The following is a 113,577-nucleotide window of genomic DNA, read 5'->3' on the forward strand; positions in this document are numbered from 1 at the left end:
CTCAAATGCACAATATAATTGATTACCTTATGATTAGAATATTACTTTTATTAGGTTCTTTAGAATTGGGTGCAGTAGTTTAGTGGATTTAAAAAGTAACTAATTTAAAATTAATAAACCAAGTTAATTTACTTAGTCAACTCGATGCTAAAATCACTCAACTAAAAATAAAGCGCTTTGACCATGTGCTCCTGTGGCGCAATCGGTCTGTGCGCAGGACTTATAAGACAGTATCTGTTGAGCAATGCCGAGGTTGTGAGTTCAAGCCTCACCTGGAGCAAATGTAATTTTTTTTCTAATGTCAACAGTTAATGATTATCATCTGCTTCCTGAACATCCTGATATGAAGGCAGAAAAAAAACACAAACATGACTGTTTTTAAGTACCAGTACACACAGCTGCTTTGGTTCATATGCACTTTAAACATTACTTTAGTTAGTCAACAAAATGGAATGCAAAAGACTACCTCTTTATTGGTAAAAGAGTTGCATCAATCTGTTTTGCTGCACTGTAACATGAGGGTCCACACTATTAGGTCTGGATAGTACAATCACATTTCATGCTGGGATTTGTAAAGCAAAGAACACAAATAAACGGCTTTCCTATATCGCAACAATTAATGATTATACTAATGAAAAAATCAGTTTCACTCAAAGATGATACTAAGCCCCAGTGGCTTAATGGATAAGCAAAGGATTGTGGGTTCAAGTCCCATCTGGGGTGATAGGCTTTATTTCATTAAAATAATTTTGGAGATGTTCCTTTTATTCTTGCTTCATACTGCACAAATGGCTCCACCAGAAACTTTTATCTGCTTATCAATCCGGAACTGTTCAGCTTGCAAAATTATGGCCCAGTATCTAAAAGCAGACATTCATCCTAATGACATTGTGGATTAGTTTTCTGAAAAGTTTACTATCACCTGGGACAGTGGCTTCAAGTCCCATCTAGGATGCATGTTCCTTTGTTGCTCATTCTCATTCTAGAAGTTATGCTTTTTTTCAATTCAGGTGACTGTCTTAATGGTATTGCAGAAAATCCATATATACCAAAACATACCTATTAAGTTTTAATTGCAATTTAATATCAGAGTGGCTACAAAATAACAATTTCTATTACAATTGCTGATGGGTTTCTTGAAGTCCTTTCATCCATGTCATCAAAAGGGTAATTTTCTGCCTTTTATATTTCTTTGGACACTGACTTTACTGACAATTTAGGTGCTTCAGACCAAAAAAACAATGTTTACCTTTAAATATAGAGCACAAGTGAGATTTAACTTATTTTTATTTAAAGATACTGCATTTTTTGGTATTAGAGTGTATATTTTCCCTATGCAACATTAAAGTTACATATATGTATACCAAATATTATTTAAGATAAATAAACAGGAATTATTTTACAATTTTGATAATATTGTACTGTACAACAATGGCATGAATTCATTGCAATATACACCTATGGATACATAAAACTGGGCAATAACACAAATACACATTATAATTGATTACCTTATGATTAGAATATTACTTTTATTAGGTACTTTAGTATTGGGTGCAGTAGTTTAGTGGATTTAAAAAGTAACTAATTTAAAATTAATAAACCAAGTTAATTTACTTAGTCAACTCGATGCTAAAATCACTCAACTAAAAATAATGCGCTTTGACCATGTGCTCCTGTGGCGCAATCGGTCTGTGCGCAGGACTTATAAGACAGTATCTGTTGAGCAATGCTGAGGTTGTGAGTTCAAGCCTCACCTGGAGCAAATGTAATTTTTTTTCTAATGTCATCAGTTAATGATTATCATCTGCTTCCTGAACATCCTGATATGAAGGCAGAAAAAAAACACAAACATGACTGTTTTTAAGTACCAGTACACACAGCTGCTTTGGTTCATATGCACTGTAAACATTACTTTAGTTAGTCAACAAAATGGAATGCAAAAGACTACCTCTTTATTGGTAAAAGAGTTGCATCAATCTGTTTTGCTGCAATGTAACATGAGGGTCCACACTATTAGGTCTGGATAGTACAATCACATTTCATGCTGGGATTTGTAAAGCAAAGAACACAAATAAACGGCTTTCCTATATCGCAACAATTAATGATTATACTAATGAAAAAATCAGTTTCACTCAAAGATGTTACTAAGCCCCAGTGGCCTAATGGATAAGATACTGGCCTCCTAAGCCAGGGATTGTGGGTTCAAGTCCCATCTGGGGAGATAGGCGTTATTTCATTCAAATAATTTTGTAGATGTTCCGTTTATTCTTGCTTCATACTGCACAAATGGCTCCACCAGAAACTTTAATCTGCTTAACAATCTGGAACTGTTCAGCTTGCAAAATTATGGCCCAGTATCTAAAAGCAGACATTTATCCTAATGACATTGTGGATTAGTTTCCTGAAAAGTTTACTATCACCTGGGACAGTGGCTTCAAGTCCCATCTAGGATGCATGTTCCTTTGTTGCTCATACTCATTCTAGAAGTTATGCTTTTTTTCAATGCAGGTGACTGTCTTAATGGTATTGCAGAAAATCCATATATACCAAAACATACCTATTAAGTTTTAATTGCAATTTAATATCAGAGTGGCTACAAAATAACAATGTCTATTGCAATTGCTGATGGGTTTCTTGAAGTCCTTTCATCCTTGTCATCAAAAGGGTAATTTTCTGCTTTTTATATTTCTTTGGACACTGACTTTACTGACAATTTAGGTGCTACAGACCAAAAAAACAATGTTTACCTTTAAATATTGAGCACAAGTGAGATTTAACTTATTTTTATTTAAAGATACTGCATTTTTGGTAATATAGTGTATATTTTCCCTATGCAACATTAAAGTTTCATATATCTATACCAAATATTATTTAAGATAGATAAACAGGAATTATTTTACAATTTTGATAATATTGAACTGTACAACAATGGCATGAATTCATTGCAATATACACCTATGGATACATAAAACTGGGCAATAACACCAATGCACAATATAATTGATTAATTATGATTAGAATATTACTTTTATTAGGTACTTTAGTATTGGGTGCAGTAGTTTAGTGGATTTAAAAAGTAACTAATTTAAAATTAATAAACCAAGTTAACTTACTTAGTCAACTCGATGCTAAAATCACTCAACTAAAAATAATGCGCTTTGACCATGTGCTCTGTGCCGCAATCGGTCTGTGCGCGGTACTTATAAGACAGTATCTGTTGAGCAATCCTGAGGTTGTGAATTCAAGCCTCACCTGGAGCAAATGTAATTTTTTTTCTAATGTCAACAGTTAATGATTATCATCTGCTTCCTGAACATCCTGATATGAAGGCAGAAAAAAAACACAAACATGACTGTTTTTAAGGTACCAGTACACACAGCTGCTTTGGTTCATATGCACTTTAAACATTACTTTAGTTAGTCAACAAAATGGAATGCAAAAGACTACCTCTTTATTGGTAAAAGAGTTGCATCAATCTGTTTTGCTGCAATGTAACATGAGGGTCCACACTATTAGGTCTGGATAGTACAATCACATTTCATGCTGGGATTTGTAAAGCAAAGAACACAAATAAACGGCTTTCCTATATCGCAACAATTAATGATTATACTAATGAAAAAATCAGTTTCACTCAAAGATGTTACTAAGCCCCAGTGGCCTAATGGATTGTGGGTTCAAGTCCCATCTGGGGTGATAGGCTTTATTTCATTAAAATAATATTGGAGATGTTCCTTTCATTCTTGCTTCATACTGCACAAATGGCTCCACCAGAAACTTTAATCTGTTTAACAATCTGGAACTGTTCAGCTTGCAAAATTATGGCCCAGTATCTAAAAGCAGACATTTATACTAATGACATTGTGGATTAGTTTCCAGAAAAGTTTACTATCACTTGGGACAGTGGCTTCAAGTCCCATCTAGGATGCATGTTCCTTTGTTGCTCATACTCATTCTAGAAGTTATGCTTTTTTTCAATGCAGGTGACTGTCTTAATGGTATTGCAGAAAATCCATATATACCAAAACATACCTATTAAGTTTTAATTGCAATTTAATATCAGAGTGGCTACAAAATAACAATGTCTATTGCAATTGCTGATGGGTTTCTTGAAGTCCTTTCATCCTTGTCATCAAAAGGGTAATTTTCTGCTTTTTATATTTCTTTGGACACTGACTTTACTGACAATTTAGGTGCTACAGACCAAAAAACAATGTTTACCTTTAAATATAGAGCACAAGTGAGATTTAACTTATTTTTAATTAAAGATACTGCACTTTTTGGTAATATAGTGTATATTTTCCATATGCAACATTAAAGTTACATATATCTATACCAAATATTATTTAAGATAAATAAACACTAATTATTTTACAATTTTGATAATATTGAACTGTACAACAATGGCATGAATTCATTGCAATATACACCTATGGATACATAAAACTGGGCAATAACACAAATGCACAATATAATTGATTACCTTATGATTAGAATATTACTTTTATTAGGGACTTTAGTATTGGGTGCATTAGTTTAGTGGATTTAAAAAGTAACTAATTTAAAATTAATAAACCAAGTTAATTTACTTAGTCAACTCGATGCTAAAATCACTCAACTAAAAATAATGCACTTTGACCATGTGCTCCTGTGGCGCAATCGGTCTGTGCGCAGGACTTATAAGACAGTATCTGTTGAGCAATGCTGAGGTTGTGAGTTCAAGCCTCACCTGGAGCAAATGTAATTTTTTTTCTAATGTCATCAGTTAATGATTATCATCTGCTTCCTGAACATCCTGATATGAAGGCAGAAAAAAAACACAAACATGACTGTTTTTAAGTACCAGTACACACAGCTGCTTTGGTTCATATGCACTGTAAACATTACTTTAGTTAGTCAACAAAATGGAATGCAAAAGACTACCTCTTTATTGGTAAAAGAGTTGCATCAATCTGTTTTGCTGCAATGTAACATGAGGGTCCACACTATTAGGTCTGGATAGTACAATCACATTTCATGCTGGGATTTGTAAAGCAAAGAACACAAATAAACGGCTTTCCTATATCGCAACAATTAATGATTATACTAATGAAAAAACCAGTTTCACTCAAAGATGTTACTAAGCCCCAGTGGCCTAATGGATAAGGCACTGGCCTCCTAAGCCAGGGATTGTGGGTTCAAGTCCCATCTGGGGTGATAGGCTTTATTTCATTAAAATAATATTGGAGATGTTCCTTTCATTCTTGCTTCATACTGCACAAATGGCTCCACCAGAAACTTGAATCTGCTTAACAATCTGGAATTGTTCAGCTTGCAAAATTATGGCCCAGTATCTAAAAGCAGACATTTATCCTAATGACATTGTGGATTAGTTTTCTGAAAAGTTTACTATCACCTGGGATAGTGGCTTCAAGGCCCATCTAGGATGCATGTTCCTTTGTTGCTCATTCTCATTCTAGAAGTTATGCTTTTTTTCAATTCAGGTGACTGTCTTAATGGTATTGCAGAAAATCCATATATACCAAAACATACCTATTAAGTTTTAATTGCAATTTAATATCAGAGTGGCTACAAAATAACAATTTCTATTGCAATTGCTGATGGGTTTCTTGAAGTCCTTTCATCCTTGTCATCAAAAGGGTAATTTTCTGCTTTTTATATTTCTTTGGACACTGACTTTACTGACAATTTAGGTGCTACAGACCAAAAAAACAATGTTTACCTTTAAATATAGAGCACAAGTGAGATTTAACTTATTTTTATTTAAAGATACTGCATTTTTGGTAATATAGTGTATATTTTCCCTATGCAACATTAATGTTACATATATCTATACCAAATATTATTTAAGATAAATAAACAGGAATTATTTTACAATTTTGATAATATTGAACTGTACAACAATGGCATGAATTCATTGCAATATACACCTATGGATACATAAAACTGGGCAATAACACAAATACACAATATAATTGATTACCTTATGATTAGAATATTACTTTTATTAGGTACTTTAGTATTGGGTTCAGTAGTTTAGTGGATTTAAAAAGTAACTAATTTAAAATTAATAAACCAAGTTAATTTACTTAGTCAACTCGATGCTAAAATCACTCAACTAAAAATAATGCGCTTTGACCATGTGCTCCTGTGGCGCAATCGGTCTGTGCGCAGGACTTATAAGACAGTATCTGTTGAGCAATGCTGAGGTTGTGAGTTCAAGCCTCACCTGGAGCAAATGTAATTTTTTTTCTAATGTCATCAGTTAATGATTATCATCTGCTTCCTGAACATCCTGATATGAAGGCAGAAAAAAAACACAAACATGACTGTTTTTAAGGTACCAGTACACACAGCTGCTTTGGTTCATATGCACTGTAAACATTACTTTAGTTAGTCAACAAAATGGAATGCAAAAGACTACCTCTTTATTGGTAAAAGAGTTGCATCAATCTGTTTTGCTGCAATGTAACATGAGGGTTCACACTATTAGGTGTGGATAGTACAATCACATTTCATGCTGGGATTTGTAAAGCAAAGAACACAAATAAACGGCTTTCCTATATCGCAACAATTAATGATTATACTAATGAAAAAATCAGTTTCACTCAAAGATGTTACTAAGCCCCAGTGGCCTAATGGATTGTGGTTTCAAGTCCCATCTGGGGTGATAGGCTTTATTTCATTAAAATAATATTGGAGATGTTCCTTTCATTCTTGCTTCATACTGCACAAAAGGCTCCACCAGAAACTTTAATCTGCTTAACAATCTGGAATTGTTCAGCTTGCAAAATTATGGCCCAGTATCTAAAAGCAGACATTTATCCTAATGACATTGTGGATTAGTTTCCTGAAAAGTTTACTATCACCTGGGACAGTGGCTTCAAGTCCCATCTAGGATGCATGTTCCTTTGTTGCTCATACTCATTCTAGAAGTTATGCTTTTTTTCAATGCAGGTGACTGTCTTAATGGTATTGCAGAAAATCCATATATACCAAAACATACCTATTAAGTTTTAATTGCAATTTAATATCAGAGTGGCTACAAAATAACAATGTCTATTGCAATTGCTGATGGGTTTCTTGAAGTCCTTTCATCCTTGTCATCAAAAGGGTAATTTTCTGCTTTTTATATTTCTTTGGACACTGACTTTACTGACAATTTAGGTGCTACAGACCAAAAAAACAATGTTTACCTTTAAATATAGAGCACAAGTGAGATTTAACTTATTTTTAATTAAAGATACTGCACTTTTTGGTAATATAGTGTATATTTTCGATATGCAACATTAAAGTTACATATATCTATACCAAATATTATTTAAGATAAATAAACAGTAATTATTTTACAATTTTGATAATATTGAACTGTACAACAATGGCATGAATTCATTGCAATATACACCTATGGATACATAAAACTGGGCAATAACTCAAATGCACAATATAATTGATTACCTTATGATTAGAATATTACTTTTATTAGGTTCTTTAGAATTGGGTGCAGTAGTTTAGTGGATTTAAAAAGTAACTAATTTAAAATTAATAAACCAAGTTAATTTACTTAGTCAACTCGATGCTAAAATCACTCAACTAAAAATAATGCGCTTTGACCATGTGCTCCTGTGGCGCAATCGGTCTGTGCGCAGGACTTATAAGACAGTATCTGTTGAGCAATGCCGAGGTTGTGAGTTCAAGCCTCACCTGGAGCAAATGTAATTTTTTTTCTAATGTCAACAGTTAATGATTATCATCTGCTTCCTGAACATCCTGATATGAAGGCAGAAAAAAAACACAAACATGACTGTTTTTAAGTACCAGTACACACAGCTGCTTTGGTTCATATGCACTTTAAACATTACTTTAGTTAGTCAACAAAATGGAATGCAAAAGACTACCTCTTTATTGGTAAAAGAGTTGCATCAATCTGTTTTGCTGCACTGTAACATGAGGGTCCACACTATTAGGTCTGGATAGTACAATCACATTTCATGCTGGGATTTGTAAAGCAAAGAACACAAATAAACGGCTTTCCTATATCGCAACAATTAATGATTATACTAATGAAAAAATCAGTTTCACTCAAAGATGATACTAAGCCCCAGTGGCTTAATGGATAAGCAAAGGATTGTGGGTTCAAGTCCCATCTGGGGTGATAGGCTTTATTTCATTAAAATAATTTTGGAGATGTTCCTTTTATTCTTGCTTCATACTGCACAAATGGCTCCACCAGAAACTTTTATCTGCTTATCAATCCGGAACTGTTCAGCTTGCAAAATTATGGCCCAGTATCTAAAAGCAGACATTCATCCTAATGACATTGTGGATTAGTTTTCTGAAAAGTTTACTATCACCTGGGACAGTGGCTTCAAGTCCCATCTAGGATGCATGTTCCTTTGTTGCTCATTCTCATTCTAGAAGTTATGCTTTTTTTCAATTCAGGTGACTGTCTTAATGGTATTGCAGAAAATCCATATATACCAAAACATACCTATTAAGTTTTAATTGCAATTTAATATCAGAGTGGCTACAAAATAACAATTTCTATTACAATTGCTGATGGGTTTCTTGAAGTCCTTTCATCCATGTCATCAAAAGGGTAATTTTCTGCCTTTTATATTTCTTTGGACACTGACTTTACTGACAATTTAGGTGCTTCAGACCAAAAAAACAATGTTTACCTTTAAATATAGAGCACAAGTGAGATTTAACTTATTTTTATTTAAAGATACTGCATTTTTTGGTATTAGAGTGTATATTTTCCCTATGCAACATTAAAGTTACATATATGTATACCAAATATTATTTAAGATAAATAAACAGGAATTATTTTACAATTTTGATAATATTGTACTGTACAACAATGGCATGAATTCATTGCAATATACACCTATGGATACATAAAACTGGGCAATAACACAAATACACAATATAATTGATTACCTTATGATTAGAATATTACTTTTATTAGGTACTTTAGTATTGGGTGCAGTAGTTTAGTGGATTTAAAAAGTAACTAATTTAAAATTAATAAACCAAGTTAATTTACTTAGTCAACTCGATGCTAAAATCACTCAACTAAAAATAATGCGCTTTGACCATGTGCTCCTGTGGCGCAATCGGTCTGTGCGCAGGACTTATAAGACAGTATCTGTTGAGCAATGCTGAGGTTGTGAGTTCAAGCCTCACCTGGAGCAAATGTAATTTTTTTTCTAATGTCATCAGTTAATGATTATCATCTGCTTCCTGAACATCCTGATATGAAGGCAGAAAAAAAACACAAACATGACTGTTTTTAAGGTACCAGTACACACAGCTGCTTTGGTTCATATGCACTGTAAACATTACTTTAGTTAGTCAACAAAATGGAATGCAAAAGACTACCTCTTTATTGGTAAAAGAGTTGCATCAATCTGTTTTGCTGCAATGTAACATGAGGGTTCACACTATTAGGTGTGGATAGTACAATCACATTTCATGCTGGGATTTGTAAAGCAAAGAACAAAAATAAACGGCTTTCCTATATCGCAACAATTAATGATTATACTAATGAAAAAATCAGTTTCACTCAAAGATGTTACTAAGCCCCAGTGGCCTAATGGATTGTGGTTTCAAGTCCCATCTGGGGTGATAGGCTTTATTTCATTAAAATAATATTGGAGATGTTCCTTTCATTCTTGCTTCATACTGCACAAAAGGCTCCACCAGAAACTTTAATCTGCTTAACAATCTGGAATTGTTCAGCTTGCAAAATTATGGCCCAGTATCTAAAAGCAGACATTTATCCTAATGACATTGTGGATTAGTTTCCTGAAAAGTTTACTATCACCTGGGACAGTGGCTTCAAGTCCCATCTAGGATGCATGTTCCTTTGTTGCTCATACTCATTCTAGAAGTTATGCTTTTTTTCAATGCAGGTGACTGTCTTAATGGTATTGCAGAAAATCCATATATACCAAAACATACCTATTAAGTTTTAATTGCAATTTAATATCAGAGTGGCTACAAAATAACAATGTCTATTGCAATTGCTGATGGGTTTCTTGAAGTCCTTTCATCCTTGTCATCAAAAGGGTAATTTTCTGCTTTTTATATTTCTTTGGACACTGACTTTACTGACAATTTAGGTGCTACAGACCAAAAAAACAATGTTTACCTTTAAATATAGAGCACAAGTGAGATTTAACTTATTTTTAATTAAAGATACTGCACTTTTTGGTAATATAGTGTATATTTTCGATATGCAACATTAAAGTTACATATATCTATACCAAATATTATTTAAGATAAATAAACAGTAATTATTTTACAATTTTGATAATATTGAACTGTACAACAATGGCATGAATTCATTGCAATATACACCTATGGATACATAAAACTGGGCAATAACTCAAATGCACAATATAATTGATTACCTTATGATTAGAATATTACTTTTATTAGGTTCTTTAGAATTGGGTGCAGTAGTTTAGTGGATTTAAAAAGTAACTAATTTAAAATTAATAAACCAAGTTAATTTACTTAGTCAACTCGATGCTAAAATCACTCAACTAAAAATAATGCGCTTTGACCATGTGCTCCTGTGGCGCAATCGGTCTGTGCGCAGGACTTATAAGACAGTATCTGTTGATCAATGCCGAGGTTGTGAGTTCAAGCCTCACCTGGAGCAAATGTAATTTTTTTTCTAATGTCAACAGTTAATGATTATCATCTGCTTCCTGAACATCCTGATATGAAGGCAGAAAAAAAACACAAACATGACTGTTTTTAAGTACCAGTACACACAGCTGCTTTGGTTCATATGCACTTTAAACATTACTTTAGTTAGTCAACAAAATGGAATGCAAAAGACTACCTCTTTATTGGTAAAAGAGTTGCATCAATCTGTTTTGCTGCACTGTAACATGAGGGTCCACACTATTAGGTCTGGATAGTACAATCACATTTCATGCTGGGATTTGTAAAGCAAAGAACACAAATAAACGGCTTTCCTATATCGCAACAATTAATGATTATACTAATGAAAAAATCAGTTTCACTCAAAGATGATACTAAGCCCCAGTGGCTTAATGGATAAGCAAAGGATTGTGGGTTCAAGTCCCATCTGGGGTGATAGGCTTTATTTCATTAAAATAATTTTGGAGATGTTCCTTTTATTCTTGCTTCATACTGCACAAATGGCTCCACCAGAAACTTTTATCTGCTTATCAATCCGGAACTGTTCAGCTTGCAAAATTATGGCCCAGTATCTAAAAGCAGACATTCATCCTAATGACATTGTGGATTAGTTTTCTGAAAAGTTTACTATCACCTGGGACAGTGGCTTCAAGTCCCATCTAGGATGCATGTTCCTTTGTTGCTCATTCTCATTCTAGAAGTTATGCTTTTTTTCAATTCAGGTGACTGTCTTAATGGTATTGCAGAAAATCCATATATACCAAAACATACCTATTAAGTTTTAATTGCAATTTAATATCAGAGTGGCTACAAAATAACAATTTCTATTGCAATTGCTGATGGGTTTCTTGAAGTCCTTTCATCCTTGTCATCAAAAGGGTAATTTTCTGCTTTTTATATTTCTTTGGACACTGACTTTACTGACAATTTAGGTGCTACAGACCAAAAAAACAATGTTTACCTTTAAATATAGAGCACAAGTGAGATTTAACTTATTTTTATTTAAAGATACTGCATTTTTGGTAATATAGTGTATATTTTCCCTATGCAACATTAATGTTACATATATCTATACCAAATATTATTTAAGATAAATAAACAGGAATTATTTTACAATTTTGATAATATTGAACTGTACAACAATGGCATGAATTCATTGCAATATACACCTATGGATACATAAAACTGGGCAATAACACAAATACACAATATAATTGATTACCTTATGATTAGAATATTACTTTTATTAGGTACTTTAGTATTGGGTGCAGTAGTTTAGTGGATTTAAAAAGTAACTAATTTAAAATTAATAAACCAAGCTAATTTACTTAGTCAACTCGATGCTAAAATCACTCAACTAAAAATAAAGCGCTTTGTCCATGTGCTCCTGTGGCGCAATCAGTCTGTGCGCGGTACTTATAAGACTGTATCTGTTGAGCAATCCTGAGGTTGAGAATTCAAGCCTCACCTGGAGCAAATGTAATTTTTTTTCTAATGTCAACAGTTAATGATTATCATCTGCTTCCTGAACATCCTGATATGAAGGCAGAAAAAAAACACAAACATGACTGTTTTTAAGGTACCAGTACACACAGCTGTTTTTGTTCATATGCACTGTAAACATTACTTTAGTTAGTCAACAAAATGGAATGCAAAAGACTACCTCTTTATTGGTAAAAGAGTTGCATCAATCTGTTTTGCTGCAATGTAACATGAGGGTCCACACTATTAGGTCTGGACAGTACAATCACATTTCATGCTGGGATTTGTAAAGCAAAGAACACAAATAAACGGCTTTCCTATATCGCAACAATTAATGATTATACTAATGAAAAAATCAGTTTCACTCAAAGATGTTACTAAGCCCCAGTTGCCTAATGGATAAGACACTGGCCTCCTAAGCCAGGGATTGTGGGTTCAAGTCCCATCTGGGGAGATAGGCTTTATTTCATTAAAATAATTTTGGAGATGTTCCTTTTATTCTTGGTTCATACTGCACAAATGGCTCCACCAGAAACTTTAATCTGCTTAACAATCTGGAACTGTTCAGCTTGCAAAATTATGGCCCAGTATCTAAAAGCAGACATTTATCCTAATGACATTGTGGATTAGTTTCCTGAAAAGTTTACTATCACCTGGGACAGTGGCTTCAAGTCCCATCTAGGATGCATGTTCCTTTGTTGCTCATACTCATTCTAGAAGTTATGCTTTTTTTCAATGCAGGTGACTGTCTTAATGGTATTGCAGAAAATCCATATATACCAAAACATACCTATTAAGTTTTAATTGCAATTTAATATCAGAGTGGCTACAAAATAACAATTTCTATTGCAATTGCTGATGGGTTTCTTGAAGTCCTTTCATCCTTGTCATCAAAAGGGTAATTTTCTGCTTTTTATATTTCTTTGGACACTGACTTTACTGACAATTTAGGTGCTACAGACCAAAAAAACAATGTTTACCTTTAAATATAGAGCACAAGTGAGATTTAACTTATTTTTATTTAAAGATACTGCATTTTTGGTAATATAGTGTATATTTTCCCTATGTAACATTAATGTTACATATATCTATACCAAATATTATTTAAGATAAATAAACAGGAATTATTTTACAATTTTGATAATATTGAACTGTACAACAATGGCATGAATTCATTGCAATATACACCTATGGATACATAAAACTGGGCAATAACACAAATACACAATATAATTGATTACCTTATGATTAGAATATTACTTTTATTAGGTACTTTAGTATTGGGTGCAGTAGTTTAGTGGATTTAAAAAGTAACTAATTTAAAATTAATAAACCAAGTTAATTTACTTAGTCAACTCGATGCTAAAATCACTCAACTAAAAATAATGTGCTTTGACCATGTGCTCCTGTTGCGCAATCGGTCTGTGCGCAGGACTTATAAGACAGTATCTGTTGAGCAATGCTGAGGTTGTGAGTTCAAGCCTCACCTGGAGCAAATGTAATTTTTTTTCTAATGTCATCAGTTAATGATTATCATCTGCTTCCTGAACATCCTGATATGAAGGCAGAAAAAAAACACAAACATGACTGTTTTTAAGTACCAGTACACACAGCTGCTTTGGTTCATATGCACTGTAAACATTACTTTAGTTAGTCAACAAAATGGAATGCAAAAGACTACCTCTTTATTGGTAAAAGAGTTGCATCAATCTGTTTTGCTGCAATGTAACATGAGGGTCCACACTATTAGGTCTGGACAGTACAATCACATTTCATGCTGGGATTTGTAAAGCAAAGAACACAAATAAACGGCTTTCCTATATCGCAACAATTAATGATTATACTAATGAAAAAATCAGTTTCACTCAAAGATGTTACTAAGCCCCAGTGGCCTAATGGATTGTGGTTTCAAGTCCCATCTGGGGTGATAGGCTTTATTTCATTAAAATAATATTGGAGATGTTCCTTTCATTCTTGCTTCATACTGCACAAAAGGCTCCACCAGAAACTTTAATCTGCTTAACAATCTGGAATTGTTCAGCTTGCAAAATTATGGCCCAGTATCTAAAAGCAGACATTTATCCTAATGACATTGTGGATTAGTTTCCTGAAAAGTTTACTATCACCTGGGACAGTGGCTTCAAGTCCCATCTAGGATGCATGTTCCTTTGTTGCTCATACTCATTCTAGAAGTTATGCTTTTTTTCAATGCAGGTGACTGTCTTAATGGTATTGCAGAAAATCCATATATACCAAAACATACCTATTAAGTTTTAATTGCAATTTAATATCAGAGTGGCTACAAAATAACAATGTCTATTGCAATTGCTGATGGGTTTCTTGAAGTCCTTTCATCCTTGTCATCAAAAGGGTAATTTTCTGCTTTTTATATTTCTTTGGACACTGACTTTACTGACAATTTAGGTGCTACAGACCAAAAAAACAATGTTTACCTTTAAATATAGAGCACAAGTGAGATTTAACTTATTTTTAATTAAAGATACTGCACTTTTTGGTAATATAGTGTATATTTTCGATATGCAACATTAAAGTTACATATATCTATACCAAATATTATTTAAGATAAATAAACAGTAATTATTTTACAATTTTGATAATATTGAACTGTACAACAATGGCATGAATTCATTGCAATATACACCTATGGATACATAAAACTGGGCAATAACTCAAATGCACAATATAATTGATTACCTTATGATTAGAATATTACTTTTATTAGGTTCTTTAGAATTGGGTGCAGTAGTTTAGTGGATTTAAAAAGTAACTAATTTAAAATTAATAAACCAAGTTAATTTACTTAGTCAACTCGATGCTAAAATCACTCAACTAAAAATAAAGCGCTTTGACCATGTGCTCCTGTGGCGCAATCGGTCTGTGCGCAGGACTTATAAGACAGTATCTGTTGAGCAATGCCGAGGTTGTGAGTTCAAGCCTCACCTGGAGCAAATGTAATTTTTTTTCTAATGTCAACAGTTAATGATTATCATCTGCTTCCTGAACATCCTGATATGAAGGCAGAAAAAAAACACAAACATGACTGTTTTTAAGTACCAGTACACACAGCTGCTTTGGTTCATATGCACTTTAAACATTACTTTAGTTAGTCAACAAAATGGAATGCAAAAGACTACCTCTTTATTGGTAAAAGAGTTGCATCAATCTGTTTTGCTGCACTGTAACATGAGGGTCCACACTATTAGGTCTGGATAGTACAATCACATTTCATGCTGGGATTTGTAAAGCAAAGAACACAAATAAACGGCTTTCCTATATCGCAACAATTAATGATTATACTAATGAAAAAATCAGTTTCACTCAAAGATGATACTAAGCCCCAGTGGCTTAATGGATAAGCAAAGGATTGTGGGTTCAAGTCCCATCTGGGGTGATAGGCTTTATTTCATTAAAATAATTTTGGAGATGTTCCTTTTATTCTTGCTTCATACTGCACAAATGGTTCCACCAGAAACTTTTATCTGCTTATCAATCCGGAACTGTTCAGCTTGCAAAATTATGGCCCAGTATCTAAAAGCAGACATTTATCCTAATGACGTTGTGGATTAGTTTTCTGAAAAGTTTACTATCACCTGGGATAGTGGCTTCAAGGCCCATCTAGGATGCATGTTCCTTTGTTGCTCATTCTCATTCTAGAAGTTATGCTTTTTTTCAATTCAGGTGACTGTCTTAATGGTATTGCAGAAAATCCATATATACCAAAACATACCTATTAAGTTTTAATTGCAATTTAATATCAGAGTGGCTACAAAATAACAATTTCTATTGCAATTGCTGATGGGTTTCTTGAAGTCCTTTCATCCTTGTCATCAAAAGGGTAATTTTCTGCTTTTTATATTTCTTTGGACACTGACTTTACTGACAATTTAGGTGCTACAGACCAAAAAAACAATGTTTACCTTTAAATATAGAGCACAAGTGAGATTAACTTATTTTTATTTAAAGATACTGCATTTTTTGGTATTAGAGTGTATATTTTCCCTATGCAACATTAAAGTTACATATAACTATACCAAATATTATTTAAGATAAATAAACAGGAATTATTTTACAATTTTGATAATATTGTACTGTACTACAATGGCATGAATTCATTGCAATATACACCTATGGATACATAAAACTGGGCAATAACACAAATGCACAATATAATTGATTACCTTATGATTAGAATATTACTTTTATTAGGTACTTTAGTATTGGGTGCAGTAGTTTAGTGGATTTAAAAAGTAACTAATTTAAAATTAATAAACCAAGTTAACTTACTTAGTCAACTCGATGCTAAAATCACTCAACTAAAAATAATGCGCTTTGACCATGTGCTCCTGTGGCGCAATCGGTCTGTGCGCGGTACTTATAAGACAGTATCTGTTGAGCAATCCTGAGGTTGTGAATTCAAGCCTCACCTGGAGCAAATGTAATTTTTTTTCTAATGTCAACAGTTAATGATTATCATCTGCTTCCTGAACATCCTGATATGAAGGCAGAAAAAAAACACAAACATGACTGTTTTTAAGGTACCAGTACACACAGCTGCTTTGGTTCATATGCACTTTAAACATTACTTTAGTTAGTCAACAAAATGGAATGCAAAAGACTACCTCTTTATTGGTAAAAGAGTTGCATCAATCTGTTTTGCTGCAATGTAACATGAGGGTCCACACTATTAGGTCTGGATAGTACAATCACATTTCATGCTGGGATTTGTAAAGCAAAGAACACAAATAAACGGCGTTTCCTATATCGCAACAATTAATGATTATACTAATGAAAAAATCAGTTTCACTCAAAGATGTTACTGAGCCCCAGTGGCCTAATGGATTGTGGGTTCAAGTCCCATCTGGGGTGATAGGCTTTATTTCATTAAAATAATATTGGAGATGTTCCTTTCATTCTTGCTTCATACTGCACAAATGGCTCCACCAGAAACTTCAATCTGTTTAACAATCTGGAACTGTTCAGCTTGCAAAATTATGGCCCAGTATCTAAAAGCAGACATTTATCCTAATGACATTGTGGATTAGTTTCCAGAAAAGTTTACTATCACTTGGGACAGTGGCTTCAAGTCCCATCTAGGATGCATGTTCCTTTGTTGCTCATACTCATTCTAGAAGTTATGCTTTTTTTTAATGCAGGTGACTGTCTTAATGGTATTGCAGAAAATCCATATATACCAAAACATACCTATTAAGTTTTAATTGCAATTTAATATCAGAGTGGCTACAAAATAACAATGTCTATTGCAATTGCTGATGGGTTTCTTGAAGTCCTTTCATCCTTGTCATCAAAAGGGTAATTTTCTGCTTTTTATATTTCTTTGGACACTGACTTTACTGACAATTTAGGTGCTACAGACCAAAAAACAATGTTTACCTTTAAATATAGAGCACAAGTGAGATTTAACTTATTTTTAATTAAAGATACTGCACTTTTTGGTAATATAGTGTATATTTTCCATATGCAACATTAAAGTTACATATATCTATACCAAATATTATTTAAGATAAATAAACACTAATTATTTTACAATTTTAATAATATTGAACTATACAACAATGGCATGAATTCATTGCAATATACACCTATGGATACATAAAACTGGGCAATAACACAAATGCACAATATAATTGATTACCTTATGATTAGAATATTACTTTTATTAGGTACTTTAGTATTGGGTGCAGTAGTTTAGTGGATTTAAAAAGTAACTAATTTAAAATTAATAAACCAATTTAATTTACTTAGTCAACTCGATGCTAAAATCACTCAACTAAAAATAATGCACTTTGACCATGTGCTCCTGTGGTGCAATCGGTCTGTGCGCAGGATTTATAAGACAGTATCTGTTGAGCATTGCTGAGGTTGTGAGTTCAAGCCTCACCTGGAGCAAATGTAATTTTTTTTCTAATGTCATCAGTTAATGATTATCATCTGCTTCCTGAACATCCTGATATGAAGGCAGAAAAAAAACACAAACATGACTGTTTTTAAGTACCAGTACACACAGCTGCTTTGGTTCATATGCACTGTAAACATTACTTTAGTTAGTCAATCAAATGGAATGCAAAAGACTACCTCTTTATTGGTAAAAGAGTTGCATCAATCTGTTTTGCTGCAATGTAACATGAGGGTCCACACTATTAGGTCTGGATAGTACAATCACATTTCATGCTGGAATTTGTAAAGCAAAGAACACAAATAAACGGCTTTCCTATATCGCAACAATTAATGATTATACTAATGAAAAAATCAGTTTCACTCAAAGATGTTACTAAGCCCCAGTGGCCTAATGGATTGTGGGTTCAAGTCCCATCTGGGGTGATAGGCTTTATTTCATTAAAATAATATTGGAGATGTTCCTTTCATTCTTGCTTCATACTGCACAAATGGCTCCACCAGAAACTTTAATCTGTTTAACAATCTGGAACTGTTCAGCTTGCAAAATTATGGCCCAGTATCTAAAAGCAGACATTTATCCTAATGACATTGTGGATTAGTTTCCAGAAAAGTTTACTATCACTTGGGACAGTGGCTTCAAGTCCCATCTAGGATGCATGTTCCTTTGTTGCTCATACTCATTCAAGAAGTTATGCTTTTTTTCAATGCAGGTGACTGTCTTAATGGTATTGCAGAAAATCCATATATACCAAAACATACCTATTAAGTTTTAATTGCAATTTAATATCAGAGTGGCTACAAAATAACAATGTCTATTGCAATTGCTGATGGGTTTCTTGAAGTCCTTTCATCCTTGTCATCAAAAGGGTAATTTTCTGCTTTTTATATTTCTTTGGACACTGACTTTACTGAGAATTTAGGTGCTACAGACCAAAAAAACAATGTTTACCTTTAAATATAGAGCACAAGTGAGATTTAACTTATTTTTAATTAAAGATACTGCACTTTTTGGTAATATAGTGTATATTTTCCATATGCAACATTAAAGTTACATATATCTATACCAAATATTATTTAAGATAAATAAACACTAATTATTTTACAATTTTGATAATATTGAACTGTACAACAATGGCATGAATTCATTGCAATATACACCTATGGATATATAAAACTGGGCAATAACACAAATGCACAATATAATTGATTACCTTATGATTAGAATATTACTTTTATTAGGTACTTTAGTATTGGGTGCAGTAGTTTAGTGGATTTAAAAAGTAACTAATTTAAAATTAATAAACCAATTTAATTTACTTAGTCAACTCGATGCTAAAATCACTCAACTAAAAATAATGCACTTTGACCATGTGCTCCTGTGGCGCAATCGGTCTGTGTGCAGGACTTATAAGTCAGTATCTGTTGAGCAATGCTGAGGTTGTGAGTTCAAGCCTCACCTGGAGCAAATGTAATTTTTTTTCTAATGTCATCAGTTAATGATTATCATCTGCTTCCTGAACATCCTGATATGAAGGCAGAAAAAAAACACAAACATGACTGTTTTTAAGTACCAGTACACACAGCTGCTTTGGTTCATATGCACTGTAAACATTACTTTAGTTAGTCAATCAAATGGAATGCAAAAGACTACCTCTTTATTGGTAAAAGAGTTGCATCAATCTGTTTTGCTGCAATGTAACATGAGGGTCCACACTATTAGGTCTGGATAGTACAATCACATTTCATGCTGGAATTTGTAAAGCAAAGAACACAAATAAACGGCTTTCCTATATCGCAACAATTAATGATTATACTAATGAAAAAATCAGTTTCACTCAAAGATGTTACTAAGCCCCAGTGGCCTAATGGATAAGATACTGGCCTCCTAAGCCAGGGATTGTGGGTTCAAGTCCCATCTGGGGAGATAGGCGTTATTTCATTCAAATAATTTTGTAGATGTTCCGTTTATTCTTGCTTCATACTGCACAAATGGCTCCACCAGAAACTTTAGTCTGCTTAACAATCTGGAACTGTTCAGCTTGCAAAATTATGGCCCAGTATCTAAAAGCAGACATTTATCCTAATGACATTGTGGATTAGTTTCCTGAAAAGTTTACTATCACCTGGGACAGTGGCTTCAAGTCCCATCTAGGATGCATGTTCCTTTGTTGCTCATACTCATTCTAGAAGTTATGCTTTTTTTCAATGCAGGTGACTGTCTTAATGGTATTGCAGAAAATCCATATATACCAAAACATACCTATTAAGTTTTAATTGCAATTTAATATCAGAGTGGCTACAAAATAACAATGTCTATTGCAATTGCTGATGGGTTTCTTGAAGTCCTTTCATCCTTGTCATCAAAAGGGTAATTTTCTGCTTTTTATATTTCTTTGGACACTGACTTTACTGACAATTTAGGTGCTACAGACCAAAAAAACAATGTTTACCTTTAAATATTGAGCACAAGTGAGATTTAACTTATTTTTATTTAAAGATACTGCATTTTTGGTAATATAGTGTATATTTTCCCTATGCAACATTAAAGTTTCATATATCTATACCAAATATTATTTAAGATAGATAAACAGGAATTATTTTACAATTTTGATAATATTGAACTGTACAACAATGGCATGAATTCATTGCAATATACACCTATGGATACATAAAACTGGGCAATAACACCAATGCACAATATAATTGATTAATTATGATTAGAATATTACTTTTATTAGGTACTTTAGTATTGGGTGCAGTAGTTTAGTGGATTTAAAAAGTAACTAATTTAAAATTAATAAACCAAGTTAACTTACTTAGTCAACTCGATGCTAAAATCACTCAACTAAAAATAATGCGCTTTGACCATGTGCTCTGTGCCGCAATCGGTCTGTGCGCGGTACTTATAAGACAGTATCTGTTGAGCAATCCTGAGGTTGTGAATTCAAGCCTCACCTGGAGCAAATGTAATTTTTTTTCTAATGTCAACAGTTAATGATTATCATCTGCTTCCTGAACATCCTGATATGAAGGCAGAAAAAAAACACAAACATGACTGTTTTTAAGGTACCAGTACACACAGCTGCTTTGGTTCATATGCACTTTAAACATTACTTTAGTTAGTCAACAAAATGGAATGCAAAAGACTACCTCTTTATTGGTAAAAGAGTTGCATCAATCTGTTTTGCTGCAATGTAACATGAGGGTCCACACTATTAGGTCTGGATAGTACAATCACATTTCATGCTGGGATTTGTAAAGCAAAGAACACAAATAAACGGCTTTCCTATATCGCAACAATTAATGATTATACTAATGAAAAAATCAGTTTCACTCAAAGATGTTACTAAGCCCCAGTGGCCTAATGGATTGTGGGTTCAAGTCCCATCTGGGGTGATAGGCTTTATTTCATTAAAATAATATTGGAGATGTTCCTTTCATTCTTGCTTCATACTGCACAAATGGCTCCACCAGAAACTTTAATCTGTTTAACAATCTGGAACTGTTCAGCTTGCAAAATTATGGCCCAGTATCTAAAAGCAGACATTTATCCTAATGACATTGTGGATTAGTTTCCAGAAAAGTTTACTATCACTTGGGACAGTGGCTTCAAGTCCCATCTAGGATGCATGTTCCTTTGTTGCTCATACTCATTCTAGAAGTTATGCTTTTTTTCAATGCAGGTGACTGTCTTAATGGTATTGCAGAAAATCCATATATACCAAAACATACCTATTAAGTTTTAATTGCAATTTAATATCAGAGTGGCTACAAAATAACAATGTCTATTGCAATTGCTGATGGGTTTCTTGAAGTCCTTTCATCCTTGTCATCAAAAGGGTAATTTTCTGCTTTTTATATTTCTTTGGACACTGACTTTACTGACAATTTAGGTGCTACAGACCAAAAAACAATGTTTACCTTTAAATATAGAGCACAAGTGAGATTTAACTTATTTTTAATTAAAGATACTGCACTTTTTGGTAATATAGTGTATATTTTCCATATGCAACATTAAAGTTACATATATCTATACCAAATATTATTTAAGATAAATAAACACTAATTATTTTACAATTTTGATAATATTGAACTGTACAACAATGGCATGAATTCATTGCAATATACACCTATGGATACATAAAACTGGGCAATAACACAAATGCACAATATAATTGATTACCTTATGATTAGAATATTACTTTTATTAGGGACTTTAGTATTGGGTGCATTAGTTTAGTGGATTTAAAAAGTAACTAATTTAAAATTAATAAACCAAGTTAATTTACTTAGTCAACTCGATGCTAAAATCACTCAACTAAAAATAATGCACTTTGACCATGTGCTCCTGTGGCGCAATCGGTCTGTGCGCAGGACTTATAAGACAGTATCTGTTGAGCAATGCTGAGGTTGTGAGTTCAAGCCTCACCTGGAGCAAATGTAATTTTTTTTCTAATGTCATCAGTTAATGATTATCATCTGCTTCCTGAACATCCTGATATGAAGGCAGAAAAAAAACACAAACATGACTGTTTTTAAGTACCAGTACACACAGCTGCTTTGGTTCATATGCACTGTAAACATTACTTTAGTTAGTCAACAAAATGGAATGCAAAAGACTACCTCTTTATTGGTAAAAGAGTTGCATCAATCTGTTTTGCTGCAATGTAACATGAGGGTCCACACTATTAGGTCTGGATAGTACAATCACATTTCATGCTGGGATTTGTAAAGCAAAGAACACAAATAAACGGCTTTCCTATATCGCAACAATTAATGATTATACTAATGAAAAAACCAGTTTCACTCAAAGATGTTACTAAGCCCCAGTGGCCTAAAGGATAAGGCACTGGCCTCCTAAGCCAGGGATTGTGGGTTCAAGTCCCATCTGGGGTGATAGGCTTTATTTCATTAAAATAATATTGGAGATGTTCCTTTCATTCTTGCTTCATACTGCACAAATGGCTCCACCAGAAACTTGAATCTGCTTAACAATCTGGAATTGTTCAGCTTGCAAAATTATGGCCCAGTATCTAAAAGCAGATATTTATCCTAATGACATTGTGGATTAGTTTTCTGAAAAGTTTACTATCACCTGGGATAGTGGCTTCAAGGCCCATCTAGGATGCATGTTCCTTTGTTGCTCATTCTCATTCTAGAAGTTATGCTTTTTTTCAATTCAGGTGACTGTCTTAATGGTATTGCAGAAAATCCATATATACCAAAACATACCTATTAAGTTTTAATTGCAATTTAATATCAGAGTGGCTACAAAATAACAATTTCTATTGCAATTGCTGATGGGTTTCTTGAAGTCCTTTCATCCTTGTCATCAAAAGGGTAATTTTCTGCTTTTTATATTTCTTTGGACACTGATTTTACTGACAATTTAGGTGCTACAGACCAAAAAAACAATGTTTACCTTTAAATATAGAGCACAAGTGAGATTTAACTTATTTTTATTTAAAGATACTGCATTTTTGGTAATATAGTGTATATTTTCCCTATGCAACATTAATGTTACATATATCTATACCAAATATTATTTAAGATAAATAAACAGGAATTATTTTACAATTTTGATAATATTGAACTGTACAACAATGGCATGAATTCATTGCAATATACACCTATGGATACATAAAACTGGGCAATAACACAAATACACAATATAATTGATTACCTTATGATTAGAATATTACTTTTATTAGGTACTTTAGTATTGGGTGCAGTAGTTTAGTGGATTTAAAAAGTAACTAATTTAAAATTAATAAACCAAGTTAATTTACTTAGTCAACTCGATGCTAAAATCACTCAACTAAAAATAATGTGCTTTGACCATGTGCTCCTGTGGCGCAATCGGTCTGTGCGCAGGACTTATAAGACAGTATCTGTTGAGCAATGCTGAGGTTGTGAGTTCAAGCCTCACCTGGAGCAAATGTAATTTTTTTTCTAATGTCATCAGTTAATGATTATCATCTGCTTCCTGAACATCCTGATATGAAGGCAGAAAAAAAACACAAACATGACTGTTTTTAAGGTACCAGTACACACAGCTGCTTTGGTTCATATGCACTGTAAACATTACTTTAGTTAGTCAACAAAATGGAATGCAAAAGACTACCTCTTTATTGGTAAAAGAGTTGCATCAATCTGTTTTGCTGCAATGTAACATGAGGGTTCACACTATTAGGTGTGGATAGTACAATCACATTTCATGCTGGGATTTGTAAAGCAAAGAACACAAATAAACGGCTTTCCTATATCGCAACAATTAATGATTATACTAATGAAAAAATCAGTTTCACTCAAAGATGTTACTAAGCCCCAGTGGCCTAATGGATTGTGGTTTCAAGTCCCATCTGGGGTGATAGGCTTTATTTCATTAAAATAATATTGGAGATGTTCCTTTCATTCTTGCTTCATACTGCACAAAAGGCTCCACCAGAAACTTTAATCTGCTTAACAATCTGGAATTGTTCAGCTTGCAAAATTATGGCCCAGTATCTAAAAGCAGACATTTATCCTAATGACATTGTGGATTAGTTTCCTGAAAAGTTTACTATCACCTGGGACAGTGGCTTCAAGTCCCATCTAGGATGCATGTTCCTTTGTTGCTCATACTCATTCTAGAAGTTATGCTTTTTTTCAATGCAGGTGACTGTCTTAATGGTATTGCAGAAAATCCATATATACCAAAACATACCTATTAAGTTTTAATTGCAATTTAATATCAGAGTGGCTACAAAATAACAATGTCTATTGCAATTGCTGATGGGTTTCTTGAAGTCCTTTCATCCTTGTCATCAAAAGGGTAATTTTCTGCTTTTTATATTTCTTTGGACACTGACTTTACTGACAATTTAGGTGCTACAGACCAAAAAAACAATGTTTACCTTTAAATATAGAGCACAAGTGAGATTTAACTTATTTTTAATTAAAGATACTGCACTTTTTGGTAATATAGTGTATATTTTCGATATGCAACATTAAAGTTACATATATCTATACCAAATATTATTTAAGATAAATAAACAGTAATTATTTTACAATTTTGATAATATTGAACTGTACAACAATGGCATGAATTCATTGCAATATACACCTATGGATACATAAAACTGGGCAATAACTCAAATGCACAATATAATTGATTACCTTATGATTAGAATATTACTTTTATTAGGTTCTTTAGAATTGGGTGCAGTAGTTTAGTGGATTTAAAAAGTAACTAATTTAAAATTAATAAACCAAGTTAATTTACTTAGTCAACTCGATGCTAAAATCACTCAACTAAAAATAATGCGCTTTGACCATGTGCTCCTGTGGCGCAATCGGTCTGTGCGCAGGACTTATAAGACAGTATCTGTTGAGCAATGCCGAGGTTGTGAGTTCAAGCCTCACCTGGAGCAAATGTAATTTTTTTTCTAATGTCAACAGTTAATGATTATCATCTGCTTCCTGAACATCCTGATATGAAGGCAGAAAAAAAACACAAACATGACTGTTTTTAAGTACCAGTACACACAGCTGCTTTGGTTCATATGCACTTTAAACATTACTTTAGTTAGTCAACAAAATGGAATGCAAAAGACTACCTCTTTATTGGTAAAAGAGTTGCATCAATCTGTTTTGCTGCACTGTAACATGAGGGTCCACACTATTAGGTCTGGATAGTACAATCACATTTCATGCTGGGATTTGTAAAGCAAAGAACACAAATAAACGGCTTTCCTATATCGCAACAATTAATGATTATACTAATGAAAAAATCAGTTTCACTCAAAGATGATACTAAGCCCCAGTGGCTTAATGGATAAGCAAAGGATTGTGGGTTCAAGTCCCATCTGGGGTGATAGGCTTTATTTCATTAAAATAATTTTGGAGATGTTCCTTTTATTCTTGCTTCATACTGCACAAATGGCTCCACCAGAAACTTTTATCTGCTTATCAATCCGGAACTGTTCAGCTTGCAAAATTATGGCCCAGTATCTAAAAGCAGACATTCATCCTAATGACATTGTGGATTAGTTTTCTGAAAAGTTTACTATCACCTGGGACAGTGGCTTCAAGTCCCATCTAGGATGCATGTTCCTTTGTTGCTCATTCTCATTCTAGAAGTTATGCTTTTTTTCAATTCAGGTGACTGTCTTAATGGTATTGCAGAAAATCCATATATACCAAAACATACCTATTAAGTTTTAATTGCAATTTAATATCAGAGTGGCTACAAAATAACAATTTCTATTACAATTGCTGATGGGTTTCTTGAAGTCCTTTCATCCATGTCATCAAAAGGGTAATTTTCTGCCTTTTATATTTCTTTGGACACTGACTTTACTGACAATTTAGGTGCTTCAGACCAAAAAAACAATGTTTACCTTTAAATATAGAGCACAAGTGAGATTTAACTTATTTTTATTTAAAGATACTGCATTTTTTGGTATTAGAGTGTATATTTTCCCTATGCAACATTAAAGTTACATATATGTATACCAAATATTATTTAAGATAAATAAACAGGAATTATTTTACAATTTTGATAATATTGTACTGTACAACAATGGCATGAATTCATTGCAATATACACCTATGGATACATAAAACTGGGCAATAACACAAATACACAATATAATTGATTACCTTATGATTAGAATATTACTTTTATTAGGTACTTTAGTATTGGGTGCAGTAGTTTAGTGGATTTAAAAAGTAACTAATTTAAAATTAATAAACCAAGTTAATTTACTTAGTCAACTCGATGCTAAAATCACTCAACTAAAAATAATGCGCTTTGACCATGTGCTCCTGTGGCGCAATCGGTCTGTGCGCAGGACTTATAAGACAGTATCTGTTGAGCAATGCTGAGGTTGTGAGTTCAAGCCTCACCTGGAGCAAATGTAATTTTTTTTCTAATGTCATCAGTTAATGATTATCATCTGCTTCCTGAACATCCTGATATGAAGGCAGAAAAAAAACACAAACATGACTGTTTTTAAGGTACCAGTACACACAGCTGCTTTGGTTCATATGCACTGTAAACATTACTTTAGTTAGTCAACAAAATGGAATGCAAAAGACTACCTCTTTATTGGTAAAAGAGTTGCATCAATCTGTTTTGCTGCAATGTAACATGAGGGTTCACACTATTAGGTGTGGATAGTACAATCACATTTCATGCTGGGATTTGTAAAGCAAAGAACAAAAATAAACGGCTTTCCTATATCGCAACAATTAATGATTATACTAATGAAAAAATCAGTTTCACTCAAAGATGTTACTAAGCCCCAGTGGCCTAATGGATTGTGGTTTCAAGTCCCATCTGGGGTGATAGGCTTTATTTCATTAAAATAATATTGGAGATGTTCCTTTCATTCTTGCTTCATACTGCACAAAAGGCTCCACCAGAAACTTTAATCTGCTTAACAATCTGGAATTGTTCAGCTTGCAAAATTATGGCCCAGTATCTAAAAGCAGACATTTATCCTAATGACATTGTGGATTAGTTTCCTGAAAAGTTTACTATCACCTGGGACAGTGGCTTCAAGTCCCATCTAGGATGCATGTTCCTTTGTTGCTCATACTCATTCTAGAAGTTATGCTTTTTTTCAATGCAGGTGACTGTCTTAATGGTATTGCAGAAAATCCATATATACCAAAACATACCTATTAAGTTTTAATTGCAATTTAATATCAGAGTGGCTACAAAATAACAATGTCTATTGCAATTGCTGATGGGTTTCTTGAAGTCCTTTCATCCTTGTCATCAAAAGGGTAATTTTCTGCTTTTTATATTTCTTTGGACACTGACTTTACTGACAATTTAGGTGCTACAGACCAAAAAAACAATGTTTACCTTTAAATATAGAGCACAAGTGAGATTTAACTTATTTTTAATTAAAGATACTGCACTTTTTGGTAATATAGTGTATATTTTCGATATGCAACATTAAAGTTACATATATCTATACCAAATATTATTTAAGATAAATAAACAGTAATTATTTTACAATTTTGATAATATTGAACTGTACAACAATGGCTTGAATTCATTGCAATATACACCTATGGATACATAAAACTGGGCAATAACTCAAATGCACAATATAATTGATTACCTTATGATTAGAATATTACTTTTATTAGGTTCTTTAGAATTGGGTGCAGTAGTTTAGTGGATTTAAAAAGTAACTAATTTAAAATTAATAAACCAAGTTAATTTACTTAGTCAACTCGATGCTAAAATCACTCAACTAAAAATAATGCGCTTTGACCATGTGCTCCTGTGGCGCAATCGGTCTGTGCGCAGGACTTATAAGACAGTATCTGTTGAGCAATGCCGAGGTTGTGAGTTCAAGCCTCACCTGGAGCAAATGTAATTTTTTTTCTAATGTCAACAGTTAATGATTATCATCTGCTTCCTGAACATCCTGATATGAAGGCAGAAAAAAAACACAAACATGACTGTTTTTAAGTACCAGTACACACAGCTGCTTTGGTTCATATGCACTTTAAACATTACTTTAGTTAGTCAACAAAATGGAATGCAAAAGACTACCTCTTTATTGGTAAAAGAGTTGCATCAATCTGTTTTGCTGCAATGTAACATGAGGGTCCACACTATTAGGTCTGGACAGTACAATCACATTTCATGCTGGGATTTGTAAAGCAAAGAACACAAATAAACGGCTTTCCTATATCGCAACAATTAATGATTATACTAATGAAAAAATCAGTTTCACTCAAAGATGTTACTAAGCCCCAGTTGCCTAATGGATAAGACACTGGCCTCCTAAGCCAGGGATTGTGGGTTCAAGTCCCATCTGGGGAGATAGGCTTTATTTCATTAAAATAATTTTGGAGATGTTCCTTTTATTCTTGGTTCATACTGCACAAATGGCTCCACCAGAAACTTTAATCTGCTTAACAATCTGGAACTGTTCAGCTTGCAAAATTATGGCCCAGTATCTAAAAGCAGACATTTATCCTAATGACATTGTGGATTAGTTTCCTGAAAAGTTTACTATCACCTGGGACAGTGGCTTCAAGTCCCATCTAGGATGCATGTTCCTTTGTTGCTCATACTCATTCTAGAAGTTATGCTTTTTTTCAATGCAGGTGACTGTCTTAAAGGTATTGCAGAAAATCCATATATACCAAAACATACCTATTAAGTTTTAATTGCAATTTAATATCAGAGTGGCTACAAAATAACAATTTCTATTGCAATTGCTGATGGGTTTCTTGAAGTCCTTTCATCCTTGTCATCAAAAGGGTAATTTTCTGCTTTTTATATTTCTTTGGACACTGACTTTACTGACAATTTAGGTGCTACAGACCTAAAAAACAATGTTTACCTTTAAATATAGAGCACAAGTGAGATTTAACTTATTTTTATTTAAAGATACTGCATTTTTGGTAATATAGTGTATATTTTCCCTATGTAACATTAATGTTACATATATCTATACCAAATATTATTTAAGATAAATAAACAGGAATTATTTTACAATTTTGATAATATTGAACTGTACAACAATGGCATGAATTCATTGCAATATACACCTATGGATACATAAAACTGGGCAATAACACAAATACACAATATAATTGATTACCTTATGATTAGAATATTACTTTTATTAGGTACTTTAGTATTGGGTGCAGTAGTTTAGTGGATTTAAAAAGTAACTAATTTAAAATTAATAAACCAAGTTAATTTACTTAGTCAACTCGATGCTAAAATCACTCAACTAAAAATAATGTGCTTTGACCATGTGCTCCTGTTGCGCAATCGGTCTGTGCGCAGGACTTATAAGACAGTATCTGTTGAGCAATGCTGAGGTTGTGAGTTCAAGCCTCACCTGGAGCAAATGTAATATTTTTTCTAATGTCATCAGTTAATGATTATCATCTGCTTCCTGAACATCCTGATATGAAGGCAGAAAAAAAACACAAACATGACTGTTTTTAAGTACCAGTACACACAGCTGCTTTGGTTCATATGCACTGTAAACATTACTTTAGTTAGTCAACAAAATGGAATGCAAAAGACTACCTCTTTATTGGTAAAAGAGTTGCATCAATCTGTTTTGCTGCAATGTAACATGAGGGTCCACACTATTAGGTCTGGACAGTACAATCACATTTCATGCTGGGATTTGTAAAGCAAAGAACACAAATAAACGGCTTTCCTATATCGCAACAATTAATGATTATACTAATGAAAAAATCAGTTTCACTCAAAGATGTTACTAAGCCCCAGTTGCCTAATGGATAAGACACTGGCCTCCTAAGCCAGGGATTGTGGGTTCAAGTCCCATCTGGGGTGATAGGCTTTATTTCATTAAAATAATATTGGAGATGTTCCTTTCATTCTTGCTTCGTACTGCACAAATGGCTCCACCAGAAACTTGAATCTGCTTAACAATCTGGAATTGTTCAGCTTGCAAAATTATGGCCCAGTATCTAAAAGCAGACATTTATCCTAATGACATTGTGGATTAGTTTTCTGAAAAGTTTACTATCACCTGGGATAGTGGCTTCAAGGCCCATCTAGGATGCATGTTCCTTTGTTGCTCATTCACATTCTAGAAGTTATGCTTTTTTTCAATTCAGGTGACTGTCTTAATGGTATTGCAGAAAATCCATATATACCAAAACATACCTATTAAGTTTTAATTGCAATTTAATATCAGAGTGGCTACAAAATAACAATTTCTATTGCAATTGCTGATGGGTTTCTTGAAGTCCTTTCATCCTTGTCATCAAAAGGGTAATTTTCTGCTTTTTATATTTCTTTGGACACTGACTTTACTGACAATTTAGGTGCTACAGACCAAAAAAACAATGTTTACCTTTAAATATAGAGCACAAGTGAGATTTAACTTATTTTTATTTAAAGATACTGCATTTTTGGTAATATAGTGTATATTTTCCCTATGCAACATTAATGTTACATATATCTATACCAAATATTATTTAAGATAAATAAACAGGAATTATTTTACAATTTTGATAATATTGAACTGTACAACAATGGCATGAATTCATTGCAATATACACCTATGGATACATAAAACTGGGCAATAACACAAATACACAATATAATTGATTACCTTATGATTAGAATATTACTTTTATTAGGTACTTTAGTATTGGGTGCAGTAGTTTAGTGGATTTAAAAAGTAACTAATTTAAAATTAATAAACCAAGTTAATTTACTTAGTCAACTCGATGCTAAAATCACTCAACTAAAAATAATGCGCTTTGACCATGTGCTCCTGTGGCGCAATCGGTCTGTGCGCAGGACTTATAAGACAGTATCTGTTGAGCAATGCTGAGGTTGTGAGTTCAAGCCTCACCTGGAGCAAATGTAATTTTTTTTCTAATGTCATCAGTTAATGATTATCATCTGCTTCCTGAACATCCTGATATGAAGGCAGAAAAAAAACACAAACATGACTGTTTTTAAGGTACCAGTACACACAGCTGCTTTGGTTCATATGCACTTTAAACATTACTTTAGTTAGTCAACAAAATGGAATGCAAAAGACTACCTCTTTATTGGTAAAAGAGTTGCATCAATCTGTTTTGCTGCAATGTAACATGAGGGTCCACACTATTAGGTCTGGATAGTACAATCACATTTCATGCTGGGATTTGTAAAGCAAAGAACACAAATAAACGGCTTTCCTATATCGCAACAATTAATGATTATACTAATGAAAAAATCAGTTTCACTCAAAGATGTTACTAAGCCCCAGTGGCCTAATGGATTGTGGGTTCAAGTCCCATCTGGGGTGATAGGCTTTATTTCATTAAAATAATATTGGAGATGTTCCTTTCATTCTTGCTTCATACTGCACAAATGGCTCCACCAGAAACTTTAATCTGTTTAACAATCTGGAACTGTTCAGCTTGCAAAATTATGGCCCAGTATCTAAAAGCAGACATTTATCCTAATGACATTGTGGATTAGTTTCCAGAAAAGTTTACTATCACTTGGGACAGTGGCTTCAAGTCCCATCTAGGATGCATGTTCCTTTGTTGCTCATACTCATTCTAGAAGTTATGCTTTTTTTTAATGCAGGTGACTGTCTTAATGGTATTGCAGAAAATCCATATATACCAAAACATACCTATTAAGTTTTAATTGCAATTTAATATCAGAGTGGCTACAAAATAACAATGTCTATTGCAATTGCTGATGGGTTTCTTGAAGTCCTTTCATCCTTGTCATCAAAAGGGTAATTTTCTGCTTTTTATATTTCTTTGGACACTGACTTTACTGACAATTTAGGTGCTACAGACCAAAAAACAATGTTTACCTTTAAATATAGAGCACAAGTGAGATTTAACTTATTTTTAATTAAAGATACTGCACTTTTTGGTAATATAGTGTATATTTTCCATATGCAACATTAAAGTTACATATATCTATACCAAATATTATTTAAGATAAATAAACACTAATTATTTTACAATTTTGATAATATTGAACTATACAACAATGGCATGAATTCATTGCAATATACACCTATGGATACATAAAACTGGGCAATAACACAAATGCACAATATAATTGATTACCTTATGATTAGAATATTACTTTTATTAGGTACTTTAGTATTGGGTGCAGTAGTTTAGTGGATTTAAAAAGTAACTAATTTAAAATTAATAAACCAATTTAATTTACTTAGTCAACTCGATGCTAAAATCACTCAACTAAAAATAATGCACTTTGACCATGTGCTCCTGTGGTGCAATCGGTCTGTGCGCAGGACTTATAAGACAGTATCTGTTGAGCATTGCTGAGGTTGTGAGTTCAAGCCTCACCTGGAGCAAATGTAATTTTTTTTCTAATGTCATCAGTTAATGATTATCATCTGCTTCCTGAACATCCTGATATGAAGGCAGAAAAAAAACACAAACATGACTGTTTTTAAGTACCAGTACACACAGCTGCTTTGGTTCATATGCACTGTAAACATTACTTTAGTTAGTCAACAAAATGGAATGCAAAAGACTACATCTTTATTGGTAAAAGAGTTGCATCAATCTGTTTTGCTGCAATGTAACATGAGGGTCCACACTATTAGGTCTGGATAGTACAATCACATTTCATGCTGGGATTTGTAAAGCAAAGAACACAAATAAACGGCTTTCCTATATCGCAACAATTAATGATTATACTAATGAAAAAATCAGTTTCACTCAAAGATGTTACTAAGCCCCAGTGGCCTAATGGATTGTGGGTTCAAGTCCCATCTGGGGTGATAGGCTTTATTTCATTAAAATAATATTGGAGATGTTCCTTTCATTCTTGCTTCATACTGCACAAATGGCTCCACCAGAAACTTTAATCTGTTTAACAATCTGGAACTGTTCAGCTTGCAAAATTATGGCCCAGTATCTAAAAGCAGACATTTATCCTAATGACATTGTGGATTAGTTTCCAGAAAAGTTTACTATCACTTGGGACAGTGGCTTCAAGTCCCATCTAGGATGCATGTTCCTTTGTTGCTCATACTCATTCTAGAAGTTATGCTTTTTTTCAATGCAGGTGACTGTCTTAATGGTATTGCAGAAAATCAATATATACCAAAACATACCTATTAAGTTTTAATTGCAATTTAATATCAGAGTGGCTACAAAATAACAATGTCTATTGCAATTGCTGATGGGTTTCTTGAAGTCCTTTCATCCTTGTCATCAAAAGGGTAATTTTCTGCTTTTTATATTTCTTTGGACACTGACTTTACTGAGAATTTAGGTGCTACAGACCAAAAAAACAATGTTTACCTTTAAATATAGAGCACAAGTGAGATTTAACTTATTTTTAATTAAAGATACTGCACTTTTTGGTAATATAGTGTATATTTTCCATATGCAACATTAAAGTTACATATATCTATACCAAATATTATTTAAGATAAATAAACACTAATTATTTTACAATTTTGATAATATTGAACTGTACAACAATGGCATGAATTCATTGCAATATACACCTATGGATACATAAAACTGGGCAATAACACAAATGCACAATATAATTGATTACCTTATGATTAGAATATTACTTTTATTAGGTACTTTAGTATTGGGTGCAGTAGTTTAGTGGATTTAAAAAGTAACTAATTTAAAATTAATAAACCAAGTTAATTTACTTAGTCAACTCGATGCTAAAATCACTCAACTAAAAATAATGCACTTTGACCATGTGCTCCTGTGGCGCAATCGGTCTGTGTGCAGGACTTAAAAGTCAGTATCTGTTGAGCAATGCTGAGGTTGTGAGTTCAAGCCTCACCTGGAGCAAATGTAATTTTTTTTCTAATGTCATCAGTTAATGATTATCATCTGCTTCCTGAACATCCTGATATGAAGGCAGAAAAAAAACACAAACATGACTGTTTTTAAGTACCAGTACACACAGCTGCTTTGGTTCATATGCACTGTAAACATTACTTTAGTTAGTCAATCAAATGGAATGCAAAAGACTACCTCTTTATTGGTAAAAGAGTTGCATCAATCTGTTTTGCTGCAATGTAACATGAGGGTCCACACTATTAGGTCTGGATAGTACAATCACATTTCATGCTGGAATTTGTAAAGCAAAGAACACAAATAAACGGCTTTCCTATATCGCAACAATTAATGATTATACTAATGAAAAAATCAGTTTCACTCAAAGATGTTACTAAGCCCCAGTGGCCTAATGGATAAGATACTGGCCTCCTAAGCCAGGGATTGTGGGTTCAAGTCCCATCTGGGGAGATAGGCGTTATTTCATTCAAATAATTTTGTAGATGTTCCTTTTATTCTTGCTTCATACTGCACAAATGGCTCCACCAGAAACTTTAATCTGCTTAACAATCTGGAACTGTTCAGCTTGCAAAATTATGGCCCAGTATCTAAAAGCAGACATTTATCCTAATGACATTGTGGATTAGTTTCCTGAAAAGTTTACTATCACCTGGGACAGTGGCTTCAAGTCCCATCTAGGATGCATGTTCCTTTGTTGCTCATACTCATTCTAGAAGTTATGCTTTTTTTCAATGCAGGTGACTGTCTTAATGGTATTGCAGAAAATCCATATATACCAAAACATACCTATTAAGTTTTAATTGCAATTTAATATCAGAGTGGCTACAAAATAACAATGTCTATTGCAATTGCTGATGGGTTTCTTGAAGTCCTTTCATCCTTGTCATCAAAAGGGTAATTTTCTGCTTTTTATATTTCTTTGGACACTGACTTTACTGACAATTTAGGTGCTACAGACCAAAAAAACAATGTTTACCTTTAAATATTGAGCACAAGTGAGATTTAACTTATTTTTATTTAAAGATACTGCATTTTTGGTAATATAGTGTATATTTTCCCTATGCAACATTAAAGTTTCATATATCTATACCAAATATTATTTAAGATAGATAAACAGGAATTATTTTACAATTTTGATAATATTGAACTGTACAACAATGGCATGAATTCATTGCAATATACACCTATGGATACATAAAACTGGGCAATAACACCAATGCACAATATAATTGATTAATTATGATTAGAATATTACTTTTATTAGGTACTTTAGTATTGGGTGCAGTAGTTTAGTGGATTTAAAAAGTAACTAATTTAAAATTAATAAACCAAGTTAACTTACTTAGTCAACTCGATGCTAAAATCACTCAACTAAAAATAATGCGCTTTGACCATGTGCTCTGTGCCGCAATCGGTCTGTGCGCGGTACTTATAAGACAGTATCTGTTGAGCAATCCTGAGGTTGTGAATTCAAGCCTCACCTGGAGCAAATGTAATTTTTTTTCTAATGTCAACAGTTAATGATTATCATCTGCTTCCTGAACATCCTGATATGAAGGCAGAAAAAAAACACAAACATGACTGTTTTTAAGGTACCAGTACACACAGCTGCTTTGGTTCATATGCACTTTAGACATTACTTTAGTTAGTCAACAAAATGGAATGCAAAAGACTACCTCTTTATTGGTAAAAGAGTTGCATCAATCTGTTTTGCTGCAATGTAACATGAGGGTCCACACTATTAGGTCTGGATAGTACAATCACATTTCATGCTGGGATTTGTAAAGCAAAGAACACAAATAAACGGCTTTCCTATATCGCAACAATTAATGATTATACTAATGAAAAAATCAGTTTCACTCAAAGATGTTACTAAGCCCCAGTGGCCTAATGGATTGTGGGTTCAAGTCCCATCTGGGGTGATAGGCTTTATTTCATTAAAATAATATTGGAGATGTTCCTTTCATTCTTGCTTCATACTGCACAAATGGCTCCACCAGAAACTTTAATCTGTTTAACAATCTGGAACTGTTCAGCTTGCAAAATTATGGCCCAGTATCTAAAAGCAGACATTTATCCTAATGACATTGTGGATTAGTTTCCAGAAAAGTTTACTATCACTTGGGACAGTGGCTTCAAGTCCCATCTAGGATGCATGTTCCTTTGTTGCTCATACTCATTCTAGAAGTTATGCTTTTTTTCAATGCAGGTGACTGTCTTAATGGTATTGCAGAAAATCCATATATACCAAAACATACCTATTAAGTTTTAATTGCAATTTAATATCAGAGTGGCTACAAAATAACAATGTCTATTGCAATTGCTGATGGGTTTCTTGAAGTCCTTTCATCCTTGTCATCAAAAGGGTAATTTTCTGCTTTTTATATTTCTTTGGACACTGACTTTACTGACAATTTAGGTGCTACAGACCAAAAAACAATGTTTACCTTTAAATATAGAGCACAAGTGAGATTTAACTTATTTTTAATTAAAGATACTGCACTTTTTGGTAATATAGTGTATATTTTCCATATGCAACATTAAAGTTACATATATCTATACCAAATATTATTTAAGATAAATAAACACTAATTATTTTACAATTTTGATAATATTGAACTGTACAACAATGGCATGAATTCATTGCAATATACACCTATGGATACATAAAACTGGGCAATAACACAAATGCACAATATAATTGATTACCTTATGATTAGAATATTACTTTTATTAGGGACTTTAGTATTGGGTGCATTAGTTTAGTGGATTTAAAAAGTAACTAATTTAAAATTAATAAACCAAGTTAATTTACTTAGTCAACTCGATGCTAAAATCACTCAACTAAAAATAATGCACTTTGACCATGTGCTCCTGTGGCGCAATCGGTCTGTGCGCAGGACTTATAAGACAGTATCTGTTGAGCATTGCTGAGGTTGTGAGTTCAAGCCTCACCTGGAGCAAATGTAATTTTTTTTCTAATGTCATCAGTTAATGATTATCATCTGCTTCCTGAACATCCTGATATGAAGGCAGAAAAAAAACACAAACATGACTGTTTTTAAGTACCAGTACACACAGCTGCTTTGGTTCATATGCACTGTAAACATTACTTTAGTTAGTCAACAAAATGGAATGCAAAAGACTACCTCTTTATTGGTAAAAGAGTTGCATCAATCTGTTTTGCTGCAATGTAACATGAGGGTCCACACTATTAGGTCTGGATAGTACAATCACATTTCATGCTGGGATTTGTAAAGCAAAGAACACAAATAAACGGCTTTCCTATATCGCAACAATTAATGATTATACTAATGAAAAAATCAGTTTCACTCAAAGATGTTACTAAGCCCCAGTGGCCTAATGGATTGTGGGTTCAAGTCCCATCTGGGGTGATAGGCTTTATTTCATTAAAATAATATTGGAGATGTTCCTTTCATTCTTGCTTCATACTGCACAAATGGCTCCACCAGAAACTTTAATCTGTTTAACAATCTGGAACTGTTCAGCTTGCAAAATTATGGCCCAGTATCTAAAAGCAGACATTTATCCTAATGACATTGTGGATTAGTTTCCAGAAAAGTTTACTATCACTTGGGACAGTGGCTTCAAGTCCCATCTAGGATGCATGTTCCTTTGTTGCTCATACTCATTCTAGAAGTTATGCTTTTTTTCAATGCAGGTGACTGTCTTAATGGTATTGCAGAAAATCCATATATACCAAAACATACTTATTAAGTTTTAATTGCAATTTAATATCAGAGTGGCTACAAAATAACAATGTCTATTGCAATTGCTGATGGGTTTCTTGAAGTCCTATCATCCTTGTCATCAAAAGGGTAATTTTCTGCTTTTTATATTTCTTTGGACACTGACTTTACTGACAATTTAGGTGCTACAGACCAAAAAACAATGTTTACCTTTAAATATAGAGCACAAGTGAGATTTAACTTATTTTTAATTAAAGATACTGCACTTTTTGGTAATATAGTGTATATTTTCCATATGCAACATTAAAGTTACATATATCTATACCAAATATTATTTAAGATAAATAAACACTAATTATTTTACAATTTTGATAATATTGAACTGTACAACAATGGCATGAATTCATTGCAATATACACCTATGGATACATAAAACTGGGCAATAACACAAATGCACAATATAATTGATTACCTTATGATTAGAATATTACTTTTATTAGGGACTTTAGTATTGGGTGCATTAGTTTAGTGGATTTAAAAAGTAACTAATTTAAAATTAATAAACCAAGTTAATTTACTTAGTCAACTCGATGCTAAAATCACTCAACTAAAAATAATGCACTTTGACCATGTGCTCCTGTGGCGCAATCGGTCTGTGCGCAGGACTTATAAGACAGTATCTGTTGAGCATTGCTGAGGTTGTGAGTTCAAGCCTCACCTGGAGCAAATGTAATTTTTTTTCTAATGTCATCAGTTAATGATTATCATCTGCTTCCTGAACATCCTGATATGAAGGCAGAAAAAAAACACAAACATGACTGTTTTTAAGTACCAGTACACACAGCTGCTTTGGTTCATATGCACTGTAAACATTACTTTAGTTAGTCAACAAAATGGAATGCAAAAGACTACCTCTTTATTGGTAAAAGAGTTGCATCAATCTGTTTTGCTGCAATGTAACATGAGGGTCCACACTATTAGGTCTGGATAGTACAATCACATTTCATGCTGGGATTTGTAAAGCAAAGAACACAAATAAACGGCTTTCCTATATCGCAACAATTAATGATTATACTAATGAAAAAATCAGTTTCACTCAAAGATGTTACTAAGCCCCAGTGGCCTAATGGATTGTGGGTTCAAGTCCCATCTGGGGTGATAGGCTTTATTTCATTAAAATAATATTGGAGATGTTCCTTTCATTCTTGCTTCATACTGCACAAATGGCTCCACCAGAAACTTTAATCTGTTTAACAATCTGGAACTGTTCAGCTTGCAAAATTATGGCCCAGTATCTAAAAGCAGACATTTATCCTAATGACATTGTGGATTAGTTTCCAGAAAAGTTTACTATCACTTGGGACAGTGGCTTCAAGTCCCATCTAGGATGCATGTTCCTTTGTTGCTCATACTCATTCTAGAAGTTATGCTTTTTTTCAATGCAGGTGACTGTCTTAATGGTATTGCAGAAAATCCATATATACCAAAACATACCTATTAAGTTTTAATTGCAATTTAATATCAGAGTGGCTACAAAATAACAATGTCTATTGCAATTGCTGATGGGTTTCTTGAAGTCCTTTCATCCTTGTCATCAAAAGGGTAATTTTCTGCTTTTTATATTTCTTTGGACACTGACTTTACTGAGAATTTAGGTGCTACAGACCAAAAAAACAATGTTTACCTTTAAATATAGAGCACAAGTGAGATTTAACTTATTTTTAATTAAAGATACTGCACTTTTTGGTAATATAGTGTATATTTTCCATATGCAACATTAAAGTTACATATATCTATACCAAATATTATTTAAGATAAATAAACACTAATTATTTTACAATTTTGATAATATTGAACTGTACAACAATGGCATGAATTCATTGCAATATACACCTATGAATACATAAAACTGGGCAATAACACAAATGCACAATATAATTGATTACCTTATGATTAGAATATTACTTTTATTAGGTACTTTAGTATTGGGTGCAGTAGTTTAGTGGATTTAAAAAGTATCTAATTTAAAATTAATAAACCAAGTTAATTTACTTAGTCAACTCGATGCTAAAATCACTCAACTAAAAATAATGCACTTTGACCATGTGCTCCTGTGGCGCAATCGGTCTGTGCGCAGGACTTATAAGACAGTATCTGTTGAGCAATGCTGAGGTTGTGAGTTCAAGCCTCACCTGGAGCAAATGTAATTTTTTTTCTAATGTCATCAGTTAATGATTATCATCTGCTTCCTGAACATCCTGATATGAAGGCAGAAAAAAAACACAAACATGACTGTTTTTAAGTACCAGTACACACAGCTGCTTTGGTTCATATGCACTGTAAACATTACTTTAGTTAGTCAATCAAATGGAATGCAAAAGACTACCTCTTTATTGGTAAAAGAGTTGCATCAATCTGTTTTGCTGCAATGTAACATGAGGGTCCACACTATTAGGTCTGGATAGTACAATCACATTTCATGCTGGAATTTGTAAAGCAAAGAACACAAATAAACGGCTTTCCTATATCGCAACAATTAATGATTATACTAATGAAAAAATCAGTTTCACTCAAAGATGTTACTAAGCCCCAGTGGCCTAATGGATTGTGGGTTCAAGTCCCATCTGGGGTGATAGGCTTTATTTCATTAAAATAATATTGGAGATGTTCCTTTCATTCTTGCTTCATACTGCACAAATGGCTCCACCAGAAACTTTAATCTGCTTAACAATCTGGAACTGTTCAGCTTGCAAAATTATGGCCCAGTATCTAAAAGCAGACATTTATCCTAATGACATTGTGGATTAGTTTCCAGAAAAGTTTACTATCACTTGGGACAGTGGCTTCAAGTCCCATCTAGGATGCATGTTCCTTTGTTGCTCATACTCATTCTAGAAGTTATGCTTTTTTTCAATGCAGGTGACTGTCTTAATGGTATTGCAGAAAATCCATATATACCAAAACATACCTATTAAGTTTTAATTGCAATTTAATATCAGAGTGGCTACAAAATAACAATGTCTATTGCAATTGCTGATGGGTTTCTTGAAGTCCTTTCATCCTTGTCATCAAATGGGTAATTTTCTGCTTTTTATATTTCTTTGGACACTGACTTTACTGACAATTTAGGTGCTACAGACCAAAAAAACAATGTTTACCTTTAAATATAGAGCACAAGTGAGATTTAACTTATTTTTAATTAAAGATACTGCACTTTTTGGTAATATAGTGTATATTTTCCATATGCAACATTAAAGTTACATATATCTATACCAAATATTATTTAAGATAAATAAACACTAATTATTTTACAATTTTGATAATATTGAACTGTACAACAATGGCATGAATTCATTGCAATATACACCTATGGATACATAAAACTGGGCAATAACACAAATGCACAATATAATTGATTACCTTATGATTAGAATATTACTTTTATTAGGTACTTTAGTATTGGGTGCAGTAGTTTAGTGGATTTAAAAAGTATCTAATTTAAAATTAATAAACCAAGTTAATTTACTTAGTCAACTCGATGCTAAAATCACTCAACTAAAAATAATGCACTTTGACCATGTGCTCCTGTGGCGCAATCGGTCTGTGCGCAGGACTTATAAGACAGTATCTGTTGAGCAATGCTGAGGTTGTGAGTTCAAGCCTCACCTGGAGCAAATGTAATTTTTTTTCTAATGTCATCAGTTAATGATTATCATCTGCTTCCTGAACATCCTGATATGAAGGCAGAAAAAAAACACAAACATGACTGTTTTTAAGTACCAGTACACACAGCTGCTTTGGTTCATATGCACTGTAAACATTACTTTAGTTAGTCAATCAAATGGAATGCAAAAGACTACCTCTTTATTGGTAAAAGAGTTGCATCAATCTGTTTTGCTGCAATGTAACATGAGGGTCCACACTATTAGGTCTGGATAGTACAATCACATTTCATGCTGGAATTTGTAAAGCAAAGAACACAAATAAACGGCTTTCCTATATCGCAACAATTAATGATTATACTAATGAAAAAATCAGTTTCACTCAAAGATGTTACTAAGTCCCAGTGGCCTAATGGATAAGACACTGGCCTCCTAAGCCAGGGATTGTGGGTTCAAGTCCCATCTTGGGAGATAGGCTTTATTTCATTAAAATAATTTTGGAGATGTTCCTTTTATTCTTGCTTCATACTGCACAAATGGCTCCACCAGAAACTTTAATCTGCTTAACAATCTGGAACTGTTCAGCTTGCAAAATTATGGCCCAGTATCTAAAAGCAGACATTTATCCTAATGACATTGTGGATTAGTTTCCTGAAAAGTTTACTATCACCTGGGACAGTGGCTTCAAGTCCCATCTAGGATGCATGTTCCTTTGTTGCTCATACTCATTCTAGAAGTTATGCTTTTTTTCAATGCAGATGACTGTCTTAATGGTATTGCAGAACATCCATATATACCAAAACATACCTATTAAGTTTTAATTGCAATTTTATATCAGAGTGGCTACAAAATAACAATGTCTATTGCAATTGCTGATGGGTTTCTTGAAGTCCTTTCATCCTTGTCATCAAAAGGGTAATTTTCTGCTTTTTATATTTCTTTGGACACTGACTTTACTGACAATTTAGGTGCTACAGACCAAAAAAACAATGTTTACCTTTAAATATAGAGCACAAGTGAGATTTAACTTATTTTTATTTAAAGATACTGCATTTTTGGCAATATAGTGTATATTTTCCCTATGCAACATTAAAGTTTCATATATCTATACCAAATATTATTTAAGATAGATAAACAGGAATTATTTTAAAATTTTGATAATATTGAACTGTACAACAATGGCATGAATTCATTGCAATATACACCTATGGATACATAAAACTGGGCAATAACACAAATGCACAATATAATTGATTACCTTATGATTAGAATATTACTTTTATTAGGTACTTTAGCATTGGGTGCAGTAGTTTAGTGGATTTAAAAAGTAACTAATTTAAAATTAATAAACCAAGTTAATTTACTTAGTCAACTCGATGCTAAAATCACTCAACTAAAAATAATGTGCTTTGACCATGTGCTCCTGTGGCGCAATCGGTCTGTGCGCAGGACTTATAAGACAGTATCTGTTGAGCAATGCTGAGGTTGTGAGTTCAAGCATCACCTGGAGCAAATGTAATTTTTTTTCTAATGTCATCAGTTAATGATTATCATCTGCTTCCTGAACATCCTGATATGAAGGCAGAAAAAAAACACAAACATGACTGTTTTTAAGGTACCAGTACACACAGCTGCTTTGGTTCATATGCACTGTAAACATTACTTTAGTTAGTCAACAAAATGGAATGCAAAAGACTACCTCTTTATTGGTAAAAGAGTTGCATCAATCTGTTTTGCTGCAATGTAACATGAGGGTCCACACTATTAGGTCTGGATAGTACAATCACATTTCATGCTGGGATTTGTAAAGCAAAGAACACAAATAAACGGCTTTCCTATATCGCAACAATTAATGATTATACTAATGAAAAAATCAGTTTCACTCAAAGATGTTACTAAGCCCCAGTGGCCTAATGGATAAGGCACTGGCCTCCTAAGCCAGGGATTGTGGGTTCAAGTCCCATCTGGGGTGATAGGCTTTATTTCATTAAAATAATTTTGGAGATGTTCCTTTTATTCTTGCTTCATACTGCACAAATGGCTCCACCAGAAACTTTTATCTGCTTATCAATCCGGAACTGTTCAGCTTGCAAAATTATGGCCCAGTATCTAAAAGCAGACATTTATCCTAATGACATTGTGGATTAGTTTTCTGAAAAGTTTACTATCACCTGGGATAGTGGCTTCAAGGCCCATCTAGGATGCATGTTCCTTTGTTGCTCATTCTCATTCTAGAAGTTATGCTTTTTTTCAATTCAGGTGACTGTCTTAATGGTATTGCAGAAAATCCATATATACCAAAACATACCTATTAAGTTTTAATTGCAATTTAATATCAGAGTGGCTACAAAATAACAATGTCTATTGCAATTGCTGATGGGTTTCTTGAAGTCCTTTCATCCTTGTCATCAAAAGGGTAATTTTCTGCTTTTTATATTTCTTTGGACACTGACTTTACTGACAATTTAGGTGCTACAGACCAAAAAAACAATGTTTACCTTTAAATATAGAGCACAAGTGAGATTTAACTTATTTTTATTTAAAGATACTGCATTTTTGGTAATATAGTGTATATTTTCCCTATGCAATATTAAAGTTTCATATATCTATACCAAATATTATTTAAGATAAATAAACAGGAATTATTTTACAATTTTGATAATATTGAACTGTACAACAATGGCATGAATTCATTGCAATATACACCTATGGATACATAAAACTGGGCAATAACACAAATGCACAATATAATTGATTACCTTATGATTAGAATATTACTTTTATTAGGTACTTTAGTATTGGGTGCAGTAGTTTAGTGGATTTAAAAAGTAACTAATTTAAAATTAATAAACCAAGTTAATTTACTTAGTCAACTCGATGCTAAAATCACTCAACTAAAAATAATGCGCTTTGACCATGTGCCCCTGTGGCGCAATCGGTCTGTGCGCAGGACTTATAAGACAGTATCTGATGAGCAATGCTGAGGTTGTGAGTTCAAGCCTCACCTGGAGCAAATGTAATTTTTTTTCTAATGTCAACAGTTAATGATTATCATCTGCTTCCTGAACATCCTGATATGAAGGCAGAAAAAAAACACAAACATGACTGTTTTTAAGGTACCAGTACACACAGCTGCTTTGGTTCATATGCACTGTAAACATTACTTTAGTTAGTCAACAAAATGGAATGCAAAAGACTACCACTTTATTGGTAAAAGAGTTGCATCAATCTGTTTCGCTGCAATGTAACATGAGGGTCCACACTATTAGGTCTGGATAGTACAATCACATTTCATGCAGGGATTTGTAAAGCAAAGAACACAAATAAACGGATTTCCTATATCGCAACAATTAATGATTATACTAATGAAAAAATCAGTTTCACTCAAAGATGTTACTAAGCCCCAGTGGCCTAATGGATAAGGCACTGGCCTCCTAAGCCAGGGATTGTGGGTTCAAGTCCCATCTGGGGAGATAGGCTTTATTTCATTAAAAAAATTTTGAGATGTTCCTTTTATTCTTGCTTCATACTGCACAAACGGCTCCACCAGAAACTTTAATCTGTTTAACAATCTGGAACTGTTCAGCTTGCAAAATTATGGCCCAGTATCTAAAAGCAGACATTTATCCTAATGACATTGTGGATTAGTTTCCTGAAAAGTTTACTATCACCTGGGACAGTGGCTTCAAGTCCCATCTAGGATGCATGTTCCTTTGTTGCTCATACTCATTCTAGAAGTTATGCTTTTTTTCAATGCAGGTGACTGTCTTAATGGTATTGCAGAAAATCCATATATACCAAAACATACCTATTAAGTTTTAATTGCAATTTAATATCAGAGTGGCTACAAAATAACAATGTCTATTGCAATTGCTGATGGGTTTCTTGAAGTCCTTTCATCCTTGTCATCAAAAGGGTAATTTTCTGCTTTTTATATTTCTTTGTACACTGACTTTACTGACAATTTAGGTGCTACAGACCAAAAAAACAATGTTTACCTTTAAATATAGAGCACAAGTGAGATTTAACTTATTTTTATTTAAAGATACTGCATTTTTGGTAGTATAGTGTATATTTTCCATATGCAACATTAAAGTTTCATATATCTATACCAAATTTTATTTAAGATAAATAAACAGGAATTATTTTACAATTTTGATAATATTGAACTGTACAACAATGGCATGAATTCATTGCAATATACACCTATGGATACATAAAACTGGGCAATAACACAAATGCACAATATAATTGATTACCTTATGATTAGAATATTACTTTTATTAGGTACTTTAGCATTGGGTGCAGTAGTTTAGTGGATTTAAAAAGTAACTAATTTAAAATTAATAAACCAAGTTAATTTACTTAGTCAACTCGATGCTAAAATCACTCAACTAAAAATAATGCGCTTTGACCATGTGCTCCTGTGGCGCAATCGGTCTGTGCGCAGGACTTATAAGATAGTATCTGTTGAGCAATGCTGAGGTTGTGAGTTCAAGCATCACCTGGAGCAAATGTAATTTTTTTTCTAATGTCATCAGTTAATGATTATCATCTGCTTCCTGAACATCCTGATATGAAGGCAGAAAAAAAACACAAACATGACTGTTTTTAAGTACCAGTACACACAGCTGCTTTGGTTCATATGCACTGTAAACATTACTTTAGTTAGTCAACAAAATGGAATGCAAAAGACTACCTCTTTATTGGTAAAAGAGTTGCATCAATCTGTTTTGCTGCAATGTAACATGAGGGTCCACACTATTAGGTCTGGATAGTACAATCACATTTCATGCTGGGATTTGTAAAGCAAAGAACACAAATAAACGGCTTTCCTATATCGCAACAATTAATGATTAAACTAATGAAAAAATCAGTTTCACTGAACGATGTTACTAAGCCCCAGTTGCCTAATGGATAAGACACTGGCCTCCTAAGCCAGGGATTGTGGGTTCAAGTCCCATCTGGGGAGATAGGCTTTATTTCATTAAAATAATTTTGGAGATGTTCCTTTTATTCTTGCTTCATACTGCACAAATGGCTCCACCAGATACTTTAATCTGCTTAACAATCTGGAACTGTTCAGTTTGCAAAATTATGGCCCAGTATCTAAAAGCAGACATTTATCCTAATGACATTGTGGATTAGTTTCCTGAAAAGTTTACTATCACCTGGGACAGTGGCTTCAAGTCCCATCTAGGATGCATGTTCCTTTGTTGCTCATACTCATTCTAGAAGTTATGCTTTTTTTCAATGCAGGTGACTGTCTTAATGGTATTGCAGAAAATCCATATATACCAAAACATACCTATTAAGTTTTAATTGCAATTTAATATCAGAGTGGCTACAAAATAACAATGTCTATTGCAATTGCTGATGGGTTTCTTGAAGTCCTTTCATCCTTGTCATCAAAAGGGTAATTTTCTGCTTTTTATATTTCTTTGGACACTGACTTTACTGACAATTTAGGTGCTACAGACCAAAAAAACAATGTTTACCTTTAAATATAGAGCACAAGTGAGATTCAACTTTTTTTTATTTAAAGATACTGCATTTTTGGTAATATAGTGTATATTTTCCCTATGCAACATTAAAGTTACATATATCTATACCAAATATTATTTAAGATAAATAAACAGGAATTATTTTACAATTTTGATAATATTGAACTGTACAACAATGGCATGAATTCATTGCAATATACACCTATGGAAACATAAAACTGGGCAATAACACAAATGCACAATATAATTGATTACCTTATGATTAGAATATTACTTTTATTAGGTACTTTAGTATTGGGTGCAGTAGTTTAGTGGATTTAAAAAGTAACTAATTTAAAATTAATAAACCAAGTTAATTTACTTAGTCAACTCGATGCTAAAATCACTCAACTAAAAATATTGCGCATGACCATGTGCTCCTGTGGCACAATCGGTCTGTGCGCAGGACTTATAAGACAGTATCTGTTGAGCAATGCTGAGGTTGTGAGTTCAAGCATCACCTGGAGCAAATGTAATTTTTTTTCTAATGTCATCAGTTAATGATTATCATCTGCTTCCTTGAACATCCTGATATGAAGGCAGAAAAAAAACACAAACATGACTGTTTTTAAGTACAGCTGCTTTGATTCATATGCACTGTAAACATTACTTTAGTTAGTCAACAAAATGGAATGCAAAAGACTACCTCTTTATTGGTAAAAGAGTTGCATCAATCTGTTTTGCTGCAATGTAACATGAGGGTCCACACTATTAGGTCTGGATAGTACAATCACATTTCATGCTGGGATTTGTAAAGCAAAGAACACAAATAAACGGCTTTCCTATATCGCAACAATTAATGATTATACTAATGAAAAAATCAGTTTCACTCAAAGATGTTACTAAGCCCCAGTGGCCTAATGGATTGTGGGTTCAAGTCCCATCTGGGGTGATAGGCTTTATTTCATTAAAATAATATTGGAGATGTTCCTTTCATTCTTGCTTCATACTGCACAAATGGCTCCACCAGAAACTTTAATCTGCTTAACAATCTGGAACTGTTCAGCTTGCAAAATTATGGCCCAGTATCTAAAAGCAGACATTTATCCTAATGACATTGTGGATTAGTTTCCAGAAAAGTTTACTATCACTTGGGACAGTGGCTTCAAGTCCCTTCTAGGATGCATGTTCCTTTGTTGCTCATACTCATTCTAGAAGTTATGCTTTTTTTCAATGCAGGTGACTGTCTTAATGGTATTGCAGAAAATCCATATATACCAAAACATACCTATTAAGTTTTAATTGCAATTTAATATCAGAGTGGCTACAAAATAACAATGTCTATTGCAATTGCTGATGGGTTTCTTGAAGTCCTTTCATCCTTGTCATCAAAAGGGTAATTTTCTGCTTTTTATATTTCTTTGTACACTGACTTTACTGACAATTTAGGTGCTACAGACCAAAAAAACAATGTTTACCTTTAAATATAGAGCACAAGTGAGATTTAACTTATTTTTAATTAAAGATACTGCACTTTTTGGTAATATAGTGTATATTTTCCCTATGCAACATTAAAGTTTCATATATCTATACCAAATATTATTTAAGATAAATAAACTCTAATTATTTTACAATTTTGATAATATTGAACTGTACAACAATGGCATGAATTCATTGCAATATAAACCTATGGATACATAAAACTGGGCAATAACACAAATGCACAATATAATTGATTACCTTATGATTAGAATATTACTTTTATTAGGTACTTTAGAATTGGGTGCAGTAGTTTAGTGGATTTAAAAAGTAACTAATTTAAAATTAATAAACCAAGTTAATTTACTTAGTCAACTCGATGCTAAAATCACTCAACTAAAAATAATGCACTTTGACCATGTGCTCCTGTGGCGCAATCGGTCTGTGCGCAGGACTTATAAGACAGTATCTGTTGAGCAATGCTGAGGTTGTGAGTTCAAGCATCACCTGGAGCAAATGTAATTTCTTTTCTAATGTCATCAGTTAATGATTATCATCTGCTTCCTGAACATCCTGATATGAAGGCAGAAAAAAAACACAAACATGATTGTTTTTAAGTACCAGTACACACAGCTGCTTTGGTTCATATGCACTGTAAACATTACTTTAGTTAGTCAACAAAATGGAATGCAAAAGACTACCTCTTTATTGGTAAAAGAGTTGCATCAATCTGTTTTGCTGCAATGTAACATGAGGGTCCACACTATTAGGTCTGGATAGTACAATCACATTTCATGCTGGGATTTGTAAAGCAAAGAACACAAATAAATGGCTTTCCTATATCGCAACATTTCATTAAAATAATTTTGGAGATGTTCCTTTTATTCTTGCTTCATACTGCACAAATGGCTCCACCAGATACTTTAATCTGCTTAACAATCTGGAACTGTTCAGTTTGCAAAATTATGGCCCAGTATCTAAAAGCAGACATTTATCCTAATGACATTGTGGATTAGTTTCCTGAAAAGTTTACTATCACCTGGGACAGTGGCTTCAAGTCCCATCTAGGATGCATGTTCCTTTGTTGCTCATACTCATTCTAGAAGTTATGCTTTTTTTCAATGCAGGTGACTGTCTTAATGGTATTGCAGAAAATCCATATATACCAAAACATACCTATTAAGTTTTAATTGCAATTTAATATCAGAGTGGCTACAAAATAACAATGTCTATTGCAATTGCTGATGGGTTTCTTGAAGTCCTTTCATCCTTGTCATCAAAAGGGTAATTTTCTGCATTTTATATTTCTTTGGACACTGACTTTACTGACAATTTAGGTGCTACAGACCAAAAAAACAATGTTTACCTTTAAATATAGAGCACAAGTGAGATTTAACTTATTTTTATTTAAAGATACTGCACTTTTTGGTAATATAGTGTATATTTTCCCTATGCAACATTAAAGTTTCATATATCTATACCAAATATTATTTAAGATAAATAAACTCTAATTATTTTACAATTTTGATAATATTGAACTGTACAACAATGGCATGAATTCATTGCAATATACACCTATGGATACATAAAACTGGGCAATAACACAAATGCACAATATAATTGATTACCTTATGATTAGAATATTACTTTTATTAGGTACTTTAGAATTGGGTGCAGTAGTTTAGTGGATTTAAAAAGTAACTAATTTAAAATTAATAAACCAAGTTAATTTACTTAGTCAACTCGATGCTAAAATCACTCAACTAAAAATAATGTGTTTTGACCATGTGCTCCTGTGGCGCAATCGGTCTGTGCGCAGGACTTATAAGACAGTATCTGTTGAGCAATGCTGAGGTTGTGAGTTCAAGCATCACCTGGAGCAAATGTAATTTTTTTTCTAATGTCATCAGTTAATGATTATCATCTGCTTCCTGAACATCCTGATATGAAGGCAGAAAAAAAACATAAACATGACTGTTTTTAAGTACCAGTACACACAGCTGCTTTGGTTCATATGCACTGTAAACATTACTTTAGTTAGTCAACAAAATGGAATGCAAAAGACTACCTCTTTATTTGTAAAAGAGTTGCATCAATCTGTTTTGCTGCAATGTAACATGAGGGTCCACACTATTAGGTCTGGATAGTACAATCACATTTCATGCTGGGATTTGTAAAGCAAAGAACACAAATAAACGGCTTTCCTATATCGCAACATTTCATTAAAATAATTTTGGAGATGTTCCTTTTATTCTTGCTTCATACTGCACAAATGGCTCCACCAGATACTTTAATCTGCTTAACAATCTGGAACTGTTCAGTTTGCAAAATTATGGCCCAGTATCTAAAAGCAGACATTTATCCTAATGACATTGTGGATTAGTTTCCTGAAAAGTTTACTATCACCTGGGACAGTGGCTTCAAGTCCCATCTAGGATGCATGTTCCTTTGTTGCTCATACTCATTCTAGAAGTTATGCTTTTTTTCAATGCAGGTGACTGTCTTAATGGTATTGCAGAAAATCCATATATACCAAAACATACCTATTAAGTTTTAATTGCAATTTAATATCAGAGTGGCTACAAAATAACAATGTCTATTGCAATTGCTGATGGGTTTCTTGAAGTCCTTTCATCCTTGTCATCAAAAGGGTAATTTTCTGCTTTTTATATTTCTTTGGACACTGACTTTACTGACAATTTAGGTGCTACAGACCAAAAAAACAATGTTTACCTTTAAATATAGAGCACAAGTGAGATTTAACTTATTTTTATTTAAAGATACTGCACTTTTTGGTAATATAGTGTATATTTTCCCTATGCAACATTAAAGTTTCATATATCTATACCAAATATTATTTAAGATAAATAAACTCTAATTATTTTACAATTTTGATAATATTGAACTGTACAACAATGGCATGAATTCATTGCAATATACACCTATGGATACATAAAACTGGGCAATAACACAAATGCACAATATAATTGATTACCTTATGATTAGAATATTACTTTTATTAGGTACTTTAGAATTGGGTGCAGTAGTTTAGTGGATTTAAAAAGTAACTAATTTAAAATTAATAAACCAAGTTAATTTACTTAGTCAACTCGATGCTAAAATCACTCAACTAAAAATAATGTGCTTTGACCATGTGCTCCTGTGGCGCAATCGGTCTGTGCGCAGGACTTATAAGACAGTATCTGTTGAGCAATGCTGAGGTTGTGAGTTCAAGCATCACCTGGAGCAAATGTAATTTTTTTTCTAATGTCATCAGTTAATGATTATCATCTGCTTCCTGAACATCCTGATATGAAGGCAGAAAAAAAACACAAACATGACTGTTTTTAAGTACCAGTACACACAGCTGCTTTGGTTCATATGCACTGTAAACATTACTTTAGTTAGTCAACAAAATGGAATGCAAAAGACTACCTCTTTATTGGTAAAAGAGTTGCATCAATCTGTTTTGCTGCAATGTAACATGAGGGTCCACACTATTAGGTCTGGATAGTACAATCACATTTCATGCTGGGATTTGTAAAGCAAAGAACACAAATAAACGGCTTTCCTATATCGCAACATTTCATTAAAATAATTTTGGAGATGTTCCTTTTATTCTTGCTTCATACTGCACAAATGGCTCCACCAGATACTTTAATCTGCTTAACAATCTGGAACTGTTCAGTTTGCAAAATTATGGCCCAGTATCTAAAAGCAGACATTTATCCTAATGACATTGTGGATTAGTTTCCTGAAAAGTTTACTATCACCTGGGACAGTGGCTTCAAGTCCCATCTAGGATGCATGTTCCTTTGTTGCTCATACTCATTCTAGAAGTTATGCTTTTTTTCAATGCAGGTGACTGTCTTAATGGTATTGCAGAAAATCCATATATACCAAAACATACCTATTAAGTTTTAATTGCAATTTAATATCAGAGTGGCTACAAAATAACAATGTCTATTGCAATTGCTGATGGGTTTCTTGAAGTCCTTTCAGCCTTGTCATCAAAAGGGTAATTTTCTGCATTTTATATTTCTTTGGACACTGACTTTACTGACAATTTAGGTGCTACAGACCAAAAAAACAATGTTTACCTTTAAATATAGAGCACAAGTGAGATTTAACTTATTTTTATTTAAAGATACTGCATTTTTGGTAATATAGTGTATATTTTCCCTATGCAACATTAAAGTTTCATATATCTATACCAAATATTATTTAAGATAAATAAACAGGAATTATTTTACAATTTTGATAATATTGAACTGTACAACAATGGCATGAATTCATTGCAATATACACCTATGGATACATAAAACTGGGCAATAACACAAATGCACAATATAATTGATTACCTTATGATTAGAATATTACTTTTATTAGTTACTTTAGAATTGGGTGCAGTAGTTTAGTGGATTTAAAAAGTAACTAATTTAAAATTAATAAACCAAGTTAATTTACTTAGTCAACTCGATGCTAAAATCACTCAACTAAAAATAATGTGCTTTGACAATGTGCTCCTGTGGCGCAATCGGTCTGTGCGCAGGACTTATAAGACAGTATCTGTTGAGCAATGCTGAGGTTGTGAGTTCAAGCATCACCTGGAGCAAATGTAATTTTTTTTCTAATGTCATCAGTTAATGATTATCATCTGCTTCCTGAACATCCTGATATGAAGGCAGAAAAAAAACACAAACATGACTGTTTTTAAGTACCAGTACACACAGCTGCTTTGGTTCATATGCACTGTAAACATTACTTTAGTTAGTCAACAAAATGGAATGCAAAAGACTACCTCTTTATTGGTAAAAGAGTTGCATCAATCTGTTTTGCTGCAATGTAACATGAGGGTCCACACTATTAGGTCTGGATAGTACAATCACATTTCATGCTGGGATTTGTAAAGCAAAGAACACAAATAAACGGCTTTCCTATATCGCAACATTTCATTAAAATAATTTTGGAGATGTTCCTTTTATTCTTGCTTCATACTGCACAAATGGCTCCACCAGATACTTTAATCTGCTTAACAATCACATTTCATGCAGGGATTTGTAAAGCAAAGAACACAAATAAACGGATTTCCTATATCGCAACAATTAATGATTATACTAATGAAAAAATCAGTTTCACTCAAAGATGTTACTAAGCCCCAGTGGCCTAATGGATTGTGGGTTCAAGTCCCATCTGGGGTGATAGGCTTTATTTCATTAAAATAATATTGGAGATGTTCCTTTCATTCTTGCTTCATACTGCACAAATGGCTCCACCAGAAACTTTAATCTGCTTAACAATCTGGAACTGTTCAGCTTGCAAAATTATGGCCCAGTATCTAAAAGCAGACATTTATCCTAATGACATTGTGGATTAGTTTCCAGAAAAGTTTACTATCACTTGGGACAGTGGCTTCAAGTCCCTTCTAGGATGCATGTTCCTTTGTTGCTCATACTCATTATAGAAGTTATGCTTTTTTTCAATGCAGGTGACTGTCTTAATGGTATTGCAGAAAATCCATATATACCAAAACATACCTATTAAGTTTTAATTGCAATTTAATATCAGAGTGGCTACAAAATAACAATGTCTATTGCAATTGCTGATGGGTTTCTTGAAGTCCTTTCATCCTTGTCATCAAAAGGGTAATTTTCTGCTTTTTATATTTCTTTGTACACTGACTTTACTGACAATTTAGGTGCTACAGACCAAAAAAACAATGTTTACCTTTAAATATAGAGCACAAGTGAGATTTAACTTATTTTTAATTAAAGATACTGCACTTTTTGGTAATATAGTGTATATTTTCCCTATGCAACATTAAAGTTTCATATATCTATACCAAATATTATTTAAGATAAATAAACTCTAATTATTTTACAATTTTGATAATATTGAACTGTACAACAATGGCATGAATTCATTGCAATATACACCTATGGATACATAAAACTGGGCAATAACACAAATGCACAATATAATTGATTACCTTATGATTAGAATATTACTTTTATTAGTTACTTTAGAATTGGGTGCAGTAGTTTAGTGGATTTAAAAAGTAACTAATTTAAAATTAATAAACCAAGTTAATTTACTTAGTCAACTCGATGCTAAAATCACTCAACTAAAAATAATGTGCTTTGACAATGTGCTCCTGTGGCGCAATCGGTCTGTGCGCAGGACTTATAAGACAGTATCTGTTGAGCAATGCTGAGGTTGTGAGTTCAAGCATCACCTGGAGCAAATGTAATTTTTTTTCTAATGTCATCAGTTAATGATTATCATCTGCTTCCTGAACATCCTGATATGAAGGCAGAAAAAAAACACAAACATGACTGTTTTTAAGTACCAGTACACACAGCTGCTTTGGTTCATATGCACTGTAAACATTACTTTAGTTAGTCAACAAAATGGAATGCAAAAGACTACCTCTTTATTGGTAAAAGAGTTGCATCAATCTGTTTTGCTGCAATGTAACATGAGGGTCCACACTATTAGGTCTGGATAGTACAATCACATTTCATGCTGGGATTTGTAAAGCAAAGAACACAAATAAACGGCTTTCCTATATCGCAACATTTCATTAAAATAATTTTGGAGATGTTCCTTTTATTCTTGCTTCATACTGCACAAATGGCTCCACCAGATACTTTAATCTGCTTAACAATCACATTTCATGCAGGGATTTGTAAAGCAAAGAACACAAATAAACGGATTTCCTATATCGCAACAATTAATGATTATACTAATGAAAAAATCAGTTTCACTCAAAGATGTTACTAAGCCCCAGTGGCCTAATGGATAAGGCACTGGCCTCCTAAGCCAGCGATTGTGGGTTCAAGTCCCATCTGGGGTGATAGGCTTTATTTCATTAAAATAATTTTGGAGATGTTCCTTTTATTCTTGCTTCATACTGCACAAACGGCTCCACCAGAAACTTTAATCTGCTTAAAAATCTGGAACTGTTCAGCTTGCAAAATTATGGCCCAGTATCTAAAAGCAGACATTTATCCTAATGACATTGTGGATTAGTTTCCTGAAAAGTTTACTATCACCTGGGACAGTGGCTTCAAGTCCCATCTAGGATGCATGTTCCTTTGTTGCTCATACTCATTCTAGAAGTTATGCTTTTTTTCAATGCAGGTGACTGTCTTAATGGTATTGCAGAAAATCCATATATACCAAAACATACCTATTAAGTTTTAATTGCAATTTAATATCAGAGTGGCTACAAAATAACAATGTCTATTGCAATTGCTGATGGGTTTCTTGAAGTCTTTTCATCCTTGTCATCAAAAGGGTAAATTTCTGCTTTTTATATTTCTTTGGACACTGACTTTACTGACAATTTAGGTGCTACAGACCAAAAAAACAATGTTTACCTTTAAATATAGAGCACAAGTGAGATTGAACTTTTTTTTATTTAAAGATACTGCATTTTTGGTAATATAGTGTATATTTTCCCTATGCAACATTAAAGTTACATATATCTATACCAAATATTATTTAAGATAAATAAACAGGAATTATTTTACAATTTTGATAATATTGAACTGTACAACAATGGCATGAATTCATTGCAATATACACCTATGGAAACATAAAACTGGGCAAGAACACAAATGCACAATATAATTGATTACCTTATGATTAGAATATTACTTTTATTAGGTACTTTAGTATTGGGTGCAGTAGTTTAGTGGATTTAAAAAGTAACTAATTTAAAATTAATAAACCAAGTTAATTTACTTAGTCAACTCGATGCTAAAATCACTCAACTAAAAATAATGCGTTTTGACCATGTGCTCTTGTGGCGCAATCGGTCTGTGCGCAGGACTTATAAGACAGTATCTGTTGAGCAATGCTGAGGTTGTGAGTTCAAGCCTCACCTGGAGCAAATGTAATTTTTTTTCTAATGTCATCAGTTAATGATTATCATCTGCTTCCTGAACATCCTGATATGAAGGCAGAAAAAAAACACAAACATGACTGTTTTTAAGTACCAGTACACACAGCTGCTTTGGTTCATATGCACTGTAAACATTACTTTAGTTAGTCAACAAAATGGAATGCAAAAGACTACCTCTTTATTGGTAAAAGAGTTGCATCAATCTGTTTCGCTGCAATGTAACATGAGGGTCCACACTATTAGGTCTGGATAGTACAATCACATTTCATGCAGGGATTTGTAAAGCAAAGAACACAAATAAAGGGATATCTATACCAAATATTATTTAAGATAAATAAACAGGAATTATTTTACAATTTTGATAATATTGAACTGTACTGTTTTTAAGTACCAGTACACACAGCTGCTTTGGTTCATATGCACTGTAAACATTACTTTAGTTAGTCAACAAAATGGAATGCAAAAGACTACCTCTTTATTGGTAAAAGAGTTGCATCAATCTGTTTCGCTGCAATGTAACATGAGGGTCCACACTATTAGGTCTGGATAGTACAATCACATTTCATGCAGGGATTTGTAAAGCAAAGAACACAAATAAACGGATTTCCTATATCGCAACAATTAATGATTATACTAATGAAAAAATCAGTTTCACTCAAAGATGTTACTAAGCCCCAGTGGCCTAATGGATAAGGCACTGGCCTCCTAAGCCAGGGATTGTGGGTTCAAGTCCCATCTGGGGTGATAGGCTTTATTTCATTAAAATAATTTTGGAGATGTTCCTTTTATTCTTGCTTCATACTGCACAAACGGCTCCACCAGAAACTTTAATCTGCTTAAAAATCTGGAACTGTTCAGCTTGCAAAATTATGGCCCAGTATCTAAAAGCAGACATTTATCCTAATGACATTGTGGATTAGTTTCCTGAAAAGTTTACTATCACCTGGGAGAGTGGCTTCAAGTCCCATCTAGGATGCATGTTCCTTTGTTGCTCATACTCATTCTAGAAGTTATGCTTTTTTTCAATGCAGGTGACTGTCTTAATGGTATTGCAGAAAATCCATATATACCAAAACATACCTATTAAGTTTTAATTGCAATTTAATATCAGAGTGGCTACAAAATAACAATGTCTATTGCAATTGCTGATGGGTTTCTTGAAGTCCTTTCATCCTTGTCATCAAAAGGGTAATTTTCTGCTTTTTATATTTCTTTGGACACTGACTTTACTGACAATTTAGGTGCTACAGACCAAAAAAACAATGTTTACCTTTAAATATAGAGCACAAGTGAGATTGAACTTTTTTTTATTTAAAGATACTGCATTTTTGGTAATATAGTGTATATTTTCCCTATGCAACATTAAAGTTACATATATCTATACCAAATATTATTTAAGATAAATAAACAGGAATTATTTTACAATTTTGATAATATTGAACTGTACAACAATGGCATGAATTCATTGCAATATACACCTATGGAAACATAAAACTGGGCAATAACACAAATGCACAATATAATTGATTACCTTATGATTAGAATATTACTTTTATTAGGTACTTTAGTATTGAGTGCAGTAGTTTAGTGGATTTAAAAAGTAACTAATTTAAAATTAATAAACCAAGTTAATTTACTTAGTCAACTCGATGCTAAAATCACTCAACTAAAAATAATGCATTTTGACCATGTGCTCCTGTGGCGCAATCGGTCTGTGCGCAGGACTTATAAGAGAGTATCTGTTGAGCAATGCTGAGGTTGTGAGTTCAAGCCTCACCTGGAGCAAATGTAATATTTTTTCTAATGTCATCAGTTAATGATTATCATCTGCTTCCTGAACATCCTGATATGAAGGCAGAAAAAAAACACAAACATGACTGTTTTTAAGTACCAGTACACACAGCTGCTTTGGTTCATATGCACTGTAAACATAACTTTAGTTAGTCAACAAAATGGAATGCAAAAGACTACCTCTTTGTTGGTAAAAGAGTTGCATCAATCTGTTTCGCTGCAATGTAACATGAGGGTCCACACTATTAGGTCTGGATAGTACAATCACATTTCATGCAGGGATTTGTAAAGCAAAGAACACAAATAAACGGATTTCCTATATCGCAACAATTAATGATTATACTAATGAAAAAATCAGTTTCACTCAAAGATGTTACTAAGCCCCAGTGGCCTAATGGATAAGGCACTGGCCTCCTAAGCCAGGGATTGTGGGTTCAAGTCCCATCTGGGGTGATAGGCTTTATTTCATTAAAATAATTTTGGAGATGTTCCTTTTATTCTTGCTTCATACTGCACAAACGGCTCCACCAGAAACTTTAATCTGCTTAAAAATCTGGAACTGTTCAGCTTGCAAAATTATGGCCCAGTATCTAAAAGCAGACATTTATCCTAATGACATTGTGGATTAGTTTCCTGAAAAGTTTACTATCACCTGGGACAGTGGCTTCAAGTCCCATCTAGGATGCATGTTCCTTTGTTGCTCATACTCATTCTAGAAGTTATGCTTTTTTTCAATGCAGGTGACTGTCTTAATGGTATTGCAGAAAATCCATATATACCAAAACATACCTATTAAGTTTTAATTGCAATTTAATATCAGAGTGGCTACAAAATAACAATGTCTATTGCAATTGCTGATGGGTTTCTTGAAGTCCTTTCATCCTTGTCATCAAAAGGGTAATTTTCTGCTTTTTATATTTCTTTGGACACTGACTTTACTGACAATTTAGGTGCTACAGACCAAAAAAACAATGTTTACCTTTAAATATAGAGCACAAGTGAGATTTAACTTTTTTTTATTTAAAGATACTGCATTTTTGGTAATATAGTGTATATTTTCCCTATGCAACATTAAAGTTACATATATCTATACCAAATATTATTTAAGATAAATAAACAGGAATTATTTTACAATTTTGATAATATTGAACTGTACAACAATGGCATGAATTCATTGCAATATACACCTATGGAAACATAAAACTGGGCAAGAACACAAATGCACAATATAATTGATTACCTTATGATTAGAATATTACTTTTATTAGGTACTTTAGTATTGGGTGCAGTAGTTTAGTGGATTTAAAAAGTAACTAATTTAAAATTAATAAACCAAGTTAATTTACTTAGTCAACTCGATGCTAAAATCACTCAACTAAAAATAATGCATTTTGACCATGTGCTCTTGTGGCGCAATCGGTCTGTGCGCAGGACTTATAAGACAGTATCTGTTGAGCAATGCTGAGGTTGTGAGTTCAAGCCTCACCTGGAGCAAATGTAATTTTTTTTCTAATGTCATCAGTTAATGATTATCATCTGCTTCCTGAACATCCTGATATGAAGGCAGAAAAAAAACACAAACATGACTGTTTTTAAGTACCAGTACACACAGCTGCTTTGGTTCATATGCACTGTAAACATTACTTTAGTTAGTCAACAAAATGGAATGCAAAAGACTACCTCTTTATTGGTAAAAGAGTTGCATCAATCTGTTTCGCTGCAATGTAACATGAGGGTCCACACTATTAGGTCTGGATAGTACAATCACATTTCATGCAGGGATTTGTAAAGCAAAGAACACAAATAAAGGGATATCTATACCAAATATTATTTAAGATAAATAAACAGGAATTATTTTACAATTTTGATAATATTGAACTGTACTGTTTTTAAGTACCAGTACACACAGCTGCTTTGGTTCATATGCACTGTAAACATTACTTTAGTTAGTCAACAAAATGGAATGCAAAAGACTACCTCTTTATTGGTAAAAGAGTTGCATCAATCTGTTTCGCTGCAATGTAACATGAGGGTCCACACTATTAGGTCTGGATAGTACAATCACATTTCATGCAGGGATTTGTAAAGCAAAGAACACAAATAAACGGATTTCCTATATCGCAACAATTAATGATTATACTAATGAAAAAATCAGTTTCACTCAAAGATGTTACTAAGCCCCAGTGGCCTAATGGATAAGGCACTGGCCTCCTAAGCCAGAGATTGTGGGTTCAAGTCCCATCTGGGGTGATAGGCTTTATTTCATTAAAATAATTTTGGAGATGTTCCTTTTATTCTTGCTTCATACTGCACAAACGGCTCCACCAGAAACTTTAATCTGCTTAAAAATCTGGAACTGTTCAGCTTGCAAAATTATGGCCCAGTATCTAAAAGCAGACATTTATCCTAATGACATTGTGGATTAGTTTCCTGAAAAGTTTACTATCACCTGGGAGAGTGGCTTCAAGTCCCATCTAGGATGCATGTTCCTTTGTTGCTCATACTCATTCTAGAAGTTATGCTTTTTTTCAATGCAGGTGACTGTCTTAATGGTATTGCAGAAAATCCATATATACCAAAACATACCTATTAAGTTTTAATTGCAATTTAATATCAGAGTGGCTACAAAATAACAATGTCTATTGCAATTGCTGATGGGTTTCTTGAAGTCCTTTCATCCTTGTCATCAAAAGGGTAATTTTCTGCTTTTTATATTTCTTTGGACACTGACTTTACTGACAATTTAGGTGCTACAGACCAAAAAAAAAATGTTTACCTTTAAATATAGAGCACAAGTGAGATTGAACTTTTTTTTATTTAAAGATACTGCATTTTTGGTAATATAGTGTATATTTTCCCTATGCAACATTAAAGTTACATATATCTATACCAAATATTATTTAAGATAAATAAACAGGAATTATTTTACAATTTTGATAATATTGAACTGTACAACAATGGCATGAATTCATTGCAATATACACCTATGGAAACATAAAACTGGGCAAGAACACAAATGCACAATATAATTGATTACCTTATGATTAGAATATTACTTTTATTAGGTACTTTAGTATTGGGTGCAGTAGTTTAGTGGATTTAAAAAGTAACTAATTTAAAATTAATAAACCAAGTTAATTTACTTAGTCAACTCGATGCTAAAATCACTCAACTAAAAATAATGCGTTTTGACCATTTGCTCTTGTGGCGCAATCGGTCTGTGCGCAGGACTTATAAGAGAGTGTCTGTTGAGCAATGCTGAGGTTGTGAGTTCAAGCCTCACCTGGAGCAAATGTAATTTTTTTTCTAATGTCATCAGTTAATTATTATCATCTGCTTCCTGAACATCCTGATATGAAGGCAGAAAAAAAACACAAACATGACTGTTTTTAAGTACCAGTACACACAGCTGCTTTGGTTCATATGCACTGTAAACATTACTTTAGTTAGTCAACAAAATGGAATGCAAAAGACTACCTCTTTATTGGTAAAAGAGTTGCATCAATCTGTTTCGCTGCAATGTAACATGAGGGTCCACACTATTAGGTCTGGATAGTACAATCACATTTCATGCAGGGATTTGTAAAGCAAAGAACACAAATAAACGGATTTCCTATATCACAACAATTAATGATTATACTAATGAAAAAATCAGTTTCACTCAAAGATGTTACTAAGCCCTAATGGATAAGGCACTGGCCTCCTAAGCCAGGGATTGTGGGTTCAAGTCCCATCTGGGGAGATAGGCTTTATTTCATTAAAATAATTTTGGAGATGTTCCTTTTATTCTTGCTTCATACTGCACAAACGGCTCCACTAGAAACTTTAATCTGTTTAACAATCTGGAACTGTTCAGCTTGCAAAATTATGGCCCAGTATCTAAAAGCAGACATTTATCCTAATGACATTGTGGATTAGTTTCCTGAAAAGTTTACTATCACCTGGGACAGTGGCTTCAAGTCCCATCTAGGATGCATGTTCCTTTGTTGCTCATACTCATTCTAGAAGTTATGCTTTTTTTCAATGCAGGTGACTGTCTTAATGGTATTGCAGAAAATCCATATATACCAAAACATACCTATTAAGTTTTAATTGCAATTTAATATCAGAGTGGCTACAAAATAACAATGTCTATTGCAATTGCTGATGGGTTTCTTGAAGTCTTTTCATCCTTGTCATCAAAAGGGTAAATTTCTGCTTTTTATATTTCTTTGGACACTGACTTTACTGACAATTTAGGTGCTACAGACCAAAAAAACAATGTTTACCTTTAAATATAGAGCACAAGTGAGATTGAACTTTTTTTTATTTAAAGATACTGCATTTTTGGTAATATAGTGTATATTTTCCCTATGCAACATTAAAGTTACATATATCTATACCAAATATTATTTAAGATAAATAAACAGGAATTATTTTACAATTTTGATAATATTGAACTGTACAACAATGGCATGAATTCATTGCAATATACACCTATGGAAACATAAAACTGGGCAAGAACACAAATGCACAATATAATTGATTACCTTATGATTAGAATATTACTTTTATTAGGTACTTTAGTATTGGGTGCAGTAGTTTAGTGGATTTAAAAAGTAACTAATTTAAAATTAATAAAAAAGTTAATTTACTTAGTCAACTCGATGCTAAAATCACTCAACTAAAAATAATGCGTTTTGACCATGTGCTCTTGTGGCGCAATCGGTCTGTGCGCAGGACTTATAAGACAGTATCTGTTGAGCAATGCTGAGGTTGTGAGTTCAAGCCTCACCTGGAGCAAATGTAATTTTTTTTCTAATGTCATCAGTTAATGATTATCATCTGCTTCCTGAACATCCTGATATGAAGGCAGAAAAAAAACACAAACATGACTGTTTTTAAGTACCAGTACACACAGCTGCTTTGGTTCATATGCACTGTAAACATTACTTTAGTTAGTCAACAAAATTGAATGCAAAAGACTACCTCTTTATTGGTAAAAGAGTTGCATCAATCTGTTTCGCTGCAATGTAACATGAGGGTCCACACTATTAGGTCTGGATAGTACAATCACATTTCATGCAGGGATTTGTAAAGCAAAGAACACAAATAAACGGATTTCCTATATCGCAACAATTAATGATTATACTAATGAAAAAATCAGTTTCACTCAAAGATGTTACTAAGCCCCAGTGGCCTAATGGATAAGGCACTGGCCTCCTAAGCCAGGGATTGTGGGTTCAAGTCCCATCTGGGGTGATAGGCTTTATTTCATTAAAATAATTTTGGAGATGTTCCTTTTATTCTTGCTTCATACTGCACAAACGGCTCCACCAGAAACTTTAATCTGCTTAAAAATCTGGAACTGTTCAGCTTGCAAAATTATGGCCCAGTATCTAAAAGCAGACATTTATCCTAATGACATTGTGGATTAGTTTCCTGAAAAGTTTACTATCACCTGGGACAGTGGCTTCAAGTCCCATCTAGGATGCATGTTCCTTTGTTGCTCATACTCATTCTAGAAGTTATGCTTTTTTTCAATGCAGGTGACTGTCTTAATGGTATTGCAGAAAATCCATATATACCAAAACATACCTATTAAGTTTTAATTGCAATTTAATATCAGAGTGGCTACAAAATAACAATGTCTATTGCAATTGCTGATGGGTTTCTTGAAGTCCTATCATCCTTGTCATCAAAAGGGTAATTTTCTGCTTTTTATATTTCTTTGGACACTGACTTTACTGACAATTTAGGTGCTACAGACCAAAAAAACAATGTTTACCTTTAAATATAGAGCACAAGTGAGATTGAACTTTTTTTTATTTAAAGATACTGCATTTTTGGTAATATAGTGTATATTTTCCCTATGCAACATTAAAGTTACATATATCTATACCAAATATTATTTAAGATAAATAAACAGGAATTATTTTACAATTTTGATAATATTGAACTGTACAACAATGGCATGAATTCATTGCAATATACACCTATGGAAACATAAAACTGGGCAAGAACACAAATGCACAATATAATTGATTACCTTATGATTAGAATATTACTTTTATTAGGTACTTTAGTATTGGGTGCAGTAGTTTAGTGGATTTAAAAAGTAACTAATTTAAAATTAATAAACCAAGTTAATTTACTTAGTCAACTCGATGCTAAAATCACTCAACTAAAAATAATGCGTTTTGACCATGTGCTCTTGTGGCGCAATCGGTCTGTGCGCAGGACTTATAAGAGAGTGTCTGTTGAGCAATGCTGAGGTTGTGAGTTCAAGCCTCACCTGGAGCAAATGTAATTTTTTTTCTAATGTCATCAGTTAATTATTATCATCTGCTTCCTGAACATCCTGATATGAAGGCAGAAAAAAAACACAAACATGACTGTTTTTAAGTACCAGTACACACAGCTGCTTTGGTTCATATGCACTGTAAACATTACTTTAGTTAGTCAACAAAATGGAATGCAAAAGACTACCTCTTTATTGGTAAAAGAGTTGCATCAATCTGTTTCGCTGCAATGTAACATGAGGGTCCACACTATTAGGTCTGGATAGTACAATCACATTTCATGCAGGGATTTGTAAAGCAAAGAACACAAATAAACGGATTTCCTATATCGCAACAATTAATGATTATACTAATGAAAAAATCAGTTTCACTCAAAGATGTTACTAAGCCCTAATGGATAAGGCACTGGCCTCCTAAGCCAGGGATTGTGGGTTCAAGTCCCATCTGGGGAGATAGGCTTTATTTCATTAAAATAATTTTGGAGATGTTCCTTTTATTCTTGCTTCATACTGCACAAACGGCTCCACCAGAAACTTTAATCTGTTTAACAATCTGGAACTGTTCAGCTTGCAAAATTATGGCCCAGTATCTAAAAGCAGACATTTATCCTAATGACATTGTGGATTAGTTTCCTGAAAAGTTTACTATCACCTGGGACAGTGGCTTCAAGTCCCATCTAGGATGCATGTTCCTTTGTTGCTCATACTCATTCTAGAAGTTATGCTTTTTTTCAATGCAGGTGACTGTCTTAATGGTATTGCAGAAAATCCATATATACCAAAACATACCTATTAAGTTTTAATTGCAATTTAATATCAGAGTGGCTACAAAATAACAATGTCTATTGCAATTGCTGATGGGTTTCTTGAAGTCTTTTCATCCTTGTCATCAAAAGGGTAAATTTCTGCTTTTTATATTTCTTTGGACACTGACTTTACTGACAATTTAGGTGCTACAGACCAAAAAAACAATGTTTACCTTTAAATATAGAGCACAAGTGAGATTGAACTTTTTTTTATTTAAAGATACTGCATTTTTGGTAATATAGTGTATATTTTCCCTATGCAACATTAAAGTTACATATATCTATACCAAATATTATTTAAGATAAATAAACAGGAATTATTTTACAATTTTGATAATATTGAACTGTACAACAATGGCATGAATTCATTGCAATATACACCTATGGAAACATAAAACTGGGCAAGAACACAAATGCACAATATAATTGATTACCTTATGATTAGAATATTACTTTTATTAGGTACTTTAGTATTGGGTGCAGTAGTTTAGTGGATTTAAAAAGTAACTAATTTAAAATTAATAAAAAAGTTAATTTACTTAGTCAACTCGATGCTAAAATCACTCAACTAAAAATAATGCGTTTTGACCATGTGCTCTTGTGGCGCAATCGGTCTGTGCACAGGACTTATAAGACAGTATCTGTTGAGCAATGCTGAGGTTGTGAGTTCAAGCCTCACCTGGAGCAAATGTAATTTTTTTTCTAATGTCATCAGTTAATGATTATCATCTGCTTCCTGAACATCCTGATATGAAGGCAGAAAAAAAACACAAACATGACTGTTTTTAAGTACCAGTACACACAGCTGCTTTGGTTCATATGCACTGTAAACATTACTTTAGTTAGTCAACAAAATGGAATGCAAAAGACTACCTCTTTATTGGTAAAAGAGTTGCATCAATCTGTTTCGCTGCAATGTAACATGAGGGTCCACACTATTAGGTCTGGATAGTACAATCACATTTCATTCAGGGATTTGTAAAGCAAAGAACACAAATAAACGGATTTCCTATATCGCAACAATTAATGATTATACTAATGAAAAAATCAGTTTCACTCAAAGATGTTACTAAGCCCCAGTGGCCTAATGGATAAGGCACTGGCCTCCTAAGCCAGGGATCGTGGGTTCAAGTCCCATCTGGGGTGATAGGCTTTATTTCATTAAAATAATTTTGGAGATGTTCCTTTTATTCTTGCTTCATACTGCACAAACGGCTCCACCAGAAACTTTAATCTGCTTAAAAATCTGGAACTGTTCAGCTTGCAAAATTATGGCCCAGTATCTAAAAGCAGACATTTATCCTAATGACATTGTGGATTAGTTTCCTGAAAAGTTTACTATCACCTGGGACAGTGGCTTCAAGTCCCATCTAGGATGCATGTTCCTTTGTTGCTCATACTCATTCTAGAAGTTATGCTTTTTTTCAATGCAGGTGACTGTCTTAATGTTATTGCAGAAAATCCATATATACCAAAACATACCTATTAAGTTTTAATTGCAATTTAATATCAGAGTGGCTACAAAATAACAATGTCTATTGCAATTGCTGATGGGTTTCTTGAAGTCCTTTCATCCTTGTCATCAAAAGGGTAATTTTCTGCTTTTTATATTTCTTTGGACACTGACTTTACTGACAATTTAGATGCTACAGACCAAAAAAACAATGTTTACCTTTAAATATAGAGCACAAGTGAGATTGAACTTTTTTTTATTTAAAGATACTGCATTTTTGGTAATATAGTGTATATTTTCCCTATGCAACATTAAAGTTACATATATCTATACCAAATATTATTTAAGATAAATAAACAGGAATTATTTTACAATTTTGATAATATTGAACTGTACAACAATGGCATGAATTCATTGCAATATACACCTATGGAAACATAAAACTGGGCAAGAACACAAATGCACAATATAATTGATTACCTTATGATTAGAATATTACTTTTATTAGGTACTTTAGTATTGGGTGCAGTAGTTTAGTGGATTTAAAAATTAAATAATTTAAAATTAATAAACCAAGTTAATTTACTTAGTCAACTCGATGCTAAAATCACTCAACTAAAAATAATGCGTTTTGACCATGTGCTCTTGTGGCGCAATCGGTCTGTGCGCAGGACTTATAAGAGAGTGTCTGTTGAGCAATGCTGAGGTTGTGAGTTCAAGCCTCACCTGGAGCAAATGTAATTTTTTTTCTAATGTCATCAGTTAATTATTATCATCTGCTTCCTGAACATCCTGATATGAAGGCAGAAAAAAAACACAAACATGACTGTTTTTAAGTACCAGTACACACAGCTGCTTTGGTTCATATGCACTGTAAACATTACTTTAGTTAGTCAACAAAATGGAATGCAAAAGACTACCTCTTTATTGGTAAAAGAGTTGCATCAATCTGTTTCGCTGCAATGTAACATGAGGGTCCACACTATTAGGTCTGGATAGTACAATCACATTTCATGCAGGGATTTGTAAAGCAAAGAACACAAATAAACGGATTTCCTATATCGCAACAATTAATGATTATACTAATGAAAAAATCAGTTTCACTCAAAGATGTTACTAAGCCCTAATGGATAAGGCACTGGCCTCCTAAGCCAGGGATTGTGGGTTCAAGTCCCATCTGGGGAGATAGGCTTTATTTCATTAAAATAATTTTGGAGATGTTCCTTTTATTCTTGCTTCATACTGCACAAACGGCTCCACCAGAAACTTTAATCTGTTTAACAATCTGGAACTGTTCAGCTTGCAAAATTATGGCCCAGTATCTAAAAGCAGACATTTATCCTAATGACATTGTGGATTAGTTTCCTGAAAAGTTTACTATCACCTGGGACAGTGGCTTCAAGTCCCATCTAGGATGCATGTTCCTTTGTTGCTCATACTCATTCTAGAAGTTATGCTTTTTTTCAATGCAGGTGACTGTCTTAATGGTATTGCAGAAAATCCATATATACCAAAACATACCTATTAAGTTTTAATTGCAATTTAATATCAGAGTGGCTACAAAATAACAATGTCTATTGCAATTGCTGATGGGTTTCTTGAAGTCTTTTCATCCTTGTCATCAAAAGGGTAAATTTCTGCTTTTTATATTTCTTTGGACATTGACTTTACTGACAATTTAGGTGCTACAGACCAAAAAAACAATGTTTACCTTTAAATATAGAGCACAAGTGAGATTGAACTTTTTTTTATTTAAAGATACTGCATTTTTGGTAATATAGTGTATATTTTCCCTATGCAACATTAAAGTTACATATATCTATACCAAATATTATTTAAGATAAATAAACAGGAATTATTTTACAATTTTGATAATATTGAACTGTACAACAATGGCATGAATTCATTGCAATATACACCTATGGAAACATAAAACTGGGCAAGAACACAAATGCACAATATAATTGATTACCTTATGATTAGAATATTACTTTTATTAGGTACTTTAGTATTGGGTGCAGTAGTTTAGTGGATTTAAAAAGTAACTAATTTAAAATTAATAAAAAAGTTAATTTACTTAGTCAACTCGATGCTAAAATCACTCAACTAAAAATAATGCGTTTTGACCATGTGCTCTTGTGGCGCAATCGGTCTGTGCACAGGACTTATAAGACAGTATCTGTTGAGCAATGCTGAGGTTGTGAGTTCAAGCCTCACCTGGAGCAAATGTAATTTTTTTTCTAATGTCATCAGTTAATGATTATCATCTGCTTCCTGAACATCCTGATATGAAGGCAGAAAAAAAACACAAACATGACTGTTTTTAAGTACCAGTACACACAGCTGCTTTGGTTCATATGCACTGTAAACATTACTTTAGTTAGTCAACAAAATTGAATGCAAAAGACTACCTCTTTATTGGTAAAAGAGTTGCATCAATCTGTTTCGCTGCAATGTAACATGAGGGTCCACACTATTAGGTCTGGATAGTACAATCACATTTCATGCAGGGATTTGTAAAGCAAAGAACACAAATAAACGGATTTCCTATATCGCAACAATTAATGATTATACTAATGAAAAAATCAGTTTCACTCAAAGATGTTACTAAGCCCCAGTGGCCTAATGGATAAGGCACTGGCCTCCTAAGCCAGGGATTGTGGGTTCAAGTCCCATCTGGGGTGATAGGCTTTATTTCATTAAAATAATTTTGGAGATGTTCCTTTTATTCTTGCTTCATACTGCACAAACGGCTCCACCAGAAACTTTAATCTGCTTAAAAATCTGGAACTGTTCAGCTTGCAAAATTATGGCCCAGTATCTAAAAGCAGACATTTATCCTAATGACATTGTGGATTAGTTTCCTGAAAAGTTTACTATCACCTGGGACAGTGGCTTCAAGTCCCATCTAGGATGCATGTTCCTTTGTTGCTCATACTCATTCTAGAAGTTATGCTTTTTTTCAATGCAGGTGACTGTCTTAATGGTATTGCAGAAAATCCATATATACCAAAACATACCTATTAAGTTTTAATTGCAATTTAATATCAGAGTGGCTACAAAATAACAATGTCTATTGCAATTGCTGATGGGTTTCTTGAAGTCCTTTCATCCTTGTCATCAAAAGGGTAATTTTCTGCTTTTTATATTTCTTTGGACACTGACTTTACTGACAATTTAGGTGCTACAGACCAAAAAAACAATGTTTACCTTTAAATATAGAGCACAAGTGAGATTGAACTTTTTTTTATTTAAAGATACTGCATTTTTGGTAATATAGTGTATATTTTCCCTATGCAACATTAAAGTTACATATATCTATACCAAATATTATTTAAGATAAATAAACAGGAATTATTTTACAATTTTGATAATATTGAACTGTACAACAATGGCATGAATTCATTGCAATATACACCTATGGAAACATAAAACTGGGCAAGAACACAAATGCACAATATAATTGATTACCTTATGATTAGAATATTACTTTTATTAGGTACTTTAGTATTGGGTGCAGTAGTTTAGTGGATTTAAAAAGTAACTAATTTAAAATTAATAAACCAAGTTAATTTACTTAGTCAACTCGATGCTAAAATCACTCAACTAAAAATAATGCGTTTTGACCATGTGCTCTTGTGGCGCAATCGGTCTGTGCGCAGGACTTATAAGACAGTATCTGTTGAGCAATGCTGAGGTTGTGAGTTCAAGCCTCTCCTGGAGCAAATGTAATTTTTTTTCTAATGTCATCAGTTAATGATTATCATCTGCTTCCTGAACATCCTGATATGAAGGCAGAAAAAAAACACAAACATGACTGTTTTTAAGTACCAGTACACACAGCTGCTTTGGTTCATATGCACTGTAAACATTACTTTAGTTAGTCAACAAAATGGAATGCAAAAGACTACCTCTTTATTGGTAAAAGAGTTGCATCAATCTGTTTCGCTGCAATGTAACATGAGGGTCCACACTATTAGGTCTGGATAGTACAATCACATTTCATTCAGGGATTTGTAAAGCAAAGAACACAAATAAACGGATTTCCTATATCGCAACAATTAATGATTATACTAATGAAAAAATCAGTTTCACTCAAAGATGTTACTAAGCCCCAGTGGCCTAATGGATAAGGCACTGGCCTCCTAAGCCAGGGATTGTGGGTTCAAGTCCCATCTGGGGAGATAGGCTTTATTTCATTAAAATCATTTTTGAGATGTTCCTTTTATTCTTGCTTCATACTGCACAAACGGCTCCACCAGAAACTTTAATCTGTTTAACAATCTGGAACTGTTCAGCTTGCAAAATTATGGCCCAGTATCTAAAAGCAGACATTTATCCTAATGACATTGTGGATTAGTTTCCTGAAAAGTTTACTATCACCTGGGACAGTGGCTTCAAGTCCCATCTAGGATGCATGTTCCTTTGTTGCTCATACTCATTCTAGAAGTTATGCTTTTTTTCAATGCAGGTGACTGTCTTAATGGTATTGCAGAAAATCCATATATACCAAAACATACCTATTAAGTTTTAATTGCAATTTAATATCAGAGTGGCTACAAAATAACAATGTCTATTGCAATTGCTGATGGGTTTCTTGAAGTCCTTTCATCCTTGTCATCAAAAGGGTAATTTTCTGCTTTTTATATTTCTTTGGACACTGACTTTACTGACAATTTAGGTGCTACAGACCAAAAAAACAATGTTTACCTTTAAATATAGAGCACAAGTGAGATTGAACTTTTTTTTATTTAAAGATACTGCATTTTTGGTAATATAGTGTATATTTTCCCTATGCAACATTAAAGTTACATATATCTATACCAAATATTATTTAAGATAAATAAACAGGAATTATTTTACAATTTTGATAATATTGAACTGTACAACAATGGCATGAATTCATTGCAATATACACCTATGGAAACATAAAACTGGGCAAGAACACAAATGCACAATATAATTGATTACCTTATGATTAGAATATTACTTTTATTAGGTACTTTAGTATTGGGTGCAGTAGTTTAGTGGATTTAAAAAGTAACTAATTTAAAATTAATAAAAAAGTTAATTTACTTAGTCAACTCGATGCTAAAATCACTCAACTAAAAATAATGCGTTTTGACCATGTGCTCTTGTGGCGCAATCGGTCTGTGCACAGGACTTATAAGACAGTATCTGTTGAGCAATGCTGAGGTTGTGAGTTCAAGCCTCACCTGGAGCAAATGTAATTTTTTTTCTAATGTCATCAGTTAATGATTATCATCTGCTTCCTGAACATCCTGATATGAAGGCAGAAAAAAAACACAAACATGACTGTTTTTAAGTACCAGTACACACAGCTGCTTTGGTTCATATGCACTGTAAACATTACTTTAGTTAGTCAACAAAATTGAATGCAAAAGACTACCTCTTTATTGGTAAAAGAGTTGCATCAATCTGTTTCGCTGCAATGTAACATGAGGGTCCACACTATTAGGTCTGGATAGTACAATCACATTTCATGCAGGGATTTGTAAAGCAAAGAACACAAATAAACGGATTTCCTATATCGCAACAATTAATGATTATACTAATGAAAAAATCAGTTTCACTCAAAGATGTTACTAAGCCCCAGTGGCCTAATGGATAAGGCACTGGCCTCCTAAGCCAGGGATTGTGGGTTCAAGTCCCATCTGGGGTGATAGGCTTTACTTCATTAAAATAATTTTGGAGATGTTCCTTTTATTCTTGCTTCATACTGCACAAACGGCTCCACCAGAAACTTTAATCTGCTTAAAAATCTGGAACTGTTCAGCTTGCAAAATTATGGCCCAGTATCTAAAAGCAGACATTTATCCTAATGACATTGTGGATTAGTTTCCTGAAAAGTTTACTATCACCTGGGACAGTGGCTTCAAGTCCCATCTAGGATGCATGTTCCTTTGTTGCTCATACTCATTCTAGAAGTTATGCTTTTTTTCAATGCAGGTGACTGTCTTAATGGTATTGCAGAAAATCCATATATACCAAAACATACCTATTAAGTTTTAATTGCAATTTAATATCAGAGTGGCTACAAAATAACAATGTCTATTGCAATTGCTGATGGGTTTCTTGAAGTCCTTTCATCCTTGTCATCAAAAGGGTAATTTTCTGCTTTTTATATTTCTTTGGACACTGACTTTACTGACAATTTAGGTGCTACAGACCAAAAAAACAATGTTTACCTTTAAATATAGAGCACAAGTGAGATTGAACTTTTTTTTATTTAAAGATACTGCATTTTTGGTAATATAGTGTATATTTTCCCTATGCAACATTAAAGTTACATATATCTATACCAAATATTATTTAAGATAAATAAACAGGAATTATTTTACAATTTTGATAATATTGAACTGTACAACAATGGCATGAATTCATTGCAATATACACCTATGGAAACATAAAACTGGGCAAGAACACAAATGCACAATATAATTGATTACCTTATGATTAGAATATTACTTTTATTAGGTACTTTAGTATTGGGTGCAGTAGTTTAGTGGATTTAAAAAGTAACTAATTTAAAATTAATAAACCAAGTTAATTTACTTAGTCAACTCGATGCTAAAATCACTCAACTAAAAATAATGCGTTTTGACCATGTGCTCTTGTGGCGCAATCGGTCTGTGCGCAGGACTTATAAGACAGTATCTGTTGAGCAATGCTGAGGTTGTGAGTTCAAGCCTCTCCTGGAGCAAATGTAATTTTTTTCTAATGTCTTCAGTTAATGATTATCATCTGCTTCCTGAACATCCTGATATGAAGGCAGAAAAAAAACACAAACATGACTGTTTTTAAGTACCAGTACACACAGCTGCTTTGGTTCATATGCACTGTAAACATTACTTTAGTTAGTCAACAAAATGGAATGCAAAAGACTACCTCTTTATTGGTAAAAGAGTTGCATCAATCTGTTTCGCTGCAATGTAACATGAGGGTCCACACTATTAGGTCTGGATAGTACAATCACATTTCATTCAGGGATTTGTAAAGCAAAGAACACAAATAAACGGATTTCCTATATCGCAACAATTAATGATTATACTAATGAAAAAATCAGTTTCACTCAAAGATGTTACTAAGCCCCAGTGGCCTAATGGATAAGGCACTGGCCTCCTAAGCCAGGGATTGTGGGTTCAAGTCCCATCTGGGGAGATAGGCTTTATTTCATTAAAATAATTTTTGAGATGTTCCTTTTATTCTTGCTTCATACTGCACAAACGGCTCCACCAGAAACTTTAATCTGTTTAACAATCTGGAACTGTTCAGCTTGCAAAATTATGGCCCAGTATCTAAAAGCAGACATTTATCCTAATGACATTGTGGATTAGTTTCCTGAAAAGTTTACTATCACCTGGGACAGTGGCTTCAAGTCCCATCTAGGATGCATGTTCCTTTGTTGCTCATACTCATTCTAGAAGTTATGCTTTTTTTCAATGCAGGTGACTGTCTTAATGGTATTGCAGAAAATCCATATATACCAAAACATACCTATTAAGTTTTAATTGCAATTTAATATCAGAGTGGCTACAAAATAACAATGTCTATTGCAATTGCTGATGGGTTTCTTGAAGTCCTTTCATCCTTGTCATCAAAAGGGTAATTTTCTGCTTTTTATATTTCTTTGGACACTGACTTTACTGACAATTTAGGTGCTACAGACCAAAAAAACAATGTTTACCTTTAAATATAGAGCACAAGTGAGATTGAACTTTTTTTTATTTAAAGATACTGCATTTTTGGTAATATAGTGTATATTTTCCCTATGCAACATTAAAGTTACATATATCTATACCAAATATTATTTAAGATAAATAAACAGGAATTATTTTACAATTTTGATAATATTGAACTGTACAACAATGGCATGAATTCATTGCAATATACACCTATGGAAACATAAAACTGGGCAAGAACACAAATGCACAATATAATTGATTACCTTATGATTAGAATATTACTTTTATTAGGTACTTTAGTATTGGGTGCAGTAGTTTAGTGGATTTAAAAAGTAACTAATTTAAAATTAATAAACCAAGTTAATTTACTTAGTCAACTCGATGCTAAAATCACTCAACTAAAAATAATACTTTTTGACCATGTGCTCTTGTGGCGCAATCGGTCTGTGCACAGGACTTATAAGACAGTATCTGTTGAGCAATGCTGAGGTTGTGAGTTCAAGCCTCACCTGGAGCAAATGTAATTTTTTTTCTAATGTCATCAGTTAATGATTATCATCTGCTTCCTGAACATCCTGATATGAAGGCAGAAAAAAAACACAAACATGACTGTTTTTAAGTACCAGTACACACAGCTGCTTTGGTTCATATGCACTGTAAACATTACTTTAGTTAGTCAACAAAATGGAATGCAAAAGACTACCTCTTTATTGGTAAAAGAGTTGCATCAATCTGTTTCGCTGCAATGTAACATGAGGGTCCACACTATTAGGTCTGGATAGTACAATCACATTTCATGCAGGGATTTGTAAAGCAAAGAACACAAATAAACGGATTTCCTATATCGCAACAATTAATGATTATACTAATGAAAAAATCAGTTTCACTCAAAGATGTTACTAAGCCCCAGTGGCCTAATGGATAAGGTACTGGCCTCCTAAGCCAGGGATTGTGTGTTCAAGTCCCATCTGGGGAGATAGGCTTTATTTCATTAAAATAATTTTGGAGATGTTCCTTTTATTCTTGCTTCATACTGCACAAACGGCTCCACCAGAAACTTTAATCTGCTTAAAAATCTGGAACTGTTCAGCTTGCAAAATTATGGCCCAGTATCTAAAAGCAGACATTTATCCTAATGACATTGTGGATTAGTTTCCTGAAAAGTTTACTATCACCTGGGACAGTGGCTTCAAGTCCCATCTAGGATGCATGTTCCTTTGTTGCTCATACTCATTCTAGAAGTTATGCTTTTTTTCAATGCAGGTGACTGTCTTAATGGTATTGCAGAAAATCCATATATACCAAAACATACCTATTAAGTTTTAATTGCAATTTAATATCAGAGTGGCTACAAAATAACAATGTCTATTGCAATTGCTGATGGATTCTTGAAGTCCTTTTATCCTTGTCATCAAAAGGGTAATTTTTTGCTTTTTATATTTCTTTGGACACTGACTTTACTGACAATTTAGGTGCTACAGACCAAAAAAACAATGTTTACCTTTAAATATAGAGCACAAGTGAGATTGAACTTTTTTTTATTTAAAGATACTGCATTTTTGGTAATATAGTGTATATTTTCCCTATGCAACATTAAAGTTACATATATCTATACCAAATATTATTTAAGATAAATAAACAGGAATTATTTTACAATTTTGATAATATTGAACTGTACAACAATGGCATGAATTCATTGCAATATACACCTATGGAAACATAAAACTGGGCAAGAACACAAATGCACAATATAATTGATTACCTTATGATTAGAATATTACTTTTATTAGGTACTTTAGTATTGGGTGCAGTAGTTTAGTGGATTTAAAAAGTAACTAATTTAAAATTAATAAAAAAGTTAATTTACTTAGTCAACTCGATGCTAAAATCACTCAACTAAAAATAATGCGTTTTGACCATGTGCTCTTGTGGCGCAATCGGTCTGTGCACAGGACTTATAAGACAGTATCTGTTGAGCAATGCTGAGGTTGTGAGTTCAAGCCTCACCTGGAGCAAATGTAATTTTTTTTCTAATGTCATCAGTTAATGATTATCATCTGCTTCCTGAACATCCTGATATGAAGGCAGAAAAAAAACACAAACATGACTGTTTTTAAGTACCAGTACACACAGCTGCTTTGGTTCATATGCACTGTAAACATTACTTTAGTTAGTCAACAAAATGGAATGCAAAAGACTACCTCTTTATTGGTAAAAGAGTTGCATCAATCTGTTTCGCTGCAATGTAACATGAGGGTCCACACTATTAGGTCTGGATAGTACAATCACATTTCATGCAGGGATTTGTAAAGCAAAGAACACAAATAAACGGCTTTCCTATATCGCAACAATTAATGATTATACTAATGAAAAAATCAGTTTCACTCAAAGATGTTACTAAGCCCCAGTGGCCTAATGGATAAGGCACTGGCCTCCTGAGCCAGGGATTGTGGGTTCAAGTCCCATCTGGGGAGATAGGCTTTATTTCATTAAAATAATTTTGGAGATGTTCCTTTTATTCTTGCTTCATACTGCACAAACGGCTCCACCAGAAACTTTAATCTGTTTAACAATCTGGAACTGTTCAACTTGCAAAATTATGGCCCAGTATCTAAAAGCAGACATTTATCCTAATGACATTGTGGATTAGTTTCCTGAAAAGTTTACTATCACCTGGGACAGTGGCTTCAAGTCCCATCTAGGATGCATGTTCCTTTGTTGCTCATACTCATTTTAGAAGTTATGCTTTTTTTCAATGCAGGTGACTGTCTTAATGGTATTGCAGAAAATCCATATATACCAAAACATACCTATTAAGTTTTAATTGCAATTTAATATCAGAGTGGCTACAAAATAACAATGTCTATTGCAATTGCTGATGGGTTTCTTGAAGTCCTTTCATCCTTGTCATCAAAAGGGTAAATTTCTGCTTTTTATATTTCTTTGGACACTGACTTTACTGACAATTTAGGTGCTACAGACCAAAAAAACAATGTTTACCTTTAAATATAGAGCACAAGTGAGATTGAACTTTTTTTTATTTAAAGATACTGCATTTTTGGTAATATAGTGTATATTTTCCCTATGCAACATTAAAGTTACATATATCTATACCAAATATTATTTAAGATAAATAAACAGGAATTATTTTACAATTTTGATAATATTGAACTGTACAACAATGGCATGAATTCATTGCAATATACACCTATGGAAACATAAAACTGGGCAAGAACACAAATGCACAATATAATTGATTACCTTATGATTAGAATATTACTTTTATTAGGTACTTTAGTATTGGGTGCAGTAGTTTAGTGGATTTAAAAAGTAACTAATTTAAAATTAATAAACCAAGTTAATTTACTTAGTCAACTCGATGCTAAAATCACTCAACTAAAAATAATACTTTTTGACCATGTGCTCTTGTGGCGCAATCGGTCTGTGCACAGGACTTATAAGACAGTATCTGTTGAGCAATGCTGAGGTTGTGAGTTCAAGCCTCACCTGGAGCAAATGTAATTTTTTTTCTAATGTCATCAGTTAATGATTATCATCTGCTTCCTGAACATCCTGATATGAAGGCAGAAAAAAAACACAAACATGACTGTTTTTAAGTACCAGTACACACAGCTGCTTTGGTTCATATGCACTGTAAACATTACTTTAGTTAGTCAACAAAATGGAATGCAAAAGACTACCTCTTTATTGGTAAAAGAGTTGCATCAATCTGTTTCGCTGCAATGTAACATGAGGGTCCACACTATTAGGTCTGGATAGTACAATCACATTTCATGCAGGGATTTGTAAAGCAAAGAACACAAATAAACGGCTTTCCTATATCGCAACAATTAATGATTATACTAATGAAAAAATCAGTTTCACTCAAAGATGTTACTAAGCCCCAGTGGCCTAATGGATAAGGCACTGGCCTCCTGAGCCAGGGATTGTGGGTTCAAGTCCCATCTGGGGAGATAGGCTTTATTTCATTAAAATAATTTTGGAGATGTTCCTTTTATTCTTGCTTCATACTGCACAAACGGCTCCACCAGAAACTTTAATCTGTTTAACAATCTGGAACTGTTCAACTTGCAAAATTATGGCCCAGTATCTAAAAGCAGACATTTATCCTAATGACATTGTGGATTAGTTTCCTGAAAAGTTTACTATCACCTGGGACAGTGGCTTCAAGTCCCATCTAGGATGCATGTTCCTTTGTTGCTCATACTCATTTTAGAAGTTATGCTTTTTTTCAATGCAGGTGACTGTCTTAATGGTATTGCAGAAAATCCATATATACCAAAACATACCTATTAAGTTTTAATTGCAATTTAATATCAGAGTGGCTACAAAATAACAATGTCTATTGCAATTGCTGATGGGTTTCTTGAAGTCCTTTCATCCTTGTCATCAAAAGGGTAAATTTCTGCTTTTTATATTTCTTTGGACACTGACTTTACTGACAATTTAGGTGCTACAGACCAAAAAAACAATGTTTACCTTTAAATATAGAGCACAAGTGAGATTGAACTTTTTTTTATTTAAAGATACTGCATTTTTGGTAATATAGTGTATATTTTCCCTATGCAACATTAAAGTTACATATATCTATACCAAATATTATTTAAGATAAATAAACAGGAATTATTTTACAATTTTGATAATATTGAACTGTACAACAATGGCATGAATTCATTGCAATATACACCTATGGAAACATAAAACTGGGCAAGAACACAAATGCACAATATAATTGATTACCTTATGATTAGAATATTACTTTTATTAGGTACTTTAGTATTGGGTGCAGTAGTTTAGTGGATTTAAAAAGTAACTAATTTAAAATTAATAAACCAAGTTAATTTACTTAGTCAACTCGATGCTAAAATCACTCAACTAAAAATAATACTTTTTGACCATGTGCTCTTGTGGCGCAATCGGTCTGTGCACAGGACTTATAAGACAGTATCTGTTGAGCAATGCTGAGGTTGTGAGTTCAAGCCTCACCTGGAGCAAATGTAATTTTTTTTCTAATGTCATCAGTTAATGATTATCATCTGCTTCCTGAACATCCTGATATGAAGGCAGAAAAAAAACACAAACATGACTGTTTTTAAGTACCAGTACACACAGCTGCTTTGGTTCATATGCACTGTAAACATTACTTTAGTTAGTCAACAAAATGGAATGCAAAAGACTACCTCTTTATTGGTAAAAGAGTTGCATCAATCTGTTTCGCTGCAATGTAACATGAGGGTCCACACTATTAGGTCTGGATAGTACAATCACATTTCATGCAGGGATTTGTAAAGCAAAGAACACAAATAAACGGATTTCCTATATCGCAACAATTAATGATTATACTAATGAAAAAATCAGTTTCACTCAAAGATGTTACTAAGCCCCAGTGGCCTAATGGATAAGGTACTGGCCTCCTAAGCCAGGGATTGTGTGTTCAAGTCCCATCTGGGGAGATAGGCTTTATTTCATTAAAATAATTTTGGAGATGTTCCTTTTATTCTTGCTTCATACTGCACAAACGGCTCCACCAGAAACTTTAATCTGCTTAAAAATCTGGAACTGTTCAGCTTGCAAAATTATGGCCCAGTATCTAAAAGCAGACATTTATCCTAATGACATTGTGGATTAGTTTCCTGAAAAGTTTACTATCACCTGGGACAGTGGCTTCAAGTCCCATCTAGGATGCATGTTCCTTTGTTGCTCATACTCATTCTAGAAGTTATGCTTTTTTTCAATGCAGGTGACTGTCTTAATGGTATTGCAGAAAATCCATATATACCAAAACATACCTATTAAGTTTTAATTGCAATTTAATATCAGAGTGGCTACAAAATAACAATGTCTATTGCAATTGCTGATGGATTCTTGAAGTCCTTTTATCCTTGTCATCAAAAGGGTAATTTTTTGCTTTTTATATTTCTTTGGACACTGACTTTACTGACAATTTAGGTGCTACAGACCAAAAAAACAATGTTTACCTTTAAATATAGAGCACAAGTGAGATTGAACTTTTTTTTATTTAAAGATACTGCATTTTTGGTAATATAGTGTATATTTTCCCTATGCAACATTAAAGTTACATATATCTATACCAAATATTATTTAAGATAAATAAACAGGAATTATTTTACAATTTTGATAATATTGAACTGTACAACAATGGCATGAATTCATTGCAATATACACCTATGGAAACATAAAACTGGGCAAGAACACAAATGCACAATATAATTGATTACCTTATGATTAGAATATTACTTTTATTAGGTACTTTAGTATTGGGTGCAGTAGTTTAGAGGATTTAAAAAGTAACTAATTTAAAATTAATAAACCAAATTAATTTACTTAGTCAACTCGATGCTAAAATCAATCAACTAAAAATAATGCGTTTTGACCATGTGCTCTTGTGGCGCAATCGGTCTGTGCGCAGGACTTATAAGACAGTATCTGTTGAGCAATGCTGAGGTTGTGAGTTCAAGCCTCACCTGGAGCAAATGTAATTTTTTTTCTAATGTCATCAGTTAATGATTATCATCTGCTTCCTGAACATCCTGATATGAAGGCAGAAAAAAAACACAAACATGACTGTTTTTAAGTACCAGTACACACAGCTGCTTTGGTTCATATGCACTGTAAACATTACTTTAGTTAGTCAACAAAATGGAATGCAAAAGACTACCTCTTTATTGGTAAAAGAGTTGAATCAATCTGTTTTGCTGCAATGTAACATGAGGGTCCACACTATTAGGTTTGGATAGTACAATCACATTTCATGCTGGGATTTGTAAAGCAAAGAACACAAATAAACGGCTTTCCTATATCGCAACAATTAATGATTATACTAATGAAAAAATCAGTTTCACTCAAAGATGTTACTAAAACCTAGTGGCCTAATGGATAAGGCACTGGCCTCCTAAGCCAGGGATTGTGGGTTCAAGTCCCATCTGGGGAGATAGGCTTTATTTCATTAAAATAATTTTTGAGATGTTCCTTTTATTCTTGCTTCATACTGCACAAACGGCTCCACCAGAAACTTTAATCTGTTTAACAATCTGGAACTGTTCAGCTTGCAAAATTATGGCCCAGTATCTAAAAGCAGACATTTATCCTAATGACATTGTGGATTAGTTTCCTGAAAAGTTTACTATCACCTGGGACAGTGGCTTCAAGTCCCATCTAGGATGCATGTTCCTTTGTTGCTCATACTCATTCTAGAAGTTATGCTTTTTTTCAATGCAGGTGACTGTCTTAATGGTATTGCAGAAAATCCATATATACCAAAACATACCTATTAAGTTTTAATTGCAATTTAATATCAGAGTGGCTACAAAATAACAATGTCTATTGCAATTGCTGATGGGTTTCTTGAAGTCCTTTCATCCTTGTCATCAAAAGGGTAAATTTCTGCTTTTTATATTTCTTTGGACACTGACTTTACTGACAATTTAGGTGCTACAGACCAAAAAAACAATGTTTACCTTTAAATATAGAGCACAAGTGAGATTGAACTTTTTTTTATTTAAAGATACTGCATTTTTGGTAATATAGTGTATATTTTCCCTATGCAACATTAAAGTTACATATATCTATACCAAATATTATTTAAGATAAATAAACAGGAATTATTTTACAATTTTGATAATATTGAACTGTACAACAATGGCATGAATTCATTGCAATATACACCTATGGAAACATAAAACTGGGCAATAACACAAATGCACAATATAATTGATTACCTTATGATTAGAATATTACTTTTATTAGGTACTTTAGTATTGGGTGCAGTAGTTTAGTGGATTTAAAAAGTAACTAATTTAAAATTAATAAACCAAGTTAATTTACTTAGTCAACTCGATGCTAAAATCACTCAACTAAAAATAATGCGTTTTGACCATGTTCTCCTGTGGCGCAATCGGTCTGTGCGCAGGACTTATAAGAGAGTATCTGTTGAGCAATGCTGAGGTTGTGAGTTCAAGCCTCACCTGGAGCAAATGTAATTTTTTTTCTAATGTCATCAGTTAATGATTATCATCTGCTTCCTGAACATCCTGATATGAAGGCAGAAAAAAAACACAAACATGACTGTTTTTAAGTACCAGTACACACAGCTGCTTTGGTTCATATGCACTGTAAACATTACTTTAGTTAGTCAACAAAATGGAATGCAAAAGACTACCTCTTTATTGGTAAAAGAGTTGCATCAATCTGTTTTGCTGCAATGTAACATGAGGGTCCACACTATTAGGTCTGGATAGTACAATCACATTTCATGCTGGGATTTGTAAAGCAAAGAACACAAATAAAGGGCTTTCCTATATCGCAACAATTAATGATTATACTAATGAAAAAATCAGTTTCACTCAAAGATGTTACTGAGCCCCAGTGGCCTAATGGATAAGGCACTGGCCTCCTAAGCCAGGGATTGTGGGTTCAAGTCCCATCTGGGGTGATAGGCTTTATTTCATTAAAATAATTTTGGAGATGTTCCTTTCATTCTTGCTTCATACTGCACAAATGGCTCCACCAGAAACTTTTATCTGCTTATCAATCTGGAACTGTTCAGCTTGCAAAATTATGGCCCAGTATCTAAAAGCAGACATTTATCCTAATGACATTGTGGATTAGTTTTCTGAAAAGTTTTCTATCACCTGGCACAGTGGCTTCAAGTCCCATCTAGGATACATGTTCCTTTGTTGCTCATTCTCATTCTAGAAGTTATGCTTTTTTTCAATTCAGGAGACTGTCTTAATGGTATTGCAGAAAATCCATATATACCAAAACATACCTATTAAGTTTTAATTGCAATTTAATATCAGAGTGGCTACAAAATAACAATTTCTATTGCAATTGCTGATGGGTTTCTTGAAGTCCTTTCATCCATGTCATCAAAAGAGTAATTTTCTGCCTTTTATATTTCTTTAGACACTGACTTTTCTGACAATTTAGGTGCTTCAGACCAAAAAAACAATGCTTACCTTTAAATATAGAGCACAAGTGAGATTTAACTTATTTTTATTTAAAGATACTGCATTTTTTGGTATTGTAGTGTATATTTTCCCTATGCAACATTAAAGTTACATATATCTATACCAAATATTATTTAAGATAAATAGACAGGAATTATTTTACAATTTTGATAATATTGTACTGTACAACAATGGCATGAATTAATTGCAATATACACCTATGGATACATAAAACTGGGCAATAACACAAATGCACAATATAATTGATTACCTTATGATTAGAATATTACTTTTATTAGGTACTTTAGTATTGGGTGCAGTAGTTTAGTGGATTTAAAAAGTAACTAATTTAAAATTAATAAACCAAGTTAATTTACTTAGTCAACTCGATGCAAAAATCACTCAACTAAAAATTAAGCACTTTGTCCATGTGCTCCTGTGGCGCAATCGGTCTGTGCGCGGTACTTATAAGACAGTATCTGTTGAACAATCCTGAGGTTGTGAATTCAAGCCTGGAGCAAATGTAATTTTTTTTCTAATGTCATCAGTTAATGATTATCATATGTTTCCTGAACATCCTGATATGAAGGCAGAAAAAAACACAAAAATGACTGTTTTTAAGTACCAGTACCCACAGCTGCTTTGGTTCTTATGCACTGTAAACATTACTTTAGTTAGTCAACAAAATGGAATGCAAAAGACTACCTCTTTATTGGTAAAAGAGTTGCATCAATCTGTTTTGCTGCAATGTAACATGAGGGTCCACACTATTAGGTCATGTTAGTACAATCACATTTCATGCTGGGATTTGTAAAGCAAAGAACACAAATAAACGGCTTTCCTATATCGCAACAATTAATGATTATACTAACGAAAAAATCAGTTTCACTCAAAGATGTTACAAAGCCCCAGTGGCCTAATGGATACGGCACTGGCCTCCTATGCCAGGGTTTGTGGTTACAAGTCCCATCTGGGGTGATAGGCTTTATTTCATTAAAATAATTTTGGAGATGTTCCTTTCATTCTTGCTTCATACTGCACAAATGGCTCCACCAGAAACTTTTATCTGCTTATCAATCCGGAACTGTTCAGCTTGCAAAATTATGGCCCAGTATCTAAAAGCAGACATTTATCCTAATGACATTGTGGATTAGTTTTCTGAAAAGTTTACTATCACCTGGGACAGTGGCTTCAAGTCCCATCTAGGATGCATGTTCCTTTGTTGCTCATTCTCATTCTAGAAGTTATGCTTTTTTTCAATTCAGGTGACTGTCTTAATGGTATTGCAGAAAATCCATATATACCAAAACATACCTATTAAGTTTTAATTGCAATTTAATATCAGAGTGGCTACAAAATAACAATTTCTATTGCAATTGCTGATGGGTTTTTTGAAGTCCTTTCATCCATGTCATCAAAAGGGTAATTTTCTGCCTTTTATATTTCTTTGGACACTGACTTTACTGACAATTTAGGTGCTTCAGACCAAAAAAACAATGTTTACCTTTAAATATAGAGCACAAGTGAGATTTAACTTATTTTTATTTAAAGATACTGCATTTTTGGTAATATAGTGTATATTTTCCCTATGCAACATTAAAGTTACATATATCTATACCAAATATTATTTAAGATAAATAAACAGGAATTATTTTACAATTTTGATAATATTGAACTGTACAACAATGGCATGAATTCATTGCAATATACACCTATGGATACATAAAACTGGGCAATAACACAAATGCACAATATAATTGATTACCTTATGATTAGAATATTACTTTTATTAGGTACTTTAGTATTGGGTGCAGTAGTTTAGTGGATTTAAAAAGTAACTAATTTAAAATTAATAAACCAAGTTAATTTACTTAGTCAACTCGATGCTAAAATCACTCAACTAAAAATAATGCGCTTTAAACATGTGCTCCTGTGGCGCAATCGGTCTGTGCACAGGACTTATAAGACAGTATCTGTTGAGCAATGCCGAGGTTGTGAGTTCAAGCCTCACCTGGAGCAAATGTAATTTTTTTTCTAATGTCATCAGTTAATGATTATCATCTGCTTCCTGAACATCCTGATATGAAGGCAGAAAAAAAACACAAACATGACTGTTTTTAAGTACCAGTACACACAGCTGCTTTGGTTCATATGCACTGTAAACATTACTTTAGTTAGTCAACAAAATGGAATGCAAAAGACTACCTCTTTATTGGTAAAAGAGTTGCATCAATCTGTTTTGCTGCAATGTAACATGAGGGTCCACACTATAGGTCTGGATAGTACAATCACATTTAATGCTGGGATTTGTAAAGCAAAGAACTCAAATAAACGGCTTTCCTATATCGCAACAATTAATGATTATACTAATGAAAAAATCAGTTTCACTCAAAGATGTTACTAAGCCCCAGTGGCCTAAATGATTGTGGGTTCAAGTCCCATCTGGGGTGATAGGCTTTATTTCATTTTAATAATATTGGAGATGTTCCTTTCATTCTTGCTTCATACTGCACAAATGGCTCCACCAGAAACTTTAATCTGCTTAACAATGTGGAACTGTTCAGCTTGCAAAATTATGGCCCAGTATCTAAAAGCAGACATTTATCCTAATGACATTGTGGATTAGTTTCCTGAAAAGATTACTATCACCTGGGACAGTGGCTTCAAGTCCCATCTAGGATGCATGTTCCTTTGTTGCTCATACTCATTCTAGAAGTTATGCTTTTTTTCAATGCAGGTATTTTAATGGTATGCAGGTATTTTAATGGTATTGCAGAAAATCCATATATACCAAAACATACCTATTAAGTTTTAATTGCAATTTAATATCAGAGTGGCTACAAAATAACAATGTCTATTGCAATTGCTGATGGGTTTCTTGAAGTCCTTTCATCCTTGTCATCAAAAGGGTAATTTTCTGCTTTTTACATTTCTTTGGACACTGACTTTACTGACAATTTAGGTGCTACAGACCAAAAAAAAATGTTTACCTTTAAATATAGAGCACAAGTGAGATTTAACTTATTTTTAATTAAAGATACTGCACTTTTTAGTAATATAGTGTATATTTTCCCTATGCAACATTAAAGTTACATATATCTATACCAAATATTATTTAAGATAAATAAACACTAATTATTTTACAATTTTGATAATATTGAACTGTACAACAATGGCATGAATTCATTGCAATATACACCTATGGATACATAAAACTGGGCAATAACACAAATGCACAATATAATTGATTACCTTATGATTAGAATATTACTTTTATTAGGTACTTTAGTATTGGGTGCAGTAGTTTAGTGGATTTAAAAAGTAACTAATTTAAAATTAATAAACCAAGTTAATTTACTTAGTCAACTCGATGCTAAAATCACTCAACTAAAAATAATGCGCTTTGACCATGTGCTCCTGTGGCGCAATCGGTCTGTGCGCAGGACTTATAAGTCAGTATCTGTTGAGCAATGCTGAGGTTGTGAGTTCAAGCCTCACCTGGAGCAAATGTAATTTTTTTTCTAATGTCATCAGTTAATGATTATCATCTGCTTCCTGAACATCCTGATATGAAGGCAGAAAAAAAACACAAACATGACTGTTTTTAAGTACCAGTACACACAGCTGCTTTGGTTCATATGCACTGTAAACATTACTTTAGTTAGTCAACAAAATGGAATGCAAAAGACTACCTCTTTATTGGTAAAAGAGTTGCATCAATCTGTTTTGCTGCACTGTAACATGAGGGTCCACACTTTTAGGTCTGGATAGTACAATCACATTTCATGCTGGGATTTGTAAAGCAAAGAACACAAATAAACGGCTTTCCTATATCGCAACAATTAATGATTATACTAATGAAAAAATCAGTTTCACTCAAAGATCTTACTAATCCCCAGTGGCCTAATGGATAAGGCACTGGCCTCCTAACCAGGGATTGTGGGTTCAAGTCCCATCTGGGGTGATAGGCTTTATTTCATTAAAATAATTTTGGAGATGTTCCTTTCATTCTTGCTTCATACTGCACAAATGGCTCCACCAGAAACTTTTATCTGCTTATCAATCCGGAACTGTTCAGCTTGCAAAAGTATGGCCCAGTATCTAAAAGCAGACATTTATCCTAATGACATTGTGGATTAGTTTTCTGAAAAGTTTACTATCACCTTGGACAGTGGCTTCAAGTCCCATCTAGGATGCATGTTCCTTTGTTGCTCATTCTCATTCTAGAAGTTATGCTTTTTTTCAATGCAGTTGACTGTCTTAATGGTATTGCAGAAAATCCATATGTACCAAAACATACCTATTAAGTTTTAATTGCAATTTAATATCAGAGTGGCTACAAAATAACAATTTCTATTGCAATTGCTGATGGGTTTCTTGAAGTCCTTTCATCCATGTCATCAAAAGGGTAATTTTCTGCCTTTTATATTTCTTTGGACACTGACTTTACTGACAATTTAGGTGCTTCAGACCAAAAAAACAATGTTGACCTTTAAATATAGAGCACAAGTGAGATTTAACTTATTTTTATTTAAAGATACTGCATTTTTTGATATTATAGTGTATATTTTCCCTATGCAACATTAAAGTTACATATATCTATAGCAAATATTATTTAAGATAAATAAACAGGAATTATTTTACAATTTTGATAATGTTGTACTGTACAACAGTGGCATGAATTCATTGCAATATACACCTATGGATACAGTTAAACTGGGCAATAACACAAATGCACAATATAATTGATTACCTTATGATTAGAATATTACTTTTATTAGGTACTTTAGTATTGGGTGCAGTAGTTTAGTGGATTTAAAAAGTAACTAATTTAAAATTAATAAACCAAGTTAATTTACTTAGTCAACTCGATGCTAAAATCACTCAACTAAAAATAAAGCGCTTTGTCCATTTGCTCCTGTGGCGCAATCGGTCTGTGCGTGGTACTTATAAGACAGTATCTGTTGAGCAATCCAGAGGTTGTGAATTCAAGCCTCACCTGGAGCAAATGTAATTTTTTTTCTAATGTCATCAGTTAATGATTATTATCTGCTACCTGAACATCCTGATATGAAGGCAGAAAAAAAACACAAAAATTACTGTTTTTAAGTACCAGTACACACAGCTGCTTTGGTTCATATGCACTGTAAACATTACTTTAGTTAGTCAACAAAATGGAATGCAAAAGACTACCTCTTTATTGGTAAAAGAGTTGCATCAATCTGTTTTGCTGCACTGTAACATGAGGGTCCACACTATTAGGTCTGGATAGTACAATCACATTTCATGCTGGGATTTGTAAAGCAAAGAACACAAATAAACGGCTTTCCTATATCGCAACAATTAATGATTATACTAATGAAAAAATCAGTTTCACTCAAAGATGTTACTAATCCCCAGTGGCCTAATGGATAAGGCACTGGCCTCCTAACCAGGGATTGTGGGTTCAAGTCCCATCTGGGGTGATAGGCTTTATTTCATTAAAATAATTTTGGAGATGTTCCTTTCATTCTTGCTTCATACTGCACAAATGGCTCCACCAGAAACTTTTATCTGCTTATCAATCCGGAACTGTTCAGCTTGCAAAATTATGGCCCAGTATCTAAAAGCAGACATTTATCCTAATGACATTGTGGATTAGTTTTCTGAAAAGTTTACTATCACCTGGGACAGTGGCTTCAAGTCCCATCTAGGATGCATGTTCCTTTGTTGCTCATTCTCATTCTAGAAGTTATGATTTTTTTCAATTCAGGTGACTGTCTTAATGGTATTGCAGAAAATCCATATATACCATAACATACCTATTAAGTTTTAATTGCAATTTAATGTCAGAGTGGCTACAAAATAACAATTTCTATTGCAATTGCTGATGGGTTTCTTGAAGTCCTTTCATCCATGTCATCAAAAGGGTAATTTTCTGCCTTTTATATTTCTTTGGACACTGACTTTACTGACAATTTAGGTGCTTCAGACCAAAAAAACAATGTTGACCTTTAAATATAGAGCACAAGTGAGATTTAACTTATTTTTATTTAAAGATACTGCATTTTTTGATATTATAGTGTATATTTTCCCTATGCAACATTAAAGTTACATATATCTATAGCAAATATTATTAAAGATAAATAAACAGGAATTATTTTACAATTTTGATAATGTTGTACTGTACAACAGTGGCATGAATTCATTGCAATATACACCTATGGATACATAAAACTGGGCAATAACACAAATGCACAATATAATTGATTACCTTATGATTAGAATATTACTTTTATTAGGTACTTTAGTATTGGGTGCAGTAGTTTAGTGGATTTAAAAAGTAACTAATTTAAAATTAATAAACCAAGTTAATTTACTTAGTCAACTCGATGCTAAAATCACTCAACTAAAAATAATGCGTTTTGACCATGTTCTCCTGTGGCGCAATCGGTCTGTGCGCAGGACTTATAAGAGAGTATCTGTTGAGCAATGCTGAGGTTGTGAGTTCAAGCCTCACCTGGAGCAAATGTAATTTTTTTTCTAATGTCATCAGTTAATGATTATCATCTGCTTCCTGAACATCCTGATATGAAGGCAGAAAAAAAACACAAACATGACTGTTTTTAAGTACCAGTACACACAGCTGCTTTGGTTCATATGCACTGTAAACATTACTTTAGTTAGTCAACAAAATGGAATGCAAAAGACTACCTCTTTATTGGTAAAAGAGTTGCATCAATCTGTTTCGCTGCAATGTAACATGAGGGTCCACACTATTAGGTCTGGATAGTACAATCACATTTCATGCAGGGATTTGTAAAGCAAAGAACACAAATAAACGGATTTCCTATATCGCAACAATTAATGATTATACTAATGAAAAAATCAGTTTCACTCAAAGATGTTACTAAGCCCCAGTGGCCTAATGGATAAGGTACTGGCCTCCTAAGCCAGAGATTGTGTGTTCAAGTCCCATCTGGGGAGATAGGCTTTATTTCATTAAAATAATTTTGGAGATGTTCCTTTTATTCTTGCTTCATACTGCACAAACGGCTCCACCAGAAACTTTAATCTGCTTAAAAATCTGGAACTGTTCAGCTTGCAAAATTATGGCCCAGTATCTAAAAGCAGACATTTATCCTAATGACATTGTGGATTAGTTTCCTGAAAAGTTTACTATCACCTGGGACAGTGGCTTCAAGTCCCATCTAGGATGCATGTTCCTTTGTTGCTCATACTCATTCTAGAAGTTATGCTTTTTTTCAATGCAGGTGACTGTCTTAATGGTATTGCAGAAAATCCATATATACCAAAACATACCTATTAAGTTTTAATTGCAATTTAATATCAGAGTGGCTACAAAATAACAATGTCTATTGCAATTGCTGATGGATTCTTGAAGTCCTTTCATCCTTGTCATCAAAAGGGTAATTTTTTGCTTTTTATATTTCTTTGGACACTGACTTTACTGACAATTTAGGTGCTACAGACCAAAAAAACAATGTTTACCTTTAAATATAGAGCACAAGTGAGATTGAACTTTTTTTTATTTAAAGATACTGCATTTTTGGTAATATAGTGTATATTTTCCCTATGCAACATTAAAGTTACATATATCTATACCAAATATTATTTAAGATAAATAAACAGGAATTATTTTACAATTTTGATAATATTGAACTGTACAACAATGGCATGAATTCATTGCAATATACACCTATGGAAACATAAAACTGGGCAAGAACACAAATGCACAATATAATTGATTACCTTATGATTAGAATATTACTTTTATTAGGTACTTTAGTATTGGGTGCAGTAGTTTAGAGGATTTAAAAAGTAACTAATTTAAAATTAATAAACCAAATTAATTTACTTAGTCAACTCGATGCTAAAATCACTCAACTAAAAATAATGCGTTTTGACCATGTGCTCTTGTGGCGCAATCGGTCTGTGCGCAGGACTTATAAGACAGTATCTGTTGAGCAATGCTGAGGTTGTGAGTTCAAGCCTCACCTGGAGCAAATGTAATTTTTTTTCTAATGTCATCAGTTAATGATTATCATCTGCTTCCAGAAAATCCTGATATGAAGGCAGAAAAAAAACACAAACATGACTGTTTTTAAGTACCAGTACACACAGCTGCTTTGGTTCATATGCACTGTAAACATTACTTTAGTTAGTCAACAAAATGGAATGCAAAAGACTACCTCTTTATTGGTAAAAGAGTTGCATCAATCTGTTTCGCTGCAATGTAACATGAGGGTCCACACTATTAGGTCTTTATTAGGTACTTTAGTATTGGGTGCAGTAGTTTAGTGGATTTAAAAAGTAACTAATTTAAAATTAATAAACCAAGTTAATTTACTTAGTCAACTCGATGCTAAAATCACTCAACTAAAAATAATGCACTTTAACCATGTGCTCCTGTGGCGCAATCGGTCTGTGCGCAGGACTTATAAGACAGTATCTGTTGAGCAATGCTGAGGTTGTGAGTTCAAGCCTCACCTGGAGCAAATGTAATTTTTTTTCTAATGTCATCAGTTAATGATTATCATCTGCTTCCTGAACATCCTGATATGAAGGCAGAAAAAAAACACAAACATGACTGTTTTTAAGTACCAGTACACACAGCTGCTTTGGTTCATATGCACTGTAAACATTACTTTAGTTAGTCAACAAAATGGAATGCAAAAGACTACCTCTTTATTGGTAAAAGAGTTGCATCAATCTGTTTTGCTGCAATGTAACATGAGGGTCCACACTATTAGGTTTGGATAGTACAATCACATTTCATGCTGGGATTTGTAAAGCAAAGAACACAAATAAACGGCTTTCCTATATCGCAACAATTAATGATTATACTAATGAAAAAATCAGTTTCACTCAAAGATGTTACTAAACCCTAGTGGCCTAATGGATAAGGCAATGGCTTCTTAAGCCAGGGATTGTGTGTTCAAGTCCAATCTGGGGAGATAGGTTTATTTCATTAAAATAATTTTGGAGATGTTCCTTTTATTCTTGCTTCATACTGCACAAATGGCTCCACCAGAAACTTTTATCTGCTTATCAATCCGGAACTGTTCAGCTTGCAAAATTATGGCCCAGTATCTAAAAGCAGACTTTTATCCTAATGACATTGTGGATTAGTTTTCTGAAAAGTTTACTATCACCTTGGACAGTGGTTTCAAGTCCCATCTAGGATGCATGTTCCTTTGTTGCTCATTCTCATTCTAGAAGTTATGCTTTTTTTCAATGCAGGTGACTGTCTTAATGGTATTGCAGAAAATCCATATGTACCAAAACATACCTATTAAGTTTTAATTGCAATTTAATATCAGAGTGGCTACAAAATAACAATTTCTATTGCAATTGCTGATGGGTTTCTTGAAGTCCTTTCATCCATGTCATCAAAAGGGTAATTTTCTGCCTTTTATATTTCTTTTGACACTGACTTTACTGACAATTTAGGTGCTTCAGACCAAAAAAACAATGTTTACCTTTAAATATAGAGCACAAGTGAGATTTAACTTATTTTTATTTAAAGATACTGCATTTTTTGATATTATAGTGTATATTTTCCATATGCAACATTAAAGTTACATATATCTATAGCAAATATTATTTAAGATAAATAAACAGGAATTATTTTACAATTTTGATAATATTGTACTGTACAACAGTGGCATGAATTCATTGTAATATACACCTATGGATACATAAAACTGGGCAATAACACAAATGCACAATATAATTGATTACCTTATGATTAGAATATTACTTTTATTAGGTACTTTAGTATTCGGTGCAGTAGTTTAGTGGCTTCATACTGCACAAACGGCTCCACCAGAAACTTTAATCTGCTTAAAAATCTGGAACTGTTCAGCTTGCAAAATTATGGCCCAGTATCTAAAAGCAGACATTTATCCTAATGACATTGTGGATTAGTTTCCTGAAAAGTTTACTATCACCTGGGACAGTGGCTTCAAGTCCCATCTAGGATGCATGTTCCTTTGTTGCTCATACTCATTCTAGAAGTTATGCTTTTTTTCAATGCAGGTGACTGTCTTAATGGTATTGCAGAAAATCCATATATACCAAAACATACCTATTAAGTTTTAATTGCAATTTAATATCAGAGTGGCTACAAAATAACAATGTCTATTGCAATTGCTGATGGATTCTTGAAGTCCTTTCATCCTTGTCATCAAAAGGGTAATTTTCTGCTTTTTATATTTCTTTGGACACTGACTTTACTGACAATTTAGGTGCTACAGACCAAAAAAACAATGTTTACCTTTAAATATAGAGCACAAGTGAGATTGAACTTTTTTTTATTTAAAGATACTGCATTTTTGGTAATATAGTGTATATTTTCCCTATGCAACATTAAAGTTACATATATCTATACCAAATATTATTTAAGATAAATAAACAGGAATTATTTTACAATTTTGATAATATTGAACTGTACAACAATGGCATGAATTCATTGCAATATACACCTATGGAAACATAAAACTGGGCAAGAACACAAATGCACAATATAATTGATTACCTTATGATTAGAATATTACTTTTATTAGGTACTTTAGTATTGGGTGCAGTAGTTTAGTGGATTTAAAAAGTAACTAATTTAAAATTAATAAACCAAATTAATTTACTTAGTCAACTCGATGCTAAAATCACTCAACTAAAAATAATGCGTTTTGACCATGTGCTCTTGTAGCGCAATCGGTCTGTGCGCAGGACTTATAAGACAGTATCTGTTGAGCAATGCTGAGGTTGTGAGTTCAAGCCTCACCTGGAGCAAATGTAATTTTTTTTCTAATGTCATCAGTTAATGATTATCATCTGCTTCCTGAACATCCTGATATGAAGGCAGAAAAAAAACACAAACATGACTGTTTTTAAGTACCAGTACACACAGCTGCTTTGGTTCATATGCACTGTAAACATTACTTTAGTTAGTTAACAAAATGGAATGCAAAAGACTACCTCTTTATTGGTAAAAGAGTTGCATCAATCTGTTTCGCTGCAATGTAACATGAGGGTCCACACTATTAGGTCTTTATTAGGTACTTTAGTATTGGGTGCAGTAGTTTAGTGGATTTAAAAAGTAACTAATTTAAAATTAATAAACCAAGTTAATTTACTTAGTCAACTCGATGCTAAAATCACTCAACTAAAAATAATGCACTTTAACCATGTTCTCCTGTGGCGCAATTGGTCTGTGCGCAGGACTTATAAGACAGTATCTGTTGAGCAATGCTGAGGTTGTGAGTTCAAGCCTCAGTAGGAGCAAATGTAATTTTTTTTCTAATGTCATCAGTTAATGGTTATCATCTGCTTCCTGAACATCCTGATATGAAGGCAGAAAAAAAACACAAACATGACTGTTTTTAAGTACCAGTACACACAGCAGCTTTGGTTCATATGCACTGTAAACATTACTTTAGTTAGTCAACAAAATGGAATGCAAAAGACTACCTCTTTATTGGTAAAAGAGTTGCATCAATCTGTTTCGCTGCAATGTAACATGAGGGTCCACACTATTAGGTCTGGATAGTACAATCACATTTCATGCAGGGATTTGTAAAGCAAAGAACACAAATAAACGGATTTCCTATATCGCAACAATTAATGATTATACTAATGAAAAAATCAGTTTCACTCAAAGATGTTACTAAGCCCCAGTGGCCTAATGGATAAGGCACTGGCCTCCTAAGCCAGGGATTGTGTGTTCAAGTCCCATCTGGCGAGATAGGCTTTATTTCATTAAAATAATTTTGGAGATGTTCCTTTTATTCTTGCTTCATACTGCACAAACGGCTCCACCAGAAACTTTAATCTGCTTAAAAATCTGGAACTGTTCAGCTTGCAAAATTATGGCCCAGTATCTAAAAGCAGACATTTATCCTAATGACATTGTGGATTAGTTTCCTGAAAAGTTTACTATCACCTGGGACAGTGGCTTCAAGTCCCATCTAGGATGCATGTTCCTTTGTTGCTCATACTCATTCTAGAAGTTATGCTTTTTTTCAATGCAGGTGACTGTCTTAATGGTATTGCAGAAAATCCATATATACCAAAACATACCTATTAAGTTTTAATTGCAATTTAATATCAGAGTGGCTACAAAATAACAATGTCTATTGCAATTGCTGATGGATTCTTGAAGTCCTTTCATCCTTGTCATCAAAAGGGTAATTTTCTGCTTTTTATATTTCTTTGGACACTGACTTTACTGACAATTTAGGTGCTACAGACCAAAAAAACAATGTTTACCTTTAAATATAGAGCACAAGTGAGATTGAACTTTTTTTTATTTAAAGATACTGCATTTTTGGTAATATAGTGTATATTTTCCCTATGCAACATTAAAGTTACATATATCTATACCAAATATTATTTAAGATAAATAAACAGGAATTATTTTACAATTTTGATAATATTGAACTGTACAACAATGGCATGAATTCATTGCAATATACACCTATGGAAACATAAAACTGGGCAAGAACACAAATGCACAATATAATTGATTACCTTATGATTAGAATATTACTTTTATTAGGTACTTTAGTATTGGGTGCAGTAGTTTAGTGGATTTAAAAAGTAACTAAATTAAAATTAATAAACCAAATTAATTTACTTAGTCAACTCGATGCTAAAATCACTCAACTAAAAATAATGTGTTTTGACCATGTGCTCTTGTGGCGCAATCGGTCTGTGCGCAGGACTTATAAGACAGTATCTGTTGAGCAATGCTGAGGTTGTGAGTTCAAGCCTCACCTGGAGCAAATGTAATTTTTTTTCTAATGTCATCAGTTAATGATTATCATCTGCTTCCTGAACATCCTGATATGAAGGCAGAAAAAAAAACACAAACATGACTGTTTTTAAGTACCAGTACACACAGCTGCTTTGGTTCATATGCACTGTAAACATTACTTTAGTTAGTCAACAAAATGGAATGCAAAAGACTACCTCTTTATTGGTAAAAGAGTTGCATCAATCTGTTTCGCTGCAATGTAACATGAGGGTCCACACTATTAGGTCTTTATTAGGTACTTTAGTATTGGGTGCAGTAGTTTAGTGGATTTAAAAAGTAACTAATTTAAAATTAATAAACCAAGTTAATTTACTTAGTCAACTCGATGCTATAATCACTCAACTAAAAATAATGCACTTTAACCATGTGCTCCTGTGGCGCAATCGGTCTGTGCGCAGGACTTATAAGACAGTATCTGTTGAGCAATGCTGAGGTTGTGAGTTCAAGCCTCACCTGGAGCAAATGTAATTTTTTTTCTAATGTCATCAGTTAATGATTATCATCTGCTTCCTGAACATCCTGATATGAAGGCAGAAAAAAAACACAAACATGACTGTTTTTAAGTACCAGTACACACAGCTGCTTTGGTTCATATGCACTGTAAACATTACTTTAGTTAGTCAACAAAATGGAATGCAAAAGACTACCTCTTTATTGGTAAAAGAGTTGCATCAATCTGTTTTGCTGCAATGTAACATGAGGGTCCACACTATTAGGTTTGGATAGTACAATCACATTTCATGCTGGGATTTGTAAAGCAAAGAACACAAATAAACGGCTTTCCTATATCGCAACAATTAATGATTATACTAATGAAAAAATCAGTTTCACTCAAAGATGTTACTAAACCCTAGTGGCCTAATGGATAAGGCAATGGCTTCTTAAGCCAGGGATTGTGTGTTCAAGTCCAATCTGGGGAGATAGGTTTATTTCATTAAAATAATTTTGGAGATGTTCCTTTTATTCTTGCTTCATACTGCACAAATGGCTCCACCAGAAACTTTTATCTGCTTATCAATCCGGAACTGTTCAGCTTGCAAAATTATGGCCCAGTATCTAAAAGCAGACTTTTATCCTAATGACATTGTGGATTAGTTTTCTGAAAAGTTTACTATCACCTTGGACAGTGGTTTCAAGTCCCATCTAGGATGCATGTTCCTTTGTTGCTCATTCTCATTCTAGAAGTTATGCTTTTTTTCAATGCAGGTGACTGTCTTAATGGTATTGCAGAAAATCCATATGTACCAAAACATACCTATTAAGTTTTAATTGCAATTTAATATCAGAGTGGCTACAAAATAACAATTTCTATTGCAATTGCTGATGGGTTTCTTGAAGTCCTTTCATCCATGTCATCAAAAGGGTAATTTTCTGCCTTTTATATTTCTTTTGACACTGACTTTACTGACAATTTAGGTGCTTCAGACCAAAAAAACAATGTTTACCTTTAAATATAGAGCACAAGTGAGATTTAACTTATTTTTATTTAAAGATACTGCATTTTTTGATATTATAGTGTATATTTTCCCTATGCAACATTAAAGTTACATATATCTATAGCAAATATTATTTAAGATAAATAAACAGGAATTATTTTACAATTTTGATAATATTGTACTGTACAACAGTGGCATGAATTCATTGTAATATACACCTATGGATACATAAAACTGGGCAATAACACAAATGCACAATATAATTGATTACCTTATGATTAGAATATTACTTTTATTAGGTACTTTAGTATTCGGTGCAGTAGTTTAGTGGATTTAAAAAGTAACTAATTTAAAATTAATAAACCAAGTTAATTTACTTAGTCAACTCGATGCTAAAATCACTCAACTAAAAATAATGCGCTTTGACCATGTGCTCCTGTGGCGCAATCGGTCTGTGCACAGGACTTATAAGACAGTATCTGTTGAGCAATGCTGAGGTAGTGAGTTCAAGCCTCACCTGGAGCAAATGTAATTTTTTTTCTAATGTCATCAGTTAATGATTATCATCTGCTTCCTGAACATCCTGATATGAAGGCAGAAAAAAAACACAAACATGACTGTTTTTAAGTACCAGTACACACAGCTGCTTTGGTTCATATGCACTGTAAACATTACTTTAGTTAGTCAACAAAATGGAATGCAAAAGACTACCTCTTTATTGGTAAAAGAGTTGCATCAATCTGTTTTGCTGCAATGTAACATGAGGGTCCACACTATTAGGTCTGGATAGTACAATCACATATCATGCTGGGATTTGTAAAGCAAAGAACACAAATAAACGGCTTTCCTATATCGCAACAATTAATGATTATACTAATGAAAAAATCAGTTTCACTCAAAGATGTTACTAAGCCCCAGTGGCCTAATGGATTGTGGGTTCAAGTCCCATCTGGGGTGATAGGCTTTATTTCATTAAAATAATTTTGGAGATGTTCCTTTTATTCTTGCTTCATACTGCACAAATGGCTCCACCAGAAACTTTTATCTGCTTATCAATCCGGAACTGTTCAGCTTGCAAAATTATGGCCCAGTATCTAAAAGCAGACTTTTATCCTAATGACATTGTGGATTAGTTTTCTGAAAAGTTTACTATCACCTTGGACAGTGGTTTCAAGTCCCATCTAGGATGCATGTTCCTTTGTTGCTCATTCTCATTCTAGAAGTTATGCTTTTTTTCAATGCAGGTGACTGTCTTAATGGTATTGCAGAAAATCCATATGTACCAAAACATACCTATTAAGTTTTAATTGCAATTTAATATCAGAGTGGCTACAAAATAACAATTTCTATTGCAATTGCTGATGGGTTTCTTGAAGTCCTTTCATCCATGTCATCAAAAGGGTAATTTTCTGCCTTTTATATTTCTTTTGACACTGACTTTACTGACAATTTAGGTGCTTCAGACCAAAAAAACAATGTTTACCTTTAAATATAGAGCACAAGTGAGATTTAACTTATTTTTATTTAAAGATACTGCATTTTTTGATATTATAGTGTATATTTTCCCTATGCAACATTAAAGTTACATATATCTATAGCAAATATTATTTAAGATAAATAAACAGGAATTATTTTACAATTTTGATAATATTGTACTGTACAACAGTGGCATGAATTCATTGTAATATACACCTATGGATACATAAAACTGGGCAATAACACAAATGCACAATATAATTGATTACCTTATGATTAGAATATTACTTTTATTAGGTACTTTAGTATTGGGTGCAGTAGTTTAGTGGATTTAAAAAGTAACTAATTTAAAATTAATAAACCAAGTTAATTTACTTAGTCAACTCGATGCTAAAATCACTCAACTAAAAATAATGTGCTTTGACCATGTGCTCCTGTGGCGCAATCGGTCTGTGCGCAGGACTTATAAGACAGTATCTGTTGAGCAATGCTGAGGTTGTGAGTTCAAGCCTCACCTGGAGCAAATGTATTTTTTTTTCTAATGTCATCAGTTAATGATTATCATCTGCTTCCTGAACATCCTGATATGAAGGCAGAAAAAAAACACAAACATGACTGTTTTTAAGTACCAGTACACACAGCTGCTTTGGTTCATATGCACTGTAAACATTACTTTAGTTAGTCAACAAAATGGAATGCAAAAGACTACCTCTTTATTGGTAAAAGAGTTGCATCAATCTGTTTTGCTGCAATGTAACATGAGGGTCCACACTATTAGGTCTGGATAGTACAATCACATTTCATGCTGGGATTTGTAAAGCAAAGAACACAAATAAAGGGCTTTCCTATATCGCAACAATTAATGATTATACTAATGAAAAAATCAGTTTCACTCAAAGATGTTACTGAGCCCCAGTGGCCTAATGGATAAGGCACTGGCCTCCTAAGCCAGGGATTGTGGGTTCAAGTCCCATCTGGGGTGATAGGCTTTATTTCATTAAAATAATTTTGGAGATGTTCCTTTCATTCTTGCTTCATACTGCACAAATGGCTCCACCAGAAACTTTTATCTGCTTATCAATATGGAACTGTTCAGCTTGCAAAATTATGGCCCAGTATCTAAAAGCAGACATTTATCCTAATGACATTGTGGATTAGTTTTCTGAAAAGTTTTCTATCACCTGGCACAGTGGCTTCAAGTCCCATCTAGGATACATGTTCCTTTGTTGCTCATTCTCATTCTAGAAGTTATGCTTTTTTTCAATTCAGGAGACTGTCTTAATGGTATTGCAGAAAATCCATATATACCAAAACATACCTATTAAGTTTTAATTGCAATTTAATATCAGAGTGGCTACAAAATAACAATTTCTATTGCAATTGCTGATGGGTTTCTTGAAGTCCTTTCATCCATGTCATCAAAAGAGTAATTTTCTGCCTTTTATATTTCTTTAGACACTGACTTTTCTGACAATTTAGGTGCTTCAGACCAAAAAAACAATGCTTACCTTTAAATATAGAGCACAAGTGAGATTTAACTTATTTTTATTTAAAGGTACTGCATTTTTTGGTATTGTAGTGTATATTTTCCCTATGCAACATTAAAGTTACATATATCTATACCAAATATTATTTAAGATAAATAGACAGGAATTATTTTACAATTTTGATAATATTGTACTGTACAACAATGGCATGAATTAATTGCAATATACACCTATGGATACATAAAACTGGGCAATAACACAAATGCACAATATAATTGATTACCTTATGATTAGAATATTACTTTTATTAGGTACTTTAGTATTGGGTGCAGTAGTTTAGTGGATTTAAAAAGTAACTAATTTAAAATTAATAAACCAAGTTAATTTACTTAGTCAACTCGATGCAAAAATCACTCAACTAAAAATTAAGCACTTTGTCCATGTGCTCCTGTGGCGCAATCGGTCTGTGCGCGGTACTTATAAGACAGTATCTGTTGAACAATCCTGAGGTTGTGAATTCAAGCCTGGAGCAAATGTAATTTTTTTTCTAATGTCATCAGTTAATGATTATCATATGTTTCCTGAACATCCTGATATGAAGGCAGAAAAAAACACAAAAATGACTGTTTTTAAGTACCAGTACCCACAGCTGCTTTGGTTCTTATGCACTGTAAACATTACTTTAGTTAGTCAACAAAATGGAATGCAAAAGACTACCTCTTTATTGGTAAAAGAGTTGCATCAATCTGTTTTGCTGCAATGTAACATGAGGGTCCACACTATTAGGTCATGTTAGTACAATCACATTTCATGCTGGGATTTGTAAAGCAAAGAACACAAATAAACGGCTTTCCTATATCGCAACAATTAATGATTATACTAACGAAAAAATCAGTTTCACTCAAAGATGTTACAAAGCCCCAGTGGCCTAATGGATACGGCACTGGCCTCCTATGCCAGGGTTTGTGGTTACAAGTCCCATCTGGGGTGATAGGCTTTATTTCATTAAAATAATTTTGGAGATGTTCCTTTCATTCTTGCTTCATACTGCACAAATGGCTCCACCAGAAACTTTTATCTGCTTATCAATCCGGAACTGTTCAGCTTGCAAAATTATGGCCCAGTATCTAAAAGCAGACATTTATCCTAATGACATTGTGGATTAGTTTTCTGAAAAGTTTACTATCACCTGGGACAGTGGCTTCAAGTCCCATCTAGGATGCATGTTCCTTTGTTGCTCATTCTCATTCTAGAAGTTATGCTTTTTTTCAATTCAGGTGACTGTCTTAATGGTATTGCAGAAAATCCATATATACCAAAACATACCTATTAAGTTTTAATTGCAATTTAATATCAGAGTGGCTACAAAATAACAATTTCTATTGCAATTGCTGATGGGTTTTTTGAAGTCCTTTCATCCATGTCATCAAAAGGGTAATTTTCTGCCTTTTATATTTCTTTGGACACTGACTTTACTGACAATTTAGGTGCTTCAGACCAAAAAAACAATGTTTACCTTTAAATATAGAGCACAAGTGAGATTTAACTTATTTTTATTTAAAGATACTGCATTTTTGGTAATATAGTGTATATTTTCCCTATGCAACATTAAAGTTACATATATCTATACCAAATATTATTTAAGATAAATAAACAGGAATTATTTTACAATTTTGATAATATTGAACTGTACAACAATGGCATGAATTCATTGCAATATACACCTATGGATACATAAAACTGGGCAATAACACAAATGCACAATATAATTGATTACCTTATGATTAGAATATTACTTTTATTAGGTACTTTAGTATTGGGTGCAGTAGTTTAGTGGATTTAAAAAGTAACTAATTTAAAATTAATAAACCAAGTTAATTTACTTAGTCAACTCGATGCTAAAATCACTCAACTAAAAATAATGCGCTTTAACCATGTGCTCCTGTGGCGCAATCGGTCTGTGCACAGGACTTATAAGACAGTATCTGTTGAGCAATGCCGAGGTTGTGAGTTCAAGCCTCACCTGGAGCAAATGTAATTTTTTTTCTAATGTCATCAGTTAATGATTATCATCTGCTTCCTGAACATCCTGATATGAAGGCAGAAAAAAAACACAAACATGACTGTTTTTAAGTACCAGTACACACAGCTGCTTTGGTTCATATGCACTGTAAACATTACTTTAGTTAGTCAACAAAATGGAATGCAAAAGACTACCTCTTTATTGGTAAAAGAGTTGCATCAATCTGTTTTGCTGCAATGTAACATGAGGGTCCACACTATAGGTCTGGATAGTACAATCACATTTAATGCTGGGATTTGTAAAGCAAAGAACTCAAATAAACGGCTTTCCTATATCGCAACAATTAATGATTATACTAATGAAAAAATCAGTTTCACTCAAAGATGTTACTAAGCCCCAGTGGCCTAAATGATTGTGGGTTCAAGTCCCATCTGGGGTGATAGGCTTTATTTCATTTTAATAATATTGGAGATGTTCCTTTCATTCTTGCTTCATACTGCACAAATGGCTCCACCAGAAACTTTAATCTGCTTAACAATCTGGAACTGTTCAGCTTGCAAAATTATGGCCCAGTATCTAAAAGCAGACATTTATCCTAATGACATTGTGGATTAGTTTCCTGAAAAGATTACTATCACCTGGGACAGTGGCTTCAAGTCCCATCTAGGATGCATGTTCCTTTGTTGCTCATACTCATTCTAGAAGTTATGCTTTTTTTCAATGCAGGTATTTTAATGGTATGCAGGTATTTTAATGGTATTGCAGAAAATCCATATATACCAAAACATACCTATTAAGTTTTAATTGCAATTTAATATCAGAGTGGCTACAAAATAACAATGTCTATTGCAATTGCTGATGGGTTTCTTGAAGTCCTTTCATCCTTGTCATCAAAAGGGTAATTTTCTGCTTTTTACATTTCTTTGGACACTGACTTTACTGACAATTTAGGTGCTACAGACCAAAAAAAAATGTTTACCTTTAAATATAGATCACAAGTGAGATTTAACTTTTTTTTAATTAAAGATACTGCACTTTTTAGTAATATAGTGTATATTTTCCCTATGCAACATTAAAGTTACATATATCTATACCAAATATTATTTAAGATAAATAAACACTAATTATTTTACAATTTTGATAATATTGAACTGTACAACAATGGCATGAATTCATTGCAATATACACCTATGGATACATAAAACTGGGCAATAACACAAATGCACAATATAATTGATTACCTTATGATTAGAATATTACTTTTATTAGGTACTTTAGTATTGGGTGCAGTAGTTTAGTGGATTTAAAAAGTAACTAATTTAAAATTAATAAACCAAGTTAATTTACTTAGTCAACTCGATGCTAAAATCACTCAACTAAAAATAATGCGCTTTGACCATGTGCTCCTGTGGCGCAATCGGTCTGTGCGCAGGACTTATAAGTCAGTATCTGTTGAGCAATGCTGAGGTTGTGAGTTCAAGCCTCACCTGGAGCAAATGTAATTTTTTTTCTAATGTCATCAGTTAATGATTATCATCTGCTTCCTGAACATCCTGATATGAAGGCAGAAAAAAAACACAAACATGACTGTTTTTAAGTACCAGTACACACAGCTGCTTTGGTTCATATGCACTGTAAACATTACTTTAGTTAGTCAACAAAATGGAATGCAAAAGACTACCTCTTTATTGGTAAAAGAGTTGCATCAATCTGTTTTGCTGCACTGTAACATGAGGGTCCACACTTTTAGGTCTGGATAGTACAATCACATTTCATGCTGGGATTTGTAAAGCAAAGAACACAAATAAACGGCTTTCCTATATCGCAACAATTAATGATTATACTAATGAAAAATCAGTTTCACTCAAAGATGTTACTAATCCCCAGTGGCCTAATGGATAAGGCACTGGCCTCCTAACCAGGGATTGTGGGTTCAAGTCCCATCTGGGGTGATAGGCTTTATTTCATTAAAATAATTTTGGAGATGTTCCTTTCATTCTTGCTTCATACTGCACAAATGGCTCCACCAGAAACTTTTATCTGCTTATCAATCCGGAACTGTTCAGCTTGCAAAAGTATGGCCCAGTATCTAAAAGCAGACATTTATCCTAATGACATTGTGGATTAGTTTTCTGAAAAGTTTACTATCACCTTGGACAGTGGCTTCAAGTCCCATCTAGGATGCATGTTCCTTTGTTGCTCATTCTCATTCTAGAAGTTATGCTTTTTTTCAATGCAGGTGACTGTCTTAATGGTATTGCAGAAAATCCATATGTACCAAAACATACCTATTAAGTTTTAATTGCAATTTAATATCAGAGTGGCTACAAAATAACAATTTCTATTGCAATTGCTGATGGGTTTCTTGAAGTCCTTTCATCCATGTCATCAAAAGAGTAATTTTCTGCCTTTTATATTTCTTTAGACACTGACTTTTCTGACAATTTAGGTGCTTCAGACCAAAAAAACAAAGCTTACCTTTAAATATAGAGCACAAGTGAGATTTAACTTATTTTTATTTAAAGATACTGCATTTTTTGGTATTGTAGTGTATATTTTCCCTATGCAACATTAAAGTTACATATATCTATACCAAATATTATTTAAGATAAATAGACAGGAATTATTTTACAATTTTGATAATATTGTACTGTACAACAATGGCATGAATTAATTGCAATATACACCTATGGATACATAAAACTGGGCAATAACACAAATGCACAATATAATTGATTACCTTATGATTAGAATATTACTTTTATTAGGTACTTTAGTATTGGGTGCAGTAGTTTAGTGGATTTAAAAAGTAACTAATTTAAAATTAATAAACCAAGTTAATTTACTTAGTCAACTCGATGCAAAAATCACTCAACTAAAAATTAAGCACTTTGTCCATGTGCTCCTGTGGCGCAATCGGTCTGTGCGCGGTACTTATAAGACAGTATCTGTTGAACAATCCTGAGGTTGTGAATTCAAGCCTGGAGCAAATGTAATTTTTTTTCTAATGTCATCAGTTAATGATTATCATATGTTTCCTGAACATCCTGATTTGAAGGCAGAAAAAAACACAAAAATGACTGTTTTTAAGTACCAGTACCCACAGCTGCTTTGGTTCTTATGCACTGTAAACATTACTTTAGTTAGTCAACAAAATGGAATGCAAAAGACTACCTCTTTATTGGTAAAAGAGTTGCATCAATCTGTTTTGCTGCAATGTAACATGAGGGTCCACACTATTAGGTCATGTTAGTACAATCACATTTCATGCTGGGATTTGTAAAGCAAAGAACACAAATAAACGGCTTTCCTATATCGCAACAATTAATGATTATACTAACGAAAAAATCAGTTTCACTCAAAGATGTTACAAAGCCCCAGTGGCCTAATGGATACGGCACTGGCCTCCTATGCCAGGGTTTGTGGTTACAAGTCCCATCTGGGGTGATAGGCTTTATTTCATTAAAATAATTTTGGAGATGTTCCTTTCATTCTTGCTTCATACTGCACAAATGGCTCCACCAGAAACTTTTATCTGCTTATCAATCCGGAACTGTTCAGCTTGCAAAATTATGGCCCAGTATCTAAAAGCAGACATTTATCCTAATGACATTGTGGATTAGTTTTCTGAAAAGTTTACTATCACCTGGGACAGTGGCTTCAAGTCCCATCTAGGATGCATGTTCCTTTGTTGCTCATTCTCATTCTAGAAGTTATGCTTTTTTTCAATTCAGGTGACTGTCTTAATGGTATTGCAGAAAATCCATATATACCAAAACATACCTATTAAGTTTTAATTGCAATTTAATATCAGAGTGGCTACAAAATAACAATTTCTATTGCAATTGCTGATGGGTTTTTTGAAGTCCTTTCATCCATGTCATCAAAAGGGTAATTTTCTGCCTTTTATATTTCTTTGGACACTGACTTTACTGACAATTTAGGTGCTTCAGACCAAAAAAACAATGTTTACCTTTAAATATAGAGCACAAGTGAGATTTAACTTATTTTTATTTAAAGATACTGCATTTTTGGTAATATAGTGTATATTTTCCCTATGCAACATTAAAGTTACATATATCTATACCAAATATTATTTAAGATAAATAAACAGGAATTATTTTACAATTTTGATAATATTGAACTGTACAACAATGGCATGAATTCATTGCAATATACACCTATGGATACATAAAACTGGGCAATAACACAAATGCACAATATAATTGATTACCTTATGATTAGAATATTACTTTTATTAGGTACTTTAGTATTGGGTGCAGTAGTTTAGTGGATTTAAAAAGTAACTAATTTAAAATTAATAAACCAAGTTAATTTACTTAGTCAACTCGATGCTAAAATCACTCAACTAAAAATAATGCGCTTTAACCATGTGCTCCTGTGGCGCAATCGGTCTGTGCACAGGACTTATAAGACAGTATCTGTTGAGCAATGCCGAGGTTGTGAGTTCAAGCCTCACCTGGAGCAAATGTAATTTTTTTTCTAATGTCATCAGTTAATGATTATCATCTGCTTCCTGAACATCCTGATATGAAGGCAGAAAAAAAACACAAACATGACTGTTTTTAAGTACCAGTACACACAGCTGCTTTGGTTCATATGCACTGTAAACATTACTTTAGTTAGTCAACAAAATGGAATGCAAAAGACTACCTCTTTATTGGTAAAAGAGTTGCATCAATCTGTTTTGCTGCAATGTAACATGAGGGTCCACACTATAGGTCTGGATAGTACAATCACATTTAATGCTGGGATTTGTAAAGCAAAGAACTCAAATAAACGGCTTTCCTATATCGCAACAATTAATGATTATACTAATGAAAAAATCAGTTTCACTCAAAGATGTTACTAAGCCCCAGTGGCCTAAATGATTGTGGGTTCAAGTCCCATCTGGGGTGATAGGCTTTATTTCATTTTAATAATATTGGAGATGTTCCTTTCATTCTTGCTTCATACTGCACAAATGGCTCCACCAGAAACTTTAATCTGCTTAACAATCTGGAACTGTTCAGCTTGCAAAATTATGGCCCAGTATCTAAAAGCAGACATTTATCCTAATGACATTGTGGATTAGTTTCCTGAAAAGATTACTATCACCTGGGACAGTGGCTTCAAGTCCCATCTAGGATGCATGTTCCTTTGTTGCTCATACTCATTCTAGAAGTTATGCTTTTTTTCAATGCAGGTATTTTAATGGTATGCAGGTATTTTAATGGTATTGCAGAAAATCCATATATACCAAAACATACCTATTAAGTTTTAATTGCAATTTAATATCAGAGTGGCTACAAAATAACAATGTCTATTGCAATTGCTGATGGGTTTCTTGAAGTCCTTTCATCCTTGTCATCAAAAGGGTAATTTTCTGCTTTTTACATTTCTTTGGACACTGACTTTACTGACAATTTAGGTGCTACAGACCAAAAAAAAATGTTTACCTTTAAATATAGAGCACAAGTGAGATTTAACTTATTTTTAATTAAAGATACTGCACTTTTTAGTAATATAGTGTATATTTTCCCTATGCAACATTAAAGTTACATATATCTATACCAAATATTATTTAAGATAAATAAACACTAATTATTTTACAATTTTGATAATATTGAACTGTACAACAATGGCATGAAATCATTGCAATATACACCTATGGATACATAAAACTGGGCAATAACACAAATGCACAATATAATTGATTACCTTATGATTAGAATATTACTTTTATTAGGTACTTTAGTATTGGGTGCAGTAGTTTAGTGGATTTAAAAAGTAACTAATTTAAAATTAATAAACCAAGTTAATTTACTTAGTCAACTCGATGCTAAAATCACTCAACTAAAAATAATGCGCTTTGACCATGTGCTCCTGTGGCGCAATCGGTCTGTGCGCAGGACTTATAAGTCAGTATCTGTTGAGCAATGCTGAGGTTGTGAGTTCAAGCCTCACCTGGAGCAAATGTAATTTTTTTTCTAATGTCATCAGTTAATGATTATCATCTGCTTCCTGAACATCCTGATATGAAGGCAGAAAAAAAACACAAACATGACTGTTTTTAAGTACCAGTACACACAGCTGCTTTGGTTCATATGCACTGTAAACATTACTTTAGTTAGTCAACAAAATGGAATGCAAAAGACTACCTCTTTATTGGTAAAAGAGTTGCATCAATCTGTTTTGCTGCACTGTAACATGAGGGTCCACACTTTTAGGTCTGGATAGTACAATCACATTTCATGCTGGGATTTGTAAAGCAAAGAACACAAATAAACGGCTTTCCTATATCGCAACAATTAATGATTATACTAATGAAAAAATCAGTTTCACTCAAAGATGTTACTAAGCCCCAGTGGCCTAAATGATTGTGGGTTCAAGTCCCATCTGGGGTGATAGGCTTTATTTCATTTTAATAATATTGGAGATGTTCCTTTCATTCTTGCTTCATACTGCACAAATGGCTCCACCAGAAACTTTAATCTGCTTAACAATCTGGAACTGTTCAGCTTGCAAAAGTATGGCCCAGTATCTAAAAGCAGACATTTATCCTAATGACATTGTGGATTAGTTTTCTGAAAAGTTTACTATCACCTTGGACAGTGGCTTCAAGTCCCATCTAGGATGCATGTTCCTTTGTTGCTCATTCTCATTCTAGAAGTTATGCTTTTTTTCAATGCAGGTGACTGTCTTAATGGTATTGCAGAAAATCCATATGTACCAAAACATACCTATTAAGTTTTAATTGCAATTTAATATCAGAGTGGCTACAAAATAACAATTTCTATTGCAATTGCTGATGGGTTTCTTGAAGTCCTTTCATCCATGTCATCAAAAGGGTAATTTTCTGCCTTTTATATTTCTTTGGACACTGACTTTACTGACAATTTAGGTGCTTCAGACCAAAAAAACAATGTTGACCTTTAAATATAGAGCACAAGTGAGATTTAACTTATTTTTATTTAAAGATACTGCATTTTTTGATATTATAGTGTATATTTTCCCTATGCAACATTAAAGTTACATATATCTATAGCAAATATTATTTAAGATAAATAAACAGGAATTATTTTACAATTTTGATAATGTTGTACTGTACAACAGTGGCATGAATTCATTGCAATATACACCTATGGATACAGTTAAACTGGGCAATAACACAAATGCACAATATAATTGATTACCTTATGATTAGAATATTACTTTTATTAGGTACTTTAGTATTGGGTGCAGTAGTTTAGTGGATTTAAAAAGTAACTAATTTAAAATTAATAAACCAAGTTAATTTACTTAGTCAACTCGATGCTAAAATCACTCAACTAAAAATAAAGCGCTTTGTCCATTTGCTCCTGTGGCGCAATCGGTCTGTGCGTGGTACTTATAAGACAGTATCTGTTGAGCAATCCAGAGGTTGTGAATTCAAGCCTCACTTGGAGCAAATGTAATTTTTTTTCTAATGTCATCAGTTAATGATTATTATCTGCTACCTGAACATCCTGATATGAAGGCAGAAAAAAAACACAAAAATTACTGTTTTTAAGTACCAGTACACACAGCTGCTTTGGTTCATATGCACTGTAAACATTACTTTAGTTAGTCAACAAAATGGAATGCAAAAGACTACCTCTTTATTGGTAAAAGAGTTGCATCAATCTGTTTTGCTGCACTGTAACATGAGGGTCCACACTATTAGGTCTGGATAGTACAATCACATTTCATGCTGGGATTTGTAAAGCAAAGAACACAAATAAACGGCTTTCCTATATCGCAACAATTAATGATTATACTAATGAAAAAATCAGTTTCACTCAAAGATGTTACTAATCCCCAGTGGCCTAATGGATAAGGCACTGGCCTCCTAACCAGGGATTGTGGGTTCAAGTCCCATCTGGGGTGATAGGCTTTATTTCATTAAAATAATTTTGGAGATGTTCCTTTCATTCTTGCTTCATACTGCACAAATGGCTCCACCAGAAACTTTTATCTGCTTATCAATCCGGAACTGTTCAGCTTGCAAAATTATGGCCCAGTATCTAAAAGCAGACATTTATCCTAATGACATTGTGGATTAGTTTTCTGAAAAGTTTACTATCACCTGGGACAGTGGCTTCAAGTCCCATCTAGGATGCATGTTCCTTTGTTGCTCATTCTCATTCTAGAAGTTATGATTTTTTTCAATTCAGGTGACTGTCTTAATGGTATTGCAGAAAATCCATATATACCATAACATACCTATTAAGTTTTAATTGCAATTTAATGTCAGAGTGGCTACAAAATAACAATTTCTATTGCAATTGCTGATGGGTTTCTTGAAGTCCTTTCATCCATGTCATCAAAAGGGTAATTTTCTGCCTTTTATATTTCTTTGGACACTGACTTTACTGACAATTTAGGTGCTTCAGACCAAAAAAACAATGTTGACCTTTAAATATAGAGCACAAGTGAGATTTAACTTATTTTTATTTAAAGATACTGCATTTTTTGATATTATAGTGTATATTTTCCCTATGCAACATTAAAGTTACATATATCTATAGCAAATATTATTAAAGATAAATAAACAGGAATTATTTTACAATTTTGATAATGTTGTACTGTACAACAGTGGCATGAATTCATTGCAATATACACCTATGGATACATAAAACTGGGCAATAACACAAATGCACAATATAATTGATTACCTTATGATTAGAATATTACTTTTATTAGGTACTTTAGTATTGGGTGCAGTAGTTTAGTGGATTTAAAAAGTAACTAATTTAAAATTAATAAACCAAGTTAATTTACTTAGTCAACTCGATGCTAAAATCACTCAACTAAAAATAAAGCGCTTTGTCCATTTGCTCCTGTGGCGCAATCGGTCTGTGCGTGGTACTTATAAGACAGTATCTGTTGAGCAATCCAGAGGTTGTGAATTCAAGCCTCACCTGGAGCAAATGTAATTTTTTTTCTAATGTCATCAGTTAATGATTATTATCTGCTACCTGAACATCCTGATATGAAGACAGAAAAAAAACACAAAAATTACTGTTTTTAAGTACCAGTACACACAGCTGCTTTGGTTCATATGCACTGTAAACATTACTTTAGTTAGTCAACAAAATGGAATGCAAAAGACTACCTCTTTATTGGTAAAAGAGTTGCATCAATCTGTTTTGCTGCACTGTAACATGAGGGTCCACACTATTAGGTCTGGATAGTACAATCACATTTCATGCTGGGATTTGTAAAGCAAAGAACACAAATAAACGGCTTTCCTATATCGCAACAATTAATGATTATACTAACGAAAAAATCAGTTTCACTCAAAGATGTTACAAAGCCCCAGTGGCCTAATGGATACGGCACTGGCCTCCTATGCCAGGGTTTGTGGTTTCAAGTCCCATCTGGGGTGATAGGCTTTATTTCATTAAAATAATTTTGGAGATGTTCCTTTCATTCTTGCTTCATACTGCACAAATGGCTCCACCAGAAACTTTTATCTGCTTATCAATCCGGAACTGTTCAGCTTGCAAAATTATGGCCCAGTATCTAAAAGCAGACATTTATCCTAATGACATTGTGGATTAGTTTTCTGAAAAGTTTACTATCACCTGGGACAGTGGCTTCAAGTCCCATCTAGGATGCATGTTCCTTTGTTGCTCATTCTCATTCTAGAAGTTATGATTTTTTTCAATTCAGGTGACTGTCTTAATGGTATTGCAGAAAATCCATATATACCATAACATACCTATTAAGTTTTAATTGCAATTTAATGTCAGAGTGGCTACAAAATAACAATTTCTATTGCAATTGCTGATGGGTTTCTTGAAGTCCTTTCATCCATGTCATCAAAAGGGTAATTTTCTGCCTTTTATATTTCTTTGGACACTGACTTTACTGACAATTTAGGTGCTTCAGACCAAAAAAACAATGTTGACCTTTAAATATAGAGCACAAGTGAGATTTAACTTATTTTTATTTAAAGATACTGCATTTTTTGATATTATAGTGTATATTTTCCCTATGCAACATTAAAGTTACATATATCTATAGCAAATATTATTAAAGATAAATAAACAGGAATTATTTTACAATTTTGATAATGTTGTACTGTACAACAGTGGCATGAATTCATTGCAATATACACCTATGGATACATAAAACTGGGCAATAACACAAATGCACAATATAATTGATTACCTTATGATTAGAATATTACTTTTATTAGGTACTTTAGTATTGGGTGCAGTAGTTTAGTGGATTTAAAAAGTAACTAATTTAAAATTAATAAACCAAGTTAATTTACTTAGTCAACTCGATGCTAAAATCACTCAACTAAAAATAAAGCGCTTTGTCCATTTGCTCCTGTGGCGCAATCGGTCTGTGCGTGGTACTTATAAGACAGTATCTGTTGAGCAATCCAGAGGTTGTGAATTCAAGCCTCACCTGGAGCAAATGTAATTTTTTTTCTAATGTCATCAGTTAATGATTATTATCTGCTACCTGAACATCCTGATATGAAGGCAGAAAAAAAACACAAAAATTACTGTTTTTAAGTACCAGTACACACAGCTGCTTTGGTTCATATGCACTGTAAACATTACTTTAGTTAGTCAACAAAATGGAATGCAAAAGACTACCTCT

General features: G+C 33.3%; 18 non-coding genes across 18 annotated transcripts; all 18 read left to right on the forward strand.

Moving 5' to 3' along the window:
- The first annotated feature begins 5,123 nt into the window (after positions 1-5,123).
- On the forward strand, positions 5,124-5,196 carry TRNAR-CCU (transfer RNA arginine (anticodon CCU)). The gene has a single exon. It is a non-coding gene; the product is annotated as a tRNA-Arg (tRNA).
- Positions 5,197-22,922: 17,726 nt separating this feature from the next.
- On the forward strand, positions 22,923-22,995 carry TRNAR-CCU (transfer RNA arginine (anticodon CCU)). Its single transcript has one exon. It is a non-coding gene; the product is annotated as a tRNA-Arg (tRNA).
- Positions 22,996-43,699: 20,704 nt separating this feature from the next.
- Positions 43,700-43,772, forward strand: TRNAR-CCU (transfer RNA arginine (anticodon CCU)). The gene has a single exon. It is a non-coding gene; the product is annotated as a tRNA-Arg (tRNA).
- A 1,428-nt stretch (positions 43,773-45,200) lies between these two features.
- TRNAR-CCU (transfer RNA arginine (anticodon CCU)) lies at positions 45,201-45,273 on the forward strand. The gene has a single exon. It is a non-coding gene; the product is annotated as a tRNA-Arg (tRNA).
- A 10,272-nt stretch (positions 45,274-55,545) lies between these two features.
- Positions 55,546-55,618, forward strand: TRNAR-CCU (transfer RNA arginine (anticodon CCU)). Its single transcript has one exon. It is a non-coding gene; the product is annotated as a tRNA-Arg (tRNA).
- A 1,724-nt stretch (positions 55,619-57,342) lies between these two features.
- TRNAR-CCU (transfer RNA arginine (anticodon CCU)) lies at positions 57,343-57,415 on the forward strand. The gene has a single exon. It is a non-coding gene; the product is annotated as a tRNA-Arg (tRNA).
- Positions 57,416-58,842: 1,427 nt separating this feature from the next.
- TRNAR-CCU (transfer RNA arginine (anticodon CCU)) lies at positions 58,843-58,915 on the forward strand. Its single transcript has one exon. It is a non-coding gene; the product is annotated as a tRNA-Arg (tRNA).
- A 1,724-nt stretch (positions 58,916-60,639) lies between these two features.
- TRNAR-CCU (transfer RNA arginine (anticodon CCU)) lies at positions 60,640-60,712 on the forward strand. The gene has a single exon. It is a non-coding gene; the product is annotated as a tRNA-Arg (tRNA).
- A 2,918-nt stretch (positions 60,713-63,630) lies between these two features.
- TRNAR-CCU (transfer RNA arginine (anticodon CCU)) lies at positions 63,631-63,703 on the forward strand. Its single transcript has one exon. It is a non-coding gene; the product is annotated as a tRNA-Arg (tRNA).
- A 2,918-nt stretch (positions 63,704-66,621) lies between these two features.
- On the forward strand, positions 66,622-66,694 carry TRNAR-CCU (transfer RNA arginine (anticodon CCU)). Its single transcript has one exon. It is a non-coding gene; the product is annotated as a tRNA-Arg (tRNA).
- A 2,918-nt stretch (positions 66,695-69,612) lies between these two features.
- Positions 69,613-69,685, forward strand: TRNAR-CCU (transfer RNA arginine (anticodon CCU)). Its single transcript has one exon. It is a non-coding gene; the product is annotated as a tRNA-Arg (tRNA).
- A 1,427-nt stretch (positions 69,686-71,112) lies between these two features.
- TRNAR-CCU (transfer RNA arginine (anticodon CCU)) lies at positions 71,113-71,185 on the forward strand. The gene has a single exon. It is a non-coding gene; the product is annotated as a tRNA-Arg (tRNA).
- Positions 71,186-72,611: 1,426 nt separating this feature from the next.
- TRNAR-CCU (transfer RNA arginine (anticodon CCU)) lies at positions 72,612-72,684 on the forward strand. The gene has a single exon. It is a non-coding gene; the product is annotated as a tRNA-Arg (tRNA).
- A 1,426-nt stretch (positions 72,685-74,110) lies between these two features.
- Positions 74,111-74,183, forward strand: TRNAR-CCU (transfer RNA arginine (anticodon CCU)). Its single transcript has one exon. It is a non-coding gene; the product is annotated as a tRNA-Arg (tRNA).
- Positions 74,184-77,108: 2,925 nt separating this feature from the next.
- Positions 77,109-77,181, forward strand: TRNAR-CCU (transfer RNA arginine (anticodon CCU)). The gene has a single exon. It is a non-coding gene; the product is annotated as a tRNA-Arg (tRNA).
- A 1,427-nt stretch (positions 77,182-78,608) lies between these two features.
- On the forward strand, positions 78,609-78,681 carry TRNAR-CCU (transfer RNA arginine (anticodon CCU)). Its single transcript has one exon. It is a non-coding gene; the product is annotated as a tRNA-Arg (tRNA).
- Positions 78,682-83,107: 4,426 nt separating this feature from the next.
- Positions 83,108-83,180, forward strand: TRNAR-CCU (transfer RNA arginine (anticodon CCU)). The gene has a single exon. It is a non-coding gene; the product is annotated as a tRNA-Arg (tRNA).
- Positions 83,181-100,335: 17,155 nt separating this feature from the next.
- TRNAR-CCU (transfer RNA arginine (anticodon CCU)) lies at positions 100,336-100,408 on the forward strand. Its single transcript has one exon. It is a non-coding gene; the product is annotated as a tRNA-Arg (tRNA).
- Positions 100,409-113,577: the final 13,169 nt, after the last annotated feature.

The sequence above is a fragment of the Taudactylus pleione genome, unplaced genomic scaffold (genome assembly GCF_031769625.1).
Source record: "Taudactylus pleione unplaced genomic scaffold, aTauple2 ptg000473l, whole genome shotgun sequence".
Lineage (NCBI taxonomy): Eukaryota > Metazoa > Chordata > Amphibia > Anura > Myobatrachidae > Taudactylus > Taudactylus pleione.